At 38.9% G+C, this 140,556-nt stretch overlaps 13 protein-coding genes and 2 long non-coding RNA genes across 31 annotated transcripts in view; 9 read left to right on the forward strand and 6 right to left on the reverse strand.

Annotated features, from left to right (window-relative positions):
- Positions 1-7,057: 7,057 nt before the first annotated feature.
- LOC103713144 (probable aminodeoxychorismate synthase, chloroplastic) lies at positions 7,058-20,138 on the reverse strand. 6 transcript variants are annotated; one of them, XM_039129829.1, is made up of 13 exons: positions 19,699-20,135; positions 17,536-17,667; positions 17,342-17,409; positions 17,156-17,220; positions 16,852-16,918; positions 16,346-16,633; positions 16,157-16,264; positions 15,472-15,732; positions 11,652-11,770; positions 11,447-11,549; positions 11,018-11,100; positions 8,719-9,369; positions 7,058-7,902 (listed from the first exon to the last, which is right to left on the reverse strand). In XM_039129829.1, exons 1-13 carry the CDS (start codon positions 20,033-20,035, stop codon positions 7,380-7,382), a joined length of 2,805 nt encoding a protein of 934 aa, XP_038985757.1. In that variant the 5' UTR covers positions 20,036-20,135; the 3' UTR covers positions 7,058-7,379. The 6 variants fall into 6 exon arrangements, 5 of the variants coding, with proteins under 5 accessions (XP_038985757.1, XP_038985758.1, XP_038985755.1 ...); XM_039129830.1 differs by having other exon boundaries at positions 15,472-15,707; positions 16,144-16,264; XR_005513238.1 differs by adding an exon at positions 8,011-8,101 and having other exon boundaries at positions 7,668-7,902; positions 16,157-16,633; positions 19,699-20,138.
- A 2,972-nt stretch (positions 20,139-23,110) lies between these two features.
- On the reverse strand, positions 23,111-26,239 carry LOC103714119 (protein CHLOROPLAST IMPORT APPARATUS 2-like). 3 transcript variants are annotated; one of them, XM_008801270.4, is made up of 3 exons: positions 24,337-26,237; positions 23,488-23,652; positions 23,111-23,377 (listed from the first exon to the last, which is right to left on the reverse strand). In XM_008801270.4, exons 1-3 carry the CDS (start codon positions 25,345-25,347, stop codon positions 23,318-23,320), a joined length of 1,236 nt encoding a protein of 411 aa, XP_008799492.3. In that variant the 5' UTR covers positions 25,348-26,237; the 3' UTR covers positions 23,111-23,317. The 3 variants fall into 3 exon arrangements, 2 of the variants coding, with proteins under 2 accessions (XP_008799492.3, XP_038985760.1); XM_039129832.1 differs by having other exon boundaries at positions 23,482-23,652; XR_005513239.1 differs by lacking the exon at positions 23,111-23,377 and adding an exon at positions 24,171-24,258 and having other exon boundaries at positions 23,587-23,652; positions 24,337-26,239.
- Positions 26,240-30,894: 4,655 nt separating this feature from the next.
- On the forward strand, positions 30,895-32,923 carry LOC113463188. Its single transcript, XR_005513240.1, has 2 exons — positions 30,895-31,247; positions 32,446-32,923. It is a non-coding gene; the product is annotated as an uncharacterized LOC113463188 (long non-coding RNA).
- Positions 32,924-36,556: 3,633 nt separating this feature from the next.
- Positions 36,557-51,815, forward strand: LOC103714118 (golgin subfamily A member 4-like). The gene is made up of 11 exons (XM_026807283.2): positions 36,557-36,720; positions 36,808-37,000; positions 37,164-37,712; positions 37,849-42,927; positions 43,084-43,584; positions 46,297-47,197; positions 47,340-48,025; positions 48,297-48,429; positions 48,544-48,625; positions 48,715-48,828; positions 51,316-51,815. The coding sequence occupies exons 2-10, from the start codon at positions 36,950-36,952 to the stop codon at positions 48,812-48,814; spliced, it is 8,082 nt and encodes a 2,693-aa protein (XP_026663084.2). The 5' UTR covers positions 36,557-36,720; positions 36,808-36,949; the 3' UTR covers positions 48,815-48,828; positions 51,316-51,815.
- A 1,052-nt stretch (positions 51,816-52,867) lies between these two features.
- On the forward strand, positions 52,868-53,656 carry LOC103714117 (B-box zinc finger protein 32-like). Its single transcript, XM_008801267.3, has one exon. The coding sequence runs from the start codon at positions 52,991-52,993 to the stop codon at positions 53,426-53,428; it is 438 nt and encodes a 145-aa protein (XP_008799489.2). The 5' UTR covers positions 52,868-52,990; the 3' UTR covers positions 53,429-53,656.
- Positions 53,657-54,879: 1,223 nt separating this feature from the next.
- On the reverse strand, positions 54,880-59,200 carry LOC103714116 (beta-glucuronosyltransferase GlcAT14A-like). Of its 3 annotated transcripts, none has more exons than XM_026807282.2 (5): positions 58,561-59,200; positions 57,729-58,271; positions 56,422-56,497; positions 56,212-56,327; positions 54,880-55,834 (listed from the first exon to the last, which is right to left on the reverse strand). In XM_026807282.2, exons 2-5 carry the CDS (start codon positions 58,228-58,230, stop codon positions 55,296-55,298), a joined length of 1,233 nt encoding a protein of 410 aa, XP_026663083.2. In that variant the 5' UTR covers positions 58,231-58,271; positions 58,561-59,200; the 3' UTR covers positions 54,880-55,295. The 3 variants fall into 3 exon arrangements, with proteins under 3 accessions (XP_026663083.2, XP_008799486.2, XP_038985761.1); XM_008801264.4 differs by having other exon boundaries at positions 57,729-58,467; XM_039129833.1 differs by having other exon boundaries at positions 57,729-57,845; positions 58,561-59,195.
- A 4,356-nt stretch (positions 59,201-63,556) lies between these two features.
- LOC103714115 (probable sarcosine oxidase) lies at positions 63,557-65,192 on the reverse strand. The gene has a single exon (XM_026807280.2). It carries the CDS (start codon positions 64,994-64,996, stop codon positions 63,758-63,760), a length of 1,239 nt encoding a protein of 412 aa, XP_026663081.2. The 5' UTR covers positions 64,997-65,192; the 3' UTR covers positions 63,557-63,757.
- Positions 65,193-65,315: 123 nt separating this feature from the next.
- On the forward strand, positions 65,316-66,401 carry LOC103699569. Its single transcript, XM_008781592.1, has one exon. The coding sequence runs from the start codon at positions 65,316-65,318 to the stop codon at positions 66,399-66,401; it is 1,086 nt and encodes a 361-aa protein (XP_008779814.1).
- Positions 66,402-67,096: 695 nt separating this feature from the next.
- LOC120111970 lies at positions 67,097-70,548 on the forward strand. The gene is made up of 5 exons (XM_039130545.1): positions 67,097-67,405; positions 67,551-67,612; positions 67,962-69,303; positions 69,421-69,502; positions 69,581-70,548. The coding sequence occupies exons 1-5, from the start codon at positions 67,097-67,099 to the stop codon at positions 70,546-70,548; spliced, it is 2,763 nt and encodes a 920-aa protein (XP_038986473.1).
- A 10,794-nt stretch (positions 70,549-81,342) lies between these two features.
- On the forward strand, positions 81,343-93,618 carry LOC103714113. 4 transcript variants are annotated; one of them, XM_008801259.4, is made up of 10 exons: positions 81,343-81,768; positions 84,251-84,451; positions 84,582-84,684; positions 84,767-84,846; positions 84,930-85,007; positions 87,375-87,466; positions 90,564-90,675; positions 90,822-90,939; positions 93,200-93,293; positions 93,378-93,618. In XM_008801259.4, exons 1-9 carry the CDS (start codon positions 81,502-81,504, stop codon positions 93,259-93,261), a joined length of 1,113 nt encoding a protein of 370 aa, XP_008799481.1. In that variant the 5' UTR covers positions 81,343-81,501; the 3' UTR covers positions 93,262-93,293; positions 93,378-93,618. The 4 variants fall into 4 exon arrangements, with proteins under 4 accessions (XP_008799481.1, XP_008799480.1, XP_038985763.1 ...); XM_039129835.1 differs by having other exon boundaries at positions 81,345-81,768; positions 90,822-90,947; XM_008801258.3 differs by having other exon boundaries at positions 81,344-81,768; positions 93,200-93,560.
- A 347-nt stretch (positions 93,619-93,965) lies between these two features.
- On the reverse strand, positions 93,966-99,417 carry LOC103714114 (transcription factor bHLH35-like). 2 transcript variants are annotated; one of them, XM_008801261.4, is made up of 5 exons: positions 99,107-99,409; positions 98,364-98,523; positions 98,019-98,240; positions 97,685-97,855; positions 94,759-95,031 (listed from the first exon to the last, which is right to left on the reverse strand). In XM_008801261.4, exons 1-5 carry the CDS (start codon positions 99,178-99,180, stop codon positions 94,933-94,935), a joined length of 726 nt encoding a protein of 241 aa, XP_008799483.1. In that variant the 5' UTR covers positions 99,181-99,409; the 3' UTR covers positions 94,759-94,932. The 2 variants fall into 2 exon arrangements, with proteins under 2 accessions (XP_017699987.1, XP_008799483.1); XM_017844498.3 differs by lacking the exon at positions 97,685-97,855 and having other exon boundaries at positions 93,966-95,031; positions 99,107-99,417.
- Positions 99,418-107,278: 7,861 nt separating this feature from the next.
- On the forward strand, positions 107,279-116,951 carry LOC103714111 (KH domain-containing protein HEN4). Of its 3 annotated transcripts, none has more exons than XM_039129836.1 (7): positions 107,279-108,040; positions 110,548-110,982; positions 111,094-111,345; positions 113,576-113,947; positions 115,455-115,525; positions 115,600-115,738; positions 116,284-116,951. In XM_039129836.1, the coding sequence occupies exons 1-7, from the start codon at positions 107,354-107,356 to the stop codon at positions 116,431-116,433; spliced, it is 2,106 nt and encodes a 701-aa protein (XP_038985764.1). In that variant the 5' UTR covers positions 107,279-107,353; the 3' UTR covers positions 116,434-116,951. The 3 variants fall into 3 exon arrangements, with proteins under 3 accessions (XP_038985764.1, XP_038985765.1, XP_008799477.3); XM_008801255.3 differs by having other exon boundaries at positions 107,281-108,040; positions 113,579-113,947; XM_039129837.1 differs by lacking the exon at positions 113,576-113,947.
- Positions 113,916-116,277, reverse strand: LOC113463183. Its single transcript, XR_003386950.2, has 2 exons — positions 115,958-116,277; positions 113,916-114,004 (listed from the first exon to the last, which is right to left on the reverse strand). It is a non-coding gene; the product is annotated as an uncharacterized LOC113463183 (long non-coding RNA).
- Positions 116,952-120,201: 3,250 nt separating the features above from the next.
- On the forward strand, positions 120,202-126,622 carry LOC103714110 (GATA transcription factor 20). Of its 2 annotated transcripts, none has more exons than XM_008801254.4 (7): positions 120,202-120,881; positions 121,017-121,103; positions 121,208-121,302; positions 122,032-122,160; positions 123,040-123,145; positions 125,446-125,517; positions 126,174-126,622. In XM_008801254.4, exons 1-7 carry the CDS (start codon positions 120,471-120,473, stop codon positions 126,246-126,248), a joined length of 975 nt encoding a protein of 324 aa, XP_008799476.1. In that variant the 5' UTR covers positions 120,202-120,470; the 3' UTR covers positions 126,249-126,622. The 2 variants fall into 2 exon arrangements, with proteins under 2 accessions (XP_008799476.1, XP_008799475.1); XM_008801253.4 differs by having other exon boundaries at positions 120,203-120,881; positions 121,190-121,302.
- A 157-nt stretch (positions 126,623-126,779) lies between these two features.
- The window catches only part of LOC103714127 (mannosyl-oligosaccharide 1,2-alpha-mannosidase MNS1), a 16,154-nt gene continuing 2,377 nt past the window's right edge, over positions 126,780-140,556 (forward strand). Inside the window, 5 exon segments of the mRNA XM_039129838.1 lie at positions 126,780-127,979; positions 129,772-129,819; positions 129,999-130,187; positions 130,309-130,421; positions 135,191-135,259. Coding sequence (XP_038985766.1) covers positions 127,827-127,979; positions 129,772-129,819; positions 129,999-130,187; positions 130,309-130,421; positions 135,191-135,259 — 572 coding nt within the window. The 5' untranslated portion in view covers positions 126,780-127,826.

A 140,556-nucleotide genomic window follows, 5' to 3' on the forward strand; every position in this document is an offset into this window, starting at 1 on the left:
AGTTTGAAATCTAGTTTTGGTAGCAATACATGCAATAATAGTTACAAACTTACTGTTACTTGGATGTGTGATCTCTTGTTTTGAGTTTTGTCATATTTAGTTTGACTATAGTTTTAAATAGAACTACCTTGTGACAGTGAAACTATCAAATTTATATATATGTTTCATGTTAGTAATTCTGTTATTTTTTTTATATTTTTAATGGATCACTACCCATAGATCTTGTACAGTTTTATTAAGTTTCAAATCTAGTTTTAGTAATCCATATATTTTTAATAATACTTACAAACTTATTGTTACTTGGATATGTGATCTCTTGTTTTGATTATTGTCATATTTAGTTTGCCTGTCGTTTTAAATAGAACTATCTTGTGAGAGTGAAACTACCAAATTTATGTATATGTTTCATGTTAGCAATTTTTTTTTCATATTTTTAATGGATCACTAACCATATATCTTGTACCCCCATCGAGCATTGTTTAACTCGAGGCAAGATCTCTAACTTTGGCCAACATCTACAATATCATACAACTTGTTGAGATGGAGATATCAGGAACCATATCACACAATGTTTGCATTTTAATTTGTTGAGCCTTTATAGAAAGAAGTTGTATGATATAGCAACACTAAAAGCTTCAACCATAGTCCGAAAAAGAAGAGTTTTCCTTCTTTCCTGATAGGAAGAAATAGTGGCAGATCATTCACAATGCCATACCAAATAGACTGATCATTACTTTCGACTTCTTGTAGAAATTCATCGACATGAACCGATGATAGTTCTAATACCTTCTAAATTCTCACATAGTGAAGTTATTCCTTATTGAAGAATGATAAATTTATGACTTAAAAGGACAGAGATACAGAAGGAAAAAGCTTTTTCTCCCTATAAAACCTCCCTGAAACAGCTGCGACTTGTGGTTTTTTTGTGAACCACCAAGGGCAAAGTTGATTTTTTATCCTCAACTGAAGCAAACTTGAAACCCCTTTTGTATCACACTGAAACCCCACTTCAAAATCTATCTGGAAAGCGCTCTTACATAATACCTCCATAAATACTGTAAAACAGAATATGCTCCATCCCCATTTGAATTCTAGAAGACACTTTCCTCGAACTGCTTACTAAGATAGCCCCCCAAAGAATAATGTTCTTCTAACCTGAAATAATCCAAGAATCAAGACCTCAAACCACATAGACAAGATTCTTAGATTACACCATTTACTCCTCAATGTATACCATCTTATGTTTCAACAATAGCAGGACTCGAAATATATTCTGATAATAAACTTTGAATTTCATGCAATATAAGATCCATGCCTTTCAAGGAGATACTGTCATAAACATCCATGCTTATTCTAGCATTGTGGCATTTACCTAAAGTTATCATGGTTTGCTAAAATCTAATCTAACTGGCACTTTGGCTGAACTTGGAACCAAATAAATAATGAGCAAGAACTTATAATTGTTTTTATACTAAGACACATAACCTCGTGTGTGATGTATAAGCCAAAATCAGAATTGATAGCAACAAACAAAAATGATGACAACTATTAAGTCAAGAAAAGCAACCGTATACGTAGTTATATCGGTTCGGTGGTACCATGAACTATGGCAGTCAAAATTGAAAAAAAGATAGCTTCAAGGGAGATAAAAAGTTAATTCTATGGAATCATCACAGCTCTGACTGTGGAAATTTCATGACTTGGTAGATGGCAAAGACAGCTTCTTAAACATGTCCTCTATTGTCATCTGAATTTGAATGATTGAATATGCAAATCACTAGAATTTCAACTTCATTCATTTTGGAGAAATGTGAACTATAATGACACTAAAATCATTAAAGAATCCTTACATCCACAGATTACAGAAGAAACAAATTTATCTTGATTATGCGATGTCAATAATAGTGTATAGTCAGGAGATAAAGAATTCAGTAAGATGTCCTATCGTATTACCATAAGTAACTACTCCCCCTTTCTGGTAAATATACATTAGTTGGAAGATCTGTGTTTTTAGCGAAAAAAAAAAAAGGATCTGTGTTCTGTTATGAAAAAAGTGCATATCATAGATTTGGTGGCCATACTCTGGGTTTTATGCAACTTGGAAGCATCTGAAGTTACGATACCTTGTGTAGAAAGAGTGAATACAGACCTGAAACAAAACCAAGAAAATGCCTTCCTAAGTAATATTCCCAGTAAACATCAAACATTGACTTAAATCACTCAAAATCCAACTTCAGAATGCAAGAAATTGTGTGTATGTGTGTATAAGCATATTCTCCGATCCATCTTTCATACACCCACGTTGTCTGAAGTCTGAACTGAAATCCATGACAAGTGGAACCAAAAAGATAGATCTGAAGTGGGTTAGTCACAGTATCTCTTCAAACGCCGAAGGACTCCTTTGAAACCTTATTTTTATAGCTGAACTCAAGAGAAGGTATCTTTGAGCTTAGTGAAATATGAACTGCTAGGGTTATTGGAGATGCATTGCCTCAATAAAAGCCTTCATTGTAAACAACATTGTATATCCCTACTCCTTCATTGCAGGATTTACTAACTACCGGCTGTATCATTGGCTTGGCTGCTCAAGTGAATCATGGAACATTAGGAAACTCTTCATCTACTTTTTTCATGATGCTGCTGCCATAAATTTCATGCATAATAAATTAAAGCTTAATGAATTACTGAACAAACCATAAACTTCTGTAAGGTATCTTGCACCTTAATGGAAGATTTGTCTTGTTGCATATTTAAGAGGTTGGAAATGGAAGGCATTGTTCCATGAGGATGTCTAAAAGATCATGATGGAAGAGAGCCATGAAAGTGAAAACAGCCAAATTTGAAGTCTTGGTGTTAAAAATATTCATGCAAGACAAGGCTCCTATGAGAGAATGCACAGATATTTAGACTCCAGGGGGTTATCGGCTAGCCAATCAAACATCATGTCCTCCTTGAAGGATGCTGGTAGGTATGGCCAGAATACAATAAGAGTACTATAGAAAATGCAGGATAATATGCACATTTTTCCGGCCAACAGGACTTATCTCAGCTGGTTGGCACTCTCTCTCCTTAGGGTAGATCTCACATACTCAGCTCAGGATGGTGACATTCCCACCATATTGCTCAAAAAATCAAAAGAAAAAAGAAAATAAAAGAAAGAAAATGCACTCATTATCATGACTTCTTTTTACCATCAACTACAAAAAAATTCATTGACTAATTGAGAAAACTTAAGATGGAACAACGAACCTTCTTATAGTTAGAGGATAACCTTTGATCATTAGGGAGGACTTGTAGATTTAACAGCACGGTGAACCTGTTGTATATCTAAGTTCAACGGAATCAGCAGTAGAATTACTTTCGATGCAGGAAACTAATAAAGAGGCAAACTCAGCATCATAACATGGAGTACAGACTCAGCTACTGCTGGTAGTTCCTGGTCCACCTACCGTCAGCCAATAGCTAGAGATACTGGGTATGAGGCTTTATTACTGAAAACACACTTTTGTTAGTATTCAAATATTTTCTTTTTAATTATAATTGAATATGACCAGGTGTTTAGTCTTGGACACATCTTGTCAATCTATAAGCAAAACCTACCTAAGATTAGTTGCATCCTGTTCTCCTGTTCAAGAATCTCCCAGTTACTTTATTCACAAATCAAAGGTCATCTGAAGCATCTGATACTAAGAAGTCCTAGAGCTCATGGGATCTCTGTTCTTCTACGCATTGAGAAATGCATTTGGAATGCCACCATCTGAAAACCAACATGCATTAGTCATGTTGCCAGATATTACAGCTATAAGATTCCTCGACAGCTAAGTTTCTCCTCTGAGTTGATGAATGGCGGCATCATTCATTTGACTATGAACAACAGAAACAATTAGCTAGAGTAAGCACATCAGCTGTCAAAAGTGGATCGACAGACTCCATCATCATAAATAGAGATAGATAGATGTGATTCATTCCAAATAATGTTGAGATTGTACAATACCTTATCTCCAGGGACTGTCAGTGAAAAAAAAAATGCGATGCCACTTAACACATTGATTGAAACATCGTCTTTTCATGATGCTCATGACTATTTTGATAACTAGCTGTGCTTGCAAAATAAAGATAGGAGTCATCTCGTCATAAGGAACCAGATGGACATTAGTGCAGAGTCATGGGGAGTCTTCATGCATGACTTTGGTATATGCACAGAACATGGTTTATTCGCACTCAGATTATTCAAATAACTGTTTTCTTTTATCAATTAAATTTTGTGAAAAGGTTATTGCAAAGAGCAGATCGAGTTCGGCATTTGTTTTGAGTTGAAGAATACCAAAATGCTCTTGACAAAATATCTGGCATAAAAGGATAACAAGCAGAGCATCGGTAGCATAGTTGGAACTTGGGAAGCTTGTGAATATATGCAGAAATCGTAGTCTCTTCTCTCTGCAATAACTCCTACCAAAGTTCAGACAACTGTAGTAGTATTGTTTACTTCTAAAAATGTAAAAAAGAAACAAAAAAGAAAAACTAGGTAGCATGGAATTTTATATTGAAAAAGAGTTAAGGAAAATAGTTTGTGATTAGAAGAATGTGATATACTGAAGCAAACTAATAAAAGCAGAAGATAATACTAGAGTTTAATAGTCTAGAAGAAATATTTTTTCGCCCTAGAATAATCTAATGTTGCAATTTTGAGAAAAAGCCACCATTTTTATTCTTGTGGGGAAGGCATCCTCACGGTAACCACAAAAGCTTCCAGTTAATGGTTTTTCTCACAGGAAATACTGTAACTGTTGGTGGTTTTGAGAACGAGCACTTGAGATTAACCTCATTTTTAGTTTTTCGCATTTCAATGATACTTACATTAAAATGAGGATAAATGCAAACCATTCAGGAGGTTCGTGATATTGCAAGAACTAGGAATGCATGTGATTGAACTAAGGTAATCAAAATTCCGGTTAAAAATGGTAGAAAGCAGTAAAAGCTGCACTAGGAATGCAGAAATGATAGAATGAACCCAAATATTCATATCATTTACAATTTATATAAAGAAACTTGACCTTATAGGAGGTGTTAATTCTAAACCAATGAGAAAGCTTACTTTCTGCTAACTACTATCTATGGATATCATATTAGCATCAAACCTTTTGAAATTTAGCTGGGAAATTTGAGAAGGACATGAGTGCAGTATTACAGATACTTGATGATAAATAAAATTCAATTATATTGATCGCTACTACCAATTGAGTGCATTTATAAAAAGCATGTAGTATTAGAAGAAATATTGGTAATCTCAAGCTTAGCAAGGATGCTGCAGCTAAAGAAATGTATGGAAGCAAGAAAGCAACATAGTATGCTGGCTGAAATGTGGGCTTATATTAGGTGGGTGGCAATTAGATTCAGTGATTATAAATCGTAATTGTATGACATAATTGCTTAAAACCGTAGAGTAAAATCAACAACTAGATTTTACAACATTGGTTTCCTCGGGCTTCCCCAGAAAGAAAAGTTAATTGCAGGATATAAAAGCTTTGCTCTTAGTTGATGCCAACTCATACTTCACAGACAAAAGTTAAAAGGCCTCTCTCTCTCTCTCTCTCTCTCTCTCTCTCTGGGGGCCCCTCACCACCCCCTCCGCGCCCGTGCGTGCATGTGTGCACACCTTGGGATAAACTTTCTTTTTTATGCACATAAGTAGGTGAACTCATCTATCTTTCGCGCTGTTTATGTAGAAAAACAATCTTAAGGGCGCTCATCTTAATGCTATCCATTGTTGGTGCTTATAGATATATGGAAGATCCTACACGCACACATACGTGTGCATGGATCATGCACACGTGCATGCAAGCATGTGCAAGCGTGCGAACGTGCGTGCAGAGAGAGAGAATTTCTTTTGAAAGAAAGCCTTGCTTGCATAGTTCGAAAGTTCTTTTTACTGCATGGATGAACAACGCAAGGTTTTACTAATAGAAACCATTATCCAACCTCCTTCATGCAAACTTTAACCAATGAAAAGAGGTTCGCTTAGTTGCTGATCGGGATCGAGCAGTGAACGCACACGTAGCATAGGGGGGGCCATGGCTAATCCATGAGTAGCACGCACCCCAAGAGCTCCAATAGCGGCTTTCGTTGGAAATCCATTTATTCAAGGTCATCCCCTTTTTTTACATCCCCATGCCATCATATAGGAGGGATATGGGGGCACAAAATAAAAAGGAAAGAATGGGATGGGTTGATATGGGTATGGTAGAAAAATTGACTCACTATCATGACTTTCATTAGCAAACTTCTCGACGAAAACTATTCTTTCCTTTCCAGCTTGCAGTCAAAGAGAGCAGAGATTGGAACAATCCCTAATCGAGGTAACAAAAAAGCCAACTCCAATGCCAGCTATCAATTTGAAGGAGATGCAGGAAATGAAATTTTTAGTGCTTCTCAAGATTAAGGTCCCCTAGCTACTTGAAAACTTTATAAAAATTGTCTATATTGAAAGGGTTGACATTGATTTAGTGCTTTGTTTATATATATTAGCAGGCAGGAGATACAAGTTGCTAGGATAGTCTGAAAACATGTCAACTTTTAAGGTTTGGGAGAAGATAGAACTGAACCAGTTGGACGGATGAATTAAATTAAGAGCTCATAAAGAAATCACACGAGTCCCCTCTTCCTTACTATATTCATTTGCTCATGATTTACACACAGAAAAGTTTCCAATAAACTATATAGCATCGAGCAATAATGCGGCATTAATTCAATTAAATATTTAGATTTACTTCAGATGGATGCATCATGAAAATAAGAGTTTTGCGCAAAAAGATACTTTATTAGTAGTGTAGAATGTTGTGTTCTAATTAGTAGGTTTTCTTCTCATGGACCTGATAGGTACTTAAAACTATTTCACATTTTCACTTCATAAAATTTCACACCTTCACTCAGACACATCAGCATGTTATTCAAGTAATACAATATACACACAACAATGTGCAGAGCATTTTATAATTGATCATGGTGGCAATATAACATCAACAGTCAATTCAATCAGAAAACTCAAATCTCAGGGAAATTATAACAAATGTACGCTGCACGAAATTTTCCATCAGCTTCTCAAAACAACATATAGTTACACTAATCGGTATCAAAGCAATAAAGATGCCTCCCGTATTCAGTTATTACCACCATGTAAGACTCCCAATCAGGACATTAATACAAAAACAAAAAGCTATAAAGCATCCTCAGCGCCTTCCGTAATCGGTTATTACCACCGTGCAACACTCCCAAATCAGGGATATTAATACAGAAACAGGGAAAAGAATCAATTAAATACTTGCTAACACTTATTGAATGTAAGATATCTTGTGATAGTTGTATTATGCCCCAGCACCACGTCATGCGACCGTCTTGAATGAGCTGTCACAAAAATCCAATTCACTGGTGCATTCTTCAACAACCTTCGTTGGGGCCTTTGCTTTTAACATCATTTCAGCATACTCATCTTCTGTGTTTGATAATGCCACGATTGCCCCACCAGCTCCTACTGAAGCTTCTCCCTTGTGTATAACAGCAGTCCTAATTACTATGTTCAGATCAAACGTCTGATTGTATGAGAAGAATCCAATGGATCCTGAGTAGACACCTCTTGAGCAGCTCTCTAGAGAATCTAGAAGCTCCATTGATCTTAGCTTTGGTGCTCCAGTCATCGAGCCGCCTGGAAAGGCAGCTCTAACACAATCAATAGGGCTTACATTTGATTTCTTCTTCCCCTGGATAGTACTGACCAAAGTGTGAACAGTTGCATATGACTCCACCCCCATTAGACGAGGCACATGAACGCTGCCAGGTTCACATACCCGACCAAGATCATTCCTTAGAAGATCTACGATCATCAAATTTTCAGCCTGGTCTTTTTCACTATTGAAATGATATTTAAAGGGGGAAAAAAAAGACCAATGTAAGCGGCTTATCTAAAACAGTAAAATCCAAAATTTATGCATTCATTGATGAAATGAAGAATCCTACATAAAATGAAAGGATATATGGCATTACTGACAAGTAGATTCTGCCAGCACTATGGTCTTTTCACCGCATGAGCAAGGTTCAAGAAGATAAGCTGATGGACAAGAACATCTAGAGTGAAACAGGTATGATACCAAATTCACAGACAACAGAATTGATGGACAGGGAAAAATGTTTATCATTTAGGAACACAAAAGGATCAGTCAAAATATTCCTCCACACTTGGAATCTAACAAGTACCAAATTAGGAGAATGGCAAGCAAGCTTATTGCATGGGAATAACAAATCTACTGCAATTTGAGAAAAATGCCCTAAGCCTTTTATGCCTTTCATATCTTTTAAGTTGATAGGATAACATCTGTCGTGGCACAAACATTTTGTCATGAGCCAAAATTGGTTTCTTCTCCGTGCATTAAAAAAATTATGCTAAAAAAAGGAGGAGATTTTGGGAGTAGATGAATTCTAGCTTTGTTATGAGACACTTGTGGAAAAAAAATACTCCTTGATATATGGACAAACTTAAGCAACAAGCAAAATGAAATTGATGCCCCTTAGATCATAAAGCCTTAGAAAATGTAGGATAACTCAATTGTTTTCTAAGCTGCAGATGTAATCATATGCAATTTTAAAAACTAATCACATTTTCATATTTGGAAAGTTTTCCAAAAACCACAGAGAGAGAGAGAGAGAGAGAATGATCAGTATGCTTACCTGTATTGCAGTTGTAATCTGAGATGTTCATCTTCCTCAGGTGTTCGACCACGAGTTATAGTACCCTTAATAGGCTTTGCCTCCAGTATATCATTCCCATCCAATCGCAGAAACCTTTCGGGAGATGAACAGCAGATGCATAGATTTTCGTTGGTAAAATTCAGCCAGGCAGCATATGGAGCTGGATTTTGATCTCTTAGATTAATATAGAGTCTCAAGGCATTTATTTTGTCCACCCTCATTCTCATTTGTGTTGTTAAACACAATTCATAACTTTCTCCATCCCTAATGAACTTCAGACACTTCTCAATGTCTTCAATATATTGATTCTTTGATTTATCAACAACAAAATTATCCTTATTCGGGTTAGAAGGTCTAGACGATGACTTCTGTATGTTGAGCTTTTTAGTAGCCTTAGCTTTTAATCTGAGAAGCCTCTTCTCAGTTTCAACTATCCATGATATCTCTTTCAAGTTTTCACATGATCCCATTTTAGTATGGGAACTATGTGTCTCATATAGGGACAGAATGTATACATCTCCATTCCAATGATCAATCACTACAAGGTTATCAGCAAAGAAGAAGCAAGCATCTGGAGTTGTTGATTTGTGGCTGTTAGATGATGCGCCACATTCAACTTTAAGATTGTACCTGCTTGATTGGTCAATCAGAGTTAGCAAAAAAAAATGTGTTTCAGCTGCAATAACATAAAATAAGTGGCAAGGAAATAAAAAAGATTAAAGGTACATTCAGAGGTTAAAACAAAAACAAAAATTCGTTTCAAAGGACAAACTGCAGCCAAAATCAGATACTAAAAATAAAGATTTCACCTGTCCATATAATCTTCAAGTCAACTTTTCAAATTTGATAATAAATCAGATGAAATTTTGTCATATTAAGAGATCAATCTGCTTGAGGTACGGCTGATGTTTAGACTTTCAAGCCTTCCTCCATGTTAAGGATTATTTAAGCATTCTACCATATTTCCATTCCATTAGTTAACAAAATAATACATCACAATACCTTCTACTCAATATCAATTTAAGGAGATAAGAACTTGACAGCAATGTTTAGAACCCGATGACCCCTCCTGACCTGCTGAAGTGGCCAGGTCATGGGTTACCAATCTGACCGCAGGTCAACAACTGGTAGACCGGGTCACAATTTTTTTTTTTTCAATCCTACCCTCTGAATATCTTTAAAAAGGGATGGGGGGTTCATTCCTTCCCAGTTCAAGGCAAAGGAAGAGGAGAGGAAGAGGGAAGAAGAAAGAAAGGGAGAGGAGGAGAGGAAGCCAAGGGAAGGCGGAGGGAGGAAAATTTTTCTTGGACTGCCAGCCCTCCTCCCAAACTAACAACAGGATGTATTCTTCTTCTCGTGTCCAGCCAGCAACTCCACCATCATGGATCCGGCGACAGAAGGCTCCTCCTATATACATCTGGCAACAAAGAGATCATCCACCACTGTTCCAAGGATGACAAGATGATCCACCGATGATACAGCAATGGTGATGTGATCTGCCAACAATCTGATAGCATCGATGTCCTCTGAGGAGGATGGATTCAGCAACAATCAGCCTCCCTTCATAGATCTGGCATTCAGACTTCAATCAACAGAATGGGCAGAACCAGTTCAACCTGCCCAGGTTACGAGGTTCAACCATTTGACCCACCAGATAAAATGGGTTTCTTAAAAATTTGGTTCTTGGGGCAGCCTAGAGCTCCCAGGTGGCAGTTTGGGTGGGTTGATCCCCCAAGTCTTAGAGCATTGCTTCACAGTGTAGATCCACCACAAATGGAAGTTACTTGTCACAGCTATGCTGAACACATTCAAATTGGCATGGGTACTTCATAATAAGTTAAATGAACGTGATACATAACTCAAGTGTACACCCTGTTCCTTAATGCACAAATAACATTTTATCTTGTTTTGCATGCTTTCCTCGAGTGAAAGAAAGACCATGTGGATTTGTTATGTACTCATAACAGTTTTTATGAATTAACCTATTAAAATTAGCCATTTTTCAGTGTTACAATAGTTCTCTCTTTCTTTTTCCCCCTTCTTTCCTTTGTAATGGTTCTCATAAATTAGTTATAAGTTACAACCATAAGCATAAGCAGTGTTTGTTATGGTTATGAATATGGTATAAATGATGCAAGAGATACAGCGAAGACATGATTTACATTTGGTGATCCTAGAACTCATAATGAATGAAATTTAACACATTGTTTCACAAAAAAAAAGGGCATTATCAGATAGTTAGAAAAAACATGGTAGAAAAATGAAACTGAAAACATACCCGATGAAGCCAATGAATCCACCACAGAAGTCAAATGGCAACCCTTCATAATCCTTCTTGTCATAACGAAATGATTGTAATTCCTGACAGAAATGTCACAATTGAGAGAGAGAGAGAGAGAGAGAGAGAGAGAGAGAGAGAGAGAAGGGGGGGGGGGGGGGGGGGAGGGTCCATTAATGCACATGCATCTAAATTTTCCCCCCATACTGCATGACTATTTTATACAGCCGCATAGCATGGAAGAGTTGGCAAGCGAATAAAGTTGTAGGAAAATTGATGAAATTGCAAATTGTATAAAGGTAACGATTAAAAAAATAAACTTAATATCCTCAAGCTAGTCAAGAATATATTCATGACCTTCCGCATTTTACTACTTTTATAGTTCAAAACTTCAAAAAAATGAAAAAAATTGCACAACATAATGTATACCTTGTTCAGAAAATCAAATAAACCATCTCTGAGAAATGTTGTTTGCACTGACCCATAACCATCTTGAATTGATAAGTAACCTCCAAAATTGTTTGTTATTTTACTGCAATACAGTGTTTAATCCTATGTCATTGCCTTGAAACATTCAAGATAAGTTGCAGTGACTTTTCAAAACACATGACATGCAAGTGAGGCAAGTCTGGACCTGCTTTTGTGTCCAACTCCACGGAGGGTATGTTCAGATATTTGATCAGAAAGCCTAAATGTTATTTGCTTCCATAAAGATCCCCCTTTACCACCCATGAAAGAAAAGCGTGCCCTGCTCTGAAAATAATAGATGTCACAACTTACAATCAAGCTAGTTGATGATGTTAAGAAGAATCAAAACTTCATAATAACAACAATTATAATATATATCTATATACATGCTTATGAAGACACTTAGATAATTGTGTATATAAGTTAATAAAGAAAAATGTCCATTCAGTGTGTTCTTTTCTTAATAACTCATAAATTAAAATTTTGGGGCAAGAAGCAAACTTATCAGCAAAAAAATAAAACTATGGGCTGCATGAGTGAACTGTAATTTTAAATTTCATAGTAATGATAATAATCAATCAAAAAACTTTTCTTGAGCTTAGTTTACATCAAGGTCTACTGTGCCGGTACTGAGCACCATACTGGTTGCCCGGCGATACGAGTCGGTATGGGCCCGCATCGTGTCGTGCTGGGCCTGTGCCGACACAGCAGATGAGGCAAGGAAGAGAGCGAACGAGAGAGAGCAAACGGGAGAGAGGAAAGAGAGAGAGAGAGAGAAGAAAGGGAGGGAGAGAGGAGGCTGGCGAAGGCCGGTGCCCAGGCAGGAGGCTGAGGTCGCGGCCGAGTTCCTGTTACAATCAAAACAGGGGTCCATCTGCTAAAAAAATTTATGATTTTTAAGTGAAGTCGGCAAATTATTTACTGAATTCACTTAAATATCTCAAAATTAAATATATATATATATATATATTAAAAAATTAAGTGAAGTTGGGAACGGGTTTGCCGACTTCAACTTAAAATGTGAAAAAATAAAAGGGGCCCCCTTCGGGCCCCTGTTTCGAACAAAACAGGGGACTGAATGTAAAGCCCCGCCTCCACTCTCCCCGACCTCCGCCTCCTCTGCGCAGAGGCTCCCCGGCCTTTATTGGTCGGCCTCGGGCTGGCCTCTCTTCCTTCCTCTCCCTCTTCCTCCCTCCCACTCTCTCTTCTCTTTTTTCTTCTCCTTCTCTCCCTCCGGCGACGATGTCTCGATTTGGTTGCCGTAACCATCCCGGTAAGCCGCCGGTACGACTCAGAATGTCCCAAACTGGGCGGTTCGGGACGGTTCCTCCGACTATGGTTTAAATAGAACATATATTCCTTGATATTAAGAAAAAAAAAATAACACAAGGGTAATAAATTAATAATGGTTTGCATGGCTGCTTCTTTAGATAGTAAGATTGAGGTTACCCACTTATCAAGAGGGATACTTCTCCATTTTTTTACCTCAAGTGAAGAGTGTGAGGTGCAGCTAAAGAGTCAACTTATTAACAAAGTAACATAAGAAAAATCATGTCTTTGCATTTCAATTCAAGCAAATAATCTGAGGTATGGCACAAGACTCTACAAAGCATCATAGGCGATCCCTGGGGAGCCTAAATTGATTGCCAAGCATAAGTGGAGGCAGTTGACTCACAAGTGTCCAAGGAGCTTAAAAGTTTGTGGCGTTAAGCAGTTTCTAGGTAGCAGCAAATTTGAAAATTCACCAAAACAATCATATGCAGGATTTCAGCATGAGACCAGTTTCATCGCATTCATCATCAAGCCTTCCAACACAAGTTGAATCATATCACTTGAGGGTTGAACGATAATATGGCTAGAAAAATGGAGCTATGTCAGTGCAGTCCGATTCTATAAATTGACGGCTAGAACTTACCATCAGAAGGCAATTGACAGTGACAAGACCACCATTAGTACAGTTTTTCATTCATTCATTGAATGATAAATCACTACAAGTGAAGGAGATACACGATTTAAATAATAGAAGATCCAATATTTCACAATTGTATCTAGAATAACTGGAAAAGTGGAAACAAGACTAGATATAATTTGATCGTTATGAACCAATCCAAAATCGTTGTAGACCGAACCAATCATTAGTTCCCAACCATGGGTCGAATGAAATCCGATCCATAAATCAGTAACTAAAAGAATCAAAAAAGCTTTTATTGTGTCACTTAAGTTATAGAGGAATTCCTGAATCCAAGAATTAAGAATGACAAGTTCTTCATTACCCAGAATAAAATAACCACTTAGAATAGCGAAAGAAAATCTAAGTCATCTACAAGTTACCAGACAGCAGTCGGTATACCATCCAATCGTCATCGGCAGTAAATAGGTCACCATCTATTGGGTTTTAGAATCCAAATTGCCCTTAAGTTGCATGGTTTGTTTCTAGAAGCCTTACTTTGCAAGTTTCTCAAGTCATAGTCAAGTTTTACGGGATTTACAAATTTCTACCAATATGAGGGCCCTAAAACATTTTAAATAAACTTCGTACCCCACTCTTTTGAATCATAATAAATATTAAATTGAATTGAAGCTTCCTTGGTTCTCTTTGTGAGAGTTCCTAGTGGTGTGACTGTCTCACCGTGGTGCTAACTCCATAGCAACCTTCATGCGACTCGAAGACTCCTCTTCTTCCAGTGCGACTCTGGAAGGTCTTGCACAAAGCTAAGCTAGTGCAAGATCAGATGAAACATTGGAAGCCCAAGTAAAACCAATGGAAATCTAGTTGGATCCAAAGATTTGGTTGGTGCAATCCAACTAGCCTAGATTATTTTGCTTATAAATCTTCTTTGCTCCGTACTAATTTAGATTCAAACCCTTCTAGTTGTAATTATTTTTCAAGTTATTTTTTTCTTGTTTTCAAAAGTATTATAAAAATAAAAATATTGTTTTATTTTCCACAATTATATAAAACTCTAAGTCTTGTTCGGGATAGGAGAGGCCTTTCTCAGTCACTGCTAGCTTTATCCTAGCAGTATTTGCAACCCATTTGTCTTCTACCTGCAGGCATCTTTGACCTATCACTTCTGCAACCCAATTAGGTTAACTCTTTCCTCCATGCTTGCACCCTGACCTCACACAGCAGGATCCACGCATCCCTGGTGGCATCATAGAAAGAATCGCATCACCAATTCAGTTTAGTCTATATTGAACCTACTTTGCTCTCAATTAACCAAGGCCAGGTCTACTGAAATCTCACTTATACGTACGCCATCATTAATTACTTCAACCAAACTCTCTTCAAGTCTTCACCTTCTTTACCCCTTAAAGACATAAAATAAGATCCCTCCATAGTACATTCTCCTCTACCCTGAGTAACAGCATAAACCATCGCATAGGCTTTCCTCTCTTTATAATTATAGGTGGTATCCATAACCTTTCCATGCTGTACTAATATCTAAACAAACCAAACTTGTTTTACCATGCATCCACCACAAATCTCCACGTTAGTTACCACCATCCTATGACCATAGGCCCACAGTTTGCTTAATACTCTGATGCCATAAATTAAAGCAGCATTTATGATCATCTTGAGTATTTCTTCAACAGTCAAGAAATTCAAGGCATGAGAGACAGGAGAACATGGTAGAAATAAATAAATTCAGTATACAAAGTAAAAAACACAAAGGTGAAACATGTAAACACTTTGATGAATTTTTAAGATTATGTTTTTTCTCTTCAACAAACATTGGATGAATTGTACTAGTATTAGAAGCCAACAGTGTATTGTTGCTACTATATCAACTTTATAAAGTTTAGACTTGCATGTTTCAGTCAATAAATTTACATGACGTGTAAAATGAAGAGCATCATGGGGAGTTTCAACAGATTTCAGAGTACTATCCTAGCTTTTATCAGCATATATATTAGAAAACATCAAAGGAAACAAAATATCTTGGCAAAGTCAATTACCTAACATAAACTGAAATTAACTATACCTGATCTTTTGAGGAGCTATCTAACCAAAATGTGTCTTCAGCATGTTCATCTCCAAACAGCTGACAGAAAATGTTTTCTGACCCACCTACCTGACTTGCTAAGCCATCAATCTTCTTCCATTGCATTCTTAAATACTTTACCGCCATGCTTTTAAATGCAAGAATTGAAGTTTTGCACATGTCTAAGCTGTGGGTCATGTCTGCTTTTTTATTTAATATCTTGCACCTGGGAAATTCTGATGATTGACATGCATGAGACACCTGCATCATGTCAGTGATAAAAAAATACTCTAAAATAAGCAAATATTACTGAGTTACAGTACATGTTTATATAGCTAAACATCTTAATCTATCATAGTGAGGTAAATCAAGTTAAAAGTACCAGCCTATCTGTGTCAGGCTAGTTGCAGCATCCAGCACTGGGTTGGCACAGTATCTATTAAATTCCTTTTTAAATTTTTTAATCAAAAAGAGCACTTATGTCCTTTTCTTTTTCCTATTTTTATTTTTTGTTTCAGCATGACGCATGCCACAGGATGGCACACCCTATGCTAACTGCACTTAAAATTTGTTATTAAGTATAACAATTGTAAAAGGATGAAACTAAGAATGACGGTGGAGCTTTACAATATATAGGACAAGAATATCATACTAAAAACATTTGCTGTTTACCACTATTGTGAACCTTTCTTTCATGAAGCAGTGACATCCTCAACCCATAGTCAATTGTCATCTTTTTGAAGTTCTTAAATATTTGCCTTCCATGAGAAGTAGCAATACTCTCAGGATGAAACTGAATGCCAAAAAAACAATTAGATGACAAATTTGAATGAAGATCAGATGTTAAAAACCAGGGCAAGTTAATACAGGATACCTGTACACCATAATGAGGCTGATTAGAGTGCATGACCCCCATAAGTACTTTTGTGCTCTTTAAGTCATTAGCATTGTTGTTAATAGTGGATAATCCTTTACCCTTTATCTTGCCATCTAAAAGACCTACTGGTTGTAGAGTTGATTTATCCCCAAAAGCATTAGGGATAATATCAGATTGTTGGGTTCCCAGAAAAGAAAGTGTATGCACAGAAGTAGCCCATGCTATGGGAATAAGTTCCTCAGGAAGTGAGTCTGCATCGATTACAAGTGAATGATACCTCACAACCTGCAATTTAATAAAGTTCAGGTTTACATGCAATAGAGCGAGTCCACGATTGCAGTAACTAGATATGAGAAAAAAGAAATTCTTACTTCTAATTTGATAGATATGCAAATGATATTGTGGATTTCTAAAGGAAAATGTTGCAAAGCATGTATGTATCATGAACTAGACTAAAAGCATATATAGAGTCAAGGTTGTTGATAAACGTGGAAAGGACTCACCTTAAAACCAGAATTTATTCCTGATGGAATTGCTTTGAAAAGATCACATCCTGTGTGATCAATTTCACTGAAGAAACAAGAAATTAGTTAATAAACGCCACACTAGAACCAGAGTGCATGCTAATTTTCTACAAAAACACAACTAAGATGATTTTTAATCAATGGAACCTAACCCCAAATATGTGGACCAATTATAACGAAATAGTAAAGAGTTTACATAAATCAGGAAGATGTTTAACCACTCTAAAAGGCAAATTTATATCTCTGTAAAATACAAATTATGCTAGAACATTGGAGACTTAACCTGAGGCGTCCATGAATTGGTTCGGGGGCATGGACAATTTGAGCACCATGTACAAATCCCAAGGCCTGTGATAGTTGGAATTAATAGAAAAAGAATAATTAAAAAAATAAAACAGTGATATAATCAAGTAATGAAAAATAAACACCAGAAATTCTTCAAAGATCACCAGAATGTTATAGCAAGAACCTGGTGGCCAAGACAAACACCCAAGATTGGAATATCCTTGCACTCACTAAGTATTTTAAGGCATATTCCTGTAAAGCCATAAAATTTTCCCATTTACCAATTAAACAATCTTACGCTGGTTGATGGAACTTCGAAAAGTACCAAGTACAGAAGAAAATTGCATGAGGAAGAAATCATATGAATTTACCACTAACCTACATCTTTAGGACATGTTGGAGATCCTGGTCCAGGAGATATGACAATATTATCGAAAGCCTTCTCAATATACAGGCAATGGTATATGTGTTCCCATGTCCATTCATCATTATGAACCACCACAGGAGGCACTGAGCAATAAAGCAAACAATTACTGAATGGCAAGCAAGAAGAAGAATGTTGTTAAGTGTGAAGTGGAAATGGACATTAAATTAATAATTCATGTGACAAAAACAACTTGTGCTTAATATTTTTAGTTTACAACAATGAATTTGATATATCTAACAATAAACATAAGCCACAAGCTTTATTCATTTATTTGAGATTAATTTTATCATTTACTTATTTGTTTTTGCGAAGTCTACATCTTCAATCAACAGCCATTTCTTGAGTCCCACGTGATAATCTCCATAAAGTTCTCAGACATCCACCTCATAACACCTCCATATGACTTCAAGCCCTAGAACATATGAGTGTCTCCTTCATAATTTCATCATCTATCACCAAACCATCTCAACCTAGGATATCATGTTCATATAAAATTGAACACTAATGCTTCTTAAGTATGGTCGAATGCTTTTCTTTTTTATATGCTATACTTTGAATCTTTTTGAACAAAATGGAGTCCAGATACTTCATGAATGTGGCAAGATAAGTCCCAAATACCTCCAAGGATGAGGAGCACTTCCTTTCCTTCTTTCTCTTCTTTTCTTTTTAATAAATGATATCATTTTAGTTTTAGTACAATGAATTTGATATATCCAACAATAAACATAAGCCACAAGCTTTATTCATTTATTTGAGATTAATTTTATCATTTACTTATTTGTTTTTGCAAAGTCTACATCTTCAATCAACAGCCATTTCTTGAGTCCCACGTGATAATCTCCATAAAGTTCTCATATGTCCGCCTCATAACACCTCCATATGACTTCCAGCCCTAGAACATATGAGTGTCTCCTTCATAATTTCATCATCTATCACCAGACCATCTCAACCTAGAAAATCATGTTCATATAAAATTGAACACTAATGCTTCTTAAGTATGGTCGAATGCTTTTCTTTTTTATATGCTATACTTTTAATCTTTTTGAACAAAATGGAGTCCAGATACTTCATGAATGTGGCAAGATAAGTCCCAAATACCTCCAAGGATGAGGAGCACTTCCTTTCCTTCTTTCTCTTCCATTCTTTTTAATAAATGATAACATTTTAATGATGGAGACGATGTATTATGAAATTTTACGGCTTGTCATGATGATGCTATTGTTGTGATAACTCATTATGCAGTATGGGTAGCTTTCCACATGTATGTAAAAAACATGTGCTTATTGATCATGTTTTAGATTTTCCATATCGTTATGTTTGTGCTATGTCATACCCATAGCCTGCATTTGTGTCCATGTGTCATATATATCAATTGGTTTTCAACAATTCATCCTTGATCACACACTTCTGTTCATTATTAACTTCTGACTTTGACCTGCCCTTCTAAGTTAAATCTAACGTGTTACAAGACCTACTGGTTATTCAATCTGTACAATTCTAACACAATAATACAAAACATTGCTTTGATAATAACAACGCAATGTAGATTACGCTCTGTTATGCTTGTCATCCAGCTCTCAAAACATTTTCCTTCAAATCCGCAAGAAGAAAATAAAAGAACAATGAGAATATTTCACACATTCGGAATCATGGTTTGATTATGATTAAATGTCAAACAATATGTAAAGTAGTCCTGATATAGTGCTTGCAAACCCAGCTTGCACAGATCCAAGACCTTATTCTAACCTAAGACATGCCCACACTCCAGTTCTCTCTTTTACTACAATTCAGGCCAGCTCCAAAACATCCCAATGTCACCACATGTATTAGAATACTTCGAATATTTTGAAATAGAATTCTCTTATGAAATCTTAAAACTACAAAATCGTATAACTCTGAGCAAATCTCGATTCAAGAACCACCGCGGGCATCATGGAAATGAATAATTACCATCAAGAAAGCAAGATCAAGGAAAAAAGAAAGGAAAGAAACAATCTTTGCACAGAGACGATGCAATTAAGCCGAGCACTTGTGATTCCAAGATTCAAGAAAGCACGCTAGTATTTAAAAAAAAAGAAGAAAGAGACCGGGACCGAGGGGAGAGCTCGTCTCACCGCCATTAACAACCGAGAGTTCTTGATATATGTTGTAGGTGTAGCTGTCGTAGTTGTCGATCAACAGCGTCCGCACGACCTCCTCCTCCAAGATCTCCTCCTTGCCGTCGTCATCTTTCCGGCGGCGCTCCATCCCTCCAGCATGGCCGCGCCGCCAGGCCATCACCAGCGGCCGGAAGGCTCGGGCAGCGGCCTCGGGATTCGGGGCGAGGGAGCGAGAGGAGGACCCCGGCGACGGCGAAGGCCGCGGCGCGAGGCCGCGCGGGTGGGCTCTGGAGCTCAGGCTCCACGAGGTGGAGGACGAAGGCGGTGACCGGATCACGAGACTAGTTCCCATCGTTCCCTTCGTGTTCTTGTTCCTTCCAACGGTTGGAAATATATATAAGAGAGGGAAGCGAGAAGTTGGAGAGGAGGCGGAGGCGGACAAGTCGCAGGGGAGCGCGAGCCGGCCCTCTCTATATTCGTCGAGTTGGGAGTTCCGGTGTTCGCGCAGGGAATGTATTGTTATCGTGGAGCCAAGATAGAGACAGGAGTGGGATAGCGTTGCCTTGGAATGCGGAACGGTGCCTTGGCGCTCTAGGGCAAGCGTCAGCCGCGCATCCACATGGATTTTTCCATAGCCTTGATAACCATCAAGGAGTTCCGCATAGAGGCCTTGGACATTGAATAGGAGTTCACTACCAAATCTATACCCACTTGTGGGATATGTATGCCGCCTTTTGGACAGTCTCGACTCTTTCTGGGTCGCGGACTGAGTCACCTCCTCCGTAGCTCATCACTTCGCAGTTTTCTTATGGGATGGCACTAGCCCCATTCCGCAAGGTCTCGATCGTGTTTTGTTTTCTGATTGCTCGTGGCGTACCCACATCTATGTGTAGTGAGATGCCAGTTTACCCAAAAAAAAAAACATTGAATAGAATGTCTCCTGGGCAATCATAATATTATCAGATACATTCCTTTCAGGCACAAAATCTCATTGTTCATCTAACATCAGATTCTGCACTAAAGGCTTCTTATGATTAACAATAATTTTTGCAACTAGAGAGTAGCACGAAGGCCGATGGGGCGATGGTCTTTGACTTCTCCGAGAGAGTCCTCCTTAGGAATCAAAACAATATGAGAACGTTTCCACCACATTTGAGTTGTTCTGAAAATTTCTTGAATTGTTGCAAGATCATTGGACTTCACTATAGACCAAAAAGATTCATAAAACAATGGCTGGAAACCATCAGAGGCCCTATAAGATGGAAGTTGAGAAAGTGCCAATTTAATCTCTTCAACTGAGATTTCCTTAACAAGATAATCATTTAATCTAGATTGCACCAATTGTCACCAAAGAAATTTAAAATAATTATTGATATGTCTGATTCATCCTCAGTCAACTCCCCATCAGGTCTCATAGTGGAGTTAATTTTATTTTTCCGTCTGCGAATAACAGCAGAGAAGTGGAAGAATAGTGCATTAGAATCCCTCTCCAAGCCATCGGATGTGGGACTTTTGGTGCTAGTAAATCTTTTGAAGCATCAAAACTTTATTATATTCTGAAAATCTTTCTAGAGAGGGCAATTAGCAGCTGATGAAGTTTCTAAATTCCAAAACCTCTTTCGTTTGTCTGAATTGTTACCCCTCCAGTTTCTCCTGATTGAAATAGATAACATTGAAATCTCCTATTAATAGAATCATATCTATAAGATTTACATTGTGGAATCATATTTTGGTAAAGTCATTCGACTAATGTTTTTCGTGCCTAGAAGGAAGATGTTATTGTGATATCAGTTTCAATCCACTAACATGATAATATAGCTTAGTTGAATCAATGAATCTTATTGAACATATTCATCATGCTCCTTAAGAATCATACCAATAAGAGTTACATTTTAGAAACTAAATTTCACGGCATCTCGTTGGGTCCACCGTGACACACTTTTTGAAATGTCAACAAAAAATTGTAGGCATTCGGCATGAGCATCATTAGAGGTGGTTGTTTACATAAAGTCTCACTCATTGCTTCCACTCACCTACTTATTTTTTTTAAAAAAGGTAGTGCTATTCTAGTTCAAGCATTTTCGATCGTTGTATGGTACTACCAAGCTGAACTAGAGGATACGTTTCGGATCATCCAACCAAATTTCTTGTAACTACACTATACTCCTTGCAAGCTTTTATTACATTGATTTGCCTCTTGTTAAGCCATCTCTTGATGTGCCAATCATCAGGACATCCCAACAAAAGATCTCGGATTCAGATGAGTTTTGTAAAGGCTCGGATCGCAGGCAAATACTCTCAGAGGATTTATGAAGTTATTATAGTGGAGAATATGATAGTAGCATAGTTTATTTTAGTTATGATTAAGGTTGTCGTCATGACAAGTTAGGGCGATGAAGAAAAGCGGATATTTAAACTAACTTTGGTGGTAAGTAGTATCCTGCACCAATCATCAACTGCTATATAAAGTAACCGGATAGGGGATTTATAACAATAACTCTTTTTGTGCTTGTTTTGTGAAATTTTCTTCTAATCAATATCTCTTTTAAACTTTTGATGCCATTGTTTCTTTGATATAGTTATCTGGTGATTGCAATTCTGAACTTCTAAACCTTATTATGAATATATTGTAAACAATTTTTACCGCAAAGTATGATAGCTCGAAATAAAAAAAGAAAAGGCAATGATAAGAATGCAAATGGTCAAGTCATAATAAACTAGATTATGAGTCATTTTTTTGGTGAGCCTGGATCACAAGTTACTGACTTAACCAATAATCGAAAGCCAAGCTTTGACATGTTATGAAACACATCATGTTGCTCAAATGCAAATGGGAAAGAGAATGTTAGAGAGAGAGGATGGAAGTAGTGAAATGTTAGGAGAGGGGAGAAAAAGCTGACATTGATGACACCCAACTAACCATTGTAACTGGGACATAAGTTAACCTACGCTTGCAGGAACATAAATATATTAAATTGTTATCTTTTAAATCAACATTGTTTTCAGAATTGGCTTTGATAGTTCAAGGAAAATCCATCTGTATCTTATGAGAATGACTGGAAATCAATATTAGGAAATTTCTTCAACATTTTAGGTCTGATTCCAAGAGAAAACCTGTTAACAAGGTTGCCCTGCAGATTGGTTACTCCCTAAAATTGACCTTGTTGAGATCCACCCCTTTTTCATTGTTTTCTGACTTTCAGATATCACATTCAGACAAAAATAAACAAGCCGTATCTATCACAGATCCAACAACCCCGCTGCTCAATTGGATGGCGCAGGGGCGAATTTGTGTTTGACCCGTCTCTCGATATTGGTTTTTGTTTTTCCCATGGGAGATCACATGAGATCTAGAGCAGTGGGATGTAATGGATACAACCTCTTCCCAAAGAAATTAAAGAAAAAAAAAAGTAAACTTAAGTTGAAGTTTTAAGAATAATCAAAGGCAAAATTTACTGAATTTAATTATTTTCTCTGACATTCACTTCAAAGTTCAAACCTCCCATTTGGTGGCTCTCAAATTCATCAAAGAGCCTCTCTCTTTCTCTCTATTCTATCCATATTCAAAAGTTTCAGCAAGAAGAATTTCACAAGCCTGAACAAAAGTACTGTATTCCTCCAAGAACTCATGAATCTATTGGCTCTCCCCCTCTAACGCTTGCTGGAGAAGGGAAGGTCTTTTAACGAACCGGCCCTGAAAGGAACAAAGGAGAACCCAACCACCCAAAATTTATTAGAATTCCTTAACTTAATTTAAGTGGGAGGGGTATGGACCAAAACAGAAGAGACAAATCTTACACTTGCCTTCATCCGGGGCCGTCGGTCGGCGTTCACCTTCCGGACCTGGTACCGGATCTTCTTGGAGAAGAGCCGGGTCCTCCGCTTCTCCTTGTACCTTAGCACGCTCGCCTCCCGCACCCCGCCGCCGCCGCCGGCCTCTGGAAACAGATCGATGTCGGCTAGCTTGGCCTGCCAATTTATCAACTAGACACTCAGGAATCAAGATATATGTGGCCTCATGATCAGAAACAGTCGCCACATAGAAGATATAGCTGGAGGTTTTTCTATTCATTTGTCGTTCAAAATTATAGCTGGTTTTTGCATTGTAACAGTGTAATATTTTTACAAAATTAATCCGAACTCTTTTTAACACATTAATTATCCGTACAGAAAAAACAGAACGTTTCCTCGGATGTCCGCATAGGAATTCCTATGCACGCGTCCGACCAGTTGCCGGACGCCGGCCGTCCGGGGAGACATCAGAATCCACAACGAACTCCGGGTGACGGAAATACCCCCAAGTGGTTGGACATTCTAGTTATCTTACTAGGGGCATGATTGGGATGTTAGAAAGCGGGAAAAGTAAATGGATAGGGAACTACAAACGGTCACTAAATTTAAATTTACAAGCTGCTGATAGATTGCTATAGGGTGAGAGCTTGCTGCTAATCTGTATCCAATTTTTCACTAGTTTAGACAATCCCCACCATCCGATCAGCCGACGCATTCCTCTATGGCCGGAGCTGAGATCAATCAAAACTCCGCCGCCGGATGGTTGGGATTTTATCTAGATAGCTGGTGAAATGTGAAGCCATGGTTAGCATTGCAGAGTATCTCAAAATTATGGGTCAAGAAGAGAGCTTTGATACATACGAGAGCTTCGGCGGAAGAATGAGGCGAGTCGGGACCATCGGCAAATACGGAACCATGGCCAGACCATGCCTTGAGGACCTCCTCATGGTTCAATTTGAGTCCCAAACCAGACTTCAAGTTCCCCGGTTTGGCGGCGGCGGCGGTCTGCATGTCGCCTACTTCCTCCTTCTCTACCTTCTTCTTCTTCTTCTTCTTCTTCTCTGATGACGGCGTCGAGGTCTTAAATTTGGGGACAATCTCTTGCATGGGAACAGTCGGAGAGCTCCACCATTCCCTATCATCGGAATGCCTCAACGCCCGGTGCAAGTCTCTTCGGAACTGAAATCCAAAGCCGAGCTCCAGCTTGCCGCCTAAGCCGAACCCCATCAGGCTCCGAAGGGAGGGATTGATGTGGGAATTGTCATTGGTGAGTTCTTCCTTGTCGTCGGCATTGGTGGCGGCGTTCATGCTGAGGTTGCCCATGATGCTATCAATGCCCTCTTCGGCCTCCTCGTCAAGGATGGATTCCGCATCGAAGTCCTCCTCAAGGGGGTCAGGAGAAGAGGGCTCTCGGAATTCATTCCCCACCGAGCTCGTGCTCTTCTTCTCGAAGGAGCTCTTCAGCGTGGGCTCGATTCGAAAGGCTGGTTTTTCAGGGGACGACTCGCGGATGAGGAATGCGGCATCGCCGGGGACAGGGAAGGGAGGGAGGAGCTCGGAGCAGGACTCGGAGAAGGAGCCGAATAGCTTGGTTTGCTTGGATATATTCCTTGAACTCTTCTTGGTGAAGAAGATGTTGGGGTATATGGTGGAGAGGAGGGCGGCAGCCTCATTGTAGGTCTGGTGAGGCCTTTTTCGAGGGGTTCGAGCCTTCTTGATGGAGATGGTGCGCGAGGAGTGGCTCGACTCCGAGAGGGTGGAGGAAGGAGAGGAGGTGTGGGAGGACCGGGCCGACGAGGAGGAAGAGGAGGGTTTCACGATATCGAGGTCGAACCCATAGGTTCGGCTGCCGCCGCTGAGGCACGAAGACATCGTTTCTTGAAGAAGCTATAGAATAATAGTGATTGCAGAGTCTATGGGGCTTGGAATCCTAAAACCAGATGGTCCTAAAACCCTAAACCCAGATGCAGTTGTCTTCCTCTAGTTGTCAAAAAACTTCAGATGAAGAAGCAAAGGGAGAAATGGAATAAAAATTTCCACTTTGCTAAAACCCTAAAACCCCACTTCACGGAAAATATATATTATTATTCATAAGCCGCTATTGGGGCGACCTCAATCGAATTCCATGAAAAATATCTCAGGAAACCTGAAAAATCTAGGCCCTATAAGAGAAATTAAACCTCGGGAAATGGTTTCTTTAAAACCTATTAAACCCCACAAAAACCCTACCAGCTGCCGCCACCAACAAAAAGAAGAAAAGAGAGAGAAAGTAAGATGGGGATTAGAAGAAAGAAAAAAAACACGACTGAATCCTGGGCGTCCCCGAAGCTCGAAAACGCCGGCTAATTCCTCTCCAAGACGCGAAATTTACACCTGAAAAGGCGCGAATGAAAGGAACAGAGGATCAAAAAGAAAACTTTCCAATCCCAAAATCGCCGCGGAAGGCTCCTGGTTTCAGAGAAGAAAACAGGGCAAGCGCTTCTTAAAGAAACCCGGCAAGAATTCCAACGAAGATAGGCATCTTGGAAGCTCGAAATGGAATAGGGACTCCGATGGGTAAAGGGTACGAATCCATACCTAAACTAAAACAGAAAGAAACACCCAGAAAGAAGAACGAAAGAAAGAAAGAAAGGGGAAAGAAGGACGAAAGAGTCGGCAATCTCGAGAGAGCAAAAGAGAAGGGAGGAAAGGTGTCGAAATCTCGCAGTGGAGGGAAGAACGGAAGGAGAGTGGTCAGTGCGTGAGGAGGGATTCGAGAGGGCCGAGCGACGGGATTTTAGAGAGAAAGAGCAGGGGAAGCGACAGGGCTAGCTTTCACCATGGACCCCTGCAGGCCCCACTTCCTCTGTCTCTCTCTCTCCCTCATATCCTACTGGTAATCGTGCTCATAGAAATTATTTCCTCTTGTGATATGACCCTTGTGTCCCTCCCTAACAACATCAAAAAAAAAATATAAATATATAACCTCACTTATACTTTTCAATTTCACCAAAATAGCCCTAGATAATTTTGAAACCTCGAATATCAAAAATAGCAAAAAAAAAAAAAAGGAGTCTCATTAGTCATTAATTTTATTGGTTATAAAAATATTTATAGAAACTATGTGCTTTCTATAAAGTATAATTTAGCTGGTATTGTAAAAGATAATCAAAAAAAGAGATTTATGTAATAAGCAATGCATGAGTTGACGTATTTGGCATTCCTATATAATAATATCTTATATTCGGTACCACGTGATTATGAAAAAAATATTTTCTAACAAATACGTTGTGCATTATGGGATGTTTATGGGATGCAGCACAAGTGATATAATCTAATATTGGATAAAATCATGGCTTTCATTATCAACACACTATATAGGAAGTCCCATAGTAGTAGCTTATTCGGTCTAATACCCAAATTTTATTTTTAATTCAAATATAATCCTCCAAAGCCCCGATATAATTACTTGATTCTATAGATGTTTCAATTTTACGAACATATGATGGGATCTATCTTGGTATTTTTTTGAGAAACTAAAATTTCAACAAACCTAGCATTTTAATTTCTTCAGACCTACTAAGGAGTTTATAAAGTCTAGATGAACCATCAAATATATAAACTGAAGTAGCGCCAAAAAACAACTATTTCGTAAAGATCCTTCAAGAGAAGAATGCTACTGAATATTAAGTTCATATAATATATATATATATATATATATATATATATATATATAAATCTGATTAAAAAAATGAAGATAAAAATAAAATGTTTGATTCCATCACTAATCCATAAGAAAAAGTCATCCAAGTATCTATCCAATCACAACCAACAAAAAAAAAAAGAAGAAGAAGTGCTGCCTGTAAACATACCAATTTAGATGAGATTCATGAGAATTTGGTGTGATGAGATTGGATGTATGGGTACTTAGGTCTTTCTAAACAAGCCAAAACAAGGAGGCAGCAATATTGCTTGGGTGCAGTTCTCCCAAACTCCAGGGGCAATTCACTGGGGATTTTTTGGCCCATCATCTCACACTATCCTGCGCTTTAAGGGAGGTTTGCTTATCTGATGACATGGCACTCTCTCATTAGCTCGAGTGGATTCTATAGTCTACGTGGCCTGCTCTTTATTGGCTGTCAGCCTTTCTCGTGAATCGAGGTGAGGCTGTGAATATATCTTGGTTCGGATCTCGCAAGGAGATGTCAGGGATTTCAGCAACTTGGCCGTGTTTTGTCCCTTGGTGTGTGGCTGTTTTGGGTCATACGTTGTGACTCTTGGCTTCAATCACTATTGATGAGAGGCTTTTCACCTCCACAAGCTGCAAGGGGTAGGATTTTTTTGGTTGGTCAGTGAAGGAAATTAAATTGGATATTTTGCAAGATATCTCTAAAAGTTATCTATTGTGTCTCAACTGTAGATATTTTGAAGCATTGCTGATTGGTTTGCAAAACAGTATGCAAAATATCATGGAGAACTTTTAAGTATATCATCTAAGACTTTACAATCTAGGACCTAAGATATAACTTTCTTTTATTTATTCCTTATGTGCTATTACTTAGAATAAACAAAAAAATTAATTTAACATCAATTTCTAAATAATAAACCCTACTTCAAAATAGGAAGGCAAGTCCTGTTTAAAGCAAAAAATAGAGGATTATTTGATCAATCTACTAATCCTGTGTTAATTAAATGCAAAGGCTTGGTGACCATTATTGACTAACTGCAAGTCCCCAGCCCCAGCCCCATTTACCATCAAAAACAGCCTTTTAAGTGGAACCTTAGCCAAATATGACTGCATTTAAGCTTGTATTCCATCCAATACACTGCAGATAAGCAACAATTTTCTGAACACCTAAACTTCTTCTCAAGTACTACTTATTTCTCCTACCTCCATGATGCATGTGACTTCTCTCTTTACCTGAGGGAGAGGGAGAGATCAATAAAATTTTTTGTCCAGATTAAGGCAGATCCATTCAAACCCAAAGAGGTGCTAAAAAATGTTCAACTTTGCTACACTCCTTAAAAGATTTTTTTTTTTTCTGCTTCTCCAATTATAAGACTCCGATGGACCCAAGCTTGTTGTTTCTTATTTGTTAAATTCTATCACAGTCTACAACATTGGTATTTATTTATTTATTTGGTTTTGTGGTTGTTAGAATCTATTGGTTGATTGATTATTCTAAGCTTAGCTGGTCTTACCAAACTTCATCATGCTCCTAGTTTATATAAAGGCTTCTCGTATACATTATAATAGATAGGCAGAAATACAATTTTCTTCTCTCATTCTTCAATTTTAACAGAAATCTTTGGTAAATTGTGGTTTTATTACAATAAGATCATGTGTCGGAGCATATCCTCTAAAAATCCAATTGCCATGACTTGTTGCCGGTAGGAAGCTCCAAAGGTCAGCGTCGCAAACGGAGGTCGCCTTATCTCCTTCCATGATATGGTGCTTGGGGTCCCCGGCACGGACACGTTGCTCTTTCTGTAATCCACCATCGCTTTGGATAATTCCGGGCATGGTCCCAAATGGAAGCCCCTCGTTCCAATTGGTTTCTTCAGCTGCACAAAAATCCTAGATCTTATCTGATCAGAGAAATTTTGTGGCCAGGGCCACTTTTTGCTGTACTAATTAGCATCAAACATTGGGGATAAAGTCTCGGTGGTGTCCACTATGTTCAAATTTAAGCACTGTACGCCACTTATATAACACCACATCATCCAGATAAAACCATTGGAGATGGAGAGGTAGAAAAATCATATAAGTACTTTACATTTTCAATCTTATATTTCGTTAATTTAACATATATTGTATGGTCACAGACACATTGTTCTTTAGGTATATTATATAAAAAATATAGAGTATGTTACATTTGAATATCGGTAATGAAATTAAAAAAAAATATTTTTAACTTGGAACTAAATAAGATAAACTTAAAAACATCGAGAGAGAAAAATGGTGTACCATTATGATTCAATGTGGTATAGTACGTATTGATACCAAGGTTGCCAACTTTATATGTATGTGTGTGTACACATATATATATATATATATAAAGAGACAGATTTGGTTGTACTTTAGTGGATCTCGACTCAGATCCGGTTAGGTTCAAATTGGATGATGGAGAGCCTATATTGATAGTTTGACCTATTGGATGCGTTCTACTGTTTTTAAATTGCCTATGCACCAAAAATCATGTGATTTGTAGACTTCTAGCCCACACATTATATGGTCAAAAAAAATATATGTATTATTTCTTGTTATTTCAATTGTCTAATATTTTGACCGCTTTATATAGAGGTTAGAGGTCTCCAACTCACGTGATTTTTTATGTATAAGTAGTTTAGAGGTAATAAATCACATCCAATGATCGAATCATCAATGTGAGATCTCCATCATTCGATCTAGATCTAAGCAGATTAAAGTAAAGATCCACTTGGTTATAGCTAAGCCTACATAACTCTCCATCTCTCTCTCTCTCTCTCTCTCTCTCTCTCTCTCTCTCTATATATATATATATATATATATATAATGTTTAACATGGAATTAATATATTGATACATTTTCTAATTATAATTACCTATACAATGTAGCTCACTAAGATGGGCAATTCTTGAGAAGAGCATAGATGATTGTTGGTACAACAGTTAGTCGCTACATGCATGTTCGATATGCATCTAAATCATGACAATGTTGTGACTTTTATGTATGGGTGTGCGCGTACTTTTTAAAAAAAACCAAAATAAATATATAAATAATGCTTATTTATTACACTCTTTGGTTTCAAATTCTTAAACTCATAAGAAACTTTGTGGTTTTGCCCTGCTTTTCAAAAGTTTAGATAATTATGATTGTTCTCGAAGTCACCACATATCTTTCTAAAATTTATTTAGCCTCTTTCTTTTATTACATCATTACATCTTATAGATCTTGCAAGGAAAATATTTAAATGTGTTTCTTTCATCTAGGCCATCCAATGCTATTATCATAATATGGGTAACATGATGAATGACTTTCGAACCAATCCTGTTATATTTTTTGTATATTTCTACATTCTACATAACTCTTTCATTTGAGGATTTGTCAAGCAAGAGAGCATGAATCAAGCCTTATAAAATCTTGAGTTTGCCAAAACGAGAATTAAGCAACAAATATGAATTTTGGATGCTAGTAGTGTGTAAGATTATATAATGTACAGTTGAGCCCAGCCCATTATATTGTTCCCTCTTAACGTAGTCTAGGTCCATATGGATCGAAAAATAAAGCAGTCCCCAAATAGAAATCTGTAAATATTTGATGCCTATTTGGGGACCTACAAATAATCTCGTCCGCATCTTTAGTCTTCCCTACAGTGATCGCACAATGGCTGTTTATGCGATCGCTAGTCGAAGGATTTGTATTTATAGTTAAGGACTCCTTTACAGCACATCAACGTGATTTTGTTCTAGGTTTCATATGAAGTTGTCGTGAATCATCAATTTTATGTGGAGTACAAGAATGGCGAGCCAAGCCTCAGATGAAACTTGTAGCGATAGGAATCAAAAACTAAACTAAATGGATGTTAAGGGTTGCGACAATATTAAGTACTTGTTTGTAATTTAAGATTTCATTAGGAACTGAGAGCTAATTTTCTTTTTCGACATGGTGGGCTTATCCCCTTCCCTCCCTTTGTGTCTCCATCTCTCCCTGGCCATTTTCCACTTCTCCTGGAGTTCACGATGGCTGCCATCAAGTTCCAAGCTTGAAGCTTGGACCTACTAGCATCGCCTCCCGATCAACGAGAAAAGCAGTAGGATTGGAAACCCTAGCATATGTTTTTCCTCCTCTCTTTTTTCTCTCTATGGTTTCAAATCAAATTATTTATGATGAGAGTAAAGATCCCTCCTTGATATGGCATCTGTGAAGCTAGAGGTCGGCGAATAGAATTTGTGAAAAAGATTTTGAAAATTATTCAAATAACTCTCTGCAACCATAATAGAATGCAAGAAAAGATCTCTCCTCCTTCTGAAATTTATGTAATAGATGGCGTTTGTAAAGTAGATTTTGATAGACTAATCAGAAACTTGTTGGTGCCATTGATTATTGTATCATGTAGAGTTGTATGGGAGCCCAAAAGGCCTTAATACAAATAAGTTTTGATGCTTGTTTTGTCATGATATACATATATCTTTATGTGTATGTTAAAAAAGGTGAAGAATTAGAGAGAATTCTGAGCTGTACTTGTACACGTCTGTTCTGCTGAAGCAATTTTTATGCTATTGAACTATAAATAAATCATCATTCCTAGAGCTTGATAAAAGTGAGAGCTGTTATCTTGCTAGGTCGTTTGGTACAATGTTCTAGTTTTTATTTTCTTCTAATATTGGCTGAATGGCTGAGAATGTGGTAATTAGTGTTATTCAATTTTCTTGTTCCTTGTGACTTTTACAGTGCTATTTGGCTTATACGGTGCTATTTGCCTCCAATCACAAATAATCAGTCATCTTTGAGGAAACTACTGTCATCATCAGAATTGAGAAGCATTCTTTTGTTCACCCAAACTGAATGTGCATAAAAACACTACATTCCAGGACATAAGGTTGGCAAAAAAATTTCTAAGCCGCATCTATATTTGCTGCGACATATATTGCCACATGCTTTTTTTTTTTTGATATGAAAATAGATGATAATTGAACTCAAGACATGTTTGGTTGAAGAGGGTTGGGTTCTGGAATCGGAATGGGAATGAACGACTTCCATTCCACCTGTTTGGATGGAGAAAGTTTCATTTCCATTATGATTTTGGTGGAAAATAAAAATGTCCCAATCCTAATTCTTTTCCGATATTTAAATCTCAATTCAATTTTGATTTCGATTTCAGTTATGAACCAAATATAATAGAAAATATTATCATTTCGATTTTTAATCTATACTATGCTTTTGATTTCAATTTTGATTTCAACCATGAATCAATTCCAATTCTGATTTCGAGCGCGAACCAAACCTAGCCATCCAGGTCTCAATTCGGAACCTGAGGTGCACTGGACCTGAGCTCGGCGGCCACCGCGTTCCAACCCCATGGCATTCTCTCCTCTCCGGAAAGAACCGAGCAAGCAACCAGAGAGAGGAGCTGCCGACGCCGAACCTGAGCACCAACGTGCCGGTGGACGCCGTGGTGGCCTCCGACATCCTCAGGGACTGCAGAAAAGCCGTCTCCAAGATCATCGGCAAGCCCGAATCCGTGAGAAAGCACAATAATCTCTCTCTCCTCCTCCTCCTTTTTGTGGGTCAACTTTTTTCACAGTTAATAAGATATACTGCCAGATATTTGATGAAATTACTCTGTGAGAGTGAGTAGTGAGAATACTTCTTTGATAGGATTGGTTCTTTGTTTATCTCTTCTTGCCTGCTAAATTGATGGATCTGTGGCATAGTGTGACGATAAAATGAGTTTTTCTCCTGAAAGATAATTTGTTTATTGGGTTATAAGCTTCTGATAATTTAATCATGGTGGGATGCACTGGGATGCAGTAGGTTGTGGTTCTCCTTCCAAAGTTACGATTTTGATCAGTCTACTCTGAATGGGAGTAGGTTTTGTCATACTTTTCATTTTTTACGTACATTGTGAGCGTAATTTCTTATAGCTGAGGTTGGATTGATGACTATTGCAGTTCAAGGAGGCCTTCCATCTGCAACTCATGTAGTTCTTTCATCTGCAATTGCCACCAAGATACTACAATGAGGCAAATATCCTGCTCTCAGACCATTGCAGAAGTGAAAAGCATTTGATTCCCAAATGCTGGAAGAAGCTCACAAATGAGAGGAGAGAAAAATGTGGAACCCAACTGTCCCACTTTCACCCATTCTCTCTTATGAGAATCCTTATCATGCATCCAACATGAATGAGAGAGAGAGATGGAAGTCAGAATAACCAAGACCCTTTTCCTTTTTTTTTCTTCATCCAACACAACCATCATGTTTTGAGGTTAATGTAGATATGTGTGTTTTTGCACCCATGGGCTCTTTGAGTGTACCTAACAAGTATTAAATTTGCAATTTTGGCAAGGTGCCATATCAATCTCACAGCAATACACAAGCAATCAACCTGTGGCTTAATAGCGAGGGCTACTCTAAATCCTCCAAAACATTAGGGGAATGTTTGGTTAAGAAGAGTTGAGCTTTGGAATGAAAATGAGTGACTTTTATTGCGACTACTTGGTTGGACGAAGTCCCATTTACATTCCGATTTTAGAGAGGAATGGGATGGAATCGGAATAGGAGTGTCCCAATCATTCAAAATTCAATCTCGGCTCTCTTTTAGTATTCAAATTTCATTCCAATTTCAATCAAAAACCAAATATATGGCTATTTTGATTTCCATTCTGATTTTGAGTCCACGAAGATAAATATTATGGCGTGAAACTTAGAATGCATTTAGTGAGTCCTGCTGTTTTACCCCTCATTCTCTAGCTCTAAGCATGAAACACATGCAGAGAAATTTATGCCATTTAGAGAAGTTTATTTTTGATTTTTGATTTTTATAACTTTATTTTGAAAAAAGTAAAGTTATAAAAATTCAGGGTGGCTTGCAGAAGTAATGTCTTTGCATTTCTTTTGCAGAAATAATGACTTGCCACTGGAGTGGATCCAAAAGATAGCATTATTAGGGAAATAGTTCAAGGTTGTAACTCTGTTACTTTTATAATTTTGTATGGCACAAGTAAGTTTAAAATATTCAAAGCAGTCTTATCCATTTTTGGTCAAGGGATGAACAACAACTAGAACCAAATGAAAGAATAACAAATTACCTTTAAGCAGAATCCAGCAAAATTTGAGATTTATTTTAAAATATATCTTCATCATTAACATGCAATCAATTTATTTTTTGCTTTTTTCTATGATTTTATAGCCGGTGACATCTTTGTGAAGAGCAATGAAATATAAAAACTGGTTTATTGGTAAAGAAAAAGTAGTTTTCTTTTCTGGAAAAAAAAAAAAGGACCATCCACCCAATTAGGTTTAGGTGGGATTCGAACATAATTACTACGAAAAAAATATATCGAATGTTGATGTTTGATTAAACCAAAAATATAGCATTTAAGAACTAACTTTGCTTAGTGCATATGATTAATGCGCATGATTATGGGAAGCATCCAAAAGTAATGTTGACCGAAACCATTACAATCCAAAACTTTTCAAAATATTTTCCGAACTCTCTTATGGATTTTTTTTTTTAAAAATCAAAATATTTTTTTCTTAAAAATGGAAAGCTTGAGGAGGATTTACTACTATCATTATAGTTTATCCCTTGCCACTTGTAAGGTTTGGAGAGAAAAAAAGTGAAAAATAGTAAAACAATAGTGGCAATATTCACACTCAGGGGTAGAGAATGCATAAAGATGGCCCATTTATATCATATACTGTTAAGTGTTAACGAATGCTAACGTTAGTACTTGCAGTAACAAAATCTTGTTGTTGGATTGGATCACGAAAGATTGATGTCAATTCAAAAACATTTAAATTTAGAAACCGTAAATAAAAGGTTTTGCTGCGATGCTTCTGAAATTATTTTTATTTCAGTAATACTTCCATAAATTCTTCAAACTTTGTGGTCTTTTTAAAATAATAGAAGCAATTGCCAACATCTTTGTCTCGCCGTCATAATTTGGGATGGTAGTGGCGGCGATACAGAAAAGAGATCACCAATTTCGGACGCCACTATTGATGCCAATCAAGATGGAGAAGGGCTTGCGATTGATGCCTATGGATGTCTAGGTTTTTGCTAAGTATCTGGTGCGGACACCAGTACCGGATCGTCTGCTATGCAGGGCCACGGTCATCGCATGAGGATGGTCCAGCCACTTTCGTTACGGCTGGATTGATTTTATGTTATTTTATTATATATTGATTGGGCTTGTTTGCATATTGTCATTTTAGGATCTTTATAGGATTGTTTTCTTTGTAGGGATCTTTTTGTTATTTCTTAACCCTATATATATGGGTTCATGCGCTTTTTTAGGGTTATTGAATGATTGAATGAAAATAGCTTCCTTTTTTTTGAAATCCAGATGAGAAGTCTAGTCCTTCTTCTTCTCCGTCGAGGCTCTACTAGAGGTAGACCTCTCGATGCTCCTTGAGGCCAAGGTTTGCTAGATGCTAGCCGCCTAAAAATGGGGATCGACACATTCTGGGTTAGTTGTCCTAGGGACATAGTGGCAGGGAGGAAGTTCAGGAGGTGATCGAGGATGATGACAAGGTGTTTAGTGTTTCTGGCAGGAAGGTTAAGTTAAGGAGTTGGTTAGTGTGAAGAGATGGGATCGAAGAGGGGTTGTATTTGAGCTGGCAGCCAATGAGGCTAAGAGAATGGGAGAGTTTTTGTGACCATAAGTTTCATGACAAAAGAAAGAGGTACTAGTAAGGCTTCCAATTGGTTAGGTTATTGTGATGACGGGTTTCAAGATAAAGAAAATGGAGATTATTAGTAGGGCTGCAAATCAATTGGGTCGATAGTTGATTTGACCTAGTCCCGACTCGATTATATCCAAATTTATTTGCATTTGAAGACTTATGGGTTGGGTCAGCTATAAGAATCGAATCCAATCCTATCACACATCATTTCTGGGTCATATATTTTCATCCTAAACCAATCCAACTTAGCATGTATATTATCCAGATCTAATTTAGTTTAATAGAAAAAAAAAGGTCCAGCTTGACCTAAACTCAACCTAGGCCCATCTAAAAATTTAAATATAAATCTCCTTCTCCATCACTTTGAATATTTTTCCCAATATACGGAGAAACTCTTGTATAAACTAATTCCTTCTTTTTATATCAACAACTACATCTTATCCTATCTAATGTATTTTCACTTGGCTGTATTTACCTTCATACTTCATTATTTTTTTCCGATGGATTCTTATTTAAATACTCTAAAAAGTATATACTTCTTTTGCAGCCCTAGTTACTGGCTGTTGCCTATTATTTTATTTCACTACCCTTATGAATCGACAGCTATGATTTATTTTAATTTTTCAAAAAAAAAAAAGCAGCCAAACCCATAAATAAAACTCCCTCATTCTCTCTCATCAAACGGGCGGCAACTGACACCTCGACGCCACGCACCAAACTGCGCGTCAAGAAGACGAAGAAAAAATAAAAGCAGAAGGAAAAAAAAATCGTGATCTCCAAACCACCGCCCCCTTCCCCACCCCCCCCGCCCGCCCGCCCGCCCGCCCGCCGCCGCCACTCTCTCTCAATCTCTGTCGGTTCGAATTCGAATCCAGGTACGTTCGATTCTCTCTTCTTCCGATCTCCGATTTTTCTGTTCTATTTTTCCTTTGAAATTAGGTTCGTGTTTTCCTTCCACGAAGTTCTTCGATCGGTCTAGGGTTTTGCGTCTCAATTTTCATCATCTTCTTGTTGCCGCCGCGGCTGCTGGAGAAGAATTGGGCGATCGATGCCGCTGGAGGTTCGTTGATTCACCGATCATTGATCCGGGCTGTCGCCGATCCGATGGATAACACCAAGAACCGGACAGATCTCCTCGCCGCCGGCCGAAAAAAGGTCTTCGTTCTTCCCCCTTCGGCTTCTTTATTCGTTGTATTCTCGCTTTAGATTTTTGCGGTGACGTCAGGACATGGATGTGCACTGTATGAGATCTCATAGCTTATAAAAAACCTTTGGGATATTTTATTGATTATTTTGATTTTTTTGGGGGGAATATTAGCTCCAACAATTTAGACAGAAGAAGGATCACAAGGGCGGGGGTAGCCATGCGAAGTCCTTGAACAAAGCGAGCAAGCCTGGGGAGGATGCCGATGCCAATGAGCTGACAATGGTTACTGAGCCAGAGCTGGCGCATACTAAAGTTGTTGTTACCCATGAATCACTGACAGTGTCCGAGACCTTGCCTACTTCAGGCATTCAAGCTGATGAACCGGCGAAGGTGCCCGAGCTTGATTCCAGTTTGGCTATCGATGCTGATGGGCCAATAAAGGTGCCTGAGCTGGATTATACTTCGGCTATCAATGCTGATGATATGGTGAAGGGGCCAGAGCCTGAGCTTGGGCCTACTTTGGCTGTTGAGGCTGAGGCAAGGACTGCTGATCCATTGGATCCTTCAGTGGCGGTCCAGGATGTGGTTTTGCCACCTATGCCTGCTGTTGGAGAGAGTGGTGTAGGAGTTCAGGAAGATCAGATAGATTCTGAAGAGGTTCCGGTTGACCTCCCCATCGATGATGGAGGCTCGAGATATGCTGTTATGGTACATCATCAGGTAAGGGACTTCATTTTGCGATTTAATCTCGTTTTTGCTCTCAATGGCTTGTGAGGGGTCGGATTGAATAAAATAAATAGTTGCAGGTTTGATTTATAATTCAATTCTCATTTGTAGCTGGGTAGGGGCAATGCAGGAAGCTAAAAATTCGGGATTGGAGCAATGCAATGGTGAGAGCTCAAGCATTGGGATGTTGATGGTGGAGGACAGAAGGGAACAGGCTGGGGGAAGTACTGTTTTTGTGGTCCTGGACACTGACAGGTCGAAGGAGGATCCCGCTGCTGCAGACTCCAGTTTGGGAGTTGAAGTGGCTCAAGAGGTGGACAGATTGTCTGCTCCCACCGAAGAAAGAATTGAGGGAGAAGATGGTCTGATGAAATCTAGTGGGAGCATGGAAACAAGATTCTTGGGGATACAAAATGGAAAGGTGGATCATGATGCAGAGAAATATGGGGTGAAGGAAGAAACTGTTGCCCTTGAAAGTCTGCTACCTGGGAGGCCTCAAGAAGCAAATGGGGTTTCCTTTCCTGCCGACATGGGAACAAAAATTTCTGATGAGCATCTAAAGATTCCTAATAGGGAAGAAAGTTTGAAAATGCTATCTCAACTTACTTCCGACAGGAGTAGTTCACTTGAAGAAAATGTGGATATGCCATCTCCATCTCATGTTACTTCTGACACCACAAGGGAAGAAAGTTCAGCTAGAGCTGATGCCAGAGAGGAAGGAAGTATTAATGAGGAAAGAGGCATACATCAACCTTCTATTGGAGAGGTTGTTGGTGCTGAGAGTGAATCAGTAGGGGTACTTCAAGAAGAAGGGGCCACTGCACCTGCAGAAAAGGTTGAGGGATTTAAGGAAGATGATCCTCTTTTCCTATCTAAGTCGACAGATCCAGTTTCTTCCACAGGGATGTGGTATATCCTAAAAAGAGTTCTGCAGGAAGGTAGCTTTGCCAATGAGTTGGATTGTATTAGAAGACACCTTTACTTAACAATTGTTGAAAGGGATTTTCTCCAGATGCAATTAGATGAACAGACTCTGTTGACTGCAGATTTTCACCGGCAGTCTTCTCATGAAGTGTCCAAACTCTTGGGGTTGGTTAAAGAAGCTCAGGAAAGCAAGGCAACGGCTAGTGAGGAGCTAGCTCGGTGTCGATTTGATCTCCAGGTTATGACTATTGCGAAGGAGGAACTTGAGATCAGGTTTATTTCCACAAGAGAGGAAATTGAGTCCCTCAGTAACAGGGCCTCTGAGTTGCAGAACAAACTTGAACAATCACAAAAAGAATTGGTACTTGTTTCAGCAGACTTAGCTAACTGCAGGGGTTTGGTGGAAGCTTTACAAAACGAAAACATGAACTTAACTGCAAGCATCAGTTCAGAAATGGATGCAAGGAAAATCCTCGAGGAGGAGAAACAGCTCCTGTCTAGTGAGAATATGCGACTTGCTTCTGAGTTGTCTGAACAAAAAGAGAGGTTGCTTGTTGCACTTGACAAACAAAAGCAACTTGAGTGCAACCTAAGAGAAACAGGGGCCTGCTTTGACCAACTTACTGAGGAAAATATTTATTTGTCTAGCAGTTTAGATATACATAAAGCTAAGATAAAGGAGCTTGATGATGGGCATATCAAGTGGCCCTTCCAGGCCCAACAAGCTAGAGATCAAGACAACAATTCTCATGTGGAATGCAGAGCTACTGATAATGCAGTTGAAGATTCTGGGAGCAGTATGAGGAATTCAGTAGTGTTTCAGCAGGTTGATGAGGAAGGCTCTGGCAGTTCTGTTGCATTGGGAGTACTGAAGGGGCACTTGGAAGAGGCAAAAAGAATATTACAAAATCTCGAAAAGTCAATTCAAGGAATGCATTCCTATTCTGTGTCCTTAAGTAGGGTGGGTGGCAGAGCCACAGCACCTGGAGTATCAAAACTTATTGAATCCTTTGAGTTTAAAATGCATCATGCTGACAATGCATCAGACAAGGGGCCATTGGCTGAGGGAGGGCAATCAGATGATTTATATACACTAACAATGGAACAGATGGGCCTCCTTAGAGATACATTAAAGCAGATGGAATTGGATGTCAGAAAGGCTGAAGTACATGTAATGGGAGAATATAATAGCGGGGAGATCTTTGAAAAGTATGAGATAGAGTGTGAAGCCCAAAGGCAACAAAATAGCATCCTCCAGGCAAAGATTGATGAGCTTGTTAAGAAGCTGTCCAAGTATATAAGCAGAATAGATGATCTACAGAGTCAGTTTAATGAAATTCAGCAAAGTGCTAGTGACGAGGAAGAGAGGCTTTTAAGTGAAGTAAAGTTGTTGCAGGAGGAAGTGAATGACAGGGTGTCTGTTCTGCAGCATGAAAGAGACTCTATTAAGGGGATTTTTGAGGCACTTGAAAAGATTTTCCCATCTACTGTACTACTAACCTCTGATCTTGCTGCTGATAAGAAAGAGAGGCTCGTAAGTGAAATACAATCATTGCAGAAGGATGTGATTGACAGGAACTCTATTAAAGACATGATTTTGGAGGCACTTGAAAAGCTTAACTCTACCAATGGACTGCTGTTTGTGGATAACTTAGAGATTGGCTCCTATGTCTCGGCTTCAGTTGATGCTGCCATAAGATCAATCGAGAGCCTGCATGAGAAACTAAATGTTGCTCATCTGAACCATGAGACACTCCATACTTCATACATGGAATTGGATAAACTCTATAATGATGTTCGAGGAATGAATGAGTTGGCAATTTGGCAGATGCATAAATTGTACAACAGCCTACAGAAGTTGTGTCCAAGTGTTGATGAATCTGAGATGGATGTTCATGCCGAGGAAGTGCTAGAACTTCTACCAAAAAGGCACGAACTGCTTATCAAGTATCTGCAGAAGTTGCTGGATGAGCGGATTCTCTACTCATCTAAAAATAAGGAGCTAGAATCAGGGTTATTGAGCAAAAATCAAGAAATTGAGGAGCTGAGCAAGAGGTGTAGTGCTTTGGATAAGAAGTTGGATGACTTGTGTTATGCTAAAGATGAGCTCGAAATGATTTTGATGAGTAAAAATGAAGTTTTTGATGAAGTGAACAGAAGATGTCTTGCTCTAGCCAAGAAGTTGGATGACCATGAACTGAATAAAGATCCAATTACCTTCCATGGGCTGGCTGAAATGAACAAAGTTATTGCAAAGTCCGACAACAAGGAGAATGACTTGTGCGAGTCTGTATTACAACAACTAGAGGTATTGGTTGCTTTCCATCTTCAGAAATATGAAGAGGCAATCAAGCAGATTAACTTGTCAAAGAAATACTTAGAGGAAGTTAACATCATACCAAAAATTTCATCTGACAACTGGTCCTTGCCCTTGCTTACATTGCTTAGTCAGGAGTTCATGCCTAAGTTGCATGAGTTACAGGAAAAATTGGACTCCTTAAGTGCCTTAAATCTTCAACAGGAAACTGAAAATCAAATCCTCAAGGAGAGTCTGCATAAGATGGAAGAAGGTCTGGAAGCATCTCGTTCAGAGTTGTATTTGAAAGTATCTGAACTTGAGCAGTCAGAGCAGAGACTTTCCTCTGTCAGAGAGAAACTCGGTATTGCTGTTGCGAAAGGCAAAAGTTTAATTGTGCAACGGGACAGTCTTAAGCAGTCTCTCATGGAGAAGTCAAGTGAGCTTGAAAAGTGCTCACAGGAATTACAATCAAAGGAAGAATTGCTCACGGAAGTTGAGGCAAAGCTGAGGTCTTATTCAGAAGCAGATCGTATTGAAGCTCTAGAATCTGAACTGTCTTACATCCGCAATTCTACTGCTGCATTGAGAGACTCCTTTCTTCTTAAAGATTCTGTTCTTCAGAGGATTGAAGAAGTTTTAGAAGATCTGGATTTGCCAGAGCATTTCCATTCTAAAGATATAGTAGAGAAAATCGAGTTCTTGTCCAGAATGGTTGCTGGGAATCCCCGTTTTCCTATTACTGAATGGGATCAAAGGAGTTCTGCTGGGGGCTCTCATTCCAATGCAGATGCCTGGAAAGATGACCTACAGGCAAGTTCAAATCCTGGATATGATGAATTAAAAAACAAATACGAGGAGCTTCGGAGAAAGTTTTATGGTTTGGCTGAGCACAATGATATGCTGGAACAATCCCTAATGGAGAGGAATAGCCTTGTGCAGAAATGGGAAGAAGCTTTGGACAGAATTGATATGCCTCCACAGTTCAGGGCATTGGAGCCAGAAGATAAGACTGAATGGTTGGGGAATGCGCTTTCTGAGGTCCAACATGAAAGAGATGCATTGCAACTGAAGATAGAGAACCTTGAAGACTCTTCTGATATGCTCATAGTTGACTTGGAAGAGTCGCACAAAAAAATATCTGAACTCAGTGCAGAGGTTGTGGCTATTAAATCCGAGAAAGAATTTTTTTCAGAGAGTTTGGAAAAGCTCAGGTTTGAATATCTCGGACTCTCGGAGAAAGCTGTTCATGATGAGATCGAGAGAGAGAATTTGCGAAAAGAATTAGCTAGCTTGCAGGAAAAATTGGCTGAGAAGGTTGAGAACAGGGATTATCATGATACTGAAAATGATGTCTGGAAACTATTTGATTTGGTTAGCAATGCATTGCCAGATAGTGATAGGTCTGAGGCTGTCTCTGCTGGTACTGTTACTGAATGTCTGGAAGGATTGTTGAGGAAGCTTATAGATAAATATGCAAACCTAGCTTCAGAGAAATCTGTGCACAAAGTTAGTGAGAAAGAATTTGTTTTAGAGGAAAGCAATTTGTCTCCTGATAAGAACACATCCACAAATGCTCTGGATGGCAAAGATCAGGAACTGTGGAATCTGAGGTTAGAGCTTGATGAGGCTTGCTGTAATCTAGTTTCAGTTAAGGAGGAAAGAGACAAAGCCATGGAGAAGTGCCATTCTTTGATGTTGGAAGTTGAGGAAATAAGCAAACAGAACAACATATTGCTAGAGGAGAAGACTGTTTACATGGAGAAGTATCAATCTTTGTTGTTGGAATTAGATGCAATAAGCAAACAGAGGGATGCTTTGCAAGAACAGCTAACTCAGGAGGAGCAAAAGTCTGCCTCTGTGAGAGAGAAGCTAAATGTTGCTGTTAGAAAAGGCAAGGCACTGGTACAACAAAGAGATAGCCTGAAACAAGCAATTGAAGAGATGAATTCTGTGCTGGATAACTTGAGGACTGAGCATAACCAGCAGGTAGAAGCCCTAGAATCTGAGAAATCGTTATTAATGAATCGGTTGACAGAAATGGATCAAAGTTTGCAAGACCGTAGCCAGGCCTTTAATAGATTTTTAACTGCTTTGCATGGCATTGATGTTGGTTGTGAAATTAATGTAACTGATCCTGTGCAGAAGATGGAAGAAATTGGGAGACTCAGTCATGATTTGCGTTCAGCTTTAGTTTCTTCAGAGAATGAAGCGAAGAAATCTAAACAAACAGCTGAGCTTCTTCTAGCTGAGTTGAATGAAGTTCAGGAGAGAGATGACATGCTCATGGAGGAACTGGCAAAGGCAGAAGGCACTCTTACAGAGTGTTCTAGACAGAAAGACATTGCAGAGGCTGCAAGAATTGATGCTCTTAATCGCCTAGAACAATTTATTCTAGTTAATTCAGAGGAAAGAAAGAAACAAATTGACAATTTACTGGAGTTAAAGTCGGGCATTGGCCAACTAAGGAATGTCTGCTTTGAATTTTCAAGTCTTCTTGCTAATGTTTTTACCAGAGATATGAACCTCTTCTGCAATTTGGAGAACTTTATGGAATCTATTGAGAAACAGATGAACTGTGCTCATTTGGCTGACCTTCCTGTTCTTTCATCTAGCAGCCTGCTGTCAAGTAATCCAGTAAATGAGGTATTTTTAGCGCCAGCTGCAATTCTGTGCTAAGTGCATACTTTTTCTAGATTTTAATGCTTGTTCTCATCTTTCTATGTCAGTTTATATATTTCATTGATCATTTTCAGCATGTTATTGGTTTTAATTTAAACTCGAGACTAAAGTTGGAATTATGGTGTGGACATATCCTTACAATGCTCTATTTTTTCTCTCTTGTGAGAGGATGATTGATGATCCCTCTTCAACTCTACGTCTAACAAAAATCATGTTTATCTCGGCTATTTATTTGGTAGCATGATCTTCTGTGCCACTCTCTTCTGCTGAATTATGCAAACAAAGATACAACTATGGGCAAGAATCTTGTTGGTACTGCCTATATGTGTCCTGAGTAGCCACTAGCAACCAATAGTTGCCCTGACCACGAATGCTCTAACTTTAGGCTGAGAGTCTCATGGATGAAAGGGATGGTAAGGTTCATTGGTGTAGGAGGTGGTAATGGAGAGGATGATGAAGTGCAAAGGTAAGGAAAACCCTTGCAGTCCAAAAAAAAAAACCCGAGTTTGACGAGAGCAAATCCTAGCTTGTGATGACACATGGATGTAAGCATGAGAGATAGCTATTCTAAATCAATTTTTATGATATTCTTTAAGCTATAAAGTACAGTTTTACTGATAGTATTGCTGATATAATTTAAGGTTCTATTAGTGAAATATATGATACTTTATGTCTACATGGGCCCTTATGTAGCGACTTAAGCATTCGCATGATTGCCCATGACATCTCTACTACTGTGAAATACATGGATATTTACAAGTTGTTCCATGGTTGATAAGCTTCCGCATGCAATCAGTTAGACAAGGGTGACAGCAATTCAAATTTAAAACATTATATTATTCTTTCTATGCTTGTTGTGCGGTACCTACAGACTATTATTTGATAGGCCAATGAGGTCACTATATGACTTCTGACCGTATGATCAAGGTTTGATGAAGAGATCTGTATATCATCTATAATACAAATTTGTAGGGTGAAAATGTAATACAGGGTTAGTTAGCTTTGAGGTTCGAATACCACGGTACTGGGGCATACCGATCACTTATCAACATTGTGCATGCTGTGCTACACCCCCATATCTACTAATGCCTAATGGTCTGTTGATGTGGGGCAGTCATAGTACCTACCATAGTCCGGGGCAGTATGGACTGTTACATACTGCAGTAAGGTCAAAGGTTAGTTTTTTCAAACCTTGGTTAGCCATACTGCAGTAAGGTTACATATTGTGGTATGCCCCTGTATGTACTCCTTCTATGTTGATGCGGGGCAGTATGGCATGTGGTACCTACCGCAATACAGGGTTGTATGGATTGTTACATAATGCGGTGAGGTTAGTTTTTTAAACCTTAGTTAGCAATACTGGGAGAGCATGAGTGGGACAAAGATTATGTTCTTGCATGATTAATGTGGCTAAGATTACCTTGCACTATTTGCACCTATTTCCTTGTTTCTGTGAGGATGATATGATTGGACAAATCCAATGTATTCTTTTTTTGTTATAGTAGTAGATAGTGTTGCACTTGAACAATTTTAGCAAAAGCAAAATATGCAGGAAAGATTTAATAGAAGGGAGATTGTGGCAAAAGAAACTGCTTACTAGCTAGGAAGCATGGGCACTTCAATTTGCATGCCTTGTTCATATTGTATATGTATCGGAAATCAATATTCATCTAATATATCTAAGATATGCCTTTTATACTTTTGCTTATTGTCCTATTTTTTGAAAATTAAAAATGCACTCCGGTTAGTTCTTTGATACGCTTAAGATACTTATATGATGCTTGAGGGGAGGAGTGGGAGGGCAGTTTCTTTCTCTTTCTTTTTACGAATGCTAACCTTTTAATAGTGAATGGTCAATTTTGGAGTTTACGATGTTGAAAGTATAATATGAAGCATGTACTATGCTCTATTGATAGCTCATTATGATTTATGGATGCTTTCTTATATTACATATATGCACATATTCTAGCAATGTTGCATCCTACATTTTCAATGTTTACCATATTTGCATATATGTAACATGTCATGTCTATATCTTGTATGTGTGTTCATGCTGTATTGTTTACAATTATGGGATTAAGTTAGATGGTTTACACGCACACAATACATACATACTTGCATCATACATATTGTATATTCTTATTTATAAGCATACATACATCTGCTAGGGTGAGTAATTCAAGTGGTGTCCCAAAATGATATGTAACTTATAACAGTTTTACTTTCAATTAATTCACTCTTTTGTAGTAAGCAAGATGTAGTATAGGTTGTTCTCTGATTAGATTTTTCTGCACCAGGCCCTCGTTGGTATATTTATTCATAAACTCACAATATACTGATTTTCTTATATTTGCATGAATCATGAACTTGCGGAACACTAGAAAGACTTGGACCTGCAATCTTCAGTTCTTTGTCATGCTCCTTTGTTCACATTAATTGTTTAGCTGACTTGGACTCAGGTTGCTTCATTCTACACAATGAATCCTTAGAGAATCATCCCTGTATTCTGCATGCACCAGGCATCATTATTCTTATTCTATTGTTTTTCACAGATACTTGCAATGGATTTCTTTTTTTAGAAGTTAGATCACTTTCTCTGGAACAATATTGTTTCTTGAAATTGGCTCCATCGTTTCTTCAACTTTCTTTAACTCAATCAACGGATTGCTTTTTCAGGAGAAGTTCCATGTCATTAATCCTCTGTCAAATCATAGGATGCAAGAAAAATTTGATGACAGTTCCATAGCAGAACATCTTGCTATCACTGGTCATAGTGTGTGTGAATGCTTAAGGCAATGTGATGAGTTGAAGAGAAATATTCATAAGTACTCATCGTCAGTTGACCAACAAGCCACACACCTGTTGCAAATCATGGAGACCATACAAAGAAAATTAGCTTCTCAGAGGGAAGGTTCAGATTCTCTGAAGAGAGATTTAACTGGACTTGAGCTGATGATTAAGGAAAAGGAGAATCAGATTTGTTCAATGTATAGAAATCTGTCTTTGCTTTATGAAGCATGTAGCAGTTCAATTTCTGAGATTGAGAATAGAAAAGCCCAAATAGTTGAAAATAGCCTACCTTCTGGGGAGCATGCCTTAGAAAAAACTGGAACAGTCTTGAAATTGCCAAGTTACACCAATAAGCAAGAGCATCCTGATGGATATACATATTCCTTCACAGATGATTGCATCAGATTGATGGCCGATAAGTTAGTATCTGCTGTCAAGGGCACAGGCATTATAGATGAGATGGCAGAGGGCAACCAAAGGGAACTGAAAGCCACCATCTTGGATTTGCAGAGAGAACTACAGGAAAAGGATATCCAAATGAATAGAATCTGTGAAGATCTTGTATCTCAGATAAGGGATGCTGAAACTGCTACAAGGCGATCCTCATCAGATCTTGATTCTGCGGAAACAAAAATTCATAATTTAGAGAAGCATGTTGAAGTGATGGAGGAGGATAAGAAATTATTGGAGCTAAGAGTGCATGAGCTAAAAGATTTGGGGGATTCATTACTTGAGCTACAAGGGAAAATTAAATCTTTAACTGATGCATTGACTGCTAAAAATCAAGGTAATTTAAACTATGTTTTTTGCAGAATTTTCTTTTTCTTTTTAAAATTCAGGAATTTTAATGATGTAATTCATGTATATGAGGTAATATATGCAAAGCCTCTTTATTGATCTTAGAGTTTTTTTTCCCCTTCCAATTTTAGAAATTGAAGCCCTCATGCAAGCGCTTGATGAGGAAGAGACCCAAATGGAGGACCTGGTAAGAAAGAACAAGGAACTGGAGAATATAATTCAAGAAAAGAACCTAGCACTGGAGGGTCTTGAAGCTTCTCGAGCGAAGGTGGTGGCAAAGCTTTCAATGACTGTCAGCAAGTTTGATGAGTTGCATAACCTGTCAGAGAGCCTTCTTGCAGAGGTGGAAAATCTTCAGGCCCAATTGCGAGGGCAGGATTCAGAGATCTCATTCTTGCATCAGGAGATAGCTAGGTATACCAATGATCTTCTGGCCTCAGAGGAGACTAACACGAAGTACTCATGTGAAATAAGCAAGTTGTTAAAATGGTTTGATATGGTAGTGGCACGTTTTGGGTTACAACACATAGATATTGATGATCAGGAGTTCAGGCGAATTCAAGTCTACACTGATGTTTTGGACAAGAAAATTTTGTCTGTTATGACTGAATTAGATGATCTACGAGTAACAGTTAAAAGCAAAGATGCTCTGTTACAAATTGAAAGGGGTAGAGTGGAAGAATTATCATGCAAATCTGAAGTTCTTGAGAAGTCTTTACATGAGAAAGAAGCACAGATAGAGATTTTACAAGAAGGTAGAAACTCTGGTCAGCTTTCTAGTATGAACTCCCCACTGTCTCTAGAGATTGAGCAAATGGTAAGTTTACATGTATAACTCATTAATTGCACTGTCCAGCTCATCTTTTTTCATTTAGTGAATTTGAATTATTTCTGCTTTAAAGTATCATATTCTTATTCCTTGCATTGTTTTACATTTTAATAATAAGGTAGTACCTTTTGTGTAGTAAAATCAGAGGTGTGGAGGGATGAAATGAAAATTCTTTTTCTCTGTTGGTTTGCATGCCTCAATTATAATCTGCTTTTAGTTTTGATGATTGTTTGATTTCTTTTTCCCCCCTTTGGTGCAGAAAAACAAAGTGAGCTCAGGTGCGCTTGTTACACATGTCCGTGGTGGGCGCAAAGTCAATAGTGACCAAATAGCCATAGCTATAGATACAGAAAATGATAATAATATGTTAGTTGATGAGGACGATGATAAAGGTGACATTAGTTCTCTGATCCTGTTATTTCACTTTGTTCAATGCTCGATTTCTTTCTCAATTTAGTGATGAAAATGTTATTAACCTTAATTTTGTCTATTGTTCCGCACTGAAGCACATGGCTTCAAGTCACTTACTATGTCTCGCTTTGTTCCAAGATGTACTCGGCCTATTGCAGACAGGATTGATGGGATATGGTACGTATATTTTTTTACATTTCTTTCATTTTGAGATGATTTTCTCGAATATGTTCCTGAACAAACGTTTTTCCTTGTTAATCTACCAGGGTATCAGGAGAAAGACTGCTTATGAGGCAACCTACCTTACGGCTTGGATTTTTGATATATTGGGTTGCATTGCATGCATTACTTGCTAGTTTCATCTGATAGCAACGCCATCAGTAAGTGATGGATACGTCATTCTTATTTTTGTTTACTTTAATAGGGTTTATGTTGAATGGCTGCTCTAATCATTGTTATAGATGAAGTTTCATGTTTGTTTTATCTATGCTGATGTAGTGGCATATTTAGGTTTATTATGCTGGTGTAGTGGCATATTTAGGCTTATGTTTATGCTGTGTTGTTACTTCAAAAAGATGTTTTTCACATGCAACATGTCTTGAACAAAGGATTATTAGTGGCATATCTTTCAAATATTTTCTTGCATCTTGACTAATGCAGTGATTTGTGCTTGGATTGTTTCGTGTTTTATACTCTGAGGACATTAAATAGAGACTGAAAACATTAATAAGAAACTAATCATGTGCATACCAATGTTAAACTATAATGGGGATTGTATCAAACTTTTGGATTGATTAGATGACTGTCTGATAAACCTGAAGTAGAATCTGTAATTTAATGCATTGATGGAACTTTAGAAGTAACTTATGTACTGGGGGGAGATTGATTGATCATACAATTACAATGCTTTTGAATTATGAGATGGATGATGAAAATGGTCTTAGCAAGAATTAATAAAAAAAATGGTGCTAGTTATGTGGTCTGATGAGTGAAGCAAAAATGAGTGGTGAATAAGCTATTGATGATGGTTTGCATGATTACCAACATGATTGTTTACAAGTAGTGTTGGAAATGTCTAGGAATGATTGTTTCTCTGGTCATACGTGGTCTTTTTAATGATATGATGTTGAGATAAAACTTATGTGTAAAGGATAAAGAGGTCCGCCAATATCAAGATGGTATTTGGATACAACCATAAGAAGTTTGTGTTTGTTTGTGCGTGCGTGTATCTTAGAGCATTGTATTCATATGATGAGTAAACTTTTCAAAGGGGAAGGGAATTGTGAAAAATGTTTGCCAAAGTTTACTTTTTTTTGCTAGTGACAATCTCAATTACCTGAAGCAGGAGCAAGTTTGACACTGATAATGAGGAACACCGAAGCTTTTAAAAGATTTACAGTAAGGAAGCACTTCACAAGTACAAACTACATTACCTGGACATTCCCATCCAGCTCCAAAAATCTATATTTGATATGTATCCTAGTCAGATACTTGCCAGACACTCGAATATTTATGGAGTTCTATGATTGTCACTTCTAAAGATTGGTGGAGAGTCGAACTCTTCCTATTTTCATTCTAGAAGTGGGTATTCATTCTCTTTAGTAATTGGCAAAGGATGTAGATATTGAAATAGCTTTGCAAAATGTTGTTTTTGTAATATCCTTGAGGTAATTAGGAAGTTTGAATTAGAAACACATATATCGAAAGACCTTAACAAATGATATCTTATTAATTTTTTTGACATTAAAAAATGTATATAGTTTAGTTAAAATCATAATTTGTCCTATGTAATCCCATATCTCCTTTTTTTCCTTGCCAAGTCAAACATTTGGATATGCATCTAAATCTGATTCGCGTATCCTTGTCGATGCAATACTGAGTGCAAAAGCGAGATTCAAAGAGATTCTGGTGTGTCAAAGGTTCTGGCTGCCAATACCTGGGGATTATTTTGATGAAACTGTATGGTTCAAATCAGATTCCCATCTTCTTTTGCGTGGTGTTGGTTAATAAGGGATTTCAAGAGTAAGTGGATTGTGAAAAATGTTTGCCAAAATCAATTTTTTTTTGCTGGTGACAATCTAAATTACCTGAAGCAGGAGCAAGATTTGACTGTGATAATGGGGAACACCAAATCTTTAAAAAAAGGTTTATAGTAAGGAAGCACTTCACAATTAAACCCAAAAATGAGATTCAAAGATATTCTGGTGTCTCAGAGGTTCTGGTTGCCAATGCATGGTGTCTATTTTGATGAAACTGTATGATTGAAAACAAATTCCCATCTCTTTGTGCATGGTGTTGGTTAATAAGCAATTTTAAATGAAAATTATGCAAGTATTATTGGTTGAATTATACTGTCAGATGTCAATTAGAAAATCAATTTGATTTTCCCATTTTCATCCATGAGGTTGCCTGAGCCTTATAGAGAAATTAATTTTCAGGAGAGAAGTGGGGGAGATTTTCTAGAGTAATTGAATAGCTTATGCTGAAGTCTAAGATTGATATTATATTCTCTTATTTTATCCTGTCTTGGTGGAATGAATTGATGAGAGATTTCATATGAATGATGGGTAATCAGTTTCAGCTTTAAAGAATTTTAATTCAACACTTAGATAGCAAAGTTTGAAATTATATATGATTTGTCAAACATTTTGAAACTCCCTGTTTGAACCTTGTGTAATTCATTTTTGTCAACATTGCTACAATAAACATATTTTGTGTGGGTATGTGGATATTATCAATATTTTTTCTCAGAGCAGGATATTATCTTATTTGTTTTGATTGATGAAGTACTACATGATCAAATAAAAAATACCCTACCTGTATTTCTCTGATTGTGTTATGTGGTGACTTCTTATCTTGATTTGCAGTTCTCTTGGATAATATACATGGCAAGTCAATGGCCATTGTCCTCCCAAGGCCATCAGCGACGATGCATTCAGCTCTGTATAGGCTCTTGATTCTTTTTTCCTTGCAATATCAGACAACACCTACAGCCTACCATACAATTATTTTTGGCTACTTTGGCAGCTGTGGTTTCGTCACCAGTTTTTTTTTCGAATTCTGAATCCCAGTTGGCCTTGGTTGCATTCAATAAAGCAATCAACATCCCAGCACACAGAAGCTTGTGAAGAATGAGCCCCGGCATCCCCTGTAAACTAGAATCATTCTTTTGTTTTTCTGTATAGACGAAAGCTTTCCTCATCATCATATGTCGCACAGGAAAACAATAAAAACACTAGCAAGACATTTGGGCAGTTTGGTGACCACTAGTTTCCGTCCTCAAATGTTTTGATGTTGTCAAAAGAAAATTTTTGTGATCAGTTTTAGAAGGTCACTGATAGTGATTTAACGAAATGATCCGTCTCAACTGTAGTGCTGTTTCTTCTCTTTTTTCCATACAATATAATTTACCATGCTATAGGAGTCAGAATCATTGTGTAGAGCTCTTAGGAGGCGGTCTGTTTCCTCTCCTCACTGGTGGCTGAGCTTTCGGCCTGCAGGTCTTGGCCTGTGGATGTGCCTTCAGGTCTGGTACTGGCTCTTCTGTGAACCTCAGAATTTCTGGTGGAAGTCAAAACCAGGAAGCGAAGAGAAGAACGGAGAGGTGGCGTCTTATGGTGGCTTGGTGTTTGGGTGGCATACGTGGTCACGAAGGGATTCACTTCGTTGCCTGCCACCTAACTGTTGGAACTTCTGATTGCTCCAGATGGTTTGTGGAGAAAAAAAAAGCTGACAGCTATGTCTGTTTCTGTATCACCCCAATGTTTGTCTCCGTTTGCAGGTCTCTTTCATTCTTTCCTGACTCCAATCTAGTTCGTTCCTGAAGCTAAAATTCACCAAGTTACGTTCTTAATCCTCTAATCCATCTACCTTGGCCTGCACAATTAGGCTCATGGTGGCTTTCATAGTTCTGAGGCACAATAATGAATTATTTTTGTACCGTAATCACTATAATGATACGTTTAGCATCAAGAACTCTCCACTCTCCTACTCTGTCAAACTTTGGCTGATAAGCTTTATCCGGTGAAATTGGTCCGATCTCTTAGGATTTTGAAACTTGCTATTGATTTAGGAAGGGTGATCCCTCGCAAGTAACTACCAACACAAAAATCTTTAACCGGCCTATTACGGATCAAGTAGTTATGCTTTCCAAATAGGAAAAACTAATTAGCACTTGTGCAATGTCCACAACCATAAGATCCAAACTACGTGGTCTCAGCGGAGACCAAACTTCTACTATGATGCGTACCGGTGCAGAGCAAAGCTCGTAATTTTGAGTTGCTTGATTGTGAACCAAACGTGCGATCTTAAATTCCCTTCGTCGCAAGATATTGCGTGTATGTACAATTAAAATTGGCTTCCCATGCATGGGACAATGCACTAGGGCCACCAACTCATATCGGCCATGTTTTCTTTTTTTTTTTTTTTAATTCAAAACTAGCTTTGATATTTTGGTATCTTTTCTAGATAAAAGAAGTCTCGCTCGCTCGCCGGTTAGATTTAGATAGAAGTAGGGCTAGGGTTATAGTTTGGAGGGGATCGATGAAGGGACGGCGGCGCTGCGAGCTGTGCAAGGGCAGCGCCGCTGTGTGCTGCGAGGCGGACGCGGCGTTCCTGTGCTGGCCGTGCGACGCCCGCGTGCACGGCGCCAACTTCCTCGTCGCCCGCCACCTCCGCCGGATCGCCTGCGCCGAGTGCCACGCCCTCGACGAAGCCCGCATCCTCGCCGGCGCCGGATCTCCCCCCATCCGCTCCCTCTGCCGCTCCTGCCGCCGCCGTCCCCAGGAAGAAACCGCGTCCTCGGGTTCCTCTTCGTGCGTCTCCGCCGCCGACGAGGAATCACCCCGGAGAGGAGCACAGGAGGAGGGGATTCTGGTCAATTGGGCCCGGAGGATGGGGCTGGGGGACGAAGGTTCGCGGCGGCGCGCGGCGGCGGCGGCGACATTTCATAGAAACAACAAAAGACTTGCCCATGTTTAACTCTTTATAATTGTTGTTGCCTCCTATCAGTGCAATGAAAAAAAGGGGTGCAAACTGGCTATTGTCCTACCATCTTCCAGATGCAGCTTGTTTGCACAATTGCATTCTATAGTTGAAATTTGGACATTGAGAATTGGGTGATACCATGCATCTCCAGCTTAGAGGCCTTGAGAATGCTCACTCATAATGGCATTTTCTCAGTTGACTCTAATTATAGATTTATCGACAGATTTGGAGTGTCCATACCTGAGAAAATTAGAGTCACCTAGATGAAATTCTTGCCAAAAAAAATGGCAACTATGATTTTTTTTTTTTTTTTTTAATGCTGAAACAGATGATTTATACAGTTCCGATACGAAATGGTTGGTTATATACGAGGCCACTCAATTTAAAACCTCATTGGCCTCTTTATAGACTTGCTTTGTCTAAAAAGTAGCAGGCTTTGGCTGTGCTCTTTGTGCCTCGAGAATGGAATCCCTCTCACACCTAATCCTAAAATGCCCCTTTTCATGACTTTTAACTGTGTGCAGCTCTACATTGGAAAATTTGGAAGGAAATGAATACTAGAATTTATTTTTACCAAACAGAATTTCTGGATCTATGCTATGCTGCAGAAGACACTGCTTAGTTTTCACTCCTGGGAGCATTTATGTCCTGCTAAAATGGCCGACAGCCATGCTAAGCTTTGGAACAGCCTTGGATCCCTGGTGCGTTAAAAGTTTCCTTTGAAACGGACACAAGAAGGTGCTCATCTTTTATCACATCAATTGGATGGTATCCGGCAAAACTAAGAAGGAACAACAATAGCTGGGCGTCCTTTGACTCCCATCTTCTGTCTCGATTCTCTCTATCTCTGTAAATTCCTCCAAGAGCAGTGATTATTCCTTGTTTCACTATTCTTCTTCCCTCTCTCTTTATACATATTTAATTCCTACTCTTTCAATAAATTCTGGGTGGCATTTTGCCTTCCACTTCCATCAAAAAAAAAAAAAAAGAAAGAAAAGGGGAAACATTGACAGAGGGAAACACTTAGTAGGTGTTAATTCCATTTGCTTCTTTTTAGGCCTTCTTGATCAGGTGATGGAGAAAGTTTTGTCTTGCTGCTTGCAGTGCCACTGCTCAGCCGGTCCAGTTCCAAATTTCCGCTGGAAAACTGGAATACTGGTTTGGAAAGCCCAATGCATCCCAACTCAAGTGTTTGGGTACTGCTCTTTTTCCAGCCCAACCCAATTCCCACAGTGACAAGCAAAGCTCTCTCCTCTCCTACCACATCAAAGGCTTTTGATCTGACCTGCCTTCGGGGTTACTGAGAAATATGAGAGTTGCAATGGTAGCCATCAGGTTGGTGGTCCTCCTGTGTTCATATAAGAATGAAGGCTTGGTGCTTTGACTGAGTGAAGGAAGGTCACCCTTACTATGGGTTATCTTATGAGAGAAACTGGACACCAAAGTTAGTACCCACTGCAGAATCTCAATCTCAAAAATATATATTTGATCATCTCAAGAAATCATGATGCTTTATACTTGTAATCGTATCTCATGCTACAAGAGAAAAAGGAATCTCCGCAGATGGCAACAATGTAATATTGGACATCTTCTATACCCCCCCCCCCCCTTTATCAACTTACTGAAGGATCTACTCCTACTACCCCCTGATTGAAAGACCTCTACAATGTTACTTCTCTTACCTATAAAAGTCATGCTCAATAATCCACCTAATGGAAGTGAAATAAACCTAAATCTCACCCCCCCAAGTAAATTGCCGGCAGCTGCGTCATCAGTGTTGCTGGCCTTTTATAGACTGATAAAATGGATGTCGGCAGAGTCATCGCCGATGGCTTAATTCACGATCCATGGTCGGATCAGGTCAGCTGAACTTGCACTGGCTCGAACGCAGCCTCTCATCTGAAATGAGATCCGACAGCAAACTTCTGAGCCACCTTCCTGATGAACCGGGTGTCACAACATTGATATCACCCCAGGTTGAGCATGGATCATCCTCCAAATCCTTCCCTTTCCGACCGCTGAGCTGGCCTAGACACCACTTTCCAACACCCACTCCATCTGATGAGCGCCTTAGTATCTTTTTGTCTACCTTTTTGAGCACTCTGTCATCCTCCATGAACCGCCGCGCAAAAGCTGCTCCACTTTTTATCATCTCCTTATACTGTGATTGGTTGAGAAAGAGAGGGTCCAATCCTGGTGGATCATCCCAAACAAAGAATCTTAGATCATTGTTGACAGTGGTGTTTTGGAACCCAGGGCTATTGCAGATCACTGTTTGGAAGTAGGACTCCATCGAGTAGGCGACATTCGCGAAATACATGAGAAGTTTCCTGGGGAGGTTATCCCAGCTACGCACACAGTACTCCACGAAGGATCTACTGAGAATCAACCATGGAGAACCTGTTTCCATGTAAAGAAGTGAAAAATTTCAGCCAAGTCTCGATAACGAGACGGAAACACATTCTTGTGTTCATTCAATTTCGATGGATCTTGCTGATAAAATTTCAAGTAATTGTAACAATCTCCTTTGGCTTGGTAAATTGGATTTGCATCCAAGATACATGGAGGTTTTCGATATACAGGGAACCTGTATCAGTTTTCATCTTAACTTGTTGATTTGCCTAGTTTTTCAAAAATTTGGTTTATTGGACAAAAAACAAACACTTGTGAACAAGCAAAGGGAATCCAGAGTGGAAAAAATTGGAATACAGAGTGGTTCGCCCAAAAAAAAAAAGGAATACAGAGTGGAAAAATATTCATGACTACAGAATACAGACCTGTGAATAATTTAAAAGCATCAGGTGTTGCTCGTTTTTCTGAAGCAAAGAAGGATTGTGTATTTTTGTCCATATGGAGACTTGGGTCCACAATTATTTTATCAAATCTCTCTTTCCTGCAGGACAATAACTCAGCTTAGCTTAATGAGATATTTTAAAAGATACAAAAAAGATCATAAAAACTATAATAAGATTTCCAACTGAGCTTACTCTTTCCATCCAAGGTCACTAGTGTGATCAATGAAGTTCAGATCTCTTGGCAAAGAAGTGAAAGCATGAAGAAGATCTGTATGGAAAGATGTTTTTTCAACATTTGTTAATAGAATAAATGGAGGTGCAAGAAACATTTACGGGAATGGGTATTTGATCATTACCACTAAGAATATTCAAATGCAGGAGTTGCTAATGCTCCACTTTTGGCAAAATTGCAACTTTTCATTCTCCAAATCAAAAAATAGACTAATTGAAATTTCCCATCCTTAAGGCTGATGATATCGTTGTTACGACTCGAAAAGTATGTAGCATCAGATATTAAGCCTTTTACGGCCATTTCCTTGCTTAAGAAAAACAAATTTTTATTTTACCAGAATAAACAAAAAGAACTTGACAGAAGTTTTTTTCCACATGTTAATGTTGAATGAATCAAATTGATTAAATTAAAATTGAGAATTGATGGGAGCACTTCAGGCTCGCTCATAAGAACGACTTGAAACAACAGCATCAAGGTAAATGTGGACAATGAATACATCAGATCTATGGGTTCTTTCTGGGTAAGACTTCCATGATAGAAATTCCATTGAGCAGAAAGTTATCACAGAGTTTTCCTCTTCTTTTACTTATGGCCTCCACCCTCAGCTATCAATCCAACCAAGAGATAAATCTGTTCTTTGATGATGAGGATAAGGGTGAGACCTGTAGAGTGTCCTCATTAATCTTCAGAAACCATGAAATTATTAGAAAGAAAACTAGAAACCTTCACCTATGCATTACTGCAAGTGTCACAGGGTCAGAAATCAGAAATCAATCACAAGCACGGTGAAGGACCATACGGAATTATTATTGCTTACATGGATACCATATACACGAACATTGGCACAGGAATGAGGGCTCAAGTGGCATAAAGCTATAAATTCAAAGTGGTCTAGAATGAGAGTTGGACTGATTTATTTATTGATCTGAATACCATCTATCATTACTGAGATAAAATAGTCAGAGAAGCCAAAATTATTCTTATGTGGATGCTATAGCTTCAAAAAGCAGCATATTAACAAGACATGTCATCATGTTCTTGTGCAAGACGAGTGGAATCAGCTCAGAAGGCAGACCATTGTAATCCTGCGTTCCTAACATTCAAATCGAAGACCAAACTGGTTATGGTACCTCGACTATCAGATTCCCTAAGAACAAGGAGTTGCTATTTAAATCATCGAAACTGACAGAGGTGTCTGAAACCAATTCCAGCCAAAACAGGAGGGCTAACATCATGTGGAAAAAAGAAAGAAAGAAAGAGAGCTTACCATCTTGATTTACAACTGGATAGTCTGAAGCACTCAAGTTAATGAACCAATCCCAGTCTGCGTTGATCCTGAGCAGAACTGCAGCTCCATGGAGTGTGGCAGCAAGTACTGATGAACCTGTCCGATCGACTGCGTAAGTTTTTCCCACAACATCAACATTCGCAAAAGCTTTGAAAATTTTACTAGATTGAATGGAGCGTGCCAGTTTTCTCCTCTCAGTGGCAGTGGAATCAGCATCGAGGTGCAAAAGGTAGCGGTTCCTCGGGTGGTAAACTGCCTTCAAGAGCCTTAAAATCTTGTCACTTTCACCACCAGTTCCTGATATCCAATAAGCAAAAACTGGAGGATCACCAGGACCCCTTGACAGGGCCACAGGCTCGAATCCTTGGTCTGCAGCCCAAATTCCTCCTTGGAGAAAAGAATGAGACAGAACTCGTAAAACCAATGCACCAATGACAAATGCTGCAATCCCGATCCATGGAGCAAATCTAAGAAACCTCATTGCTCTACCTTTTTCGCATCAAATCTTGCAACACCATATACCTGCTCAAACATCCAAAACTTGCAACACTAATCACCAAACTTGATCTTTTATGGAGTAGGATGAATTCGGTTTCGACCAAGAGCAAACAGCACCTCGGCACTCTTAATTCCGATCAAAGCTAGCCGAAATTATATTGCAAACTCAAAAAAAATCAGATCTTGGAGGACCTCACCTCAATTCAACCAGGAGGAGTTTCTAAAATTTATGAGTTTTCTATATAAGAAAATTAGGAGAAGCTGAAGTTCAGAGGGACTTAAAAAGAACTTTAAGAACACATAAAGTTCTAACCTTTAACATCCAACAACTCGCGAACTAAATGCATCCGAGAAGAGCAGTTGCAGGCGTCCCATTAACAAAACGCACTTTAATTTAAGAAAGGAGGGGCAACCGTCGACGCCACAACTTGAAAACAGCGCTAAAGATTGGATTTTTCCGACATCACGAAATTTATGGAGGTGGAATTGGGGGGAAAAAAACGCAACAGCTGAAGAAAGGTGGAATCTTGTTGGAAGACGGACGCGGGCACGAGTGGAATCTGGGGTACAAAAACGCGGAAAGCCGTGGACTTTCGAACCGCCCACCAACGAAAATCCAACGCCAGAGGGACGAACGGAAGGAAGAGATCAGAGCAAAGGGGGGTGGGTACGAGGGAATCCTTTGAGGGTTGGGACCTGGGAAGAGGGGGGGAAAGAGGCCGAATTCGGGGAGAGAAAATTATAAAATAGGCGACATGAAAGGGAAGGGTTTGAAAAATTTGGGATCTGGGAGGCGAGAGTGGGATGGAGGAGGAAACTGTACGGGCGCTGGAGACGTCGAGGATGTTTTTTTTGCCGCCGTTCTTGGTGGGATTGCCCGAAATAAGCGCAGCACCTCGGACGGTAGATTCGGCGTGTCAATCTGAGGAGAGATTTTTGTTTTTTTTGTTTTTTTGTCTTGCTTAGTATTTGGGGATTATTGGAGATGGTTATTTGTAGCCAATCCATATCCAATCTAGTTTCTATACTATCTAAAATCTAGTTTCTGGACAACCCAGATAGCATAAGATTTCATATAAAAATAGCTAAGGATGTGATGGGTTAAATTGGGTCTCATGTGAATTGGATCAAACTGGATTGGATCGGCTAGGTTTGGATTAAGATATGTTGGATTACATTGCACAAGGGATTACTCAAATCAAGAAATATTTAAAATATAAATTTGAGTTAAGTTGGATTTCTCGAGCCTCTCCCGATTCAAGTCCAATTGGACTTCGAAATTAGAAGGATAGCAAAAAAAAAAAAAAAAAAGTCTACATTGGACAAATTACAAGTGAACTAATTTTTATCGATGTGAACATGATGAGGCTGTTATGATGCCATAGCTACTAAGTTTGGTGAATTAATTAACAACAAATTCTCCTACGAGAAAAAATTATATAATAAAGAGTTTGTTTGAAAGATCGGGTAATTTTTTTTTTAATATTATTTGGCCATCCATTCCATTCCGAATACATGTACTTGAAGACGACTTATTCAAAATCTAAACCCTGGATTTCAACTTATTCGGCAGAAGGGCTGACCATCATTTTCACACAATGTTTCCTTGCAAGTAAAAGCTTTTGAAAAGATAAAAGATTGAGTGTTCAAGTTGGATTGATCAAGTCTATAGATGTCACGATCAAAAGATTTTTTTAAGATGCACTTAAATCATCGTTATTACTAATGGATTTGATAAAGATCGATTCCGATATTGGACATGAATTGTATTTTGTTGATGATCCTTGATCACACATCGAGATCCATAAAAAGCTACAACCAGCTATGGTGTACAAGCATGGCATCAAAACATACATTTTTCATGGATCATGAGGCATCAAAACATATGGCTATTCGCTACTTTTCGCCCTAATCTTCTAAAAGATTAGTGATTAGGTTTGGTATGATAAGTAGGTCGTGGAGGAAATTATTCTGTCTCACATGCCGACGTATTAAAATAATCTCCTGTGCTTGAATCAGATAGGAGGTAAGAGTAAATACAAGGAACGTTTCTTTCCTTCCTTCCTTCATTCTTCTCTCTTATTATTTTAAGCGAGTGGGGTTATCATAAATGGACAAAAACCTCTCCTGCTGCTTCACTGGAAAGAATCTTTGGGAGGTGGTTCACGTTTCACAACAGTCACAGGGTGCATTGAATTGGACGGTCCAACTGTAATTGAAGTCACGAGATCAAAGCCTCCATAATTTAGCAGTGTAAAAGATATGAAAAGAGAGATGCAGGGATTCATCATTGGCTAAGAATTCCGATGGGGCAACAACAACAATAATTAAAGTCACCAGCAAACATCCAACCAACGTAGAATTCATGGATTTTATATAACTAGCAAGCCACATGTGACATTTTCAAGCCAAAAAAAAAGAATTGCTAAAAAAAAATATTAATGTGAATCTTCTTGTCATTAGGATTGTATCTTCCGCATGAAACAATGATTGATCTATTAAAAATATTTTGTCTAGAAAATACTATATCATTATTTTATAATAGTATTATAAAAAAATAATTTATTAAAATAAATTTAGAAGATTGAAAAAAGTTTGCTTCGATTGAGGCGTGTGATATATACTATCCTAAAAACGTGATTCGCCCTTACGTGCAGCATGTGAAGATCAAAGAGATTTTTGAAGATGCAAAATCTTTCAAAGAATCATAACTCTTTTTAAAGAGGCATCTCACAAAAAAATATTTTAATATTAAAACTCCAATACGATCTTCTTTCACAATATCAAACTTCTTTATTTATCCATGTGCATAGGACTGGAAGTGGCTACTGTGTGATCCAATGATGAATTTGTGCGAAAGATGTATTTGGAATATTATAAAAGAGGCAAATTTTTCTTCATAACGTTCGGCTTGCCCTCTCTCTGAGATACATAATTTATGGAGATACATGAGGATGGAGCAGGTTTCTAAGAATCACATTGCAATATGAGAGAGAGCTTAAGTGCTCGAATCCCACCAGTTGTGATTCACAAAGGGCTCATTTGGTTCGCGAGAAGCATTTTTCCTCCTAGGAATATAATTTCTGGAAAGTAAATTCCTAAGAAGAGGATACTTGGAAAAGTATTTTTGGCATGTTTGATTGATCATGGAAAAGTGACAAATTTTCAGAGTGCTTATGTTTGGTTGACCATCCACTTTCCTGAAAAAATTATATATAATTCCTATTATACCCTTAATAAAAATTAGATCTTTAATGCCTCTTTAATGCTGAAAGATCTTTTTGGGAAAAAAATAAAAATGGAGTGATTTCCGCCTTATGGAAAAGTAACTTTTCCATATTTCTCATGGGAAAGACTTTTTCATTAAATGTGGGAATCATATTCTCACGGAAATACAACTTTACTGTCTCTCTCCTTTGAAAATTTCAAATAAACAAGAAGCATCTCATTATTTTTCCGTTGACCACACTTTCGCTCCCTTTTTTTCGCGAACCAAACGAGCTCAAAATACAGGCGAATTCCCGTACATCAATGGAAAGAGCATTTTGCTCACGGCCACTCCTCTTGTCAAGATAAGGATGACCATGATGGACATCATGCTCATGGGCTTCACCAAATCTTTTCCTTTAGACAAGATGGTGGGAGCTCCTAACTTATAAAACAATAATATTAATAGAAAGTAAGATGGTGGGAGCTCTAGTGTTGGTTCACTCACTTGGTCAGTCAAAATGTGCCCTCCTAACAACATGGTAAATGTGCAGGTACAGAGGCAGCAAGAAGAGTTATTTTAATGAAATGTGGTGCTTGCCCAATAGATGGTCACTTGTCCATTCTAGAAGGCCTATCTAAAAAAGTCCAAAGCTCTATTTTATCTTACTAGAAAGTTAAAAAAGAAAAAGCCTGCCAGGGAAAGACTGAGCTAAAATAAACCAGTAGTTCACATTGTGACAACAACTCTTGCATTGCATTCCATGGAGAAAAACATGATGTGAAGATAGTTTCATATATCTACTTTTGAGAGATATTGTTAGATATTGGGAATTATTGAGTTCCAGTTGGTAGGGGGCAAGAGGAGGCCATTGCTTCCCCACATTTTTCTTTATAATCTTTTTGAGGGGGCCATAGAAGTGAAGAACCGAGAAATTATATCCTACACGGCATGGGTCATCTAGCCATGCATGTTGATAATCACAGCCGCTCATTCATATAGCCATGCGCCAAAGATGAGCATTTGATGAATGAGGCTCATAGAAATGAGCAGCTGTGATTGAAGGCGTGCATAGCTATATGGTGCATGCAGTGTAGGGTATAATTTTTGTGAAACGGTTACCATTTTAGATGACTGAGAGTCTTTGAGCCAACAAAGTCTTATCGCTTCTAAATGTCAAAAAGAATGAACTAAAGTGCCTTGGGTGGTGGATCCTCCGCTAAAGGATTGGTGGGATTCAGGTTCTTTTTTTTTAGGGGGTGGTGGGGGTGGCGGTGGGTAGGTTGTGGGCTTTAGGCATCTTTTTGTATCCAAGAGGGAAGGCTGGGCCACTCAAAAACGAGCTCAAAGACTTCAAGCAGGCTATATATTAGCCTTTGTTTGCTTCTTTCTTATTTTCCAAAAGATGCTTCTGCTTAATTTAAAGGCACATATCTTTCTCACTCATGATGTGCTCAAGACTCTTAGCCCTTAGGATTGTATACATCAGGGAGAACTATAAATTAAGTGATTATGTAACATAGTCTCTGATGTTCAATTTGCTTGTCCTTGTCCCCACTGTATACTAGGTAATATACCTTGGATCTCGGCATTTCCTCTCGGATAAACGTCAGTATTTGTTTGTTTCAGCTTCCAATCAATTGGATAAGGTAGCAATTAAGATGAGATAGAGCTAAGGTTGGCGATGCTTATCTCTTCTATATCAATGATACAAGATGAGTCACTTGGACCACACATGGGTGGAACAGGAAATAGAAGGACGACAAGTGGCCACAAAAGAGTCGAAGAAGAAATTTGGAATCATGGAATTAATATAATGCATGTAGATCCTGTTCCGATACCAGAGAATCTTAGTCCGACAAAAATCTTTCTTATGAATATTTGAATTCTTGAGATCTACAGTTGGCAACACAATTAATGCTTATAATTTAGCAATAAGTCAGTTTAGAAAGAAAATATTCATCTCCAATAAATATTAAATAGGGATTGGTTGTCTTGACAGCCAATCAGCGATCATCAAACAAGGATATATATGGACATGGAATCTTTCCACATCCCTTCTTGTTATTTGCATTTGATTTCACTCATCCCAAGTCCAGTATTTAGAAGCCAAAAAAACACTGTAGCTTAATTAACCTTCAATCTCCCAGTGGGTTTACAATTTTGTTTTTAATTTAATCCATGATGATATGAGAGCAATAAGCCAAGAACACATGATTCTAAACAGTTAAAGATTACACCGATCAATTGGCATGAGAAGATGGAGAGCAGGGGGCTAAGAAATGGATAGAAGGAAGCTCATTCATTCATGGTTTGGGTAGGATACTTGGTCCTCAAACTCCTTGGCATTCCCCTTTGGGTCCTCCCCAAACCTCCTCAGCCTGAAGTGTTTCAGGTCAAATCCTGCAGCCTCTCCATGGATGGCCAGCTCCGCCAGAATCCTCCCCACCGCAGGACCCATCTTGAACCCATGACCGGAGAACCCTCCGGCGACCACCACGTCCTTGCCGAACTCCCCGCCGAGGAAGTCGATGATGAAATCCCCGTCGGGGGTCATCGAGTACATGCAAGCCTGCTCCACGACGGGCTTTCCGGCCTCGACACGCCCCTGCAGCACCCGTTCGATCCACGGGATGACCGAGTCCACCGGCGCGCCGAAGCCCGACGCCCAGTCCCTCCGGTCGGGGTCGCAAGGGTAGCCCCCGTGCATCGCAATCTTGATCAGCCCGGGGAACTCCAAAGATGGCGTGCCGTAGATGTACGGCTCGCCGTAGCTCGCGAACGTCGGAAATCCGGCCTCCGGCGAGAATTCCTTCTCATGTCCGGCTTTGATCTTCCAGTAACAAACGGTTGTGTGGAGAGGCTGGATGGGAAGGACGAGACCGCTAACTGCTTTAACTAACTTCTTCATCCAGGCTCCAACGGTGACGACACACTTCCTCCCCCAGAAGCGATCGCCGGTGGCTGCTGAAACCCAGATGCCGCCTCCTTCCTCGTCTCTCTTGATGTCCGTCACCTCCATGCGGTCTCTGAGAACGGCTCCTCTTCGGATGGCCGACGCTTGGAACATGGCGACCGCCTTCGTCGGCTTGATGACGCCACCGGCGTCGGTCGCCACTCCGATCCACTGCTCGGGCAATTGGAACGCGCCGGAGAACATGTCGCGAAGCCGGCTTCGATCGAGAAGATGAGCGTGGATCGAATTCGGCTCGCAGTTGGCGATCAAGCACTGGAGGCTCTTGTTGGCCGCAGGGCCAATGTCGAGATGCGGGGTCTTGGTGAGGACGCGGTAGCCGATCTCTGACTCTGCCTCTTCCCAGAGACGGTAGGATTCGAGCGCCATCGAGGCGTAGTAGTCTTCGGGGTAGGTGGCTCGGATCGTCCGGGACTCGCCATGGGACGAGCCAAGGTGGTGCAGGAAGTCGAATTTCTCGAGGAGGAGCACCTTTTCGCCGCGCTTCGCCACCTCATAGGCCGTGCAGCTCCCCATGATCCCGGCACCGACGACGACGACATCGAACCGATCGCCGGAGAACTCCATCCCTCCTCCTCCTCCTCACCCTCTCTCTAAACTCAAGTCGACGGACGGCTGTTAAAGAAAGACAAAAGAAAAAGTAAAAAATGAAGGAACGACAGAGGAATGGCCATGTTGAGAGAGAGCTGAGATTCCACTGACCAACGGAGCACACATGCACTTACCTTGCGAAAAGATTCCTTATGCGACTCACCATAAATTATTAATTGAACTAGAACCCTCTCCACCTCTCTTCTTTATTTTTGTTTGTCTAAAAAATATATCCTAGGGGCTCCAGGGGGGAGATCATTGGGGAATTCTGTCGAACGGTTGCTGGCTGGGTGACATGGCCGAACCTGGGGATGGGTCGCCAGCGTCGTCGGAGCCGGGGCTGGCTAGAGATCCGAGGAACAATGGCCCGAGGAGTCCGGTTAAGCGTCCGACGTGGACGGAGGTGGCGAAACTAGCCCCGAGGCAATCAGCGTGGACCAGTCACCGTATTTCTCCCCGGAAGCTAGAGGTGCTGCAGGAGAGGTTCTCGGAGGTGGTAAAGGTTCCGGAAGAGGAGCTGGAGGAGATGCGGTCGAAGTGGCGTAGTTCCACGGTTCTGGTGAGGAGTATGGGGAGGAATGTTCCAGCGGATTGGGTGGCGAAGGAGGTCCGACGGGCCGGAAAGCTGGACTACGACGTCGGAAGCTTCACGTTGGTGGACAGCGTCATCGCTGTCAGATTCGCCAACGAATCAGATCGAGAGTCTGCAATGGCGAATGGCCCATGGATGGTGGCCGGTCAGCTGCCCGCCATGGAGAGGTGGCGCCCTAACTTCATTCCGGGGATCGAGGGCGTTGGGTGGGTGGTAGTCTGGCTTCGGCTACCCGGGTTGCCGCTGGACTATTGGAAGAAGGAGACGATCTTTAGGATCGCAGCGCGGGCTGAAAATCCCCTGGCGTTGGATGAATGCATGGAGAAGAGGCGTACGTTTGGTTTTGCGAGGGTGAAGATGGAGGTGGATGTGTCCGCTCCACTCAAGCCGGGGACGATGGTGATGGGGAGATCAGTGGGTAGAGAGGTAAAGTTCTGGCTTTACCTCTGGCAGGGTTTCGTCTATGAAAACCTGCCAGTCCCATGTCCCAAATGTGGGCGGATAGGGCACTCGGCGGCGGTATGCGAGTCTTCTTCTCCGGTGGAGGTGGGAGCAGACCCGGTGGTGGAGACATCTGGATCTGAGGAGGGTGCAACGGAGAAGCCTGCTGCAAATGTCCCGAATCGAGTGATGAGGGATGGTAAGCGATCCGAGGAGGAAGGCCTCTACGGACCATGGCTAATGACAAACCAGATCGGGCCATCCTTGAGGGCTCCCCGGAAGGAGGCGGCGGGCAGCGGTGCGAGGAAGAAGCCGGTACCCTCCCCTCGAGTCCTGGTCCGAGTCTGACGGGAGACAATCAGGCAACGACGGCCTCTCCGGTTGACCTTGAAGGTTGGCAGAACCCGTCCAAGGTGGCCCGCCGGAGAACGCTGGAGAAGGATGTTTCGGCGGCGGGCGCGGGCGTGACGACGGGGGGAACGAGCCAACTCGGTTCGGGATCCGAGTTGGGCGCTGAGTCAAGGGCAGGGTCGGACTCGAGTCGGGCTGCACCTTATCAGGGCCGGAGTGAGGTGAGGCCCAGCTCTAGTGGTGGGCCCCGCCGAGGTGGGCCGGGCCTGAGCCCGTTGAAGCGGTCCAGGAGCCCACCGAGGAATCAATCGGGGGAGGGCTCGATTGGTGGCCCATCGATGCCGAACGGGGGGAAGACGCCCTCCTCTACGAAGGGCGGATGGATGGTGGTCCGTCGGAGGAGCAAGAGCTCGCCACCGCCCCTCGCGCCGGTGCACGGACGACCTCCTCAGGCGGAGCATCCGGTCGTGCCGGGCGGCGGTACTTCGCGGCATGGGGTGGTGGAACCCCACGGATGACGATTGACCCGAGCTCTCTCGGTGGCGGTGGAACTGTCGGAGCGAGCCTCGGTGGCGACACTCGGGTCTTGTCCGGTGGAGACGGCGGCGCGACGGGTAGATGGGGATGGCAGAATCAACAGTGGTCGGGAGAAGGAGGTAAGCTCTTCATCCTCCGTTTCCCTGCCGTGCCATATGGCGCAGTTGAATAGTTCCAGTCCCGATTTGGTGCCAAACAAGGGAAAGGGGAAACTGGTTGATTCGGTGGAGGGAAACAACCCGGCTGACAGTGGGAGGGTGGTTGGAGGGTCCGTGGCTTGTGGCACAGGCTCCATGGGCACTGTGTGCCATATGGCACAAGGGAATAGTGGAGGGCAGCATCTTCAAATTCTTCTCCAAATGATGGCTTCAACGAAGGGAGTGAATAGGGAATCTCAAGGTGATGAAGAGGGTATGGAAGTGGACACAGGTGGCAGCAACAGCTCAGGAGATACGGGCTGTGCGGTTTCATCGGGTGATTTATGAAGATTATCTTGTGGAATTGTCGTGGTGCGGGGAAACCATCCTTTACCCCGGCTTTTCGCAGGTTGGTGCAACAGCACAACCCGGATATTTGTGTACTATTTGAGACCCGACTTTCGGGAGGCAGTTTGCAGAAGGCCAGAAGGGCGATTCCAAGATCGTGGGGGTTTTATGCTGTGGAACCCCAAGGTTTGTCATGAGGCATTATTGTTACTTGGGGACATAGCCGTGTAGATTGGATCGTTTCAATGTTTGCAATCAGGAGGTGATTTTGGTGATTTCGGAGGAAAATCATAGTCCTTGGGTTCTGTCAGCGGTGTATGCTAGCACTGATTATAGGGTGAGGAGGACATTGTGGGAGGAGGTCTCACAAATGATTAGTCAGGGCTATCCTATGCTGGTGGCAGGAGATTTCAATTGCATTGTTGATCCTCAGAAAAAGATGGGGGGAAACCTTTCTCCCACAAAAAGAAGATTAAGGAGTTTCAGGACTTTCTTACATCCAATGGTCTGATTGATTTGGGCTTTTCGGGCCTAGGTACACATGGTGCAACAATCAGCAGGGGCGGGCACGTGTGTGGGAGAGACTAGACAGAGCATGTGCTATAGCTGGGTGGATCCAGAGCTTTCCTGATCATCATGTCAGACATTTGCCGAGGATAGCATCGGACCATAATCCATTGTTGGTGAGTACTGAGGCACATATCCCAGTTCGATCCCCCTTCAGGTTTGAGAAGTTTTGGCTGTGCTACCCACGGTCCTGGGAGATGGTGCAGGAGGCATGGAGTACCCCGGTTAGGGGTGATGCTATGTATCGGGTGTCCCGAAGGCTGGAGTTGACCAGGAGGCGGCTGCGAAGGTGGAACCGAGAGGAGGTGGAGAACATTTTCAGGAGAACAGAGGAGGAGGAGGAGGCCATTGACAGATTACAGTCTCAGGAGGCACAGAGAGGAGGGTTATCGGAGGAGGAGATGGGAGAGCTTAGATCGCACTTGGCCTTACATGACTCCCTTCTTAGGCAACGGGATACCTTATGGAGACAGAAGTCCAGGATCCAATGGATCTTGGAGGGAGACCGGAACACTAGATTTTTTCATCAGGCGACAATGATCAGGAGGCATCAGAACAAGATCAGAATTATCAGGAGTGAGGACGGGCAGATGTCAGAGGACCCTGACATGATCCGGAGGATTATGGAGAGCTTCTTCAAAGCGAGGTGGACGGAGCCGTTAGGTGGGAGGCGTCGAGTGGAGATGCCGATGCCTACTGTGAGGGTATCGGAGGAGGAGACAGATGTAATGATTAGGCTGGTATCAGAGGAGGAGATGAAGGCGGCGGTGTGGTCCCTTGAGGGGGACAAGGCACCAGGGCCAAATGGTTTTCCACCGTTGATCTTCCGAAGGTACTGGATGGTAGTAGGACAAGATATAACGGCGGCTATACAACAGTTCTTTACCACAACTGTGATGTCATCAGACCGGCAGAGGACCTTCATTACCCTGATACCGAAGCGGCAGGATGCTACTGACCCGGGTCATTTCCGACCGATCAGCCTGTGCACCACTTTGTACAAGGCAACGATGAAGATTCTTGCTGTCAAGTTGAGGGATTTACTTCCGAGGCTGATCAGCCCGGAGCAGGATGCTTTCATAGGCGGTCGGAGCATCTCCAACAATGTACTGATAGCACAGAAGTTCATGTTCGATCCGGGGAGGGCCCCGATGAGGAGGAGCTTGATGAGGGTCAAGCTTGATATAGAGAGGGCCTATGATAGGATGCGGTGGAACTTTGTACATCAGTCTCTACAGGTGTTTGGTTTTTCGGAGACATGGATTCAGTGGATTATGGGTTGTGTCAGGGCTCCTTCTTTTGCCATCTTGGTAAATGGCACACCCTCCCGTTTCTTTGTGTCGTCAGAAGGATTGCGGCAGGGATGCCCGCTTTCCCCCCTATTGTTTATTGTCTGTGCGGATGCTTTATCTAGATTCTTGCATCAGGCTGTACTTACTCAGGAGCTAGAGACTTACAGGCCAGTAGTGGATGCTCCCTCGATCTCTCATTTGCTTTTTGTGGATGATTGTTTGCTATTGGCTCGGTCGGCTCGGTAGGACGCCCGGGTTCTGAGTAGGGTTCTATGGGACTACTGTGCTATGTCAGGTCAACGAGTTAACTTATCGAAATCTGTAGTCTGCTTTAGCTCGTCGACCAGACAAGAGGAGAAGAACTCTATCATGGAGATTCTGGGGGTGGCCGAGCAGGATGGCATGATGAGGTACTTGGGGGTCCCGCTTTCTGGTCGGCGACTGCGCGGCAGGGATTGTACTTTCTTGGAGGCCAGCATCAGGCAAAGGGTGGAGGGCTGGCAGAGGCACTCACTATCTATGATGGGGAGGATCACTTTGGTTCGGTTAGTCCTTTCTTCGATCCCTACCTATCTACTTTCCACCTCCTTCATCCTAGTGGCGGTTCTGAGGACCATTGAGCAGCTTCTTAGAAGTTTCATTAGGGGGAGGCAGGGTGGTAGAGATGGTATTCATCTGCTGGCATGGGAGGTGGTGTGTCAGCCGACCAGATGGGGAGGTTTACGGGTGCAGTCCTTATTGGAGAGGCGGGAGGCTTTAGCGGCATGCCATGTTGCTAGATTTGTTATGGAGTCTAACAGCATATGGTCCTCGTTGTTGAGGGCTAAGTATGGAGTTTTGATTCTCGGAGCAAGAGCAGCCCGTCATCACTCTCCAGTGTGGAGGGAGATGTGCACCAGAGTGGGGGCGGTATTGCCGGAGATCAGATGGGCTGTTGGCGACGGACGCTCGATAGATGTGTTGGAGGATTGTTGGGTGACCGCGCAGCCGATCAGCCGCCTGCCCACCATGGTGGATTCGGGACGCTTAACAGGCTGTAGGGTCAGCGATCTGATGATCCCAGATGAGGGCAGGTGGAGGGTGGGGCTGGTCCGAGAGGTGTTTGGGGAGCAGCTGGCAGAGATGATACTGGCTCTTCCGGTGCCCACCAGAGGGGAGTCTGACAGGTTGATCTGGGTGCCATCGGGACGGTCGCAGGTGCGAGCTAGGGATCTTCTGGCTCTCTTCAGTGGGGAGCTAGTCAGGCAGATTGAGAAAGGGTAGATTTGGAGGATGCGGATCCATCCGTGGGTGGTACTCTTCATCTGGAAGGCCTGGGGTTGCCTACCTACCAGGAGTGTGCTATTCAGGCGGGGTGTGTGGATCCCTCAGTATTATGAGATGTGTTCAGACGCTGTGGAGACCATCGAGCATGTCTTGTTGTAGTGTCCCAGGGCTAGGGAGATATGGAGGAGGTCACCTGTCCCTCTTTCTTGTTCAGTGGAGTCGGTACAGGATTTGTTACATCTGCTGAGAGTATCCATGCAGAGCCCTAGATTTGCCCAGGCGGGGATACTTAGAGCATATCTGGCCTACCACATTTGGTTGGACCGGAATGCACGATTGTTTGAGGGTAGGAGGTTCTCGACGAGGATGGTGGTGGATAGAGCTGTGCTTTAGGCTGGGAAGGTTTCCTCCGGTCTCGACTTGTGTTCTCTTGGGACGGCCAGGGACATCTGGGGTACTCGTTGTGTTGTTTCAACGCTCAGGTTTGTCGTTGCTTCTTGGGTGCCCCCACCCCATAGTTATCTCAGGGTAAGTTTTGATGGTAGCGTGGCATTGGAGGGGAGGTCCGGAGGGGTTGGATTTGTCATCAGAGATCACCTTGGGCGCCTGGTTGCTGCGGGTGGCTGGTGTACACCTGGGCTCACATAGTGGGAGCTGAGCTGCGGGCAGCTTGGGAGGGCGTATCCTACGCAAGGCGGGTGCTTGGTGCTAGGCGAGTGCACCTCGAGGGGGATTCATCTATAGTCATCGATTGGATCCGGAGTGCGGACAGGTTTGGTGATGGCCATCCTCTTATTCGTGAGACCCGCAGGCTGGCTTTGGAGATGGACAGTTTTGAGGCAGTACATGCTTTCCGAGAGGCGAACAGAGCAGCAGATTGGGTCGCCTCTTACGTTGCACGGCATTCAGGGGAGATCTGCTAGACTTCCACGGTAGAGCTTCCGCCTCTTCTGTATTTTTTTCTTTCTTCTGATATGGCAGGATGTACTCACGTTAGAGTTATATGAAATTGCCGTTTTTACCAAAAAAAAAAATTATATCCTATATCATATCCACCACATGGCGGTGCACCAGACCGATCACACTTGCTTATTCCTATGATGGTGCACCAAGATAAGTGCTTGATGAATGAGATCGATAAAATAAGCGAATGTGAAAGCAGTGTAAACATTGAGAAGTTATATCCTGCACCATGCATACCACCCCAGTGGTGCGCAGGATGGTAATCTAAGACGAACGCATGATGTATAGAGCCTATATAGGGTATAATTTCTTCTAAACATTCGGAGGAAAAAAACCTAAGAGAGGGAAGTCTTACTGCAAGAATCACCATGTTGATGTCCTTTTCCCCTCGAGCACTATCATGCATGGCGAGTCTGCTCCAACTAAGACTCATAATTAAAGAGTAGGGAATGCTGGGAGCATCGGCATTTGACTGAAGAGTTCGATGGCGATACGTCGAAGACCAGGAATGGCATGGCTAGTAAAAACATGGCACAACTTGACCTGGGTGAGAAGGACACGAGTGTCTCAGAACCCAAGTCGTGCTTGCAGTCCAAGTTGCCAATTTCTTCCATGTGCTCTTGTGGGGACTGTATTCAGAAGAATACAGGTCATTCATTTGGCATAAGATCCAAAACAAACTCTGGTTGTTTCACTGAAGCTTCTCTTTGTCTCTATATATAAACAAATTAATATGTTCTCAAGTGCTGTCATTTTATGAAATCATGACACATAATTCTTTGGTTATGATGAGTACAAACAAGGTGGAAGATGTATGCTAAGAAAATAATGTGTTATGTTCGGCGTGTCTTACAGGAGAGAGACATCCTCCTGGAGGATGACTCTGCGACGGTCATTGGATGGATCCCGTAGGCTTCTAGGGGGCTCGGTGACTACCATCCGCTGGTGAGAAATATCCGGACCATGATGTCTGACGGGCTGATGCTTCAGGCAAAGCATGCATTTAGATAGGCTAATAGAGTGGCAGATTGGATATCTTCTTTTGTTGCTAACCACTCGGAGGACCACCTATAGGAGGAAGAAGCGAAGTTGCCTACTGCTCTCCGTGATATATTGCTTTTTGATTTTTTTTTTGTTGTATTCGTACACATTATGTGGGACTTTTATTTTTAGTCAAAAATAAATAAATAACATATAATTATATAATAAGAAAAAGGCATATGATGAGGTAACTAGTAAGCATCTGCAGTAATTTCACAAGTCTGGTCCTTAATAGGTGTCAGGATCTGGCTGTCACCTTCCACCATCACAAACGGATCTATCCTATCTCTACTACATTATTTGGTCGTTCTTGCCTCAGATTTCAGTATCACATGTAGCAAGATCACGTGCAATAGATTTCTTTCCCAGGACATGGACGGCAGCATCAAACCAATCATTGTTTATACTTTTTGGAAATCCTTTCTTCACGCGGATGAGGTGATCCAAGCGAAGCATGTGTTTAGAGAAGCCAATGAAACTACGGATTGGATGGCTTCATTTGTTGCCAACCATTCAGAGGACCACCTAGGTGGAAGAGGCAGAGTTGCCTAGTACGCTCCGAAATATTTTGTTTTTTGATTTTCTTGATTGCATTCGTACATGTTATGTATGATACTTCCGTTTTAGCAAAAAAAAAAAAAACTCTATACATCTTCTAATGTTTCTTAGACTGGTACCGGAGGTTTTTAGTTTCGACATCGTCATTCCATCACTCTTCTTGATTTAAAATTTAAAAATTGAGGTTAAAATTTCTTAAGAGATGTTTGGTTGTTAAAAAGAGATGCCTTTTTTGATCTTATAGGATGTGTCCGTACTAGATTTGTATGAATCACCCATCTCAGCAACAAAAAAAAATTATTTTTTTTTCTTAGAGAGGTTTCTTTTTGTACTTCGGTGGCTCACCGTACCTCTACCTGTATAAGAACATCTTTACATGTGCAACTAATCTGTATTAACCATACATCCAATACCAATATATGTGCATCAACTATGCTAAATGCATGCATTCATTTGAGTTTGAGGAATATGAAGATTAGCAAAGTCCAAAAATGCAGGTGGAGTAGGTTTTTTTCCTCCAAAATTTCCAAAAGAGAGATCTAAAATTGGAAAAAAGGTAAGATTATATGGAGGAAAAGTTATAAATTTGAGATTACTACACAGTATAGAATTTTGAATGAAATTATGAATCTCTATTGCGATCAGATTTCTGTGGCACATCCACACACGGCCCTGATTTTATAATAACCCCACAACCTTTTTTCAACGTTGAGGCTCTGTTCTGAGTTTAAAGCCATGTCTTTTACTACTTTCCTCTGAGAAACAATTGTTCTCTGATTCCTCGCATTCTAATTTAGCAGGCAGATGTCCAATAGAAGAAAGAAAAGCTGACAGGTCCAGTCGTGGATAATGGAAGAAATGCTTGGATCTTTTTTGAACAAGGTGGTTTCAAAATTCTAGTTCCAGTGAACATTCAATAAATTTAGCTTGCAAGATCATCTTACATGGCAGATGAGGCTAAAAATTTGGTCTCATTTTCCAATTTCTATTCATCTACATTAGGGTACGAGTAAGACTATGGAACTGTCTGAAAAATGTTATTGCTTTCAAGTCTCAAATTATGTACATTATATTCCTTCATGCATTACAATCCAAAAAAAAAAAAAAACCATCATGCACTTGTTTCTTGCTTTTCAGTTTGAGGCATAGCTGAATTTCCTTATATACCATTTAGTGTAATTAGTATGATAATTAGAAAAGACTGCAGTTTCCTAATGGCCAGGAACAAAACCAAAAGGTGTCATCGTTCAAGATTCTCTCTCCAACAAGATCGATCCCTTCAACTGTTCAAGATTCAAGACAAGGGGAAAAAAACGCATCTAAATTTTCTTTGACCAATAATAGAACTGGTCCTGATCAAAAGTTGCTGCTCCAGTCCAAACTCCACTTTTGAAACTAGAATCAAGATATACCCATATAAAACACAAAATAATTCGCCAAGATCCCAACAGGCATTTATAACCAACATTTCACCATTAATATGTTAATAACCTGGCGAACAAACATAATATAAGAATGCCTCTGTTAACTTTTACATGTAGATAACTTATCTACAATAGAAACACATGATATTCCAAACGAATATTAGATTAGAGAGAACAGCATAAAGAAAACAAATTGTCCTGTTCAGAGCTCATACATATATCTGTGCAATATGTGCCTCCCATGATTCGCTAACCAGAGAAATCACCCTGGAATGGAACATCTCCCTAAAAGAATGACAGAGTTTCAAGAAAGATAACTTCTACCAATAGATGGTGGCTAATACATGCTGTTTTCGTAATTTCTCTGAATGATTAACAAACATAGTTGACAACATCAGAACAAGGTGCGGCTAACACATAATATGACCAACTAGACCATGCTAAATGTCGAAGGAGCTACCAGATTCACTAGAGAGAGAGGAAATTCGAATCTTCTTTGTCCTCCTAGACAAACATATTTCAAACCTACCATGTTCTGATATTCCACCTCAACTCTAAGTTTTGGAATCTGCTACATTCCCTGAAAAAAATGTGAATATCATAAAATGGGCATAAAAAATCTGAAACATTTCCAGAAACTCTCAACATATCAATGACCCCAGTACGAGTAGTCAGACCCTCAACAGATGAGGTATCATATCAAAATTTCAATAATTCTAGCTCCCTAATGCTGTAAGAAACAACAGTCTGCTTCAAAAATATTGGGCTTCCTTCAGATTTCTTGCACGACACCATTCCAACCTCTTAAACATCACAAAGATACCTAAAAATGACATAAAAATGAGTGCCACCTGGTACACAAATCAAATGACTAGATTTTTTTTTTGGTAGAGAATGATCGGATATTTCAAAACAAGGTACGCCGTATCAGCTCGTACTGAATGGTACGGAGCGTACCATACTTATTCGGTACTGGTACTTGATATGGATAATATACCAAGTATCGGTATACCAATAAAATTCCATATCGTATCATACTGACATTGTGCCAGTGTGGCACTGGTACGGTGTCCGATACCGAAACGTTGAATCTTGTTTCAAAATGCATTTTCTTGCAAGATTAGAATGACATGCCTCCTGCACAATTCGAAATCAGACACCTAGCTTGAAACTACAATATGCAAATACTCCGAGACTCAATGTAAGCCTCATAACAACCAAACTGCACGGAAGGAATTACATAGCTTGTGCAGGCAACTGAATCTTGTTGGAATGAATATGAACTTTCTTAAGAGTTCCACTCCTATGAAAACAGAGACTTGAAAAATGGATAATTAATTTCTCTGCTAAAAACGATTACAAATGTGAGTATTTATAGAAATATGTAGACATGAATAGGTGCATCCCTTCATGTAGAGTTACAATGCTTCAATCATAGGTGCATCCCTTCGTGTAGAGTTGCAATGTTTCATGAACTGGTACACTATTTCCTGAACAGTCACGATGCTTTAATTTTCAATCTGCCTTCTTTTGACTTCTACTTAAGTAAATAAACCCAGCATTTTCGAGAAAAATCGTCAATAAAGGTTAAGAAATAGAAATGACCTCCAAGGGAGGGGACTGACATCTTGCCACAAATGTCAGTATGAACTAATTGAAGAGGGGCTTTTGCATGCCATTTTGCTTTGTTAGGAAAAGATGCTCTTGAATGCTTGCCCATAACACAGCTCTCACAAACTTCCTTCAAGTCATCAATATAAGGAAGTCCTTGCACAAAATTTTTCTCCTTCAAAAGCTTTAAAGATTTGTAATTTAGATGGCCAAATCTTCTATGCCATAGCTCGGATTCATTTTCAGTTGCTACTAATCCAAAGTTGTTTGTTGTAACTTGGAAAGGAAAATATCTCTTTTCTGTCATTTGAACAGAAACCAGCAATCTTTGATGCTTGTCATATATCAAGCACTTATCTTGGGCAAAAGAAAGAGAATATCCATTTTGCATGAGTTATCCCACACTAAGCAAGTCTGCTGCCAAATTAGGAACATATAAAACTTCTCTGATATGTCTGCTTCCTTGCTTGGTTTGAATTTTGATTGCGCCTTTCCCATTTGCTCTTAAGAAAGTCCCATCTCCAATTTGTATTTTTGGCTTGATGGATTCATCTAGCTCCACAAACAGACTTCTTTTACCACTCATATGATTACTATAGGCACTGTCTAATTGCCATTGTCCTGTAGTTTCTACTTTGGTTGTCATGGCGGCAACAAAGAGAAAGTTTTCTTCTTCTGCTTCTGTCATCTTGGCCTGTTGTCCTTCTCCTCTTTTTTTTCCTGCAGTCACGTTCTATGTGACCAAATTTTTGGCAAAACCGACACTGGGGTTTACCCTTGTACCAACAATCCTCAGTTTTATGATTGCTTCTTCTACAAATTTTACAAGTCAACTGCTTGCCTTCTGATGCCGGACCACTTCTATCTTATTTTGCAGAGTTCTTTTTCCATGAAGATTTTGGCTTCTTCCCTTTGTTTTGTGTTCTTGACGAGAACACACTTTCTACTGATCTGTTTTCTCTTCTAAGTTTTCTTTGCTCATGCATATGCAAAGAATACATGAGTTGCTGGACTATGAGAGTTGACAGGTCTTTAGTCTCTTCGATCAAGATTACTGAATCATCATAATTTGGAGGAAGACTTACTAAGATCTTCTCCACAATATGTTGTTCAGTAATATTATCTCCTGCGGCCTTAATTTGGTTTACGAGCTCAAATGCCCAAGAAAAAAAAATCAAACATAGATTCTGTTTCTTTCATCTGCAGCATTTCAAACTCTCTGCGCAAATTTTGTAATCTAAGTGCAGATTGTCTCTCATCTCCTTGGTATTCAAGGCAAAGACGATCCCAGGCTTCCTTTGCTGTAGATGCATACATAATTCGAGGAAAAATTGTGGGAGAAATTCCAGCTTGAATACGAGCCAATGCCCGAGCATCTACCATTCTACTCTTGTCTATTTGCTTCTTCGCTTCTTCTGTTAGTTGCACTCCTTGTTCTGGTTCTTGGAATTTAACCTCCATGGCATTCCACACACCCTCTGCCAACAAAAGAGTTCTCATCTTAATACGCCAGAACTCATAGTTTTCTCCATTAAAAATTGGATAGAGAGTATTTAATGAGTTTGACGTCGATAGCTTCTCCATTGTAGATGAAAACCCGCTCCGATACCACTTTGTTGGAATGAATATGAACTTTCTTAAAAGTTCCACTCCTATGAAAATAGAGCTTGAAAAATGGATAACTAATTTCTCTGCTAAAAACGATTACAAATGTGAGTATTTATAGTAATATGTAGACATGAATAGGTGCATCCCTTCATGTAGAGTTGCAATGCTTCAATCATAGGTGCATCCCTTCGCGTAGAGTTGCAATGCTTCATGAACTAGTACACTATTTCCTGAACAGTCACGATGCTTTAATTTTCAATCTCATTAACTTTTAACAATTATTTGATATTTCATCTACTCTTGTTATCTAGAAAGTCTTTTGATTTTGCTATGATTTTGCATTGGATTCTCTTCACTTCACAGTGAACAGGTTTCACCTCAGACGGAGATTCAACATAAATTGGAAAGCATTTCAACTAAACAAGAAGAGTTGTGTTTGCCATCTTTCTGGTTTAAATCCCAACTACGCCGAATAAAATACGATTACAGAGTCAAGTTCATAGTTTTCAAACACAGTAGAAACAAAAAAAAGTATAAATTAGATGAAGTTTTGAGAAGCTATTGGGTTCATCTTGTCCATGAAATCAAAATCAAATAGCACGAACGAAGTGGAGAAAGATAGTATGTTTTTTTAGGAGAAAAATAAGAACCGATCAAAAAAATCCAAAGCTAAGCAACGGTACAAGAAAAGATTGAATTTTTAAAAGAAATTACTGTACCTAATAATGGATTGTAACATCCCAGGACCTCAAGAAGCTAAATTCTGGCCTCCAACTTCTCCTCCTACTACCCTTCTCTCTTTCTTTCACCACCTCACCCTCAGCCTTGTGGATTGGGCTCAGTTGCTTCCAATTCCTTTGTCCACCCAAATTATGCTATAAAAAAATCCATCCGGATTGGGGTAGAGCGGAGGTCGCCTTTGCTTCGAGAAGACGAGAAGCAAGAGAGAGGGCGGGAGAGAACGAAATGGGTACAGAAGATAGGGCAGGCCGCCGTTTCTCGTCGTAGCCTGGATCGATAGAATCGAAAATTATCTCTTGGTCCGTGAATCGAGAAGCCGTTACTAAAATGGTTTTTTTTCATGAATACTTTCTAAATTTCGAATTTTGCATGTATACTCTTTTAAATTAATATTTATATGTATATCTTTGTAAAACACTTATTTTGTCATTATACTTTTTTTTATTTTTATTTTTCATATGTACCCAAGCTATCTAACGACGTTAAAAAATTAATAATTTTAAATTAAAATAATTAAAATATTCTTAATGCGTAGACATGCAAATAGATCGCGATCCCGATAGCAGGAGAAGAAGATAGGAATAATAGCATAATTTTTAAATTTTATTTTATTTTTAATTAATATAAATATAATTTTTTCTAAGACCGTTAGAACAACCGTTATATTACGGGTATTTGTACAATAACAGAGTTTAATGAGGATATACATGCAAATATAAATTTTGGAAGGATATTCATATAAAATATGATATTTAGAAAGGTATCTATGCAAAAAATCCTTACTAAAACATCACCGAGCAAAAGTCCCATGTAGAGGCTGCAAATCGTTCGCAGTCTCCATGTAGAATGCGTTTAGACTTATGCATAGATCATTACTTTGATGGAAATTACTCGGATACAATAGAAGAGATTTGGATTAGATTTGGGCTAAAATGACCCTACCAAAAGTACATTATGTTAGAGTTGGCTTTCAACCAAACTTAAATAAAGTATATTTATATTTTATATGATATTTATATATTTATAAAATTACATATATGATCTTGTTAAATTATATGCAAATATATCATTAAAATTGATGAATTTGAGATATTAATCCAACATACTAATTTAACTTAATCTAGTCCAATTAATATGGCACAACCAAGCATGATCCACTTCACTTGGCCTAATTCAAATTTAGTATAAGATCAGATCAGGTTGGGCTAAGTTGGAGGAATCCCAACCTCGGACTTAGTTGGGTTAGGTTAGGATTGTGAGTTAAAGAGACTAGGTTGGGCTACATCTAGTCCTTTAACTGAACCTAATTACCCACCCAAGTTGCAGCTTTGATTAATCTCTATATGGAAGCTGCTGATAGAGTTGTTTGTTGATACCTTTCCCATTCTTAAATTGCTTAAACATTTATAACTCATAAGTTCCATATATATAATGGCAACAAACTCTGTGCAATCTCTACATATGTCGTTTTTAAGAAAGAAATTATACAACCCTTCTCAAATCTATTATGACATAATAATTAGGTGCCAACGAGCTCTTTTTTTTAATTTAAAATTTCAAGATAATTCATTAGAATTAATTATATGTATTCTGATATTTTGCAGTTATTGAAAATAAAAGTGCCTTTTAATTGCTTTCTTAGTTTGATTCTATATTGTATCCTTATCATTTATCTCTATAAGATACTATATAGAAAATACTGATTTTAGAAGGAAGGGTATAAAGAAATTATTGATTAGATTTTCTCATATAAAAAAATCTGCTTTATATGTTTGATGGATCGGCTGAATTAAACATATGAATAATCTTATTCAAATTTGAAATGCTTCCTGACTTTCAACCAATTATTGCTTCAATATAATTATTGTAGCAAATGCTATAACTTATTTTTATTACTTAGCAGCGCGATCGCACCAAGCTTATAGATCCCATTTTGGCCTAAAATCTCTTTAATGCCTACTAGCATCTAATAGCAAAGCTTCTATAGATTGAATGTGTTGTCACGGAATCTCGTCCAGCTGTGGAGGTTTGGAGGGTGCCAGACTGCCAGTCTATCTATAGAAAGATGTTGATCTATGCACAAAAGAATAATAGAAAGGCTTGCCAGATTAGTTTCGGCTAGGTCCTCAGATGCTTAAGTCAAAAAGGACTTTGGAATTGCAACAAAAAATAGAAAAATATAAAAGAAAAGATCAATGTAGAGTATTGTCTTCTTCTAGTCGGCCTTCTCTGGTTGGCCTTCTTACCTTGGCCGTGGGTAGCTCATAGACTTGTTAACCAGTCAAGAAAAAGAGAATAGAATGATGGACAAAAGGTTGAGAGTTCTTACCATAAGAGCTTTGAACTATGAGAGTCTCTTTATGACTACAAGTCCCTCTTTTGAGGTCCTTTGACTCTCTTTATATAGGCATAGGAATAAAAAGCTGTAACTGTCTGTGTTATTGCTGAGTTTCAGACCTAGGTTGGGGCATGGCTCGGATGGTAATGAAGTAGCAGGAATTGAGGTGGACATGGTATAGAAAGTTGATCTCCTTCGGAGATGGCCTACAAAAAATCCGCGTGCCAAAGAAATTCCAGCAGAAGATCCTTCGATGGCTAAGTTAGGATAGAGAGGTAACAATATGTAAGGAAAAAAGCTTCAGCAAAGGGCGGCCGCTATGAGTGGATAAAAAAATGTCAGGCATATTGAGGTCTCTGCAAATCGAGCTATTGTTTTAAAGAAAAAAATTAGAGCTATTGGTAAATAATGCTGTTTCCTGTAGGATGGGAGACATCTGATCTGAGTCCTTTCTTAAAACCTGGTACTTTTCCCCCGGACCTCCTATAAAACCCTCCCATGACCTCACCAAACGCCGTTCTGGGTCCCAAGCCCTCCTATTTGCTACTCCCGTTTCTATTCCCTTTTCCCCCTCTTTTATTCTCTCTCCCTCCCCAAAGCCCCGCAGCGCCTCCTCTTGGTGGCCATAATACCTTGTAGAATTCTTGCTTCTCTTGGTTCGAATCCATGGAAGCTCTCTCGAGTTCGATCGTTCCTCCAAGGCTCGCCGAAATCTCTCCTTCTCACCAACCTCCGATCCCTCCCCTGCTCAAAGTTCCTTCCTTTCGACTTGGTGGGTTCTTGAAAGCCCGCGAGAATTTTGATTTCCTGAGGCTGTCGTCATCGTCGGAATCGAGCGCTCGGAGGAGTTGGGGCAGGTTCAGAGCTCTCGCTAATGACGTCTCCGGCAACGGGTCTGGCTTCATTGCCGACGAGGGTTTGTCTCCGGAAAGGGTATCCTTCGCGCCTCATCCTTCGCGCCTCATCCTTCGAGATTTGATCTTTTTGTTATATGAGATGATTTCTTGATCCTCTAGTTTGATTGTTGAGGTAAGAACTGAATCTTGATGGCGAGAGTAAAACTGATGGTTTGATGGTCCAAGAAAGGGCTTTGGTGCATCTTTAGATGCCCTACTTTTACCGCAAATTTATTGTTTGAATTGTTGGAGTAATTGACTGTGCACAATCTGCATTTGGGTTCATAGGAAATCGAAATTTATAAATGATTGAAGCCTGGAAGTAGGCTTTATAGCGAGTGATATGCAAGTAACTAACTATTTCCTTCCTTCTTGTGTGGATTTGCCCATAAAGTTCATCTCTAGATAAAGATAAACCAGTTGATAGAAAAAAATCCCAATATTCCCTCTTTTTTTTATAATCCTCCTCAAGAAAAAGAAAATGGAGAGGTTGGGGCGCTCAGGAACAGGTCTAGCTTCATGACCAACTAGGGTTTGCTTAGGTTGAGGTATTCTTCTTGCCTTATACTTAAAGATTTGATCTTTTGTTATATGAGATGGTTTCTTGTTTCTATAGTTTGATTGCTGAAGTAAAAATGGTATCTCGATTATAACAGTTACCTTGGTGGTCTGATCTAAGAACGGTTTTTGGTGGATTGCTACATGCCCTAGTTTTAACTCAAATTATAGCTTGAACTCTTGACAAAGATGTCTTTGGGAAAAATAATGCTCAGTCTTAAGATTTGATCTTTTGTTATATGAGATGGTTTCTTGTTTCTACAGTTTGACTGCTGAGGTAAGAATGGAATCTTGATTTACAAGGTCTGGTCTAAGAATGGTTTTTGGTGGATTGCTAGACACCCTAGTTTTACCTCAAATTATAGTTTAAATTCTTTAAGTTGTTGTCTTTGAGAAAAATAATGTTCAACTTGCAACTGGGTCATAAAATTTAGAATTTATAAATGAATAAAGACTCAAAGAACGTCGAAGCAGGGTTTATAGCAAGTGCTTTATAAGTAACTGTCCTATAGGTCAAGCTTGTTGCAGATTTTCCTTTCTTGAGTTATCTTAGAAATAGTAAAAGTAAAAAATCCCAACATCACCGCTTGAACCAAGTTCAGTCCACAAGAAAAAGAAAATGAAGAAAAAAGGAACATTGTTTGCAAGTTTCTAATCGATAATACCCTTAATTTTCTAGCTAATCTAGGCTTTCTGAGATCCTCGTTTATTGTGCCTTCAAAGCATTCTGTTTAGCCTCTTGACCAACAAAAAGGAAAAAGGGAAAAGACAAGAGGCAAAGTTGAAAAGGGAGTCACATGGCTTAGAGTTCTTCTACAAGTTGCACTGCTGTGTTCTTTATTGAAGAGTGTACACCTTGGTCGAATGGGCAACCTGTCAAGGCCTTCAAGATATCACTCTTTTATATTCCCCCTTTGATGAATGACATTAAGAGACTGATCAATGTGTTCCCTGATCACTTATCTGAGCCCTAAAAATATTAGTAATTTTCTGGATTAACCTCATTTCAATGACTAATAGATTTAAAACATTCTATCTTCTCTACCCTGTTATTCTTTTGGGAATATAAGGGTGGATAACCTATCAATCTCTACTTTGCCTCCACAATTTTTAGAAGGTAGCTGTGTGTCCTGCTCCGCAACCTTGTATGACTTTTGAAAGAAAGCAATATTATTCCTAGCGCCTTTCTACCCCTAGTTCCGTTCTTTGATCTGTTTGAGTCTGACAAAAACCTCCAGATCAAATAGGTCTGTAATTAGTTGCCTCATCAACTTGCTGTAATTGGAGCTGTTGATTCTTATGGTTTTAACTTGTCTGATTTTAAGGTTATCCTTCTCTCTTCGCAACCACTTCCCACCCCTCCCAACCCACCCATCCACAAAGAAAGTCCATCTGACCCTTTATCCCTATATTCTTCTGACCACATTAAAAATAAATCTTGCTACATAAGTAAGTGAAGCAACTGGATATAGTGCATTGGTCTTCAAAACACCCATTTCTAGCCGTGTAAACTGTGTTGTACTTTATAATCTTATGATATCGTATGAGACAAAAGACCACATGACACTTAGCTGACAATTGAGGCAAGGGCTTAACTTCTTAAACTGTAGTTTCTTCTATTGAGCAATATAAGATATTTTCTTACTATTGTTTTCTACTTGTTTTATATTATTTTTTTGTGAGCTCATGTCTTGTATAGATAGGTTGTCTATTGTTGGAACAATGTTGAATTGGCCTCTTGTGTATTTCAAAGCTCATTGAGGTGAAGGAGAAGTTAAAGCAAGTAAACATTGCGACTTATAATAAATCAGGAAACATTTTTTCCTCAAATCAGATGAAGGTTTTTATACATTTTCTGATCTATATTACAACCTTTGATTTCTAGATCATTTATTTAGCAACTAGAAATGAGAAATGATTGATAGGTGATTATCCTGATGTTTTTTCTTGTATTATTAAAGAATAATCTGAGTTACAATCATAGCGATGAAGCTGGCATCACTGACAAATCAGAGATGGCATCGCCTGCTGCTGGTGGAAGTGGAACCAGTGGATCTAGAGCTGGGCTTTTTAGAACACCTATTTCTGGTGGTGTGCAAAGTGCAACCTCTGCTCATGATTTACCTCCGCCAGCCTTGGCCGTTCGTAATCTGATGGAGCAGGTATAATCTTCTTTCTCTTTTTCTATTAGTTAATTCAGTGCTTTGATTTTAATTATTGAGTGCTTTTCAATGCCTTTTAGTTCCTTTTTAGTTGACTATGTTACTTTTACTGTTTCTTTTTACAAAACAGGCTAGATTTGCTCATTTGTGCACTGTAATGTCTCGGATGCATCATCATCGTGCAGGATATCCATTTGGTTCTCTAGTTGACTTTGCAACAGATTCAATGGGCCGTAAGTTAGCTTTGAATCTTATTGCATACGTGTAATATCTATTTCCAAAATCTCATATGCTATCTTTTACAATTCTATACAGATCCAATCTTTTCACTGTCACCATTGGCCATACACACACGGAATCTGTTGGCAGATCCAAGATGCACACTTGTTGTACAGGTTGTGACTCTTATGCTTAGAATAATCTTTGGAGGACCCCTTTTCCTGTTATCACTTGGTCTTTAGCTTTCTTTTGTTTTCAGATACCTGGATGGAGCGGTTTATCAAATGCACGTGTGACAATATTTGGTGATGTTATCCCTCTTCCAGCTGACCAGCAGGTTCATAACAAACTATATAACTCATTTCATTTTGGTTTTTACCATACTAGTAGGTAAAAGAATATTTTAGCTGTATCAGTTTTATGCTTATGGCCGGTCATGCACACATAGACGCACACACCCAAAGAAAGGAAGTTTATCTTAGTTATTTCTAAGTATTTCAACCAGATCTAACTGCCTGATATGCTAGTCAAGATAATATAAAGTTGACATGTTTAGACACCCAGCGGAAGAAACCCATATCAAGTCTAAGTGGTCAGTGGTTTTCATCATCTTGTACTATCTCTTAGAGCTCGTGCTCTTCTCTCTCTATCTCTCTGTGTGTGTATGTGTGTGAACACAAGGGCAAGGTATTAGGTGTTCTTTTATTAGACTTCATCGATCGGCTATTCCAAGGACTGCAAGCTAGTTACTACTGTTGCTTGCAAGGATGCATAAAACTGATCTATATTTCATGAAAGAGGATAATGAGGACAACTAGACTAGGAGATTATGATGAGAGTGCAATGTTGAGTAGGGAGGCTTTTGAGAGAAGGATAAAGCCACGGTGCACTATACTATACCAAACCGAGCTGTACGGAGTGTACCGTATCATATTAGTTTAATACCATTATATAGTATGGGGGGAGGGGTGTATGAATACTTGGTACGCCGAATCAACTTCATAACATATTGTACCGACACAGTGATGGCATGGCGCCAGTGCAGGGCCCGGTACCGAGACGCGTATCTTAGATAAAGCTATTCATATCAAGGCATCTTCATCATCCTTAGCATACTACTTTAATTAGATTCTACTGCAATGGTAGCATTTAAAATAAAAGAATAAAGAAGTGCTCCAATAAGATAGAGGGTTTTTTTCTTCTTATTGGAGAACAACAAACTTGAATAAATAAATAAGAATTTTTTCCAAAGATTTGTAACCCAAATCTGGCAATCTTCAAGTTGTTTGACTTGATCTCATGCCATTAAAGTTAACAAGCTTCACAATTTTCTACTAGAAGACTTTGGTACCATACAATTTGTCTTAGTATTATCCTATATCTGCTTATGTTTATAGTTAATTGATTTTCTTTATCTGGTAATTCATGTATGTAGATTTTCCAATCACTTGACAAGCATGTGTTCTAGAAAAGTTAAAACTCTCTCTCCATCTCTGCATTCTTTAAGCCTGTCATTTTCTGGTTGCTGCACCATCTGTGCTCATGCTTTTGCTTTAGTAATACCACTTTAAGTTTTGGCCACCTTAGTTATTCAAGAATATCATAGAGATGTTAAAGTAGTATGCAACAAAAAATAACAAAAACCAAGCTTTATATATATATATATATATATTAAAACACAAATCATAAAGTCTATACACAAGGATTTATCAGATTCACAATTCTCAACCTGATATTAGTCACTTCACAAATTGTTTCAACTGACCAGTATTACCTTGGAATGAGGCAAATCTTTAAAAGTGAATGTAGTCTCTTGCTTGGAACTGAAATATCTTAGTCATGACATACTCAATTATTTTAGAAAATAGCAGTGGCAACAAAGTTAAACCTCTATTCTCCTCTTATTAGCTAATAATAAGAATATTTACAATATAGTAAATCTACTGGCCTGATGTATGATCATAAAGGACTTCCTGATGCTTATAAGATTCTCGAAAGTGTTAGTAGTAGGAAAATCATCATCGTCTTGCAATAATTCTTGAAGAATAGTAGTGCATACTATAATGGTAAAGTTGCTTACAGCTTTATATAGCATTTTTTTTTTCTGTCACTTGAGTGCTATTAGACAAGAATTAATAATACATGTGAAAGTAAATGCATGTAGCACATGTATGAAACAATGCTCCGACACCCTTTAGTACCAGACTCTAGTACAGGTGCTTGCAAAGTCTCGCATTATATGTGGTTCTGTTTCCAAAGAAATGTGGTTCAGTTAGATGGAATGCTAAATTTATACTTATATGGGCTTGCGAAGTGGCCCAAATTTTGACCAGTACAACTTGCTTGATAGCATATTATTATTTGAGATCATATGACTGCCTCACACACTCCTTGGAACTCTCAGAACCTGTGAGATTGTTTTTCGTCTGAGTCGTATGGAAGAGTTTGTCGCTTTAGTGGGCTTGCATGATCTATGGTGTGCTCTTTCTGGAGAGCAACATTTTATAATGCTTGGAACTATCTGGAACTTTCAGTTTAGTGCTCAACTGCTTCGTGGTTGTAAATACTTTTTTAATGATATGTTGCATGTCCAGATCTGAACTTCAATTTTAATGAAAGGCATGCTACCGAATAATTCTTTTAGATCTTTTTAGATGCACGATGCATGAATGTTTCTTAAAATGACATTTTCTGCCTACTTCAGGAGTGGGCTCGCAAGCAATATATTGCCAAACACCAACAATGGGCATCCCAGCAATGGGGAAACTTTTACTATTATAGGATGCAGAACATAAGGTTTGCTCCTGAACTTTTCGTGCTGGTGTTTACTCTTGCATCATGACAACAATCTAACAAGATATATAAGGACAAAAGTTCTTTTTAACAGACAGCAATGATGATGTGGGGAAAGCAAACATATGGATGACTTCTGTTTGCTTAGGCATGCATTGGTGGCAAGAGGATAAAAAGCTGATAGTGGATCTTGCATCCTCATGTGCACCATAGTTCATATAAGAGCAGGGTCCTATCAAACATATTGAAATAGGGGAAAAATGTTGGGCTTAGGCATATGTTGAAATTTTGTATTTTTCTATCACAAGTAGAAAATATGCTATAATAAATCTAAGGGTAAAGGGATTCTCTTAAGAGTTTGCAAAATAAATCTTCTGGGTTAGTAGAATAATATAAGCATAATACTTTTTCTTTCTTGGTGTTTAAGTGCTTCTAATTCGTTAGTCGAGCCCCTCTTGTTCTAGTGGTTTGATAGCTTGGCCCACTAAGGGAGCAAACTGAGTTCAAAACACCACAAAGGTTTGTACCATTTTAAAAAAGATTTTCTTTTTGTGTGTATACCCTCATAAATATCTGAAATTGCATGTATACCTTTGCAATTTTCTATTTACATGTATGCCCTTATAATTGTTTCTTTTTGCATATATACTTTTATAAATATCTAAAATTGTATGTGCCCTTGCAAATTTACCATCTGTGTGTACCCTTATAAATTATTTTTTTGCATGTATACCTTTAATAAGGAAAGCCATGCAAAAAGAAATAATTTACAATGATATACACGCAAATAGTAAATTTGCAATAGCATACATGCAATTTCAGATACTCATAAACCCCCCCTCCCCCCAAAAAAGAAAAAACCTAAGTTATTTGAGTGAATGTGGTTAGATTACAATTAGAATTATCTTGAGTTTAAGTAGAATTATGCTCCCTCATGCTACCTATATTGTTAAGAAATAATGAAATAGCTCAGATGTGGATTTGTAAACTAATGCTGTTTTCTTTTCTTAGGGATAATGACTAAGTTGCTGTTAATAATAATAATACAGATTTGGACTGTATTTCAGTTGAGAGTATTTAAAGAGCTGTCTAGGACCAATATTTAAAAAAAAAGCATGAACCTTAGATGCTAAATCTGCAAACTGCAGAGGATATTCAGTATCATAGCATATGGTAAAACTCATCTCAAATGAACCATAATAGTTTCATGAAGTTTGTCCTTTTAAGATTACTTCTTGTTTCAGAGAAAACAAAGAGATCTTGTAGTCCTTGATTGTATGTACAGGAAGAATCTTTAGATATTAAATATCCATAGGAGTTCTTGATCTGAGACCATAAAAAAACCCTCTCCCATGTTTATCAACCATTTTGATTGCCAGATGCAACTGCTGCATAAGTAACATGACATCTTCACCTGTACGAAATAGTAGTTGTGATCATGGTCTGCCGTACCGGTCCGTACCGGCCGGTACGTACCGGTTCGGCCTGGGACTGGTACCAGATCAGCGTGGAATCCGGTATCGATGGTTTATTGTTGGAGAACCGGTACGGGACCGGTACGGACCGGTCCGGGCCCGGTTCGGACCGGTATGCCGACCGGTACCGGTACAGCGGACTTTGGTTGTGATTGTTGGTGAAGTTATCAGCTTAATAAGAAATTGAAAGAGGGAGAAATCTAATATACTTTTGGTACTATGCTTTAACTGGACTCCAAACCTTCCATCTCAACCTTCGGTGACACAACTACCATCAGAGTATTTCCTTTGCTTCTGTTCACCTTCCACTGTTGCAGCTTCCATAGCTTCATCGCTCCTCCATTGACAACTGGTGCTCCGACTATATATGCTGCCTATTTTACTGGTGAAGGGGGTAATGGTGGAGATGGAAGAAAATATCTACGTAAATACATGTATGTGTGTATATAACTTCAATTAGAACAGTGTAATAAGAATGTAAAATGAGGATCTTTGTGAAGAAAATATGTTGAGAACTACACAAGCTGCCTTAAGAGAAGATGATGTGCTTCTGATTAAAGATGAAGGGGCAGTGGAGAGGCTGCAAAATATACAACTTCGAATCACTAAACAAAAAAGAAATAATAGCTTGGAGTGAGAGGTCCAGTGCAAGAGGTGACAGGAAAGTTTATGTTTCAATAAGCCTGCATGTTGCAGGATGTTTCACCGTATTAATTTGGCTGAGATTGAGGAGCCAGCTTTAAGTTTGGTGAAAATGTGAATAGCTTCACTCCTAGTACAACAGGAAGAGGGGTAAATATGACTGAGGCTGAAAATTTGGAACATAAAATGATGAATGAAGATAGGACCACTTACCTTGGACGAACATGATGAAGAAAAGAATAACAGAAATAGATGCAGGGTAAGGAGGATCTTCCCCGGCGGGTTTTCCATTCTGTTCTCCCAAAGATTCTTGGTGACATAAACAAGTTGATTGATAATTTTGGCAAGGCAAGCAATATTTCTCTCAAATGCAATTATCTGATTTCTAAGGAGGGAGTGACATATGATAGCTTTCATAGCTACAAGTTAGTTGGATAGAGTTCACTAAATAATCATAGGTATTAAATTGATCTTTTGCTTTTCGATTGCAGAAGGCTTACCATGGATGCAGTTGATCCAGTTTAGTTCCTTTACATTGAGGGTACCCATTGATTAATGCTCTCTCTAATTAATTACATGCCTATCTTCACAGTGCTGCTGCAGATTCTATTGGAAAATGTCAACTATTAGATTGTATTATTTTAGTATTTCAATGCTGAACTATCAGATTTCAATAATCCTTTTATGACTGTTACAAACTTGTGGAGATACATGTGCCCACTGCCCAACATGATATTCTATGTATTATGATACAAATATAACCTCCGCTTCAACTCTGGAGTGTAAGTTCTTCAGGGGACTACTACCCAAATGAATTCAAACTTGAGACCGTTGCATGATTCTAATGCCTTTGCCTTTTTTTTTTTTGTATGTCCTATACTACTTTATTTGTTGCAAATTATGATTATTCTTTTCTTGTTACACTTGTCTGCTACAAACATGATCGTATACATGGTCTTGATCCTGCATATAATTATTACCAGTGATATATATTTCATCGGAGGCTTTGGTACTGTTCAATGGGTAGATGTCAAGGAATATGAGGCCATTCAACCCGACAAAATTGCTGTTGATGGTGGAGAACAAAATCTAAAGGTATTCTTGTGAGTGCTGCTTTTGCTGCATCAAAGAATTTGAGTTATTACTGTCACTCTGTTTGTTTATCTGGTTTGGATCTTGAAATAATCAAAAACCTCCTACTATCTAATTAATGTGCAACCTGATATTTATGTTGTGGATAGGAGCTGAATGCAATGTTCTCAAAACCACTTAAGGAACTTTTATCTACGGAAGTAGAGATAGATGATGCAGCTCTTATATCCATAGACAGCAAAGGGACTGATATACGTGTTCGCCAAGGTGCGCAGGTACGAGATGCAAACATCAAACGTTTAGCTAGTTGTTGCTGCATTTGTTTTGTAATCTGTTATGGTGATGGTTAGGATTCTTCTATTGAACTCAAGATGGTGACAAAAATTGTCAATCATTCAGATTGCTATCAGAACTTATTTCATAGCAGATGGATGTTATGTTTTGTCAATTACTGTTGACATTTAGACATCACGATCCTCAGCGACGGATCAGATTCATGTGATAAATGAGAAACCATATGACAAATAAAAAATAAGAGTGTGTGGTTTAGTGATTAGATTTTAAGCATAATTAGATGGAAATCTGATTTTGGGCTCAAGAAATGATCTTTAGAGGAAATTCTGCTCATTAGGGGTACCACCATTGAAAAACTTTGGTTCATACCAGCTGCCTACAAAAGTCAACAGTTGCGAACACTTGCCATGTCATTCACTGCTGAACTAGGGTTATCCAAAAGTGGGGATTAGGTGACTGAATGCTTTCAAAGCTCATGACGAACTATTCATGCAATGTACTGGAATCCTAGTGGCGACCCAAATTGATGGGAATTGGTTGCCTTAGGAACTGTACACCAAAAGTTGTTCTTAGTCCAGCATGTGGAATCTATTTGTTGTTTGTTTCTCTGTGGAGACTAGTATCTCACCAACTCTAAAAACTCTCTTATCCTTTTGTACCATATTCTTCTGTATATCATTCCAGCGGGAAACATGCATTGGGACACTATTCGTGTCATGCTTATATGTTATGGAAGTCAGGCATAGCTAATTTTTTTATAGGCATTTTTAACTGAATATGCTGCTTGTACGAGGTTATCTTGCAGATCTCCAAAGACTAATATGTCCACTCGCAAGTCAGTAAAATCAAGTTGTCAACTTCAAGGATGAATATATTCCCATCATTTTAGAGGTCCTTGACATATTAGATATGTGATGCATATGACTTAAAAAACATTCTTTTAAGATTGTGACTTGTTGGCTAGCCACTTTAGATCAATATACTTCTGAATTCGAGTGTCTAGAGCTACTAGGGGTGTAATCGAACCAAGCCGAGTCGAGTAGCTAGAGGCTTGAGCTCGACTCGATTCAAAATATTTGAGTTCGAAATTCGACTCTGGATTGATCGAGTTTTAATAGCTAAGCTCAAACTCGACCCAATAAAAAAAAAAGTAATACTCGAGATCGGCTCAGCTTGACTCGAATATCAACTGAGCCATGCTCGAGCTTGAGTTCGAGCTCGAATTTGAGCCATGGTCATAATTAAAAAAATGTAGTTAAAACAAAATATAACACAATATTATATTTTAAAATATTGAATTAATAATATATATAATAAAATATAATATTATTAAATATATATATATATATAAACTTGACTAGGCTCATGAATTTTCTAGTCGAGTATTCTATTACTCGAACTTGACTCGAAAAACTATTCGAGCAACTTGAGCTCGTAACACTCAAGTCAAGTCAAGCTTGGATTCGAGTCGATCTCGAGCAGCTTGCGAGCTGCTTGGCTCATTTGCACCCCTAAGAGCTACTACTAAAATATTTGTATTACTAAAATTTAAAAAGCATGCTATTATTCATAATAAGTTCGCCTGAACGCATGCATATGCAGACGTTCATGTTTCCTCCCGTTCTTATATTTTTCTTCCACCCAATAAGATACTTATACTCAAGACTTTAATACTAGTAACAAATCCCGTACCATTTTTTATTAGAATGATGTGAAACTGGTACTGATGAGTACGTAATTTAACTGACAGCTTAAAAATAATGGAAATATTTTGGCATGCATTGGTACGATCGAGTATACTGCCATTAGTAAGTATTAGTGCAGCTGTTACGTACCGATACACAGTTTTTTGGCATCTCGACACTTGTATGGTACCGGTTTTGTATTGGAACGGTATGGTACCAATCATACTGTCCCATTTTGGGCGTTTTGAATCCATTTTTTAACTCGTGGGGTATGGAGTTGCTTATTAAAAAGGCATGTCTTTGTAACCCTACTTTTCGCATTGTCTTTTCTCTGTAATGCTGATTAATCTCAATCTTTCTGCTTTCAAGATACCATATCTTCCTGTTATCGTGCTTGTCTCGGAATTAAATTAATATATGCTTTTATGCTTTTGGCTATTCATTGCAAAAAGATGAGATAAAACAAAGGAAGCAGAAGTCTTGGTAAATTTATAGTTGGGGTCGTATTTTAAATGGTCAAAAAAAAACTGAAACTTTGTCTATTGCAGTTCAACATTCAGAGGCTATCATTCGAAGTGGAGCATGGAGTGGAGACTTTGGAGGAGGCTAAGAAAGCACTTCAGAAGATAATCAAGAGGAATTGTGGGTCAACATGACGTAACATAAGAATTTTTAAATACTGTTTTATGAAAAGAAAAGGATGAAAAATAAGGTCCTTGGTTGCAGGAATGAAAATGGATCCGATATGCTGATCGCGATCACAAAAAACGTGTTTCCAACCTCATATTTGAGCAGTGCAGGACGTTAGAATCAATGCATGAAGTTTTGTTGATTTAAATAAGATTGGGTTAACATGAGTTCATACTTGAGTATTTCCGTGGATGTTTGTAGAGTGAGATTAGTTGTGTTGATGGGTGCATTGATGAATTGGGGATGAAGTGCAGGTCCGCCCTGCTTTAGGCAGCAAGGTATACAGTACCGAACCAAACTATCAGGTTCACAGTCGATATTGGTAACTGTATCGACACAACTCAAGCTTGTGTCCAAACCTTTGCAAACTGGTCTGTAATTGTGGAGCCAACTATCTAGAACTGGTAGGTTCCGATCGGTTAGGCCTGGCTTAGGGCGTTTTGTATTGATTCAGGACCCCCTCAATTATTTAGGGAAAAGCATCTGCCGCTCTTCTCTCTTATGTTTCAAGATAAAAGAGCAGAAACAGTCTGATGCTCCTCTCTCTGTTTCAAGGTAAAAGAGGAGAACTAGAGAAGAGAGGAGAAAGGGCGTAGTGAGAGATGAGTGTGTGACAAGCTCTGATTTTTTTTTTCTTATTTTACTTGTATTATTTGTTTATGGTTGATGGGTTTGTACATTTAATTGACAATTATTTTTGATTTGTGCACTGAGTAAGATGATAGATGTGTTGTATATTGTTGGCAATATCTAATTATTCATATTTAATATTTTTTAAAAAAATACTTTTGAGCAATTTTTAATATTTTTAGAAAAATATTAAAAATGAGCATGAAGCCTGGAGCCTGGCCGTAAGCCTGAAGCTCGAGTAAGAGCTAAGTTCGGGCTAGGTCAAAAAGCTGGGCCGGGCCGGGCACAGACCAAAAGAAAATTGTATTGATTTTGTCTGACAAGACCCGGCCCATGAACAATTGTAATGTCCAGCCCCTTATTTTTTTTCTTATTTTAGTTCTAACAGTTTCTTCAGAGTTATGTAGCAGTGCAATATGATTCTTGTTTGCCTCACAATGATTGTTTCAAATTGCAAGTTTTAGTTTCTTGGCTAGATTTCCTAGGTTGTAGGGCAAGGAGGAAATGACCATCGTCGCCAAAAAAGGAAACTTTTGTTACTTGATCCCTATTCTTTTTCCTTTTTATAGAACTAGAATGCACGAGTCTGGGTAAGAAAATCTAAGCATGTAGTGCACATTGTCAGCAAAAGTTCTGAAAACACCAGAGAAGACGGCATCAGCTGATTAAATATTTTTTCTTGCTAATATATATTCTTTTTTATTTGACTTCATGGTACACTGCCATTTTTTTTTCTTTCTTCTTGCAATATATTGTAAGGTGGAGACATGAGAGAATAGCGTACTTGTAGGATAACAATGTTACTACTACACCAGTAAAGTATTCTCTAGAGCCCGTTACAGACTTACAGATAGTATGGAAAACAGAAGTTTACTGAACGCCCATTACATAAAGCTAACAGTAGAGAAAAAAGAACAAAGAGGATTACGGAGGCAGGGGTAGCTTCAGTGGATCCTCTCCACTAGGAACTCATTGAACTCACTGGGCTTCTGTGGGCGTCAAGTTCGGCAATGGCGCTCTCGATCTTTCCCTTCAATTCGGCACGATCCATGTCATCAGTCTGCAACGCAAGGGATTTGTTTAAGTTAAGCTAATTTATGGGAAGGATGTACTTAAGATGCTCAATATATATCAGTAATATAAAAGATTGGGCAGAAGAAGGTTAGAGGATCTTGGCATGTTATCTAGTGCTTTTGGGAAGGGAACAAAAAGAAGCATTGCTCAAATCAATCTTTTATAGGCATGGGTCAAGCCACCCTATCAATTGCTCAAGTCTTCAGAGGAAACAGAGGACGACCTTGTCATGATATTATTGAACATCTGGAATAAGAAGTATAAAGTGTGACCATAGTGACAGAAAGTGTAGAATGTAAGAATAATTTGTTAGGGGATTTTGAATATGACGACAGGGTAGAGACCCTATGGTTCACCGATCCTGGCTTTAATTGCATCTAGTTCTATGTTTTAGAATTCTCAATAATCAAGATGAAGGGTTTGATGGCACCAGTAAAGCCAAATAAACCTAACCCTAAACCGATGGTAAGACGATCGCCGTCACTGCTCATCCGATGATCTAGTATTCACTGCATGAAAGCAGCCAATGGTTCCAAGTTCGTTGTTAAAACCAAGAGGGTCTAAATCCCACTAATACTATTTCGACGGTGGTGCAACAACCAACGGCACCAAAGTCACCGTCGAAAGAGAACTTGTGGATGGCTTGATCCTGAAGCAACTAAATCCGAGATGGACTCCATTATATCCAATACCAATCCAAACAACCATCTGAAGATCCCAAAGCACCATTTTAAGATCACCGAGACGAATTGAAGACGGAGGCCAAGCATCTAATGGTAGACCTATCACCCTTGATGGCGTCCAATGACAACATAATTGCCATCTAAACTCTTCCAAATCTAATTAGTTCATCATCGAAAGAAAGTCTCTTCTAAAATCTCACAATGGCAAAAACACTTGGTAAGCTTTAGAGGACATTAAGTTGACCCTATCATTAGTTGGTGCTGGGCAACGGCAGCCAGTAAGATATAATCATCCTGAGATGGTTTATTTCCTTAATTTTCCTTAGCCTTTAGTTTTTATAATTTATTTTCTACTTTCTTACTTCTAAATTTAGCTTAACTTTTGCTTGACAACTTGGATTGTTACTTAACTAGTTTCGCTTTGAAACCGATGTCAGGCCTTCCCTTACTACATGAGAACATCAGGAAAATGGTGAATTCACCAGAAACGCGAAAGAAATAAGAATAGATATTCAAAAAATGCTGAGATAAAAACCTGCAATTTTATACTAAGTCATGTAAAGACAACTAGCATGAGAGATGCGATAGGAAAAGTATTCAACAGCTAATACCAGACTGCTAAAACCCATTGATTTAAAATAGTTGCAGTACTTGTGAATTATTGATCAACTAATGAATAGTTAAATAATCAAAGAATATGCTTCTAAAACTTTGCAAGTAGTTTCATTTACTTGTGGATTATTGTCATTTTGGTTCAAAGAACACAGCTGGGAAAACAATTAATATTGTCAGAATTCACTTTCAATTCCTAAATCACAAATCACTATCATCCCAATGAAAACAATTAACATATAGATACTGGTACTTCTAATTGTGCTCATTTGCTTTCGAATAAGAATGGATTTTTAATCAGATGAGATTTCTATATGAATTCCTTTTTGGCGATCTCTCTTATTATATCATTCCCATGTTTGATCCCTGCATATGTCCTTTCTTGATAATGATGTTGTTACCAAGGCGGAACATGATAGATTACTCATATTAACTCAGATTTCATCTTTTTTTCACTACAACGTCCAACCAATCCGACAAGTTCCTCATGGCAGGCAAAGTCGGCCCTTGGCCACGGACAGACAAAGTCTCTTTCAATTATGTGTGAATTATGTTGGGCGTGGAAGCACACCTTTGTGAAAACAAGCAGAACAGCAACAACAACGTGGAAACGATTAAATAAGCCAAACTGGAACATGGAAGCAAACTTGTTGGCTTCCTCACAAACAAGATGAACAAGGTGGAAAGAATTTAATAACCCAAATTAGCGCATGACGGTAGTTTTGTTTTCTTTTTCTATTTAACCATCCGGTTTCTTTATCCACAAAAAGTTCAGAGATAAAAGTTGCAGAAAGTTGTCACAGGCACACCTGATAGTAGAATTATTAGCTTCATGAGGTGTCTCCATAAGACTTCTGAATAGGTCAACAGAGATTTCTCCAGATCTCCAAAATCAGAGTCTAGTTTATGACAGTAGTTAATTAAAAAAAAGAAGAAATCATCTACCGTGGTGTTTTTAAATAAGTTGGTTCCAGATGTGCTGGATTGTGAATAAAATACAGAGGGAGAGCATATGAAGAGTAGCTTAGAACAGCTGAATCAGCTGCTATGTCCCCTACAAACAGGAATTCACACTGAAAACATGGGCTAAAAGAAGTAGCAACCGCTAATTAAAATAACTAATCTCTTTGTGGAGGAGATAAACTTTTATTATTATTATTATTACTTTTACTTGGTACTTGAAATTTAGATGTGACTCCTCATGCCAAGTTTAGGTGTCACCTTGGTCAGAATAAAATAAAAGTCAGCTGGTCCCTTGTCAACCCCATGACCTCAGCAGGTGATGCAACACACACGCACGCAGACATGGACATAGAGACGGAGGGAGGGAGGAAGGGAGGATACCTCAACAAACAGAGTGTGCAAGAGGTTCCCGGAGACAGAGGTGAAGCTTGCGGTGATGATGTTGAGATTGAGAGACTCAAAGAACTCACACACCTTGACCATGGCGTCCCTCTTCTTATTGCAAGCGATGCTAACAACCAAAGTCCTATCGCCTACTTCACAAACTCTAAGCTGCATCTCGTCCCAAGCAAAAATGGCAAAAAAAAGATCAACTTTTAATAATATATTCAAAGATCTGTTTCTCCTTCCAATCCCTGGCCTCCATTGGCACTCTCAAATCCAAAAAAAAAAAACAGGGTGTCAAAAGTAAGGTGGGAGTGGAAAGAGAGCTTACTTCGATTACTTCGATCGATGGGAAGCTCGGAGAGCCTCGTGAAGTTCTCGTCTTCTTATTCCTTTGCATGAAGTGTGCATCGTCGCGCTTGGTGTCGCCAATTGGTAGTCTCCCCTGTTTCCCTGACTCGAGCTCAGATATCTCTGCTAGTATCCTCCTTTCTTGCTCTTGAAGCTCCTGGATGTAACTGATTGCGTCTTTGATGATCGATGCCTTGTCCATCTGCAGGCCACCAATTAGCAAGCAACGAATAAACCACAATCGGACCGTTGCTTTCAATCGAGAATTCGAATCGATAAAAGCGTTCTCTGTACAAGAATCCATATGTTTGCTGCGGCATCTCACCTTTGTAATGTTAGGGACGACACTTCGAAGAGCATAAAGCCTTTCATTTATTTGCCTTCGCCGGTTCCTCTCCATGACGAGGTTCTTCGCGGCCGTCGATGACGCAACATCAGGGGAGCTCGAATCGTAGTATCCAGAGATAGCTTCATCCAATCCCCAGCTGCTTCAGTTTGAGAGAACAACGGTCAAAGAACAAGGAAAAAAGATTTGGCAGAAAGAAAGAGACATCCACTTCCATATAGAAAAGATTCGGATGGAAAGAGGCGAGGGGAGAACGCAAAATCGAGTCAATCTGATTCCATCTAGTGGGAATCTGAAACATGGCAAAAAACCACAAACAAGAGCAAGAGAAAGCATGCAATTCTTTTGACTCAAAAAAGCCATCAGATACCCGAATCCATTGCCTCAACATTTCAGGTGGAGTCCGACCTACTCTGAAACCTATCCAGTCTTGCTGGAGAAAGGCGGACAAAGCAAAACAAGTCAACTCATCATCGATCTCCCATAAACCAAGATAATTTCTGGAATACCGGAATCCGATCAGAAATCACCGAAATGTAGAAGCTCTTGCAGGACTACATCCAGTAACATAAGGAGAGAAAGGCTACTATCTGATAGAAAGGTGGTGGAGGTTTCAAGCCCCGGCCACCATTACCAACATGAGAAGACCATGGGAGGAAGGGAGATGGAAACATAGAAAGATGCATGCATGGCATGAACTATGTATGGGGGGGAGGAACAACCTGTCGAGCTCCTCAGACTCCAAGAAGCGCCTGGTTTCCCAATAGAAGTTGTACTCGGCCTCCATGTCGTCCATCCTCTTGCTCCGGAGAAATCGAGCTGCGGCTGAGGAGGAGCTCAGCTGGCGTCCACTCCTATACGTAGAGAGCTAGCCGCAACAACACAAGGAGAGGGCGTGGGAAATATAAAGATAAGGAAGGGGATGAGAAGAAAAAAAGAGAGAAAAGGGAGAGAAGGTGTCGCTCTCTTGGTTTCAATTCTATCATCGCTTTACTTCCCTGTGTTTAGATTGCAGAAGCGGGAGGGACCATTGGGGAGTGGGAAGAGTCCACAAGTCCAGCCCTGGGCTTTTGGTCATATGAACACGTCCCATGGAGCCTTGTTTTATTCTCTCCTTTTCCTCTGGTCCCACTGTAGGTGGTCCATTAAATTAATTTATTAAATCAATCTAGTAAAAATATGTCCATATAAATCAAAAAATAAAAATTATTTTTATATGATTAGTCATATGCATCGTCATTCAATCAGCCGCATTCTCCAATAAACGCGGAGTAGTGGATGGAAACTAGTCTAAGTTTCTTATGCATACGTACTGTTTACCTCTCTGAAGAATTTTGTTAAAAGACTTTTATTCTTGTGTGTGCCTACAATATATACCGTTTGACTTGAAATAGTTTGGATTAGATTGGATGATGACATTGGTGTCGTTTAAATCATTTTGGAATTAACTGACGGTATATGTTGGATTTGATTAGTAGCTTAGATCAATTAGAGATTGCGTATTGCACTGAAATGAGTCACGGGTATGGATTAAGAAATCTTGACTCGAGTATCGGTTAAGATTTTGTATATTGCTGTTCTTACTTGGTTAGAGATATCTTTCGTGATATATTGGTATCTTTACTTGCATATTGCAAGGAGGTTAAAATCTCTCAATTTTATTAGAAGAGTACTGGATAAAGATTGAAACATGAATTATTGCAGAATATGGTGCTAGAACATCCAAAAAGAGTCTTAATTTATACAGGAAAAATTAAAGTTCTCTGATTGGTTTAGAAAAACATATCATTGCTTCATTTATCTTTCTACGTTACAAATTATCAGCAACTCTAATCAGTGCAATTTATAACCACATGTAAATGTGAACATAGATGAAATCCAGCAACTCCTGGTGCGCCTCACTCGTCCTTGAGTATAATATGAGAAGAAACTTTGGACAATCAACCTCCAAGGCCTCTTTTTTGTTTTCTTCTCAAAAAAAAAAAAAAAAATGGTGCAAACCAAGAAGACACTCATCGGCGGCATACTGTAAACTGGCTCCAGAAGTTTGACAAGCCTGCTTCAGCTTCAATCACCCTTAATTTGTTTCCATTTCCCTTTCCCTTTCATGGTCTTCATAGGTCCCGCCTCAAAGAGTGCTTCAATTGGCCGCAACAACCGGTCACCCGTTCAGACGAGCTTGGAAGGGGAAATTGTTGGTTGGACTAGATCTACTGCTGAATGGTGGACCACTCCAACCATAAACGGAAGCTCATAAACATGCCCCATTTTGCTCCTTGTCGGTGCTCGTAGGCATTCTTTTGCGGTCAGATAAGTCAACATCACGGGCAGGTCCTGCGGATATATAGCCGAGTGAATTTCGAAACTACTCTACTATTGAGCCAATGGTGGATCTGGTCCAACCAATAATAACTTGTTTCCTTGGCCAAACCACATTGAAATCCTTCAAGCCATGGTATTGCGTTTACTTGCTTGGGTCATGAGAAGAGGTCAATTCCCACTCGAAAGTCATTCAGTCATGTGATCCTTGGAGGGGAGGTGGGGTGATGGCCACCGGCCAAATACTTTTACCAAGACAAATTGGAGCTGGACAACCGAACAAGGGAACAAGGAAGGCATCACGAGATTGGCGTTGGGAAACAGCAACAAAGCTTGTGGTCAATTCTCACTTTGGCGATAAGGATGATCTTTGTTTTTTTGGGAGCCTCCCACCCTGGCACTCTCAAGATAAACTTTGATGGCAGTATTTTCCAACACAGAGAGAAAGAAATTAGGTTTGTGACGAGAGATTGCAATGCCAAGCTTGTCGCCACTAGGAGACGATGCATCTTCAATGAGGCAGGATGTGGAGCCGAGCTGAAGGCGGCTTGGAAGGGGATTAGGTACATGAGACGGGTACTCGGTGCCGTGAGTATCCACCTAGAGGGCAATTTGGCTACGATGATAGAGTGGATCTGTGGGCAGCATACCAGTGACGACCGGTACCCACTCCTACGAGATGTACGCAAACTCGCAGGAGAGTGTGGCACCTTCTGAGCTTCTTATGTTTATAAGGAGGCAAACAACACAGGAAATTGGGTTGCCTCCCATGTAGCACATCATGCGAGAGACGTAATTTGGATGGATCGGGACTGGGTGTCTGCTTCCATATACTATGTACTCTTTTCTAATTTTGTTGGGTACGTGCATACACATATAGTGTGAGCAAGTGGTATAGCGGAAAAAAAGAAGAAGAAAAGATGGATTCTCTTTCATGAAAAATAATAGGTGAAAAGACAAAAAATAATCCCCACTACATTTGTCATATTATTGCAATGTAGCCTACTCTCCTCCCAATTGGTATCAGAGCTCATTGGTGGTGCCTAGATGGCAGGTAATATCGACGTAACTTGCCGAAAGTGCCTAATTGTCAGCGGATGTGGAGTGGAGGGACTGCATTGCCAAAAGGAGGGATCAGATGAGGATGGAGAGGACCTTCTTTTCGACGATGACAAATAGGCACTTTCGATGAACTATTTTTAGGTCATCTGCCATGCATGCACCACCGGTGAGCTTTGATCCTAATTGGGAGGAGGGCGGACCATATTGCAACAATGTGACAAATGCAAGTTTAACATTGCAGCAATTAGTATGAGGAAGATATTTGCAATTCCATACAAAATGTGGGGAGATATTTTTCAACCAAAATAATAACTACAGTAAAAATATCTAATAAGCATGATTAATCGAGAAATAGACAAATGGTGGGCTTTGGTGATTCTTATCCCTTGAAACTTGTACTTCACCGCTAAGCTATTGAAAGATACTGCTTGGAAGCAAGTTTAAGTTGGACAAAACCGTTGTATCAACATATAAGATGATGCTTATCTACCAAGTGTTGATCCATGCCATCTTTAAGTTAAAAGTTTAATGATATCGAAGCCTTTAAGGGTGCAGCCGTAAAAAGCAGGTTCTCCGCACGGCGCGCTAGCTAAAGCTATTATGATGGAGGAAAATTCGGCGATGGTTATTGACTGAATTCAGTAGAGTGAAGGTGGTGTAGACGACTGCCACCTACTGCTTAAAAATATTCGGACTATGATCTGTGATGAGATGGTTTTTCATGCAAAGCATGTGTACTGGCAAGCCAATTGGGCAGCGGCTTGGTGGCCTCATATGTGGCCAACGACTTCAGTAACACTCTTTAGATTGGAGAGAAGGAGCTACTTGGTATGTTCCAGAAATTGTTATTTTTCGGAGTTTTTTTGGCTCTATTCGTACTCGTTCTGTATGATACATCCGTTTTCGTAAAAAAAAATAAAAATAAAAATAATAATAAAAAAAAGTTGGTGTTTATCCCTCACTACCACTAAAAAATCGGGGTATTTTAGTCATAAAAATCCTACATAAACAACAACAATGGGATTTAATGCTTGGATAAATGGGTGGATCATATTGAGGGGCCACTTTATAAAATTTTAAAAATATTCTTTTTAAAAAATAGAGAAATGCAGTAATATTGAAGAGGAAGCGGTCGTACTGAAGAAAAAGGGGGAGTGCGCCTGAGATTATTTTTTCGGTTGATACGATTTTTTTTAAAAAATAATTTTTTATTTTATATAACTCTAATGTAAATATAATTTGACAGATCAAATGAAAGTAATCATGATAATGAGTGTAGAATATAAACTAAATTTATCCAAATAACCTCTTCCAGCAATATAAGATGGTTCTGATGATCTTGTGTAACGGAAGGTAAATAGTAGGCCCGAATGGGTATGGTTTCTTTAAAAGGAAAAAATCTTGCTAAGTGGTGGGGCCATCTACAGACAACATCATTTTCATCCCGGCAGGCTCCCAACAAAGTATTTAATGAGTGGATTCATTGCAGCCGTCCGATCATCATCACCATCACGTGTCCGGTTAATGGTCAGCTTCCACGTACTAACCGTGATGACGCAAGGGTTGTGACGTACTCCCACCAAAGTATTTAATGAGTGGAGAAGGTGGATTCATTGCAGCCATCAGTCGTCATCACCGCACCATCACGTATGCACGTGCCCGTTTAATGGTCAACTCCACGTACTAATGGTGATGACGCAAGGGTTGTGACGTCTCAGGCTTCATCACCTAGGGTGACGTCAGCTACGAAAATATTGGTAAGAAAGACTTTTCAAAGCCTTAGATGGGTCGTTTGGGACAAATACTATCGCATGCCCGGGAAAATTCAAGAAAGGGCGCTTCCCTGCCGTGCACTCGAGATAAGGTTCAAGCTTCCACTTGAACTAACGGCAGCAGTCTATCATTTATATCATCATGATGTTGATCTCTCTCTCTCTCTCTCTCTCTCTCTCTCTCTCTCTCTCTCTCTCTCTCTCTCTCTCTCTCTCTGTGTGTGTGTGTGTGTGAACATGTGTGTACATATAGCTGAACTTTAGCAATCAACTTTCATTTTCACAATCCTCTCTGAATCCAATAATTAAATAAAACACAGAGAAGAAGGAATGGACTCTTGCAACCAACCGATCATCATGAAGTAGATGTTTATTTTGAAAAGAAGACAACTCTTAAAGAGAGATAATAACCCTTGAAAGCATGATAGATTTAACCCAAACCTAGACCGGACCGGACTAGATTTAGGATGGACCTTGGTTCAACATAAAGCAGAAAATTTTGCTTAGCATCTCAAATTCATGCTTGAATCGACATCACAATAATGGGCCTGAGACGGCCCTTGGCCCGGTAGCTATGTGATCTATATATGTGTGTCCAATTCGACCCGATATATTTGGAGATCATTGGACCTACTTGCCAGCATAGTCTAGCTATGATGCACGGAGGGAGAAAAAGAGATAAGAGATAGATAGAGAGAGAGAGAAAGGATGCATTAGGGAGATGACTTTCTTGTAAACATATGTCATCTTAAAAAAAGTTTAGGGTGGCCACCTTCCACCAAAAGTACCAGGGTGAGAATTACCATCACCGGAGGTCAAAATTGATAACCACTTTACCATAATTTTAGAGTTCTCATCTGATATGATATGGGATGCCCACAAAATCTTCATAGCAAATACTAGTCCTTTTCATGCATCATGCAGTTTATCTCGAGATAGCAGTGTCAAAAACCTGCATTCGGCTTACCAAAAAAAACAAAAAAAAAATGAACAACTATGATCCATGATGACGAAACCTACTTCACAATAAGCTCTTTTTGTCATCCACACTGCCATGAAAGTCGTCTAGTTTCCCTATATTAGCTTTGAACCAGTCCACCATTATAAAGATGAGAATTGACATGACTAACTTAATCACAAACATTTAGCTCTTTAGGTTGTTACATATGAAGATTATTAATACATAATTACTTTACTAGTCCTTGCATGTAGAGAGGAAAAAAAGGGCCAGGTTTCTTGCGAATGAGCCCTAAACATTACTAATATTATACATAAGTTCTGTACTTCAACTAATTATCCCCTTTCTTTTGGTACGACTAATCATTAATTTTTAGAACCCGCAAGAATTTTTAGGAACACAGTCTCCGGTGACAAAAGGGTCATTTTAAAATATATATATAAAAATATAGAAAATGTTTCTTGTACCTTTTTTTTTTTTTTTTTTGTAAATCTGATGGATTTACAGCATAATTGTATCGAGTGTAAATCCGTCGGGCACAGTCAGAAAACTCCAGAGAAGTCCGCAAACGGCCCAATTAGCCGGCCCATTTGCACCCCTATCCATAAATATATGTGAAGCCTTGAAATGGCTGCCAAATGTCCTAGCATTGATAGGAGGTGGACTTATTTTTAAGATCACTGGGGGCATTTTATTAATCCAGCCAATCTCTCTACTTCATGGCTCTATAAAGTTCTGCCATAGAGGCATGACTAACTCACTGGTTCGCAAAAAAAAAAAAAATCAATAAAAAATATAAAAAAAAATTGGTTGGATTTTACAAAAATAACATTTTTATAAAAATAAGATTTCATATTTTATGAGAAAAAAATTACAAAGAATATAGAAAAGCTACTTTTCTACCGATTGAAAATTGAGATATTTTTTTTTTCCAAAACTATTCTTAAGTCATCAAAATCCATAGATAATTTTTTTTCTTTATTAAGATATAATAGATATTTTACCCGATGTTTCCAAAAAAAAGTAAATGTTCAATCAAACATAAATCAGTTTGGAATGGCCACTTTCTCATGATCAACTAAATGTGTCAAAATTATTTTTTCAGACATCATATTTTCATGAATCAAGATCCTAAAAAAAATATTTTGATGAGAATTTATTTTTTTTCGTGAACCAAACGAGTTATAGGATAGAAAAACTTCCTCTCCGAATGGCCAAAATCCTTCCAACATGGTATCTGATGATAAAGCTGCCCCACCATAAGTTCCCAGGATTCAGAGCGTTGCCCTCGAAATTTACCTTGAAAACACCCTAATTTGGGGGTTCCTTGTTGGAGAATGAACTCACCGCTGGAGGAGGTATAGATTGGTAACCTCGTGTTCCCATGGCTCCTAAAGATAAGAATTTATTATCAAGATTGTGTTGGAATGCTTGGATCTTGGCAGCCCAACGCAACGATTCCACACGCCACCTGATGCAGAGGTGTGAAATGATCTCTAATAAAGTCCTCTCTTTCCTCTCCGATACCATCCAAATTGCTCTAAAGTGGATATGGGCTGGAATGGAGTCTATATCTCCAAGGACGCTAATCTCCACTACCTTCCAAATAGTAGACTCCTTTTGGCCTGGGGCTTGAGGTGGGACATGAAGTGACCAAGCACCATATTCAGTATCATGAGGCTAAATTTCACCTCAAACTTACACATGTTACCGATTCAATAGCTGAAGATCATACGATAATTTGCTACAGTCTTGCAAAGAACCCACATATTTTATTTTTATTTTTTTTATACTGAAAATGGATTTTCATACAATACATGTACAAATATATCCAATAAAGTCAAAAAATACTAACTCTCGGAGTGCCAATAATAGCTCCCCCTCCCCTGCCTCGAGGGTGTACCCTGAATGATGAGCCGCAAAGGCAGCCACCCAGTCGGCCGCTCCATTGGTTTCTCTAAATACATATTTGGCCTGGATAGCCACCCCATCCCTCCTCATCATCTCTATATCCCGAACCAAGGGATGGTTTGTGCTCTCACCCCTCAGCTCCTCATGCATTCATCCGATAACCGTGGCCGAATCGTCCTCCAAGACAATCGAGCCGGCCTGCAACACCTGCCTCGCATGTCGAAAACCAATATATTTTTTACTAGGGTGCCTGCGGCCAAAATACAGTCAACTGCAAAAAAAAAAAAAAAAAGAAAAAAAAGAAAAAAAAAAAAAAAAAGGAGATAAGAGACAGAACAAGAAGGACCCGATTGATATGATTGAAATTGCCTACTTGAGCATGAAAAAAAGTACATATGCACAAAGAATAAAGAGATAGGGCGATAAAAAGCACTCTTGTCGCAATCCAACCGAAGATGGAAAAGGCTCTGATGCAGCTCTATTGATCAACAGGGAGGAGAGGAGGGGTACCTTATAAGGTGCGCTCATATGTTGTATGTACCCTTTAGCATATGCAAATATCCGATTTTGCGCACAAATGCACATTTGATGCTCCAATGGGAATATAAAGGGAATTCCAAACGTTACTGAAGAATTACCAATATCATGTGAGGAGTTCATTCTACTTTCCCACATGTATCAACTATGAAATATGAATCAGTCCCCCACACATCACACGTGGGAGACTAGTGTAAAAAGAAGTCAAAAATACCAACTAAACCACAATTTCTAGTTATATGTAAAACTGGCGTAGATGCCAGGTTTCTTACAGATAACCCCTCAACAGAGCTAATATTACACAGAAGTTTCTCCACGTGAGCTGATTACCCCCATTTCGGAAGCGAGAAGGGTTTTAGACGCCGGCGAGAGAGAGAGAGAGAGAGAGAGAGAGCGCTCGCGCGCGCGCAATGGAGGCGTCTTCCGCCGTGAAGCGGCCCTTCGAGTCCGCCAGCGACCCCAGCGGCCCCTCCCCCTACCCTTCCTCCGCCGCCGCGGCCGCCAAGCGCCGCCCCCCGCACTCGCCCGCGGCCCACTTCCGGGTCTTCTCGCCGCTGCTGAAGTCCCCCACCAACGAAACCCTCTTCCGCATCCTCTGTCCCGCCGATCGGACCGGAGGGGTCATCGGCAAGGGCGGTTCCATCGTCCGCCAGTTCCGCGAGGAGACCGGTGCTAAGATCCGGATCGAGGACCCCGTCCTGGGCTCCGAGGACCGCGTCATCATCATCGTCGCCGAGGCACCGCCGAAGAAGCGGCGTGAGGACGGCGGAGGGAACGGAGGCGAGGCGGCTGAGGACGATCCCTCCCCGGCCCAGAGGGCCCTTGTTAGGGTTTTCGAGAGGATGCTGAGGGTGGAGGGTGAGAGGGTTGGGGAAGGAAATGGAGGAGGAGGAGAAGGAGGAGGAGGAGGGGAGGAGAAGGAGATACAGGGGCAGGTGGTGTGCAAGCTCCTGGCGCCCAGCAGCCAAGTGGGGTGTGTTCTTGGAAAAGGAGGGAAGATCGTTGAGAAAATCAGACAAGAGAGCGGAGCTCAGATTAGAATTTTTGGGAAGGATCAGGTGCCACTGTGTGCTGTTGCTGGTGACGAGCTGATCCATGTAAGCTATCAAGGATCTTTATCCATTTTTTGATTCGTTTCTGGTTTTTGGGTGCTCCGACTATGCATGCATGACATAGATATGCTTCCGTCAACCTGAGAATTATGACTGTACACAATCTCTGGATCGCAGTGGAATTTTATTGGGCATCGCAGCATGGAAAAGTAATAAAGATGTGGTTTTCATAGTGCTATATTTTCATGGCTATTCAGTTAAAGTTCCTGTTTGCTTCCGATATAGTTTCATATGTCTCATTTCTCAGTAGTGATTGATGTAGTGGTTTTTTTTTTCCTTTAAAGTGCACTAGAGATAGCTGACTTGAAATTTTCTATTCTGTAATTCTCTTTTCATTCATATAATGAACAAGAATCTTCTCAAATAAAAGAACCAAACGGAAGTTCTTAGGCACTCCAATCCTTTCAGTGAATCTAGCAAGAAATTCATCTGAGTCATGGTACCACAAATATCGTATGATAACCCTTAACCACCATTAGGTTAAGAAGAGCTATCAATTTCACATCCAATAGTGCAAAAGAAATAACTTAAATTTTTTTTTTTCTTCCACTATATGCAAACTTCAAAGTCGTCCTCAAATATAGAAAAGCTCTTTGATCTGCATGAAGTTTCTGATAATTAATTGATGATGGAGCTTTATTTGTGATATTTTTTCCCTGATAGCTAGCAGGATGGTAACAATTCATTGTAATGGTATGAGAATCGAATGTGGGACATGGCTGTCTAGAAAGGTGTCAAATATGGAAATGAAGGAACCCCATAAACTAGAACAAAGTTGTATAACTAGTAGAGGGTCTTGACAATGATATTACAGCCATAATTGTGCAAGCAAGATGCAGTGCAGATGAAATTCAAAAATAATATGTAACATTGAAATTACTGTGTTTCTATCTGAATTTCATCCAATCAGCTCAGCTCTATATGGAAAAAGCTGGTTTTGCGCACTAGCCCTTGTTTGAGAACTGGTTATGACATTCTTCTTTCCATGTGAATTTTAATATGGTTCAGGTGTATGGGTTTGAATAAACAATGTCATTGCACCTATTTGGATTATACGAAGTTAAATTAAATGTTTCATGGCATGACCTATTTCGATCATTCATAATAGGAAGGAATATTTTACCATGATACATGCATATGCTCTCTAACTGGTGGATCGTGCTGTCATCTGTGTCATTTTTTGAAAGGAAGGGCGATTGACTCGTTCTCCATTTTCCAAATATATTAAAGAAAACAACCTTTTGGATTAATTTCTCCTATTTGACCAACGTTCATCTCTGCTCTTGTGTGTTCCTCTCCTGTTTCCTGTTCCTCTGCCTTTCTCTTTTTATACCTGCTTCTCAAACAAATCCATCCTAAAATCAATGCACATGTCACTTTGTTTCTGCACTCTCCACACTAGATCAATAGGGGAGGGAGGGAGAGAGAGGGAATCATGGAGTGTCTTGGGTGTATCAGAAGTACTATGTGTGCCCCCAAAAATCTGAAGAAGATGGTTTTTTTAAGAGAAATTATTTGCAAGAGAAATCAAAACCAGTTCAATCAGTTATGAAATCTTTTCCTGGCCTTGGTACTGTCTTTACCTTCGACAAATGCACCCCTAAACCCCAACTTTCCTTTCCTTCATTCTCTACAGCGGTTTGATTCACAATAGAAAATCCCTTGCATTTGATTTGGGAATTTTTGCTCATTTTTTTTCCAAAAATTCTTTTTTGGTATATATTTGTTACACAAATATTTTTGCATGATCTTCTGTGATGATCAAAGAAAGAGATACCTTTGGTTGAGGGGGATCGAGAGGCAGAAGAGGGATTTTGTTTAGTTGGCTGACATTTGTTATATTGGGTTGATTCAACATCAATCAGTGCTGATTTTTCTCCCCCAAAAAAGTGCTTTCCAATTGATGTTTTTTCAACATCAATCAGTGCTTTCTTCCGTTGATCAACAATGCAAAAGGCGTAGCTTTTCCCTTCCTTTTCTGTTGTGTCATGGTCGCTATCTGAGTTTATTTATCCTTCTAACACAAAATAATGAGAGCCTTATGCTTTATAGGTATACTGGCGATTCTATGGGGAGAAAGAATATAAACTAAAGCCATTTTATACATTTTATATTGCAACACAAGTGGCTGGTGCTTTTTTTTAACTGAGATAAGAGACTGTTTTGAAGTACAATGAAGAGTTAAGCTTTGTTATTCATGATGGACTTACGGAACCATTTTGAGCATCTAGATGAAAAAGGCCTTTCAGTTATCGATACTATACTATCTTTCAACAAAAAAATGTTTGAATTGGTGAATTAGGCCCTTGTGATGGGAATTATTTCTTTTGCCTGAATTACAAAACCTTTCAGTTATGGATACTATACTATCTTATCATTGCCTATTTCAAGGTTTGTAATGCTAATGCCATCAACAACTGAATAATGTCATTTGCTAATTTGATTTCGTTCTTTTGAAGTGATACTGACTTTGTACAAAACTTTTCTGGTAGATAACTGGGAGTTTCTCTGCTGTAAAGAAAGCACTGCTATCTGTTTCGAGGTGTCTACAGGATAACCCCAGAACAGAGCCAACTAACTTTAGCATTCCAAAACCATATGGGCCAAACAGTCATGGAGCTGGTCCCCCTACAGTGATGGATCCTTATGCTCAAAGAAGCTTATTGCCTAGTCAGCATGTCCCAGAGTATCATTCCAGGGGATATTCATCGAATCCAGGAATGGACAATATTGCACCTGGCCACAGAAAGGTTCCAGAAGAGGATGTTATGTTCAGAATATTATGCTCCAATGACAAAGTTGGTAGCATCATTGGGAAAGGTGGTGTAATTATTCGGGCCTTGCAAAGTGAAACTGGTGCAACAATCAAGATTGTTGACCCTGTTCCAGATTCAGATGAAAAGGCTATTGTGATATCTGCACGTGAGGTGTGTGCAAAATCAAAACCTTCATGATTGGCTTAGAAATTGAAGTTCAATTATTCATTTTATTGAAAAATTTGAGCCTTTTCTGATGTTGGTTATGGTTGAGTAGTGCAGACTTCAGAATTAAGACATTCTCCAGCACAAGATGCTGTCCTTCGTGTCCATTCTAGACTTGCAGAGGCAGGATTTGATAAAAGCTCTGCTGTTTCTGCAAGGCTTCTAGTTCCTGCACAGCAGATTGGTTGTCTGTTGGGTAAAGGTGGCACCATTATTGCTGAAATGCGAAGGGCTACTGGGGCCAGTATCCGGATTTTTGTAAAGGAACAAGTTCCAAAATGTGCTCAACCAAATGATGAGCTCGTCCAGGTATGAAGCAGTTATTTGATGCTATTAATTTCCTACGCACTACTTTTTGGGGTTTATATGGTTAGTCACCTGATATACATTTTCAAATGAATGTTTTCAGCCTTCAATTAGACTTTTTATTTCTTCAAGCTGTCAATGTTGGTTGATTGGCTGTCTGCATTACTCACTCATATTTTGCTTTGTGCAGCGATAATTATTTGAATTAATTATTGAGCGGAGATAATGCAGACTTTTGTGCAATTTGATGCTATCAATTTCTTCATTGCTCCTATGTTGGTTTTTTTTTTTTGAGTTACATGATTATTCACCTGGTACAATTTTTCAAATGGATGTTTTCAGCTTTTCCTTGAACTTCCTATTTCTTCAAGTGGTCATATTGGGTGATTGACCATCTGCATTAGTCACTTGTTTTTTGCTTTTTTTTGAGCAGTGATAGTTTGAATTAGTTATTTAGCTCACATTATTTTAAGCAAGGTTATGACTAGATTGGTTAATTCACTTTGATGCCTGAGATAGTGATAAATTAGGTATGCTGTGATTAAGGTTTATCATTATTGAAGAGGTCTATAATGGTCCTATATTATTCTGTAAGGATACAACAACTCAACTATTCAATATGGAATTAAGTTCTTTCATCCTTCTGAAAGTTTTTGCACAGGATACTTTATAGCTTCTTTCTCAGTGACATATTGTGTAAGCCTAGATTTTGTATGGTTACATTCAATCATTGGAAAGAATAACAAAATTGTAACCTGTTCCATATTAAATCCTTGATGGCCCTATTCTATTTTGTGAGGATACAACAACTCAACCATGCAATATAGAATTAAGTTCTTTCATCCCTCTGAAAGTGCTTGAACAGGATACTGTACAGCCTCTTTCTCAGTGACATATTGTGTAAGCATAGGTTTTGTGTGATTACATTTAATCATTGGAAAGAATAACAAAATTGTGACCTGTTCTTTCTATGATTGTTTGGCATTAAATTGTAATTCTTCCATATCATTATTTTTCTCATTCGTTCATTAGTATTGCCCAATTATTTATGACAAAAAAAAAGAACCAATACATGCCTTTGAAGTGCACCTTTATTATCACATACCACACTTATTGTTTTTGGAGGTTCATATCTGCAGATGAGTTTGGTAACAGTAATTTTCATGCTTCTCACTTGTCTCTATGTCTAGAGTGCAAATCCATTAGGAAAAAGGAAAACACCAATAAGAACCTTGTTTTCAGACCTACATTTTTAGATAAGATGGTTTCTTTAGATTGGAAGTTTGTGGTTGCTTTATTTAGCTTCTATGCTGCTCAATGGCATAGGAGTGTAAGAATCAATTTTAAGGGCAGGATTTGCACAATTGGCACGGAGATGCTGGTATTGGAAATGATGCAACTTTTATTCTTCTTTGGTCAATTGCAAGATGATTCTCTGCCTAATTGGTTTTAATGAAAAGTATTTATGAAGAATATTTGCTTTCTAAGGGTAATATTATTTGCTTGATGCCATATTTGTGCGACTTGAGCGTGATCCTTGAATAGGTGAATGAATAAGCAGTCGGAACCTAAGGTGAGATTAGTTTGTAATTATCTGAACATTGAGCTCCAAAATTATTTCAAGCTGTGCTTTTTTGTATTGTACTTTAGTGCTCAATAGTTTAATTATCTGGAGCTGTTGGATGTCCTGCAATTGTTTCTTTCTATTTGGTTTATTTAAATTCAATCCCTTAAATGTCCGAAAACCATCATGCCGAGCGAGAAACAAATTGTAAATTTGTTGCGAACTAGCATGTCTTCCAACATTTGATGAAGCAATCTAGAATGTGGTAATGGTAAAATAGTATTTGTTTAGGTGCATACCCACGACTGTATATTGTCTGACCTGTGGCAATACTCATTTGCCTAGTTAGTATATTTTCATGGTTGATCCTTGTAATCAACTCTTGTTTCTTGGTTGTCACAAGTATCTTAAGAATATTGTTTGACGTTATTTAGGTAAAAGGGGAAAGAGACTCGTTGCAACATATTATGATAAAGTTGCAATGTCCAGTATGTTGCCCTTTCATAGTGTGTTTCGGCTTCAATGATGAACTGTTAGCATGCATTCTAGATGGTCCTCTGGAAATTGAATGTACACAATGAGCCCTAGGTCTTGTGGTTACAAAATAGTAAGTAAACATTGCAAACACCTATATAAAATATTACAGGAAGCAATTTTTTCCCTTGTTAGCAGGTGACTGGTAGTTTTCAATCCGTTCTGGATGCATTGCTTCATATCACAAGCAGGATTCGAGAGACAATCTTTCCAATGAAAACTTTTTCTAGTGCTGGCATGACTCTGTATTCGCCTACAACATCTGAAATCCCTCCTTTCCCGAGACCAATACATGAGCCAACCCCTCCGGGACGTTACTCTACAGCTGGACTATTTCATGGTGCTGATCCTTCTGTTGGTCTCTCCAATATCCCAGATCGGCCGCCTCCTCTCTTGCATGGTGTTGATCGTCTTGCGGTTGATCGCATTCCCATGTCTTATGGCCCTGACACTACAGGACCTCGTCCTGCTGTTGATCATCCTTCACCAAGGTCATGGGCTCCTGAGGTAAGCCTACTTGATTTTCGTGGTTTAAGGAGTAAGCTGGTTCATAGTATTTGAAGCCTGCTAAACAAGACAAAGATTTGTCGTTCATGTTGGATTGGTAAGAATATGATTCTGTATAGTTATGGCCATAAAGTATTAAAGAGATGATTGCACATCATTCAATAAATCCCATAATTGAACTACATGGGTGCCCTAAATAATGATATGATTTTGCCAAATGTTTGGATGTTAGGCCATGTTGAGACCTGACTTTTGTCAGCAGTGAAGTTTTGACTTGAAGTTGTGCTTAATCAAGGAATGCTAAATCGTCCTGAACTGGACAGTTTCGCCCATTTTGAACTGTACCGGTGGCCTATCGGTATGGTTTCGGCTTTGAAACTGATTTGCTACCAGAGCCGGAGAAGACAAAGAGAAAGAGAGAGCGGGGGAGGGAGGGAGGAGCGTCACAGACGCCTATGAAGGGCCACGGGTGGCCGGCGGAGTCTGCAGGGGCGTGGCGGAGGCCGAGGACGCGACCACAGAATTTGTTTTTCAAATTTTATACCGCGTCCTCGGCCTCTGCCGCACCCTCGCAGCCCTCTGCAGGGGTCTGTGACGGTCTTTCTCCCTCCCTCCCCTGCTCGCTCTCTTTTTCTCTTCTTCTTCTCTGGCTCCGGCTAGTTTTCTCTCGGTACGGGCCAATTCCAAACCAGTATTGAGCTGGACCGGGCGTCGACCGGTACGGCACCCGGTACCGATTCGGCAATCTTTGTTTATAATAGTGTTTTTTATGATGACATAAGTTCTCTTCCTGTGGCTGTGCTCTCTATCTGACCTCAGTAGCTATTTTAATGTTCAAACATTGCTGTCCAAAAAGAAACTATAAAACTTGCTTGCTGAATATGCTTATCCCTGACGACATGATGTGCATTCATTATCTAATTCCTTGAAACAAAAAATCATGCAGTTTTGAGATCTTTCACCCATGCATTGAGTCGATTAAAAAAATGAACAATTTCAATTGTATTTTCATTTAATCTATAGCCTAGAAGCATCCAAATCAGCTGAAATTTGATCTGTATATGTTTTAAAGTATTTAGATCAAGATCAGTAATTTAGGTTTCCAAACTATATAATCTATAATATACTTCAGGTCACTAGCTGTATTGCTGCGATTTATTTTATGTTCACTTGACGCATAGACAAGAGACATCTAAAATAAATGTTTTTTAGTCTCATAGGCATTTTGTACATCATACATCATGGTCAACGTTGTTGATTTTCATTGAGAGGTGCATCATTGATTTCCATTGTGAAGTTGGAGCCTAATGCACTCAAGATCATCCTGTTCCCCCTTACTCTGTCTTTCTATTGTGTGTGTATGTAGATGTACATAAATTAATTTTGTGAAATGTATAGTGGTTTCTCGATCTCCACCATACTTGTCCACAATAGGTTGCGGGTTTGATGGTTTTGGACTCTGAAGTATTCATGGAAAAATGCAAGTAAGGTGTTTTATGCTCTGCAGATAATAAGCACTAGAACCCCAAGAGGCATTCCTGATGCGGGAACCGGTTTCAGAAGTGGAGGGATGGGAAGGTATGGTTAATTTCTTGATCCGGAAATCTCAAGATGCACGTTCACCTTCTTATATTCAAAATATTGGTGTGCAGTGGAGGTCAGACACCTGTAGCAACAGGCAATACAGTTGAACCTCTCGAAACAAGCAGAATGGTTGAACATATTATTCCTCAAAAGGATCTGACATATGTTTACGGAGAGAACAACAGCAACCTTTCTGAGATTAGACAGGTATGAGCTTCTTTTTCATAATAAGACCGATCTATTGAATTTTTTGAAACAATCATTTTCAATTCTTTCATCAGGCTGCCCTTTGGTTATGTTCCCTTTTTCTATTGTATGCTCATGGTATCAAAGCAAGTTAAACTATGTTGTTTAGAACTCTGATTTCAATACAGAAATAATCATAGAAATGGTTTAGAAAGAAGATGAAATGAAATTGCAACTTACCGTAAAATTTGCTGTAGATCTACCCGTCTAATGATACTCCAGAGCAAATAAATGCTCTGCGTTGTTTTCTAACTGAGAGTGCAGTTTTGCTTCAGTAGCACATATCGTAGTTATCATTTCATTTATCATCTCATGATGTCCCACCATCCCTCATCACTACAGAATTTATCATGTTTCGCAACTTCCATAGCATGATTTAGTTTCATCCATTTGTTATAGATATCAGAACATCATCCAGAATATTTGTTTGGAACCTTCTGGTTTATGAAGGCTCTGAACCCCTTCCAGTGGTGTCTCTGACCAATGTTGTCCTGTTGCATGCTCAGATATCGGGTGCTCAGTTCAAGATTCATGATGCATTGCCTGGGGCGACTGCAGGAAGGGTCGTTATATCTGGAACCCCTCAGCAGGTGAAAATGGGCCAAAGTCTTATGCATGCTTTTATCATGTGGGGACGTTATATCAAGGATGCTTGATCAGGTGATATGGGTCAGACCCTTCTCCATGCTTCCATCCTTTGGGACGAGAACTGCAATGATGTCTCTGCTGTCTGTGACCTTCTCAATCAGCTTGGAGTTGCTTCTGCCGCTAGGTGCTTGCTGTGAAGCTGTTCTTTGCCTCTTTTCATCTAGCAGGAAAGGGAGGTGGGATGTTGCTGCTGCATCGCTCAGGCTTTTCATTAGCCGCACCCTTTACTTTGGCGGAGCGTAAAAGCATATGCAAATGAGCTTTGCGTTCTTTGGGCACCATATATTATCTTAGGTAGCTTAGAAAGATGTACATAAATGTTAGCGTACGCTTAGTCGATCAGCATTATAACATATTGAATGTTAATAGATTTAATTTTCCATTTTTTTCTGAGTACTTGTGCTTGGCACTGTTAATTGCGTCAAGCACAACCTTAAATAAGATTTGAAAACTCACCGACACGGGTTGAGACGAATCAGTTGTTGTTGGTCTATTTCCTCTGCTTGCAAATCTATTTTGTTATCTACATTCTAGTGAAACAAATATGAGCTTCACTCAAAAACAAAAGTTCTTGAAAATATTGGAAAATCCCTCTTGCAGATCCCATGTTCAGTTTTGTGAAGACTTGTTTTGGAGAGTCAAGCTGATTGGTCTCCCTGGTTGGTAACAATGACATCAAGAAATTTATGGAGCACTTTACAAGCATCATACAAAAGAGGGCTTTGGTTGGGAAGGCCGTCGGTGTCGGTATATGGATGCAACCAACATATGATGATGGATACTCATGCAACCGATCTCTGATGATAGAGTAGTCCTTCCCAATCCACAGTGGTGGTGTTTCAGAGGTCCAGAATTGTAAGATGGAATTGGAATTCTTTTAGGCAGCATGAAGTTTGACATCAAACAGCCATGATGGAATTGATCAAATACTAAGCAGCTAGGCCTCTCAGATCTAATATACTAGAATTATTATAATAATGATAGTTATATTATGAAAAGATACGATATTATTATAATAATAATATTATAATATACAAATAATAATATAAAAGATAATATATTAGATTATATTACATTATTATTAAATATATATGATATTACATTATATTGCTGTATTATATCAGATTATTATTATATTCTATTCTATTATATATTATGTTATAATTATAATAATATTATATTACATTGTAGTAATATTGTACTATTAATAATAATAATACTAATAGTAATAATAATAATAATAATATTAATACTTCTAAAAATAGTAATAATACTAAAAATAATAATAATACTAATAATAGCAGTAGTACTAATACTAGTAATACTACTACTACTAATAATAGTAATAGTACAAAAATACTAAAATACTAAAAATAATAATCATACTAAAAATTGTAATTATGTTAATAATATTACTAAAACTAAAATAGTAATAACACTAATAATAGTGATAATACTAAAAATAGCAATAATACTAATAATAGTAACAATACTAACAATAGTGATAATACTAAAAATAACAATACTACTACGACTAATAATAGTAATAGTACAAAAATAGTAAAATACTAGAAATAATAATACTAAAAATAGTAATTATATTCATAATAGTAATAATACTAATAATAGTAATAATACTAACAATAGTGATAATACTAAAAATAGCAATCATACTAAAATAGTAATATTACTAATAATAGCAATACTACTAATAATAGTGATAAAACTAATAATAGTAATTGTATTACTAATAATAGTAATAATACTAAAAATAGTAATAAACTAATAATAGTAGTGATACTAATAATAAAAAATAATACTAAAAATAGTAATAGTACTAAAAAAGTAATTATAATATTTTTATCAAAATATTATATTACTATAAAATATAATATTATATTACATTATCTCATGATATATTGATATGTTATGTTATATAATATCTATATTACTACACTATAGCATACAATATTTTATTAACTATATTAGAATAATATTATATTATATTACAATAATATTATACTATAGTATATATTTATGTACTAATGTATATTATATTTTATTATGTCTTGTTGTATAATACTATGTAATATTTTTTTATAATCATTTTGTCATATCAAAAATACTTTCTTAGTTTGTTTGCCAAATACATATTAATGTTCCATATATTTTAGAAATATAGTTATCAAATAATAAATAGTTTTTTATAAAAACTTTATTTCAAAAAACTCTACTTTTAAAAATTTTATTGCCAATCGACCTACCAAACGGGCCTTAGCAACTAGGGATCTAATGGTACAATCTCCTACTATTTTCTTTGAGTAAGGTCCTCTTAGACATTGTTGGTATTCTTCGTTTCAATGGCTCAAAACATCGGTATTCTCCATCTGACATGTACTTGGTACTAGATTTAGTTAGTGCCATGGTTCTGAATAAATATGGCCATGACATGAAAAGAGGTATTATAACATTCTTGGGTAACTAATTCTAAAAATATATCTGGATAAATTTAAACAACATTTGTAAACAATAACTGTCACATTATCATTTTTCAAGTCTTTGACTATCAGAAAGGATCAAGCTACATAGGACGTCATTGTCTTTTTCTAAAAAAAAATTTAAACAGAAAATTTATTTTTTTTCTAAATTTTTGACAACAAAAATATGCTTGGTAATCACTGTTGTTTTTATTTTTATTTTGACAACAATGAGGGGGGAAGAAGGTCTTCCACTAGAGTTACTTGGGATTATCTCATGGGCCTATGCTAGGCTCGAGCATGGGCGAGGGCATGGAGGAGATGGTGGAGGCAAGGAGGTAGCGGAGGGAGAGAAAATGGCAGAAGGAGGTGAGAGCCCGGAGGGTGAGATGAATGTAGGTAGGGTGGAAGAGAGAAACAAATTGTGAAAGCTAAGACTCAAATACGATTTCACAACTCAAAGAGGCTATCTTAAAAAAATAGAAGCAAAAAAACTTTCACTCACTTTTTTCATAAATTATAAAATTTATTTTTTAAAAAATAAAAAAAATGTTTTTTTAATCAAATTTTGTGTTTTAACTTTTAAAAATAAAAAATATGAAACAAAATGGTCCAAACTACATCTAAAAGTCGTAATAGCATTTATACATAATAGTGGAGTTTGGTTTGTATTTTTTGCACGAAAGAATGGTTAATATTGTTTCATGACATTAATCATTGGACCGTATTTTGTACAACTTTCGATGTCAGTTTCGCAATCTATGTTGTGGATAGAAGAAAGGGATTAGAGCGATTCGAAAGTTGTGTAAGACGCGATCCAATGGCTGCTGCCGCGAAAAAAAAAAAAAAAAAAAAGCCATCATCGAAGAAACAACCCAAACCCTATGGTATGTGCCTCCATTCTCATTGGCAAAACATTCACTTATGTCAATCTAGTTGAATTTTTTTTCCAAACAAAATAGAGAACCCTATTGAAGAGCAAGATTAACGCTATGTTCTAGTTTCTTTTAGTTCGAACTTCGAACTATCAAGTAATAAGGAAAAAATACACAATATTAGAAACCTGGGCCCGAGAGGCCAATCAAGGGCATTTCAGTCATTACCTGTCAGGAACTGGAGGCGGACGGGTACGGTACGACATCTCCCGTGATCGGCGTGGCCGCTAATCGTCATCGTTAAAGTAAGCCCAGCGATTGCCCCGCGGTCCGCATCCTACGGCCCTGATTAATTCTCCACACCGTGCGACACCGTACCGGAAGACCCGCTGACGTCACACATTCTGCCATGTCTTAGTCCTCCTCCCTCCCCCTTCTCCCTCTCTCCTGTCCCACTGGCTCTCCCTTAGAGGCCTGAAATTCTAGGGTTTCAGAAATTCAGGGTTTCTCGATCCGCGCTCTCGAAAGACCTTCAGTCGTAATGGGCTCCGCGTCCAAGGTCTCTTCGGATCTCTTTTTCCAGCGGAGGATTCCAAAGTTTTGATTCCCGAATTTTATGGATTTTTGTTTCTGAAAGTAGTTTTTTTTCCCCAAAATCTTTTCTTTGATCGCGAGAGAGAGTGCGTGAGGGGGATGAGCGAGAACCCTAGCCAGCCGGCCGACGTGAAGCCGTTGGCCGGAGGTCTTTACCCGGCCCATCCGGCCCCCGCGCATCCCGCCGTGCTCATCCCGGGGCGGATCGACGAAGTACCCGGCGGGGGTGGAGGGGGCGGTGCCGAGGGTCAGTTGATTGTGGCCGCCGACGCCCAGGCCATCCAGCGGTACGCGGCGGAGCGGGACCAGCACAATGGCGGCGATGGGGACGGGATGGAGGAGGATCACGATGGGGCCGTGGAGGGGGAAGGGATGGAAGGCGACGTGCCCTCGGACCACGCCAATCTGGGGGATCCTCATGAGGTGGTCGCGCCTCAGGTTCCGGGGAATCAGCTAACCCTCTCGTTTCAGGGGGAGGTCTATGTGTTCGACTCTGTCTCCCCGGAAAAGGTGACATTTTTCCCCCTTTTCTTTGCACTTCCTCTTCTGGATAGTGGCAGGATTTTATTAAATTCATATTGCTCTTCTTTTAGAGATAATGTTGTTTTAGAATTGTGATAGACCTGCCTGTATTACACCGCGTAGGTTCAAGCTGTTCTTTTGTTACTTGGAGGGCGTGAGATAAACACGGGCTTGGCCTCGATTCCATCTTCTTCAAATCCATATAACAAGGTATAGTTCTTACCGCCACTGGCTTTTAGTAAGATACGAAGGATAAATTTCATGAGTTGTTTAATTGCTCTTTTGATATTTCACAGCGTTCGAATTTTCCTCAGCGAGTTGCTTCATTGATGAGGTTCCGAGAGAAGAGGAAAGAACGTAATTTTGACAAGAAGATACGTTACAATGTCCGCAAAGAGGTTGCTCTCAGGTAAGAAGTGGATATTATGAGATTGGTTCTTTTTTTGCTTAGTATAAATCTTTCATTCTGATATAGATATCAACCTGGCATTTTGAAGTGGTCTTGAGATTTTGAACAAAGATACTCATAACTATGAAACATTCTTTATGGCATCGATATTGGATGTCGCACTTAACTCAACCATTCGGCTCGTCTGGTTTTTTATTACCTTAAATTGTTGAATATTTTTCAAAATTGCCCCATTATTTTTATAAGTAACCTGTAATGTAGCATCTCAGATTATAGGGTTTCTTAGTGAGAATTAAGATTTCAGAATAACATGTGCACATGTGACTACCTCCAAGTCTGTTGGAAAAAGATGGATGGTTAATGTCTGGTTGACAAGTGTTTATAAGGACTAGAGCCCAAAGCATAGTTCTCGTCCTGAGCTGATTTTTATCTAATATTTGGTCTCTTCATGATTGGGGTGTAGCCCTTGGCAAAGAGACATTTATGATGCCAATCTTAGATGTGTGGCACACAACCTGTCCTTGCATGTGATTTTTTGAGAGTTTATGTTTGAGTTTTGCCCCTTTTAGCTGAAAATCTTTATTAGCGCTGATCCCTGATGAAACCTCAATGCATTCATCTCATTTTGGTTTTTATAGTTGCCTAATGTGGTGCACAATCCACAAACTTTTGGCAGTACATGTATTGCCATCTCTTTTTTGCCTATCATGTTCTTGGCTTTGTCAACAGGATGCAGCGGAATAGGGGTCAGTTCACATCCTCAAAATCAAAGCCTGAAGATGTGACTGCAGGTGCTACAAGTTTGGATGCCACCCAACGATGGGGTTCTGTGGAAGGTCGACCAGAATCATCTGCCACGTAAGTTTTATATTTAATTTTGGCTATTTGAGATTTCACAGATGAGAATCTAAATAACACTGCTTGTTGGTGGGGATCTGGTGTAACTTGGCAGTTTCTAAATTTAGTATGAAGGTACTAGGGCAATTATTAACTTCCAAATACGGTATCTTTGTGTGAAGAAAACCAAATTAGGATGTGTTTGGTCAAGGACAAGTGGCATTGCCAGCACATTATCCTTACTTTTCCATCCTTCATCTCCTATTCATAACATGTCTCCAAGATATTTGTTAGGGATTTGACCTGGACATCCAGCTCTTGATTTTTTTTTGGACGGGACAAAACAACTCCTTTGTACTGATTACAACTCAACACCTTTGGAATTTTCTATTAAATGAATGTTGTGACACCAAAAAAGTGTCACCTGCAAAAAAAGGTGCCAAATCACACATTGAATGAGATCCAACAACCCCCATGGCATGCATGATGCAATACTGGCTTCCTGGAACCAATGAGCTAAATCCTATATGATGGTAGGGAGATTACCAAAGTGAGAAGCGAAAGAACTATTGTAGGAAGTTGGAAGAAGAATCCTTTTAGGTTTTAGTTGGTCACGTTAATGATAGCCATTTGAAAGAAAGAGTGTAAAAAAGTTAATCTTAAGTCAGATGGCAGGGAGTACTTGTCCTGTTCACTAAGAACCAGGAGCTGGATGTGTTTTTAGAAGAAGGGGACTTTTCTGTGAGTGGATTGACTAATCCATCTAAAACTTCTTATCTCTCTTCCCCTCTGGGTTATATTTGTTTGCCTGCTTTCATTATCATGAGCAAGTCCTATTTTACAGTATATACAACATGATGTTTAATATCTGGTGTTTAATGTTGCCTCAAATTTGTTCAGATGCCATCACTGTGGCACCAGCTCCAGGGCTACACCAATGATGCGCCGTGGACCTGATGGACCAAGGACTTTATGCAACGCTTGTGGGCTTATGTGGGCAAATAAGGTAGTTATGTTATATAATCATTTTAGAACAATATTGTACTTAATTAGATCAACCACTATATTTCTGTCTGACCTCATGCTGCACATTTTGACCCCCTTTCTCACGCATGTGTGTGCAAGCTCAGTTTTGTTGGAGTATCCAGAAGAATTTTTAGGGACATTGATGTGGCATTATGTATTTATGCCTAATGGTACTAAATCCGCTGCTGCCATGTCCAACTTATTTGCATAACCAGAACTTGGTGCCACTTTGGTGGAGCATCCCTAGCTGCTGCTCAAGTAGTTCAATTGACACCACAGAGTTGGTGTTATGAACCGTTGGTCCAAAGTTTTCTCTTTTCACAAACAGCATAAAGAAAGCCTATTAGTTGCCTATATTTATCCTGATATTTCATATAAAGTCTTGTTTACTAATAAAAATTCAACAATAGTAGGTGATACTTTAGAGAGGTGTTAAATTATTATCCGTTCCCTTAGAAGAGGTACTTGCTATGGGTATGCAAGGAATTGACTTCTTCAATGGCTGTATCAAGATAATAATATTTCCATATGATCATGAATTTATGGACTAATTTTTCCATAGCAGTCTTAGTATTACTAAAAACTTTATGGAATTAATTTTGGAGAATAAGATTTTTGGAGTAGGATGTTGTAATATGTAGATAGGTTTGTAATTGATAAGAGGGACTCATAGATATCTTATATGGTTTAATATCTGATTTAGGCCAGATACAATGATAGATCTATTTTGCTGTAGTGGGCATAGGGGATGTCCAAAAATAACAGAACCTTAATTTGTTGGAATAATCTCGTGGGTTGATAAAATCACTTGAAGATAGGGATGTGGTCGCTGCTTTTCTCAGAAGGTAACCATTAAGCCCAGCTAAAGATGTGATGCTTTTGATTAAACACAAGGCGATTCTTTTACCAATAAAGTCAAACGAATCAATATTGAATCTTCTAATGGTATGTTGTTGCATCAACAGTTTTCTCTGTGAAAAAAAATATCCTTGATTTTAAAATGCAATTTAATTTCTGTCAGTATTGCTTCCTCCTTCCAATGGGTAGTTGATGATAATCCAGGACATAATGCTATGTGATAACACATGTATCTTGGCTTGTTATTCTGCTTTTGATGGGTCAAACTCATTCATTTGCTTGTTGAATTTTTTATGCCCACCTTTAGATGACTAGTGCTCCCCATAAATTTTTATTTGTTGGATGATATATAGGATTCTAGTATTTAAAATATTTCTTTAAATTGTTTGAGGAAATGAAGAGTCAGATTTGGCAATTATCGAAAAAGGAAAAAAGAGAACCAGATTTGACGTTATACTCGTTTGATAATAATTTACTAATGCTGCTCCTAAATATACATTTTAATGTTTTCATTTTAACGTTATACTCGGTATGATATGGGAATCTATTACCATAAACAGTTAATACTAGTACAGTGTTAACTTAGCGTTGTTTTTGCTATTACCAAATGTGGAATAAATGGATTATCAAAGATGCAAATATTTTCAGGAAGTATTATCATATTTTAGGATTTCACAATGACACTTATTGAGTTGTAACTGTTTTTACTGCTCTTCATTGCAAATCAACTGTTAGGCCTTAAAAGCATTGAACTGTGGCATCGTTTCTACATATTGACTTTAATCTATTGACGCCATATATATTGGCTTTTGTAGCATGTCTAGGTATGCGAGGTGCTATTTTTAGTGGTTCACTTTTTTCCATTATTAGTGCTAGTGGATTGTATGTACTTAATCAGTATTCTATAGATCTTACTTTTTGTGGGTTAATAAAGTGCCTATTTAGTTATGCTAAGTTTTGGTTAGTCTAGTTTTGACATCAAGTTAGAGCCAGTTGTAAAATGTTCTCATTCTCAAATTTTGATGGGTAGTTTGATTCATCAGATTGATTTATAAAATTGGAATGGCTTTATTGGTCTTTCATGATGCATTTTGATGTCACATTTCGTTTGTGTCCTTTATTATTGGGTATTTTCTGATAAAAACTTGTAGCTAAATTGTTAGTTGCATTGTGGTGCGTACTTTTTTAAGGGGGCTCTCTGAATTCTTTGTGCTGGTGAAAGCTGGCTCTTACTTATGCTTGTTGGAAATGCCAATCCTTTCTGAATATTTTTCTCTTTGCTTGGCCTTGAATTAGATGTCCTTCCAAACCGATAGCCAAATGAGAATTTCCTTTGAATTGTTAAGTCAGTGGCATGTGTTTTGAAATTTTAAACATTTTATATAGATTATTCAAGGCCTGCTTTTTGGTGCTGTCTTGCAGGGTACAATGAGGGACCTATCAAAAAATCCACCTGCAGCCATTCAGAATGCCTCATCGGAGCCAAAGGAAAGGGTGAGTTCTTTAGTTATTGCTGAAAGAAAGCACTGCTTGCATAATTTAGGGATGTAAGGTCAGCCAGTTCTGGGCTTTCATTAGGTTCAACCCTAGTTTACCTGGGATGAAACAATACAAAATTACTAATTTGGTGAAAGGCTATGCTTGCAAAACCTCCAAGGCTCCAACATAAGATCGGCATTGTCAATGTTTTTAATAAAGTCACCGAACTCTGTATAGTTTTCCATCGGAACAGTATAACATCAAAAAGAATGGAAAACCAATGGTATTGATTGTATCAGACTGGCATGCCCCAGTCAGGCTGGTATGTATTGGCACTTGTACACGTGCCGGATTCGCATTGGAACGGTATGGCACTGCTGCTCCAGCAGTTTTCAAATCCATGGACATTATTCTTTGAAGTGTTGAGGCATTTTCAATTGCTTCTTGTCACCATACATGTTGGTTTGATTAATGCACATAGCGAGTGACGTCATTCTTGAGTGATTCCATGAGCGAATTGAGTGATGTTCATGAGCGAGATTCTGAGGATAATTTCTTCCAGATGAAACAGGAACAGCTTACAAACATGTCTACTGTTGGTATGCCCTTTGTTTCTTTTTTCTTCCCTCTCTTGGTTTTTTTCCTGAACTTTGTCCTTCATTTTTTCCCAGAATGGAACCAGCTCAGTAGTAGGCGAGCAGCAGCCTCTTGCAGTTACAGCTAATGGTCATGGTTCATCATCGTGAGAGGATCCTGGTTTGAGAGATGGCTATTGATGGTGGGACGTACCCGTTGCCGGGTTTCCAAGAACTTGCCACATTTTACATAGATGCCTGTACTATATGTTATTAGAGAATCAGATACAAATTTTTCTTTCTTTTTCGGGCTCTTGGCGATGCTTTCAGTCGATGTTCCAATGCTTTAGTTACCTTGGAGTCTCGCACATTGTTGCCCGGTAAAGGGGAAACCTATGTTTGTGTCTGTATTAGATTTTCTGCAGACTTTTGCAGTGCTGTCTGAGAATGCTAGCCAGTACCTGTCTGTGTTGCAATGCAAGACAGGGATTTTTTTTCTTCTTCACTTTAGTTAATTATTAAAAAAATGGAATGGTTATCTGACTCATCAAGATTGGACATTGTTATTGTCGTTTATCATTCCTTGATTATTTTCACTGCAGACCTGGACATTAACTTGCGAGGTGTACATTTAGATTAAGCCGAAAGCTTTTGGGGAGGTATATTTTGCTTTCACCATAGTCAAAATATCCTGTGCTTTGAGAACCCTGCAGATCAGTCTTCTTGCACTGAAGTTGTAATCCTGCTTAAGATTTGTGGGGCTCCCGTTTTCTTCATAAAACTAAGTAATCCTGCGTTGGATTTGTAGGGTTACCATTTTCTTCATCAAACGAAGTATTCAATTGTTGGCCCTGCTTTAGTGCATTTGTTGAATTTGGTCTATGGCCTGAATGTGAATCTGGTGGGATGAAACATCAATATGGTTGTGGTATTTGATCATCTCAAGGCATTCTAAGTTGCATGGATCGAATTTGTGCATGACTGAGAACTTCTGGGATTCAAGTGTTTACGTAGTTATCATCTGTTCAAGGATGGTCAGGATTTGCAATGCTTCTTGTAGTGCAGCAATTCCCTCTAATCTTACGCAATTTCAGGTAGATAGGAAGTTCGGTGTCTTTTGCATGCTGTGGTTGGTGCAAAAGCTTTTGGCGTAGGAATGGAGGCTTACCTATGCCATGATGCATATGGGCAGCTTATGTCTAATTGGATTTTCTTTTCCAACTGAATTTTAATCCATGCTTACATTAAGTATAGAACTTTGTTTTCTGGTTCGGACTGCCCACTGCTTATTACTTCTTTTTTTTTTCATTTACTAGTTCTAACATTTCTAGTACCACTTTTGATTGGATGTGGTTCAGCCAGTTGTGTGGTTGGCTATCTATAATCTCATGCTTCTCGGGTCCTGTAGCACCAAGGCCATGCAGCGACAGTTCAGTGCGAAGATATGAATCCATGCTTAGAGTCTCTTCTAGATCATAGGAATGACTAAATGATGATTCGGATGTTGACATCAATCTCAAGTTGACTATTGGAACACTATTGTTCAACTGGTGAACAACTGTCCTCGTCGGCGGATTGGGTGGCGGCTCATCATGGCGGTTTTATTTGAAATAATCACGTCTCGTCCCGTCTTTTATGAGTCGCCGATGTAGTAGTAGTAAAAACAAAAACAAAAAACAAAAAACTTGTCCTCGTCCCCCGAGCTCTTTCAACGGCGTTTAGGAGATCTGGGAGTGAGAAGCGGGAGAGATGTGCCGGGGGAGGTCGTCCTCGAGCAGGTGGTGGAACCTTCGCCCCTCCTGCTATTTGAAGCGGCCGAGGCAGATGGCGCTGGTCCTCATTGTTTTCTTCTTCATCACCGTCGGCCTCTGGGATCGGCAATCCATGGTCCGGGAACACGAGGTAGGCAACAATAATCTTTTCCATCCATTTTTCTTTACTAAATTTGCGATCTTGGCTTCCATTCGTGGTCTTTTCCTCTCTTTCTTTCGTAGTAAGGTGATATCGAGAACAAAGATTTGCTCTAGAATCTAGATGTTGTTCTTCTACATACAAAGCCTAAAAGAGCGTTCTTTTTGGAGAATGTGGTTCTTTTCTTTCTAATTCTCGGCTATCCATATGACGAATTTTTTGAGACTTGTGTCTTATTAACGAATCACTGACGAAAGGATCCGCTCGCTGTTTCGTTCTTCTACAAAGAAAAGCCTAATAACAGGGAGAGAGCGTTCGTTTTCTTTCTTTTTTACGATGCAAGAAGAATCTTGGACATTGTTATTTTTCCGATGTATTGTCGACAAAGTTATTGAGAAAACGACTTGGTCGTAATATCGTTCTTCTATAAAATTAAAGCCTAAAAGAGAATTCTTTTCTTTCCTTGTTTTTGGATAGAAGGAAAATTTTTGAATGTTTTTGTTTTACGTAAGGTTTTGTCGAGAAAAGGATTTGCTCCGCTTTCTTGGTCTTCTACAAATAAAAGGCTGAAAGAATGTTCTCATCAGAGATATTATTCTTCTTCTCTTGAAATTATTCAGCAACTATAGTTTTATTTGTAGACAGAGTGGAGAACTGTTCCAAAAAAGATAAGCTTGTCCTTCGAAAGACACATGTAAAACGTCTTGTCCACATCTGTTTGTCTTTTAACATGCTTATAACCGGTAAGGATGTTTCTAATGAGTAGCGGTTCCGGAAACTGATGTAAGAACCATTCACTGGCTATGGGAAATGAAGGCACTCGAAGGAGCTAATCATTGTCTTTAAAAAAAAAAAAAAACTCTTCACCTTCTGATTCTATTTGCGAGATCACCTCCTTCTCTATGAACTTTGACTCAAGCAAGCATCGCTAGGAGCTCTTTTGGATCCACTATTTGCAGATTTGTTTGATAAAGGAGCCATAGAGATGCTGCAATTGGCATTATCATTTTATAGGAAACAATGTTCTAATAGAGGTATTTCTTTGGTTAAAATATAGTTCTGAATTTATGATTTGGTCAATTAAGAAGGCCTAGATCAACAGAATTCCGATTTAGATTCGTTGCCTTTCGGTATAATAAAATCTAAATGTTAGTTTCAAAACTTGATCAGTTATTTTGACGGTGAAAGTAAGCATGAATAAAATAAATAATGAGAACGTGACATTTGTTAAGTTCATAGCTATTGATCATGTATAACTTGCCGTTCTTAAAAGCTTAAAACTATGTAGATACCCCAAAGTTAAAATCAATACCCAAAGTATCCTATTTTCCAACATGTGGAACAGGAATGAGGTTTAGCGTGTCTTATCATTTTCCATTAAAAGTAAACCTTTTCATTTTTCATACCAGTAGACTATTTTCATTTCTAATTACCTAACTTGTTGGTTAGATGTTTAAAGCTCATTTACATCATGAGTAATACTTGAAGGTTTGGTGCACTTGCAGAGGAGTAAGCTAGATGTTAAATGCAAAATTCAAGGTTTTGTGTAGGAAATAACGTTGATCTCGTGAGTTACAAAATATATTCCAAAATAGAAATCAGAAATTTCCTGAAACACATTTATTATACAGTAGTAGCATGCTGTGTTATATCTATCTATTTATGTTAAGGTGCAAATGAAATTTCTTACATTTTGTCTTTCTGAATATCCATATTTTGGAAGAAAAAAGCATATTATGCTTTTTATGATTAACCAAGTTTGATGTACTCCATAAATGTACAGGTAGAAGTTTTGAAAATAAATGAGGAACTGATTCAGTTGCAAGATCAGGTATTTGATATATTTTCTCTGAAAGTTTGCTACCAAATTAATAAACTTATGCTTCTTGATAAATTTTAGCATAAACGGAGAAGTTTTTAAAGTGGCATTATTGAAACTTTATAAGTCCTTTCTATTTGCATTGGTAGTGTGGGATAGTCTTCTATTGAAGTTTTATCATCTACCTTTAGTTGCGGAAAATAGAAGATAATTAATGGAATTCTGGAGAAGGCATAATCGGCAACCTTGGTAAATTGAGCAATATGGATCTTGTCAACCATGATCCTATTGACAATCAACGAAGAGAAAAAGTGAAAGAGGCTATGCTTCATGCATGGAATTCTTATGAAAAATATGCAGGGGGCCAAGATGAACTTCAGGTTTGTTATATATGTTGTAACAGTCAAAGATGGGAAAAAGTTATTTGACCAAAAATCCTTTTTTTCAATAGAATTATTTTGGCCCTCAATGCTGCAGAAATTTTGTGTTTTTTGTAACCAGCCAATATTAATGAAAGGGGTCTATACTTTTGGTGGTCTTGGAGCTATCCTTGTGGAGTCTCTTGATACACTTTGCATATTGGGCCTGAAGGATCAATTCCAGAAGGCTAGAGAGTGAGTTGCAGCTTTTAAATGTCAGGATGCTTTATTTAATATACAATTTGTGCTCGCATATTTATAGTGATTCTGCAGTTTCATCATGTTTATGCTCTTTTTCCACAGCTTCTTCCTAGTTTTGACAGAAATTGATAAAATGTGTTTTCTTAATGTCTTACCAACATTCTTAGTGAGTCATAATTAACTTCGAACTTTTCACGAATTATATTTTAGAAATTATGCTAGAAGCTTGTTTTTTTTCTTTTTTGCTATTATTTCTACCTTGCATCTGCTCCTCTCTTTCGTTTATATTTGAATAATTGGTGATTATGGGGCCATTGCTTGATGCAACGGTAAAAGACTTGGGATGATATAGTCTATCCCTCCCTCCCCTCCCTGATATTGAATTGCCGGGACCAAGGTTTACCGTCTCGGTACCAGACCATATACTTATGCCATACTAACACCATGTCGATACGGTATAGTATGGAGTTTTTTCAACATACCGAGTTGGTACGCCACTTGTACCGGATACCGGTACCGAACCGATACAGTACGATACTTGTACCGGATATCAGTACTAAATCGGTATAATACGGTATGCCCTATACTATCCAAATTAGGCTGGTACGGTGAACCATGGCCGGGACTATAACTAGGTAATGGGCTTTTTTTTTGAAAAAGTTAGGTTAAGATGCTTCTGAAATTATTTGCCTCCAAATGCTTTCTAGTATAAGTCAACGAAGGGCCTCCTGAAATGAAAATGAGCACCATTAGTCATGATTTAAGAATTTATTTTGGAGATCTCTTGTATATTCATCTAGCCAATAAAAATGAAAAGTTGCAATATAGTTAGTGATCAAAACATAACATAAAACTGTTTAATTTGCAATTCCAAACCATTCATCTTAATCTAAATATTTTTAAATATATGAAAATTAAATTTCAGCTAACTTGGATATTTCTAAGCTATAGATAAAGTCAAAACATGATATCACACCGTTGAGATTGTTAATTTTGTTTTCATCTTATGTAAGAGTAAAAGACCATGGTTTCCGGCCATTTTATACATCATAGATCATGACCAATAGTGTTGATTTGCATTATAGGAGGCCCTTCATCAATTTCCATGAGAAACTAGAAGCATGCAACCTAACTTTATATATATAAAATACACACATATACATATGTACACATACATACTTATACATGTATGTGTATATATGTATGTATGTATACATACATATACATATATATACATATGTATGTATACATATATACATACATACATGCATACATACATATATATGCATACATCCATAGACATACATATATACATAGATGCATGCATGCATCTATGTATCCATACGTACATCATATGTACGTACATACATATACATATATATATATATGTGTGTGTGTGTGTGTGTGTGTGTGTGTGTGTGTGTATCCATATATATACATATATGTTTTCGGAATGGACTTTGCTTCTCTCGAAAGGAGAGGTACTTCTCTCCAGTCTAAAATTAATAATGGGATATTTAAATCGAAGATCTACTCCATGTATTATGATCTATATCACTAAAATATCTAAAAATCAAATATATATATATATTGATGGTCTCTAATCTATGCATCACATGGACAAGGAAATGGATGGTTATAACTGTGCCAGTGAGCTAAAATAGATGACGAAGCACTTAAATTGAGAATCCATTTTATTGATCATGATCTATACATGCTAAAACATATATAGATTGGAAATCAATATATTTTATTGCTTAGATCATGACAAAACATGATCTGGCATCATTTTAATGCTCATTTTTGCATCCACTTGATGTATAGATTACAAACTATCAAAATATTTGATTTTTCGTTTTTAAACATTTTAGTGGTATAGTTCATTATCAATGGTATGGATTTTTAATTTGAATACTCCATTATCGATTTTGAACTTGAAAGGGGTAGATACCTTCGTCTTTCCAGAGGAACAAAAGTCATCTCTCCTCTCACTTTATATATAATGTGTATGTATATAATGTATTCATATAACATATATATGTAATGTATATGCATATAATGTATATATATGATGTATATATATGTGTATGTGTGTGTGTATAATGTATATATATAATGCATGCATTCTTGCTTGCATATATATAATGTATGCATGTATTACTTATTATAGTTTTCAATTTGGTTTCTACATTACCTTGATCTATGCATGCATGATTAGTTGCAGTTTGAGAACTTCTGCAAGTAACTTCCAACCTAACAATAACCTGGATTTCATAGTCAAGAAATTGATAGAATGAAACAGAGATAGGTTCGGCTCAGATGTTTGATATGGTTTTTGGCATATCTTGAAGGATGTTGTGACGGATTTTTCATAAAACTTGTAATAATATTTCACCAAAAGTGTTTTATGCCACCTGACTCACTTCTAACACATTGTCAAGAGAGTGATGTTATTAATTTCAGCAACTTTAGATCTGCCAACCTTGATGGGGTATATAAAGTTAACAGCAATTTGTGGGCTAAGGAATAAGGTCTATGTTAATCACATAATAATATCTGGATGCTATTATAAAAATGAGGTACTTGAACTATTATTCTTTAATCACATAATAATATCTGGACTGCTCAGTGCAAGATTTTAAAAAATGGGCTGTTTGTGAAATTGATGCGCAGAAGGTTCTGACTATCATCGAATAAGATCACAAAATATTTTTGGCAAAGAAGCTTTTTTGATTTGGATGAAGCTGTTGCTTTGTACATGATGACATTTCAATGTAAAGGAATAAGGCAGTGTATTATGACACATACTGGGTATTAACCAACAAAACAATTAGCTTGTTCCAAGTGGAGAAAAAGAAAAGCATGTGAGTTGATGATTACATATTGGTTTTATTCTCATGTTGAATTTACAACCCTCCAGGACAACACAGTTATTCTTTTTGTTTTTTCATTAGTTCAGCAGATCATCATGAACCATCCCAAATCTTTGTGCCGAAAAGTGGAATCTTTAGATTTGGTACCACTTCATTTGATAGGTTTAGCCACATAAGTTTGTAGCAATATGGGTTTATGGATGCAATGCTATGCTCCGTATTATTGATGTTCTGTTTGGTTGCTGAAAAGGCAGGGAAAAGAAAAGAAAATCAAGTAGTTGTAAGAAAAAGTAAGAAAAGAAATTTAAGAATTTTTCCTTGCCTGGTTAAAAAAAAATTGCAGAGTAGTTGTAAGGATATGACCAATTTGCCATTTCCACTTCCCTTTTGCTGTCTTCTCTCCATCACTTTCTCCTAGTAGATATAGTCTAATTTAGAAAATTCTAGCCCTTTATTTTCTCCATATTCTTCTCCCTGATTTTTCTCCACATTGCCTAACAACTGGAAAAAAATCCTTGATTGAAAAACTTTCTTTTCTCTCACTTTTTTAGCAACCAAAACCTAAATTTTTTGAAGATTTGGAGAAAGGGTTGGAAGTGGGCCGGGCCCTGCCCCTACCTGAACCTAGCCCGATTTTTTTCAGGTTTCGGGCTGGGTTTAGGCCCGAAAATTTTTGGATAATCCAGGCACGAGCCTGGCCAAACCTGATTGGGCCAGCTCGAATTACCTATTTGGGCCAAAAATAGGTTTGGCCCAAATCCGATTAAAGTTTAATATTTTATAATATTGCTTCATAAGTAAATGAGCTAGTTAAAAATTAGGCTCTCTCCTATAACACAAGTAAATGATACATGATACTTTATTCTCAGCTAAACCTATTTTAATTTGTCCTTTACTTCCTTATTATTCTCTCTAAATAACAACATATAAAAATAAAGTGATCCGGGCCTGAATTTGGGCTTCATTTCGGGCCTTATTCAGATTTGAGCTTGGGCCGGGCCAATGACATAGCTCGAGCCCGGCCTGAAAAACAAATGGGCTTTACATTTAAGCCCAAACTCGGTCTGAATTTGTTCAGGCCTAGCCCGAAGCCCGGCCCGAAGTCGGTCTGGCTCGAGCCCATTTCCAGCCCTATTTGGAGATGGTAGTGGAATACCGCTCAGGTTTATATTTTTTATTTTTTTTTAAACTCAGAAAGTGAATTCACTTTGTTTCATCAAAAGAATTGAATTTTTTGCTAGATGTTATCATTAAAAATGTGCTTTATCTAATGCTAAATAAACTCCAAGTTGACCTGAGCCAGTTAAAGATTCTTGCCTCTTGCCTCCTTTGCAACAACGGAGAACAAAGTTCAATGAGAACTGTGTTGGATTCAGTAAATCTGTTGATCAAAATAATTCTTATTGCAAAACTTGAGTCTCTGTCACCAAATAAGTCAGCATGCTGGCTGTGAGACCTAACATGATAGCTTCTCTAATCTTCTTCCTATCACATAATTAGAGTTAACTCACTACCAGCAGATACCGACAATGTTTTTTGAAATAATGTGGTACATCCATGGCATTACGAAACAAGACAACATATGCCTGCTTACTGCATGATGAGATAAAATTATCTGATTTGCTATCAATGATCTGATAGTGGATTCTAAAATAATATTACATTTAAGCACCAAGTACTTTGTTTTTTTTTGCTCCACCGAGAAAGACTGCCCATAAGATCTGCATTATTTATTGATTATGCCATGCTACAAGCTAGAGAACAGAGACTAAAGACTGTGTTTCTTTATGTATTCATATGCAGTTCTAGCTTTTGTTTCGCATGTCTTAGGATTCCAGCTTTTCACATAATTCTTTTTAAATTTTATTGCTGCTTGATGACAATTGGCAGGTGGGCTGCAAACTTCTTGGATTTCAACAAGGATTATGTAGCAAGCGTTTTTTTCGAGACATCCATAAGGTTTTACTGAAAGGTTTAATTTATGGCACTTTATTATGTTCTTTATCAAGGGAAGAAGTTTTATCCAAATAGCTTGCATCATTATATGGTGGGAGTTTGGCATGGCTTGCTAGAAGTCCTAGACATTCTTTCTTATCGACTCCTGAGTGCATACGATCTCTACAGGGATGCATTTTTTCTTGATAAGGCAAACGAAATTGCTGATAGATTACTTCCTGCCTGAGATACACCTGTAATTCCCTATGACAGAATCAATTTGGCTCATGGCAATCCACATAATCCTAGTTGGACAGGGGTAAATATCTATTTATTTACTTGTTCCAGTTGTTTTTTTGGCGATCAAAGTATTGGTGTTGTTACACATGCTGGTAACTGGTGGGCACAGCACATACTGTGTGCTCTGCTGAGCTGATTCCCAGCTCATGCCAGCATGCCCCTGGCATGTCAGCATGTGCTGTAGCTTGAGAAATTGTTGCTCTCCTTTTTCTTTAATTAATGTTTTAAACTTTATTCTAGATTAGGTAGGAAACTACGATATCATGTATTAAGATACCTTATACAACTAACAATGTGTCTCTGAATGGTATTGTTAATATAAGACAAACTTGATAAAATTTCTAAATAATCGCTAATAAAAGACATGTTGGTGTTAAAACTTAATAAATCAAGGGAAAGTGCACCAATGATCCATGTTACTTTCATATGCAAAAGCTATAACATGAATGGATTACATTTTGTCAGGTTATTTTAAGATATGTGGAGCTTTGGGGAAGGATCTTGAGTGGAACCCAAACCTCCTAATATCATTAGGTTTGATCCTTAATTCATGCCCTAGCCAATGTCATGTAGACACAAGGCTCCCGAATGCCAAGTGTGCAAGTGTCCTGAAGTGTTGGATACGGCAGCCTCCAAAATTCTCGGCACAGGGAGACAGAATATATATACACAATATAAAATATATAATTATATTATCTGCATAAACACATGTATTTATGTTTTAATTGAAACAGAAATGAGTTTACAATTTTTTTATTTACTTGATAGATTCATTTAGTTATTTAAGGTGTGTGAGATACTTAAATTGATAATTAATCATGATATATTGATATTTAAAACATAAATGCATTTGCTTAAAGTTTCATATAGCTGTAATAGCTTTATATATTAAAAACATAGTGACTCTTCGGTTGTAGTATCCATACAATACTGGTAACTTTATATTAAAATCATAAGTACACTTTGCTCAAAGTGCCCACAAAACCTTAAGGATACTTAAAGTGTCCAATACTTAAAACTAAGAGAGCTTTGCATGACACTCTAAAAAAAGTGCCAAAAGTCGGAAACTTCTTGTTGACATCAATGGCGTCCAATGGCGTCGTGTCGTGTCGTGCCATGTCCAAGTGTCCATAAGTTTCAACACTTGCAGACAACTTAAAAATGAAGTGTCCAAGTAACATAAGACTCAACATAACAAATGAGCAAATTAAAGAAAAACTGACTTGGAGGGGATTTGAATGCATGTCCTCCAGCTCTGGTACCATGTTAATTACGTTGTTGCTAAAAGCTTAAGCTGTTAGGGGATGGAAATGTATATCAAGCCATTACACTTACAACCATATTACATCATAACATGTTATATTTGGCTATTTACTTAGAAATTTCAAAAAGAAAAATCAGCTTTAGTTACTCTTTGTGAAAAATACAAAAAATAGTAGAGGTGGGATGAGGCTTTGATTCATTTGGTAGAGTTTGTTTTCTCCTACAGAACCTTGGGACCTCCAAAACACATCCCTGCAGCCCAATAATGAAATGAGATGGGGTGAAAAGAAAGAAGGGCGGTTTTTTCAAGGCCTTGCACATCAAATTTTTGGTGCCACTTATGTTAAAATTTAATGATTATGCTGTCACCTGCTGCTACCAGACATGATCCAATTGCATATGCATTGTTACATCTTGAAATAGGATGTCTTGCAACTGTGGCTTTTGTATTATAATTTGTAGCTATATTTATCTCCTTAGCAATAAAAACTGTTTGATAACTAAATTTTTAAAATTTATGATCAGGAATATCCTAGTGAACAGGTCCTTATGTCATATTAGAGCCAAAATGGAGGTATCCAGTTAGAGCCTTAACTTATAACATTATCGAGCATGTCGACTGTTAAGTTGTGGAAGCCACATCAGATTATACTTTTGACAGAAGTCTTACGTTCTTGAATTTCATTGTCTTGCTTTTTTGTGGTAAGAGACATAAGTTTTTTTCGGAAAAAAAAGTGAGATTTGCTTTGATTGACCAATTAATGTGGAAATTTTTGTGACCGAGAGAAATGAGCCATAATTGCAGTATATAGCACTATTGGAGAACTTCATAAATTGCTAGTTCTGGACATTATCATTGTGTTTATTTGCAGCATAAGTAGAATATGTCCAGAATCTACAAATGATTCCATCAAAATTTCTTGGTAGATATCCAAGTTTGCATCACTGCAACTACCACTGACATTGTATTTCTTAATTCTTATTGCAACTTCTACCATTCCTGCTCAACATGCTTAACCTTTGGTGGCGACCTTGTTTAAATCCAAATGATGTCAATCATGAACATTCATAAAGTGAAAAATATCCATATGTTTCTCTACATGGTGGTAGCATCCTAGCCGATTCTGGCACACTGAGCAGCTTGAATTTATAGATTTGTCACAAAGGCTTGGAGATCCAAAATGCCAGCAAAAGATATCTCTTATTATACTATTGCATTAATTTTAACCTTAAGAGGTGCAGGCGCATGGTATCTGGATACCCATGTATGCGCTGGGTTGCTATCATGATTGTTAGTGAAGTCATAAAATGATAATTCTACTAGTGCTTGGTGTTCAAATGGTACCATCTATGTTTTGACTGGCAGTGATGCTATAAATTCCTCTTTTTTGCCAAATTGATGTTGTGAACATAAGAGGTTCATTCAAAACTTATGTAATAAGAAAGCAATGAATTAATTCAATCATTGTTATTTTCTTTATTTTATCATCTTTTCTTATTGAAAACATATTATTTTGTTTATGCGGAGAATGTTATCATGCAACTTCAGAAAACATTTCCTAGCGATGGTTTGCTTTCATTTTATATAAGTCCTCTCACAGAGACAACATTGCGCTTGACAATTACGTTTGGCGCAATGGGTGATAGGTAGAACTATTCTTTTTTAAAATATTGGCTCATATGTTAAGTGTTTAATGGTTGATCTTTGACAAATTGGTTCTGACGTGAAGAGTCAATGCATTACAGTTTCTATAAGTATTTGCTCAAAGCTTGGATACAAGGGAACAAGATTGAAACTGAGACATTACAGGTTAGAACATATAATATCTTTCAATGATAAAGAACTATGATATTCTATGTGTAATGACCTAGGACCTCACCCTATAGGGTTATCTAGAAGGTTATTAATCATGGTCCTTGGTCTGCTTAAATACCTAAGATCTCCCTAATGCACATCAAATGCAGGATTAAACATACACCTATGCAAGTCCTTGCACCTTGACATCCTCGCCAAGGAAAGGTTCCAATCACAAACACCATGGCTAGATCGTGGTCAAACACATAGGGCATGAGCTGCAATATCCCCCAGCCACATGGACCCGAGGCTGGGTTGGCTCTGATACCCTTTGTAATGACTTAGCACCTGACACAAAAGGGGCTAGCTAGAAGGTTATTAATTAGGGTCTTTGGCTCTACTTAAGTACCCAAGGCCTCCCTAATGCACATGCGATGTGAGCCTAAACCCACGCCTGCATAGGTTCTCAGACATTGCGGTAAGTGAAAGTGGTAAGCCATATTTCACTTTTGGATAATTATGTATTTAATTCTTGATTGCTTGGAGGCTCTCTAGGATAACATTCATCCTTTCCATTTTATACAGCCTTTGTAATTCATGGTATGTTACTATGTTACAATAGAGAAATGTGGGAAACATCCATGAAAGGCTTATTGAGTTTGATTCAAAGACTACACCATCTTCTTTCTCATATATTTGTGAGAAAAATGGTGATTTCCTGTCTGACAAGGTGGCTTGCTCATCATTTGATTATTATAAAGATTCCTATCTGATGCACATAAGTTCGATATTTTGACATCTCATGTTTCCTAATTTTCTACAAAACTGTAGATGGATGAATTAGCATGCTTTGTTCTAGGCATGTTGGCTTTAGGGTCATCTGATTATGACTCAGAAAATGCTGAAAGATTAGAATCACTTGCAGAAGAGGTACTTCTTGTAATTTTTAAGATCATTTCAGTTATATTACTTTGTTACTTCTTTAGTGACATGAAACATGCTATGGACTTTATGCTCAAGTCACCTTACATGGTTCCATATGGACAGTGCAAACACAAGAGCACACCTGCTTGCTCAGCTTACAAGAATGTGAGCACCAGTGAACAAAAATGAGCCATCAAGTTTGTCAAGTCTACCTAATACTGCACCCATCTAAGCTATTAGATCACCGTTGTGATAGGATATGAGAGATTTCCATATATTCTTTTTGCCATTAATGGTCTCTTAGCTTTTCAGAAAAACAAAAAGAAAAAGGGGAGTGATGAAATATCATGCTAGAGACACCATAGTAATTTCACATTTGAAGTTGTAGCAACTAATAGACCAATAGAAACTGGAAAGCAATTGAACTTCTAATTATCGCTGAAGGCTTGTCAATTGGGATTTCATATTGTCCATATGGTGGCTTTTAAAGAATGGCTTTCAAAGGCAATAGATGATGGGAAAGGATTTAATTGGCAGTTGGTGACAATTGATAGTGGTATAGGTGGTGGATGGTGAGCATAAGAAAGGAGTACATGTCCTCCATTTGAGATGTTTGTGGTAGAATTAAGGGTTTGTTAAGGTTTATTAAAAATAGAAGTATAGTTACACTCAGGATAGGTGATCATGCCTATGTGCAATGTAATAATAGAAAATTGATGTGTATCGGCCTAATTGTAGACAAAATCTTCTTGCTTATGACCATGCGCATTATACGAACTGTGTTCTGCAGCGTAATCGTGTATGTTGTTACGGATGGTCAAAAGGAATGATTTAAAATTAGGAGGCATCTTTAAATTGTTATAAGATGCCAAAGTTAATAATTTGAGTTGACTTTTCAATGATGAAGCCCGTTCAAGCAAGTCTTGGCTTGGTTCACCATACCGGCCTGAACCAGATGGCACGAGATGTACCGTACCGTACCAGTATATAGTATGGAAGGCGTACCAACACTCAATATACCAAAAACATACCGTACCAT

This window comes from Phoenix dactylifera, chromosome 9 (genome assembly GCF_009389715.1).
Source record: "Phoenix dactylifera cultivar Barhee BC4 chromosome 9, palm_55x_up_171113_PBpolish2nd_filt_p, whole genome shotgun sequence".
In the NCBI taxonomy this organism is placed as follows: Eukaryota; Viridiplantae; Streptophyta; class Magnoliopsida; order Arecales; family Arecaceae; genus Phoenix; species Phoenix dactylifera.

What these genes read in the sequence shown, in the direction of transcription:
- LOC103713144 (XM_039129827.1), bottom strand. Translation starts at nt 20,035, where the DNA reads ATGGGAACTAGTCTCGTGATCCGGTCACCGCCTTCGTCCTCCACCTCG. An exon ending in ATAGCTCCTCAAAAGATCAG is followed by an intron (nt 11,771 to 15,471) that starts GTATAGTTAATT and finishes TATTATTTTCAG; the next exon opens with AGCAGGGCACGCTTTTCTTT. An exon ending in GGATTCATTGGCTTCATCGG is followed by an intron (nt 9,370 to 11,017) that starts GTATGTTTTCAG and finishes CCAATCAAGCAG; the next exon opens with GTACAATCTTAAAGTTGAAT.
- LOC103714119 (XM_039129832.1), bottom strand. Translation starts at nt 25,347, where the DNA reads ATGTCTTCGTGCCTCAGCGGCGGCAGCCGAACCTATGGGTTCGACCTC. An exon ending in ATTCTTCCGCCGAAGCTCTC is followed by an intron (nt 23,653 to 24,336) that starts GTATGTATCAAA and finishes ATAAATTGGCAG; the next exon opens with GCCAAGCTAGCCGACATCGA. An exon ending in GGCCCCGGATGAAGGCAAGT is followed by an intron (nt 23,378 to 23,481) that starts GTAAGATTTGTC and finishes TGTTCCTTTCAG; the next exon opens with GGCCGGTTCGTTAAAAGACC.
- LOC103714118 (XM_026807283.2), top strand. Translation starts at nt 36,950, where the DNA reads ATGGATAACACCAAGAACCGGACAGATCTCCTCGCCGCCGGCCGAAAA. An exon ending in TCGCCGCCGGCCGAAAAAAG is followed by an intron (nt 37,001 to 37,163) that starts GTCTTCGTTCTT and finishes GGGGAATATTAG; the next exon opens with CTCCAACAATTTAGACAGAA. An exon ending in ATTGACTGCTAAAAATCAAG is followed by an intron (nt 47,198 to 47,339) that starts GTAATTTAAACT and finishes TTCCAATTTTAG; the next exon opens with AAATTGAAGCCCTCATGCAA.
- LOC103714117 (XM_008801267.3), top strand. Translation starts at nt 52,991, where the DNA reads ATGAAGGGACGGCGGCGCTGCGAGCTGTGCAAGGGCAGCGCCGCTGTG.
- LOC103714116 (XM_026807282.2), bottom strand. Translation starts at nt 58,230, where the DNA reads ATGAGGTTTCTTAGATTTGCTCCATGGATCGGGATTGCAGCATTTGTC. An exon ending in TCCAGTTGTAAATCAAGATG is followed by an intron (nt 56,498 to 57,728) that starts GTAAGCTCTCTT and finishes CTTTCCATACAG; the next exon opens with ATCTTCTTCATGCTTTCACT. An exon ending in AGTGACCTTGGATGGAAAGA is followed by an intron (nt 56,328 to 56,421) that starts GTAAGCTCAGTT and finishes ATTGTCCTGCAG; the next exon opens with GAAAGAGAGATTTGATAAAA.
- LOC103714115 (XM_026807280.2), bottom strand. Translation starts at nt 64,996, where the DNA reads ATGGAGTTCTCCGGCGATCGGTTCGATGTCGTCGTCGTCGGTGCCGGG.
- LOC103699569 (XM_008781592.1), top strand. Translation starts at nt 65,316, where the DNA reads ATGGCCGAACCTGGGGATGGGTCGCCAGCGTCGTCGGAGCCGGGGCTG.
- LOC120111970 (XM_039130545.1), top strand. Translation starts at nt 67,097, where the DNA reads ATGGCGCAGTTGAATAGTTCCAGTCCCGATTTGGTGCCAAACAAGGGA. An exon ending in TTATGCTGTGGAACCCCAAG is followed by an intron (nt 67,613 to 67,961) that starts GTTTGTCATGAG and finishes TTTCGGGCCTAG; the next exon opens with GTACACATGGTGCAACAATC. An exon ending in CTCCTTCTTTTGCCATCTTG is followed by an intron (nt 69,304 to 69,420) that starts GTAAATGGCACA and finishes TTCTTGCATCAG; the next exon opens with GCTGTACTTACTCAGGAGCT.
- LOC103714113 (XM_039129834.1), top strand. Translation starts at nt 81,502, where the DNA reads ATGGAAGCTCTCTCGAGTTCGATCGTTCCTCCAAGGCTCGCCGAAATC. An exon ending in TATAGGATGCAGAACATAAG is followed by an intron (nt 87,467 to 90,563) that starts GTTTGCTCCTGA and finishes AATTATTACCAG; the next exon opens with TGATATATATTTCATCGGAG. An exon ending in GTGTTCGCCAAGGTGCGCAG is followed by an intron (nt 90,948 to 93,199) that starts GTACGAGATGCA and finishes TGTCTATTGCAG; the next exon opens with TTCAACATTCAGAGGCTATC.
- LOC103714114 (XM_008801261.4), bottom strand. Translation starts at nt 99,180, where the DNA reads ATGGACGACATGGAGGCCGAGTACAACTTCTATTGGGAAACCAGGCGC. An exon ending in GAGTCTGAGGAGCTCGACAG is followed by an intron (nt 98,524 to 99,106) that starts GTTGTTCCTCCC and finishes AAACTGAAGCAG; the next exon opens with CTGGGGATTGGATGAAGCTA. An exon ending in CATCGATCGAAGTAATCGAA is followed by an intron (nt 97,856 to 98,018) that starts GTAAGCTCTCTT and finishes GACGAGATGCAG; the next exon opens with CTTAGAGTTTGTGAAGTAGG.
- LOC103714111 (XM_039129836.1), top strand. Translation starts at nt 107,354, where the DNA reads ATGGAGGCGTCTTCCGCCGTGAAGCGGCCCTTCGAGTCCGCCAGCGAC. An exon ending in AGAAGTGGAGGGATGGGAAG is followed by an intron (nt 115,526 to 115,599) that starts GTATGGTTAATT and finishes ATTGGTGTGCAG; the next exon opens with TGGAGGTCAGACACCTGTAG. An exon ending in ACCTTTCTGAGATTAGACAG is followed by an intron (nt 115,739 to 116,283) that starts GTATGAGCTTCT and finishes TTGCATGCTCAG; the next exon opens with ATATCGGGTGCTCAGTTCAA.
- LOC103714110 (XM_008801253.4), top strand. Translation starts at nt 120,471, where the DNA reads ATGAGCGAGAACCCTAGCCAGCCGGCCGACGTGAAGCCGTTGGCCGGA. An exon ending in CTTCAAATCCATATAACAAG is followed by an intron (nt 121,104 to 121,189) that starts GTATAGTTCTTA and finishes GATATTTCACAG; the next exon opens with CGTTCGAATTTTCCTCAGCG. An exon ending in GGCTTATGTGGGCAAATAAG is followed by an intron (nt 123,146 to 125,445) that starts GTAGTTATGTTA and finishes GCTGTCTTGCAG; the next exon opens with GGTACAATGAGGGACCTATC.